This window comes from Lagenorhynchus albirostris, chromosome 9 (genome assembly GCF_949774975.1).
Source record: "Lagenorhynchus albirostris chromosome 9, mLagAlb1.1, whole genome shotgun sequence".
Classification (NCBI taxonomy): Eukaryota; Metazoa; Chordata; class Mammalia; order Artiodactyla; family Delphinidae; genus Lagenorhynchus; species Lagenorhynchus albirostris.
Window position 1 is genome coordinate 41,838,077 of NC_083103.1, and position 144,179 is coordinate 41,982,255.

At 38.9% G+C, this 144,179-nt stretch overlaps 1 protein-coding gene, 1 long non-coding RNA gene and 1 pseudogene across 5 annotated transcripts; 2 read left to right on the top strand and 1 right to left on the bottom strand.

The window, feature by feature from the left end:
• Positions 1-41,435: 41,435 nt before the first annotated feature.
• On the bottom strand, positions 41,436-115,659 carry FAR1 (fatty acyl-CoA reductase 1). Of its 4 annotated transcripts, XM_060159615.1 has the most exons (14): positions 115,436-115,533; positions 114,272-114,486; positions 113,616-113,713; positions 82,181-82,376; positions 71,805-71,980; positions 64,503-64,682; positions 60,382-60,559; positions 59,282-59,326; positions 59,040-59,158; positions 58,061-58,128; positions 56,387-56,558; positions 49,166-49,295; positions 46,657-46,784; positions 41,436-44,344 (listed from the first exon to the last, which is right to left on the bottom strand). In XM_060159615.1, the coding sequence occupies exons 4-14, from the start codon at positions 82,367-82,369 to the stop codon at positions 44,182-44,184; spliced, it is 1,548 nt and encodes a 515-aa protein (XP_060015598.1). In that variant the 5' UTR covers positions 82,370-82,376; positions 113,616-113,713; positions 114,272-114,486; positions 115,436-115,533; the 3' UTR covers positions 41,436-44,181. The 4 variants fall into 4 exon arrangements, with proteins under 4 accessions (XP_060015598.1, XP_060015596.1, XP_060015595.1 ...); XM_060159613.1 differs by lacking the exon at positions 114,272-114,486 and having other exon boundaries at positions 115,436-115,566; XM_060159612.1 differs by lacking the exons at positions 113,616-113,713; positions 114,272-114,486 and having other exon boundaries at positions 115,436-115,659.
• On the top strand, positions 98,114-104,412 carry LOC132525901 (small ribosomal subunit protein eS24-like; annotated as a pseudogene).
• Positions 115,660-115,940: 281 nt separating the features above from the next.
• On the top strand, positions 115,941-120,482 carry LOC132525252 (uncharacterized). The gene is made up of 3 exons (XR_009542208.1): positions 115,941-116,064; positions 118,550-118,671; positions 120,358-120,482. It is a non-coding gene; the product is annotated as an uncharacterized LOC132525252 (long non-coding RNA).
• The last annotated feature ends 23,697 nt before the right edge of the window (positions 120,483-144,179 follow it).

Below are 144,179 nucleotides of genomic sequence, written 5' to 3' on the forward strand. Positions count from 1 at the left end.
TCTATGCCAATAAAATGGACAACCGAGAAGAAATGGACAAATTCTTAGAAAAGCTCAGCCTTCCAATACTGAACCAGGAAGAAATAGAAAATATAAACAGACCAATCACAACCACTGATATTGAAACTGTGATTAAAAATCTTCCGGGCTTCCCTGGTGGCGCAGTGGTTGAGAGTCCGCCTGCCGATGCAGGGGACAAGGGTTCATGCCCCGGTCCGGGAAGATCCCACATGCCGCGGAGCGGCTTGGCCCGTGCACCATGGCCGCTGAGCCTGAGCGTCCGGAGCCTGTGCTCTGCAACGGGAGAGGCCACAACAGTGAGAGGCCTGCGTACTGCAAAAAAAAACAAAAACAAACAAACAAACAAAAAAAAACTTCCAACAAACAAAAGCCCAGGACCAGATGGCTTCACAGGCAAAGCCATCAAACATTTAGAAAAGACCTAACACCTATCCTTCTCAAACTCTTCCAAAATATAGCAGATGGAGGAACACTCCCAAACTCATTCTACAAGGCCACCATACCAAAACCAGACAAAGATGTCCCCAAAAAAGAAAACTACAGACCAATATCACTGGTGAACATAGATGCAAAAATCCTCAACAAAACACTAGCAAACAGAATCCAACAGCACATTAAAAGGATCATACACCATGACCAAGTGAGGTTTATCCCAGGAATGCAAGGGTTCTTCAATATATGCAAATCAATCAATGCAATACACAATATTAACAAACTGAAAGATAAAAACCATATGATAATCTCAATAGATGCAGAAAAAGCTTTTGACAAAATTCAACACCCATTTATGATATAACCTCTCCAGAAAGTAGGCATAGAGGGAACTTACTTAAACATAATAAAGGCCATATACGACAAACCCACAGCAAACATCATTCTCAATGGTAAAAAACTGAAAGCATTTCCTCTAAAATCAGGAACAAGAGAAGGATGCCCACTCTCACCACTATTATTCAACAGAGTTTTGGAAGTACTGGCCACAGCAATCAGAGGAGAAAAAGAAATAAAAGGAATCCAAATCAGAAAAGAAGAAGTAATGCTGTCACTGTTTGCAGATGACATGATATGATATACAGAGAATCCTAAAGATGCTACCAGAAAACTATTAGAGCTAATCAATGAATTTGGTAAAGTAGTAGGATATAAAATTAATGCACAGAAATCTCTTGCATTCCTATACACTAATGATGAAAAATCTGAAAGAGAAATTAAGGAAACACTCCCATTTACCATTGCAAAAAAAAAGAATAAAATACCTAGGAATAAAGCTGCCTAAGGAGACAAAAGACCTGAATGCAGAAAACTACAAGACACTGATGAAAGAAATCAAAGATGACACAAACAGATGGAGAGATATACCATGTTCTTGGATTGGAAGAATCAACATTGTGAAAATGACTCTACTACCCAAAGCAATCTATAGATTCAATGCAATCCCTATCAAACTACCACTGGTATTTTTCACAGAACTAGAACAAAAAATTTCACAATTTGTATGGAAACACGAAAGGCCCCAAATAGCCAAAGCAATCTTGAGAAAGAAAAACAGAGCCGGAGGAATCAGCCTCCCTGACTTCAGACTATAGTACAAAGCTACAGTAATCAAGACAGTATGGTACTGGCACAAAAACAGAAATATAGATCAATGGAATAGGATAGAAAGCCCAGAGATAAACCCACACACATATGCTCACCTTATCTTTATAAAGGAGGCAAGAATATACAATGGAGAAAAGACAGCCTCTTCAATCAGTGGTGCTGGGAAAACTGGACAGCTACATGAAAAAGAATGAAATTAGAACACTTCCTGACACCCTACACAAAAATAAACTCAAAATGGATTAAAGACCTAAATGTAAGGCAGACACTATAAAACTGTTAGAGGAAAACATAGGCAGAATACTCTATGACATAAATCACAGCAAGATCCTTTTTGACCCACCTCCTAGAGAAATGGAAATAAAAATAAACAAATGGGACCTAATGAAACTTAAAAGCTTTTGCACAGCAAAGGAAACCTTAAACAAGACGAAAAGACAGCCCTCAGAATGGGAGAAAATATTTACAGACGAAGCAACTGACAAAGGTTTAATCTCCAAAATATGCAAGCAGCTCATGCAGCTCAGTATCAAAAAAACAAACAACCCAATCCAAAAATGGGCAGAAGACCTAAATAGACATTTCTCCAAAGAAGATATACAGATTGCCAACAAACACATGAAAGGACACTAAACATCACTAATCATTAAAAAAATGCAAATCAAAACAATGAGGTACCACCTCATGCCAGTCAGAATGGCCATCATCAAAAAATCTACTAACAATAAATGCTGGAGAGGGTGTGGAGAAAAGGGAACCCTCTTGCACTGTTGGTGGGAATGTAAATTGATACCACCACTATAGAGAACAGTATGGAGGTTCCTTACAAAACTAAAAATAGAATTACCATATGACCCAGCAATCCCACTACTGGGCATATACCCTGAGAAAACCATAATTCAAAAAGAGTCATGTACCACAATGTTCATTGCAGCTCTATTTACAATAGCCAGGAGGTGGAAACAACCTAAGTGTCCATCATCAGATGAATGGATAAAGAAGATGTGGCACATATATACAATGGAATATTACTCAGCCATAAAAAGAAACGAAATTGAGTTATTTGTAGTGAGGTGGATGGACCTAGAGTCTGTCATACAGAGTGAAGTAAGTCAGAAAGAGAAAAACAAATACCGTATGCTAACACATATACATGGAATCTAAATAAAACCCAAAACAAACAGGTTCTGAAGAACCTAGGGGCAAGACAGGAATAAATATGCAGGTATAGAGAATGGACTTGAGGACACGGGGAGGGGGAAGGGTAAGCTGGGACAAAGTGAGAGAGCAGCCCTGACATATATAAACTACCAAATGTAAAATAGCTAGCTAGTGGGAAGTAGCTGCATCGCAAGGGGAGATCAGCTCAGTGCTTTGTGACCACCTACAAGGGTGGGATAGGGAAGGTGGGAGGAAGATGCAAGAGGGAGGTGATATGGGGATATATGTATACATATAGCTGATTCACTTTGTTATACAGCAGAAACTAGCACACCATTGTAAAGCAATTATACGCCAATAAAGATGTTAAAAAAAGAAAAAAAGATATGTTGAGATCCTCACCCCCAAGAATGCAATCATCCTTGGAACTAGGGTCATTGTAGATATAATTAGTTAAGGTGAGGTCATACTGGAGAAGGGCAGACTCCCTAATCCAACATGACTGGCATCCTCATAAAAAGAATGCCCTGTGAAGATGAAGGCAGATATTGGGGTACTGTGTCTACAAGCCAAGGAACATCAAAGAAGAGGCATGGATCAGGATTCTTTCTCATACCCTCAGAAGGAACCAACCCTGCCAACACTGTGATCTCAGACTTCTAGCCTCCAGAACTGTGAGAGAATAAATTTCTGTTGTCTTAGGCACCCAGTGTGTGGTACTTTGTTATGGCAGCCCTAGAAAACCGATACATCATCCAAGCACACTTTATGGGAGATGATGCCTTGGCCAATGGACTTTGCACATCCTGGACCACGAAGTGCAAGCATCATTCAGTCCCTATATGTCCCTTAGTTCTGTTTCCAGGCTTACCAAGTTATAGATAATTATGATACTCACCCCCTCCCCATCCCAGGGAAAAGATTTTTCAGCACAAGTATGCCAGCCCATTGCCTCTCAGGGCCTGAGCTCTCCTGAACATTGACAAGGGAGAATCTCTGTCTCAGAGCAGAGATCCAGACCCAGCTGGCCTCACCTTAGGCTGGTGGTTTCCCAAGTGTGCACAGAGTGTGCAAGGCAAGGGATGAACAAGATCTTCCACTGGGGGTGAAGGAAGGATATATTAGACATTCTTTAGAATTTCTTTTAAATTAGAAATAAATTTTAATAGTATTTAATGCCTGATTCGACAAGAAAACCCATAAATAACTCATGAATAAATATTCATGTGTTGTGGGTGTGTGCTTCAAAACAGTTGCAGTGATAGGACTTGGTGGTCACTGCCTTACACATGGCCTTAGATGATATCACTGCCGTTTTTCTGATTCATAATTCATAAAAGACCTTAAGTGTCAGGCTAAGGGATCTGGTTTCTATCCTGTGGGCTGTGAAAGACTTCGGAAGGTTTTAAGTGGGAAACACACAGTAGCAATTCTGCGGGGAGGTTAACGGCATAATAATTAGTGTGGACTCTGGAACCAGGTGAATTATTTACTAGCTGTAATATTTCCTACCAGTTTAACCTTGGGCAAGTTATTTAGCCTCTTCAAGTCTCTGTTTCCTCATCTGTAAAACGAGGATAATAAGAGTAACCACCTCTTTATATATATATATAAATTTATCTTATTTATTTATTTATTTTTGGCTGTGTTGGGTCTTCATTGCTGTGCATGGGCTTCTCTCCGTTGCAGTGTGCAGGCTTCTAATTGCGGTGGCTTCTCTTTGCAGAGCACGGGCTCTAAGCGCTCGGGCTTCAGTAGTTGTGGCACACGGGCTCAGTAGTTGTGGCTTGTGGGCTCTAGAGCACAGGCTCAGTAGTTGTGGCAAACGGGCTTAGTTGCTCTGCGGCATGTGGGATTTTCCCGGACCAGGGATCGAACCCATGTACCCTGCATTGGCAGGTGGATTCTTAACCACTGCACCACCAGGGAAGCCCAAGAGCAACCACCTCTTGATGTTGTAGTAAGGAATGAGAGAAAAAGAACATTCAGAGCACCTCCTGCAGGGCAACTGGCACATGGCAGCCATCAATAGTGGTATGATTCTATTTTAGGATATCACTCTCTTACATCTCAATGTAAGATTCAGACCCCAAGCTGCTATGTTCTAGAACTAGCTCTTCGAATAGAGGTGGAAGCTGCCTAAAAAGCGATATTTGACGATCCATCCTCAGGTTTACTCAGTCCTGGGCATGATGGCTTTGAAGGCCTCTGGTAACATGCAAAGGCATACCTGGAAGGTGTAAGCCATTATATGCATCATCTGTGTACAAGATTTAAATCCAGGTCACCTCAGGCCAGTGTACCATTATTATTAATAATGGCACACTGTCACTATTCTAATGTGGTAGGCTCTAAAACTAGTTTCTCCTGAAGTGCTTTATATTTTTTACTTCCAAATAGTTTTACTTGCCAGTTTAACATCACAGTCTTGCGCTGTACCTGCCCCTACCACGAATCATCGTTAATTGGATTTGGGAATCCAAAAGAAAAATGACAGGTAGTGTTATGTTCTTAGCCACTCGGTCTCTAACTGGTTTTAAAATTGCGTTCCTCTCCCCCTTGGAAAACCCAAGTCATTTTCTCAGTTTAAGAAAGAGTATTTGCAGGTGCTGAATTTGTTCTTGTAGCTCCAAATCTGAGGGGTCCTCTGGCAGATTACATTCCAGAGCACCATCTCCTGGCCAAAGTAATGAAAAGAAAATGAAAGAATAAGCAGGTGCCTAAATAGTCTTGTGCCTTTAATCAGCAGCTTAACTACTTAACCATGAGAATGAGCTTCCCCGGGCTAATGAGAGTCGCCCAATTTGCAGAAACCGGGTGTTTATTTTTGTAGCACAGTTTTCCAGCTGCCTGCATCCTGTGTCCTTTACAGTGTGTGGCATCTGCTTATGCTGTGTTGTTGGTGTATATAGTTTTGTTTAAAGGCTCCTCCTGGATGCTGAGAGGCAGAGCACAAGTTAGGTCACCCAGGTTTGAAAACTGGATTCAGGGATCCAGAAAAATTCCTGGGTTCAGCCTATCAGGAACCAGGAATCAGATTCAAGTCTCTTTATATTTCAATACTAGACCAAAAAAAAAAAAGTGATAAGACAGGTTGAACTTTGATGCTACTGTATAAAAGCAAGGAAAATCAATGAGAACTGAAGCAATGTGGTCCAGGCTCAGCACATCTAGAGCTATCTACCATTTTGCTCTTTTAAAAAGTGCAAGTGTTTCTTCAATAACGAGATATATGTGTTCCTGTGGGAGAGGACAAAAAGACACTTTCTGCAAATTGCAAACTAAAAGTAATAAGACTTATGGGGGAAAGAGGATTGAGGCAGATAGTTTAATACTTACCCAACTTTGCAACTAGAACACTAACAAAAGCAATAAAAATCTTAATTTTTAAAATATCAGCAGAGTTTAAAAAGAATGGTCAGCACTTAATAAATAAAACATTTTGCAGAAAACAAAGGACTTTGCCTGAAAAAGAAAAAAAAGAAAGAGAAGGTAATTTGATAGCAGGCAGTGTGGGAGAAGTGTAGTCTTCTGAGTCTTGGAAATAAGGGAACGACGCGCAGGATGGGGGCGCACTGAGCAAGAAGCACTCCTAGACCAAGGTGATGGCTCAGCTAAGGCGACAGGGAGACATGAGGCAGGGAGGACCATGCACCAGACCGCCTCCCTCCTCAGCTTGCTGCCGTCAGCCTTGGTCCTAAACTTTGCCTTCATCTTCTGACAGGCTAGGAGCATCTCCTATGAACCAGCACAACTCCCACATTTCACTGACACCATTCCACCATTTATCAACTACATTTGAGCTAATTTATGTTACAATCACTCACAAACACACAAGTGTTATAGCAAACAGACTGAACGTGGGATGCTTCCCTGGAACACATCTGACAATAACCCCTGCTGAAAGGATGGATCTGTCAGCCCTCCTTCTTCCTCTGGCCTCTCTCCCTACAAACTCAATGTTGGATTCACAAATGTCTCACCTCCTGCTAGGGAGGCACCATCAAAGCTCTGGGCTCCCAGGCTTCAATTATGTCTGAGGTGCTAACAGGTAGTTAACAATACAGTATATATTTGACAAGTTTATTTTGGTTACCAGTGAGGGAACCTAAACTCAAACTATCTTAAGAAAAGGATTACATTTTGCTAACCTAATCAAAAGTTCAGCTGTAGATATGGTGTCAGGCTCAGCTGTAGTCAGGGGCTCAAATTTGGTCCCTGTCTCTCTCACCTGCACTCTCCCCATTTTCCACTTTCCTTGGTGACAGTGTCCTTCTCTTTCAGGCCCTCTGCCGCTGATGGCACCTGGATCTTCCAGATTTATAATATTCACAGCTAGCAATGCCAGAGGAAAGAGAGCTTCTCTTTCCCAATAATTTTTGCAAAAATAATAATAGTAACATCAACAACAAACAAAGAAACGGTCTCATTGGTGTGGCTTGATGCACTACTCCCCAACCTTGCCCTAGTCCACCAGGGATGATCAGAGGATCAGGTTATGGGCTGACCCTTGGATTCAGGGATTGAGTCGGCCCCAGCCAAACCACCTGTACTTGGAGAGGGCGCAGTCCTCAAACGAGAGACGGGTCCAGTGCATGGAAAGGAGGAACAGATCAACGCAGATACCCATCACCCACAGTGGTCCAAGCCAGGCACCCATCTAGTAGCTTGTGAGGTTTGGGGAATCTGGTTTCTGATGAACATGATATCTTAGACCAACTATTTATCTTGGATTTAAACAAAGGAACAGAAAAAGATGGATCCGGCCTGCTTGAATATTTCGTTTGGCTCAACAGTGCTATTTTGTTTGGAGTTGGCTGCCAACATTCAGAACTTGCAAAATTCAGGGCTTCTCTTAAACTGGAGCCACATGGTGCCCGTTTTCCCACATGGAGACATAGGCTCCTTTGAATAGGGGCTGCCTCTTTATTGAGGCAACCTCTCCTGTTCACAGAAGACCCCACTCCTCCTCCGTCCTCCCCCAGTTCACTTATTTTGTCATCCACCTGGCCCCTGGTGGCATTTGAATTTGCAATCTGCCAAGTGAGTTTACCTCTGGCCAGCCAGTCTCTCCAGTGGCAGTTGGCAAGAGTTCTCTAGTCAGGAAGGGCTGGGTCAGGTGCCCTCTGTCTTCCTCTGCTGTCCTGTCCTCATAGTGTTTCAAACATGCCTGAAACTGAGTCATTGGTCAGGTGCTCTATTACTAGGACTTGCTGCCTTACCACTACACCTTCTAAAGTTAATTAGCAGGCAATTTACTGAGATATTGATTCTAGCTTATTCCCCCAGCTGAAGGCAAATGAAAAGGTAAATTTTCCCTCCCCTCTTCCTGGAAGAACAGACAAGCATTTGTGTCCAAAAGATCTAAGTGACCTTTGCCTTGTGGGAGAATTAACAGGCTTTTATTTTCAAGGACCTAGTCACCTAGAACCTAGAGCTGGATTGTTCCAGAGAAGAAAGTATCCCAAGGGTTGAAAGGAGAGGAAACTTGCAAACAAGAAGAGAATTACACTCTTTAAGACTCAGGCCAGAGGGGAGAAGCTGGGTTCATAAATGACCATGACCTTCATCTCACTTAATATCCCCAGGATGAGCAGGACTCAGTAATATTAGGATTCCTTCTATTGCAAATAACAGAAGACACAGCCAAACAGGCTTAAAGAGGAGAGAAAAGATGAGGTTGGGTAATTTATTTGTTTGTTACTAAAAAGTGCATGGGTAACTATGGGTTACCCATAGTGGGTTATTCCAGGGATCTAAAATATATCACGAGGACTGTTTCTATTCATCTCTCAACATTGCATTTCCCTCTCTCTGTTGACTTCATTGTCAAGATCCATGTAATGCTCCCCCAGCAGCTGTCTCAAACAAACAGACAAACTCTCACTGGCTTCTCAACAGAATATATGTCAATTACTGAGCCAATTACTGAAGCCATGAGACATAGTACTCTAATTGGCCAGTCACATATTTCTTCCCTGAAACTGTGAGAATTGGCTACTATAACTGGAAGAAGTCAAGGATGGACGCTGCATAGCAAAAAAACTACTAGAGGCTCCAAGCAGAGACGGTTAAGAACACTGGGCACAAGGAACCAGGGCTTAGGTAGGAATCTTGGCAAAGATCTCTGTGTTTGGGCTTGTTATAACATACACGGAATCCGCTGCTTCTGAACGGATCCAACGAGACATGACCAAGAAGTAGCAAGAGCTGCACCCACCTGCAGAAGCCTTCTTTTGGGAATACCCCAGAAGCCCCCAGGGCTCTTGCATAATTGCTGGATAGGAAAGGTGTGCACATAGGCATGCACGTGTGCACACACACAGAGGCACGTGCAATGACAGACTTTGCTTTTCTCGTTAATTCTGGCCGATAAAGGACTAAGCCAAATCTATTTGATTCGGACTGTGATGTTTCTAACACTTAAATAACCCTAGTGGATTGTTTTCATCATATAAACATCGTCTCCAATCTACTGTCTTTTTCCTGTGGTCTCTGAGCAATTACAACTGTGTTCCACTCCTCTCTCCTCTTCTTTCATCGTCTCTAAGTCAACTCTTTCCAGGGCTCTTTCATCACCCAGTGCCACATGTCACTGCCCACACCTGTCTTGTTCTGTTGGCATTAAAGCTGTGTACTCTATGCAGTCCTGGCTTATCTACCAGCTAATCCTAAACTATACAGTCAAAGGAGATACTTACATCCCTTCAAAATGCTTCTTCATTTATGTTAGAAAGAATTGGCCAGAGGACAGACAGCTGTGCATGACAGAACTGTGTATTAAACCACCGGCACCCCTAGCAGGGGCAGCATGGTTTGCAGGCACCAACCTGCATCGAGGAGCAGAAGAGCATGAATGGACTCAGCCTGAGCACAGATATGTAGAAATACCTGGGGTGGGGGGCTTTGGAACTACCTGGAACTCCTTTGTGAGCCGGTGGGACTCACAGCACTCAAGACGTGGGATTCTATGTTAATTCAGTGTATTTTACACTCTTAGGCAGGTGAAGCCAGGGGGATTTAAAGTTACATAGGTGAGGTTAGCAGTGGCCAGCAAATAGTAGGTATGGCCTCTGTGGTCCTCCACCCACCCCTTTTCCCCTTTACAATAACAGCCCCTCTAGCCCAGATTCTACTGTCTTTGTGTTTCAATAAGAGCCCTCATCATTCATTTCACCTTATTGGCATTGTAGTCCAGCTCTTCTATGTTATACTATGTATAAAGTGAACATATGGTCTCTGTTGCCTGGCAACGAGAAAAAGCTGATATATGAGGCTAAGTGAATAAGCAGAGATGATACTCATTCATTCATTCAACAAATATTTAGCCTAATATGTGCCAGGCATTGTGTTGGTTCCAAACCACATTGTATATTTACCTTAAAACAAACCTAGTAGTATAACTGGCACATCCAGAAGATGCATTTTTCCTTCTGTATGAGATTTTACTATTGGAAGAACTAGTATTTACCATTAACATTAAAACACACACACACACACACACACACACACACCCCAAAACCTTGGCAACTTCTGCCTGAACATAATAACACCCAGCACACCTTCCTGCCTTCAAATGTCATTCACTCTTTTTTTTTTTTCAAATGTCATTCACTCTTAAAATCATGGTTGGATAAGCTGTCCCTCCAGTGAGTAATTACTGAGCATGATCTGGGTCCAGACATATACTAACAAAAAGCAGTAGAATACCTCAGTGGGGGAAAATAACTGATTCCAATGACATTTCATTCTGTTTTCATCTGTGATAGTCATGGATGCTTTTTTTTTCCTTGGGGTGCTGAAATTGAGCTGAAAAAGTGGCTCCTTGAACGTAGTTTTAATTGCTTTCTACAGTTGTTTTTTTTATTTGGTTTGTGGGCTGTTGGAATTGTAATTTTTAATTGCCTTCAAAAAATGGAGATTTAAAATAATGTCTGGTTTCACTGAACAAGTTTGATATCTCAGTTGCTCTTGGGTCAACTGGCTTATAGACTTTCCCTCACACACAAATTTCTTATTAGATTTTCAACTTCCTAACTTGATTCAACTGACTATGTTTAATACCCAAGATTCATACTACTGTACTACAGATTTGTTTTCACAGCAATAAATCTTCTGTTCTTTGTTTATGATTCCACTCAAAAAAAAAAAAAAAAAAAAGCAGTAGAAAAATAACTCTGTCCCAAGAGAGCTTATACCCCGGTTGGAAGGACGAGATATATACCTAAAATAACAACATTCCCCTAAAAGAGACACTCAGTAGGACTACCTTTCTGGCCCCCTTGTGCATGGATGAGGCCTTGTGACTAGTTTGGTGTCACTTTCAGGACATTTAATTGTCCTTGCAAGACTCTCAGATTCTCTTGCCCTCTGGCACAATGACCGGCACCACTTGAGTTACGGCATCTCCATCATTGTGGCTCTCTGAGTGTCTGCCATGAGCAGAGCCCTCTGCCAACCTGTGATGAGTACGTACTGGGAACGATAAATAAACCTGTTTTTGTTTGAAGCCATCATGCGTTGGAGGTTGTTTATTATCACAGCATAACCTGGGTTATTCTGACTGAAACACTAAAGAGACGAAATGGTCAAGCTTCTAGAGCACTTTAGAGCATAAGGAAGGACATTAAATAACTGAGACTAGCAAATGCAGTGATTCTTTTCAAAAGAGTGTTCCGAAACTACAGGCTGCCAAGCTTGGTGTTGACTCTCTACAAGAGTCTGGAAGGAATAAGTACTGTGAAGAGAATGGTCTGTGAGCACTTAGGAAAAAAGCAGAGACCATAAGGAGTCAATGTGGTTTAAAGACAATCACAACCAACTAATTTTCACTTGCTTTGCAGACAGATTTTATATCAGTCTGGGTCTTGGCAGGTAACAGCGTACACATATTAGGATGGTTTAAAAGAGAGTCTTATAAAGGGACTATACACAAAGATGAGCAGGATGTAGGAAAACCACAGGGAATAGTACAGTACCCCGGGCTAGAACAGTGGGGATGTTACCACCCAAGCCTGAAGGAGTGACAGTGAGAGGGCAAACCTGGAAGCAGAGTGGCTGTCTACAGGGCCACACCACTTGGCCAGCTCAAGTAATCTTGAATTAAGGGACCTGGAGAATAAATATCCCAACACATCCTTCTCTTTCCCTTCAATTTCTTGTCTCCATTGGCCAACCCCAACTGGAAATCCAACCAGAGGGCAAAGGAGCCATTGATGCAGTCCAGAGAAGTCAGCCTCCTGGGCACAGAACAGGCTAGAGAAGGGTGGAGGGCAGATCTGGAGGGGCAAATAGAAGATATCCAGCTGAGGAATATTAGGAAAATTAAATACACATAACGTATCTGGATTTGAATGAGGTATTTGACAAAGGTTGTTGGGAATTTCTTAAAGAAGCAATATTGGTCACACCCTCTTCTGTGTGCCCACAGCTCTGTGCACTTGTACCCCGGAGTGGAGAGGGGTAACTGTAGCTGTATCTTCTCAGCATGCTTCCCCAGCTCACTTCTGGCAATAGCACCCTCATTCCCAAGGAAACTTGCCCCCAGTCCTTGTGTTTTGGATGTGGTCAATTACCACATCTTGTCTATGCCTAATCCCCAACTCCAAAGGGTGGACACCTGAGTCAGTCAAACCAGAGTCTTAAGAACATGCCTGCTGACACTAGCAAGAAAGATGCTATCTTACCTTCAGGTTACAGTGCTAGGAAGCTGCAAATTTGGAGCAATGGACAGCTATCTTGTGTAGCTTGGCAGGAGACGTCATTTACAGTAAGAAAGTTTGTGGTCATCACACAAAGAGAAGCAGCAAAAAAAAATTCTAAGATTAAAAGAAGACACACTATTGTCTGAGTTTCTGGATTAAACTGTTCCTGAGGTAAGTCACCACTAAATTTCTCACTTACATGATCTACTCCATTACCATTTCCACCTTTGCTAGTTTGAGCTGGATTTCTTTTGCTTACATCAGAGATCTCTGATTAATCTACCTGTATTACAAAGCTTCCAACTTAACCTCAGTGTTATCAATAGTTATTCATTAAAATACATTTTAACCCAAATAATAAAGGCTAGTATGTGGTAATAGCAACTACTACTGTGGAGTGCTCCCTAAGTGTTCATGGGATGAATGATCATCACCAAAGTACAAAAGCCTTGTCAAAAGACAGGGCAGGACCCAGCTGAGGCTACGTAGTCCTGTGTCCCTCTCTAGGAATTTCAGTTCCTGCTTGCCCTACCTCCCCATATAATGTCTGCCACTGCTGGAGAAGCCACAGAAGGAGAAGAAGGTAATGGTCAGTTTCTTCCCTCTTCCTTGCTCCACTGCCTTCCACTTGTTCAAGCTGCCATGGTGGGCCTTCTTTCAGGTCACATACGGGAAGAGCAGGAGATCTGAGGAAAAGGGCAAGGTCCTCCATAGATAACGTTTTAACACAGGTTTGGGACACTCTGGGTGGGAGGTATCAACATCCTGGCCCCTTCTCCCATGGAGGCCTTTTGTGGGTTTCTCAAAAACTCCCTTCAGTGGGGCACTCTCACTGCACCATCCTCAGCTGTGAGTGACACAAACTCTGGCTGGCTGCTCGCACCTGGCCCCTCCATCCCTGATCCTTTGGTGCATTCCATGCAGCCTTTCTGTCCTGGCATGAGGTCCTCTGGGCTGGCTCCTTCAAGGTGACGAGTGTCCCATGGAGAACCTGCCCCTTGCCCTGCCATAAGCACGGCTCACCTTATTCACTCTGCAGCCCTCTCTCCCTCCTCTGACATCAGGGTCAACCCCAGCCAGGCTCATTCCTTGGCTTCTCTCAGCACTAGTCAGGCATCGGCTTCTGTACTGCATAGAAGCTTCCCTTATTTAGTTCAAATTGGAGAAAGGGAACAGCCCTCCTCTCCTCCATTAGTAGGGGAATGAAATCACACAGCACTCCAACAACTCTTTTCAAAGAAATTCTCACTCCCCAGTTCTCTTCCTCCAATCCCCTAGCTCCTCTTACAAATGGTCTAGACACTGACAGTGGTGGGCTAAGACTCATGAGCTGGCTTGCAGACTTCCAGTGAGCAAGGTCTTTCTGGATGGTGAAATTCCTTTCTTCAGAACCACACCACCCAACATGGCAGCTACTAACCTTGTATGACTATTGAGCACTTGAAGTATGGTTGGTCCAAAGTGGGATGAGCTATGTCCCCAAGACACCAGTTTTCCAAGACTTAGTATGAATAAAAGATTGTAAAATATCTCATTAATATTTTTATATTAATTAGACATCGAAATAATATTTTTGATGTATTGCATGAATTTACTATCTCATTAAAATTGATTTCACCACTTTGTCTTTTTTTAAAATGTGGCTACTGGAAATTTTTAATTACATATACAGCTCACGTTATATTTCTATCGGATAGCGCTACTTTAAAATGCATGGGCACATGGCTTTAGGGCCTGGTCCAAACTCTGAGATAGGAAAAGTCCCATTCAAGAGGCTGTTATGTGATGTTTGCAAATCCCTTAGACCACTGCCTGGCACATATTAAGCACTCAGTAATTAGGACAGAGGAGAGAATGGAGGTGGAAGAAGAGATGTTATTTTTATAGTAGTAGCTGGTGTTGTTAATGATATTATTCATCTCCCTTTGCTCATCTGAAAAACAAGAATAATAATTTAAGCTCTGGCGACTTCCCAAGGTTGCAATGCGCTTTGCGTGAAATAGTGTGTATGAAATAAAAGCTCTTTAAACTGTAAACAGCTGCATAAACAGTGGTTGCCACTGTGATAATAATCATAATGGTTGCTGTAATATCCTGGCTTATGCCCGGATGGCCTCTGAAACTGGGCCTCAGGAGCCCTGGCCGCGGGCCCAGCCCTCTTTCCATTGCATCAAAGCGAGCGCTGGGTCGCCGCCAGGTGGCAGTGGAAGCCCAGCTGCAGTCCCTCCGGGTCTCCTGGAGCGCGCCCCGCCCTGTCTGGGAATACGCGGCGCTACTCCGAGGCACCCAGGGTGAAGCATATTTTGCATCTCGAGCTTGATGGTAGGCACTGTGAGGACTACAAAAAAAGCTTCTAAGATGTGGTCCAGCCTTCAGGGGCTGCAGGTTAACGAAGGAAATCGACCTCCAAACAACCCGTCCAACAGTGGAGATCCCAGCAGGGTCAGAGGGAAGGACTGACTGTAGCTGTGACTTGGCCTGTGGGGAATTAGGAGGAGCTTCCAGAGATGTGACGCTTCTCTAGGTGGAGAAGTGGGGGTGGGAGGGACATTCCAGCCAGAGGCTCAGGCAAGTGCAAAGAGCACCTGGTGCATCTGGAAAAGGGGGAAGGCATTTGGAAATGAATGGTAAAGGGGTGGGTGCAACGGACATTTAGTGAGTGGAGGCCAGTGAAGTCCAATGTCCTGAACCATGCAGGACAGTCCTGTATTATGAAGACATGTCCCGCCTGAAATGGCAGTAGCAGCCCCATTGAGAAACTGAGCGTCTGGGTGGGGAAGGATAGCTTGAGCGTGAGATGTAAGTGAAAAGATAAATTAGGGCCAAATCGTAAACGGCCTCATGGCTACATGATGGGCTTTGGGCCCTCCTGCAGGTGACACAGAGCCACCGAATTCCTTCTCATCTGCAGGGAACGGCTCCCACCATTTCTAAAAGCCAGCAGGCATCCCTGCAAGCCTCTGTGGGGAGGTGCTGTGATGGATTGCTCACACGGTGCCCAGGTATGCTCCCTCGGCTCCCCCCCCACCACGGCTCTTGCTCAGATTCCTAGTCGTCCTGTCCCTGGCCCCAGAATGATGCCGTCCTCCCTTTGAAACTCCAGACTAAGCGTGGATACAAACAGGCAATTAAAAACCATTTGCCAGGGCTTCCCTGGTGGTGCAGGGGTTGAGAGTCTGCCTGCCGATGCAGGGGACACGGGTTCGTGCCCCGGTCCGGGAAGATCCCACATGCCGCTGAGCGGCTGGGCCCGTTAGCCATGCCGCTGAGCCTGCGTGTCCAGAGCCTGTGCTCCGCAACGGAGAGGCCACAACAGTGGGAGGCCCGCGTACCGCAAAAAAAAACCCAAACATTTGCCAAATTGAATTCACTTCCAAGACCTGGTGCACCAGCTCAGTGAAAGTAAACCCTTGTTCCACGTTGCTCGTGTATACTTCGGTTGGATAAAGTGGCACCACTGGATTGTCAGAATATTTGCTCTTAGCCTGTACAAGGGCTTTCATCCCAGGAGGAGGCCAAAGAACTTGTTCTGCCAGCTTGCCTGTAATGATGATAAGAGCTAGCATTTATTAAGCAAGCTACTCTGAGTCAGGCGTTGTCCCAGTACGTTACATGAAATGATCACGGTTCATCGTCGCAGTGACTCATTTTGCATTCAGGTTAGAAAACTGAGGCTAGGAGAAGTAAATGAGTTGCCTAAGGTGCCCAAGTGGAGAACCAGGCCTTGAACCCAGATCTTTCTGACTCTAAAGGCCTTTGCCCTTTCCCCTACACCGGCCTGTTCCTCTCAGTCACAAGCAAATGGTGGTTTCTTGAAAGGGAGGAAAGGGCCCAAAGCCAGGTAACTCCCAGGCAGTGAAGAAAGGCATGCTCTTTCAGCCGCCTGGCAGGACAGGTCTGCGGAGGACTACAGCGGGTTCCGTGCACGACGGTGCGAGGGCTCCATGCCCACTACTCTCCGGGCCCTCGCTCAGCTCAGAATAGGGCCAGGAGGGCTGCGGAGTGGAAGCAGGAAGGGGAGTAGAGCTTGGGCAGGGTGTTCTCTTCCAGGGCTGCCCGAAGTTGCCTCAGCCAATTCCTCGCTGTCGGCTGGCGCCGTGGCTGCGCAGGGATGTACTGATCTAGCCACCTTTACGTGGGGAAGAGGAGCCAGAGCCTGTGGAGGCAGCACCTCATGGAAGCACTCCTCTCTCCCCAGGGCCCCATAAAGGCCCACAGCTCACAGTCCCCAGAGCCAATGCACAAGCCAGATCCACCACTGGCTGTTTTTCTTTGCATCCTCCTGGGTGAGGGTCAAGTCTCTCACTGTCAGAGGGCTATTATCCTGCCTGAAGAAACAAGAGAAAATTGCTATTGGGACTGGCCTGGGCAGGGCTGCTATGGCCTCCTTAAATCCCTTGGATTTGGGGCAAGGAATCAATAGAATAGTCTTTTCATCCATCCATCCATCCAACCATCCATCCATTTATCATCTGTTATGTCCAAGCACTGTGCTTAGCCTCAGGGAGTGAAAAAGGAATAAGAATAATCCAATCCTTAGATTTTGGGGGTCCAGTATGGGGAGACTGAAAATATAAACTCAATGTCCCCAGTCCTCAGCAGCTTATGAATACAGATGGGGGCTCATGCATTCAAATAACTCACTCAGAGACTTTAATTCCCTACAGAGTCCCTCAAATATTTCTTGAAGTTTCCAAGGAGTGTTTGACCTATAATCATGAATCAACTCATCAGTTTAACCAACACTTAACCCCTACCCTATAGCTTGCCCTGGTTCTCTCTTGTCAATGTCCTGTGTCCTCACAGTTGCACAAGGGAGCCTTTCCACACCCAGAAATGACAGTGCCCTTGCCAGGAAAGCCATGGCTACTCCAACAGAGCTGCCACAAGACCATAAAATCTTCTATGCAAAGCAGAGGAAGGTCTTGCTTACTTTGGGTGGACTTGAGCTCCACTCCCAACCCTTTGTCCGGGAGCCCACGTGGAAGTCACAACCTGTGTAACCATACAAGGTAGGGCTGGGTGCCAAGGATGATCCCCAAACCTCTAGGCCTCAGGGTGCCAGACTGATAGTGGTCCATGCTGAGAAGAGAACAGCCTCTCCTTACATTTGCATTGTACTTCGTCACCTGGGGCCAACTAATGCTGCCAGAGCCCAGAGCTGCACAAGGTCGCACAAGGTTGATGACTTACCCTCACCAGGACTCACATTTCAAGGGGCTTGGCAGAGAATAAATGCCTCTCCTATCTTCCATCTTTCTCTCAGTCATCCAGTTGTCCAATCTCACACTCAGTACTTCCCCCTAAACTACCCTCATGCATAACAGCTCTCACCAATAGAATCCAAGGGCTGTCCAGTCCACCAATTCTGACTCCCATTCTAGGCTCACTTAGAACACTCTTTTGCATAAATAACTACAGTGCAATGGTGACACAAGCTATCATAGGTGCAAGCTCAGAGAAGGGGCATGTAAATCAGATGTGTGTCTTGGAGAAGGAACATCAGAGTTGAGCATTAAATAAGGAGTAGGGAAAGTGAAAGGGGAAATATAAGGAGAACAGATTCCAGACAGAAAGAACAGCATGAACCAAGTTACAGAGCCATCAGCTTGTTGCTGGAGTGTAAAATGCAAGGCATGGAGGGAGAAGGGAAGCTGGAGGAGTCGACAGTAGCCAGGTCAGAGATGGTTTTATAGACTACAATGAGGAGATTGTACTGTAAGAGAGCCATTGAAGGTGTCTAGCAGAGGAGTGAGATGATCAGCTGTGTGCTTTGTGAGACTGTTCTGATTACACAGAATGAGTTTCAGGAGTGTCAGACAGGAGGCGCTGACTCTTCTAGGGGGCTATCGGAGTGACTGGAGTAAGAGGAGATAAGGACCAGAGTACAGCAGTGGTAATGGAGGAGAGAGAGGAAGAGGGGGAGGAGGGGGGGAGGGGGACTGAGGCAAGTGCGCAAGTAGAGGAGCAAGGATGACTCCCAGGTGCTTGGCTTGGGCAACCACATGTACTGAGTGACTAGGACAGATAACACAGGAGACATGACTAAGATAACACAGGAGAAGGGAGAAATGGAAGGTGGGAAGATGACCAGTTCCTTTTTGAAAATGTCTATGTACATCCTCAAGGGGTGACAGGTGGACTCTGGAAATGTGGATCTGAAGCTCAGGAGAGGTATCTGAGCTGAGGATACAGACTTGGAATCACTAGAGGGGAACTCATGCTCGTGGATGGGTCACTGCCAGGGAGCACTTGAAGGAGAGAAGAGTACTGAGGACAGAGCTTGTGTAAAGAGAAGGGGAAAAAAAGGAAAGCAATGTCAATAAAGGAGATTGGGGACACCCAGGATACAGCTGTGTTAGGGAAAGCCAAGGGAGGGGAGAGATCAAGGAGAATGGAGTGGCCAACTCCGCCAACTGGTACAGCAAGGTCAAAGGAGATAAGGGCTTGCGGACAAGGATCTGTTGGATGTGACTAGCCTGAGCACAACGTGCTGAAATGTGGGTGGCAGCGAGGGAGCCAAGACAGAAAAGCAAGAAAGAACTGCTCTTTCAAGATTGGGAGTGACAGGAGAGAAACAAGAAGGCATTAGTGTGAAAAGGAGCCAGTGGAGAGTCTCTGCCTCTTGATGGGGTACATCTGAGCAGGTGGCTAGGGAAGAGGAAAGGAAGCAGGGGGAGCGAGAGGTTAGAAAGAATCATAGAGAGGTTAAGTGTCCTGGAACACTCAAGGCAGGAAGGGCACCTGAGGAGAGGGGTGGGCCTGGCCTTGACCAGGTGGAGGGATGCAGCTTCTGAGACGCAGGGAAGGGCGGCAGTGCTGAGCGGTGAGTCTGTAAGTAGAGGGGTTCACACCTGAAGGTCTGTGATTTGGGGGAACGGAGTCTGGACTGATGTGGGAACTTGCAGAGAGTGAAGAAGAGCACTGAATGACCACAACAGGAAGTGGGCAAAGTAGCCCACCAGGGGTGCTCAGAAGAGTCGTGCTTTGGATTTTCCCCTGCAGCCCAGGTGCAAGAGAATTTGCCCCAGCAGAAAACAACAGCTTGAGCATTCGTGCTAATCCTTTCTTTTTTCTTTGGCTTTTCTCCAAAAGGCAAGTATCTTGCGAAAACCTTCAGCTGTCTTTTTTCTTGCCATAGATGCAGCATGTGCCAGGGCTTTGAGGGAAGGCCTAAATTGCCCAGAAATAATATTACTGCTGAAGTTTCTAAAAGGCCTCCCTCAGGCCTTCAGGTCCGCTTCCTTAGGCCCCGGTCAGGCAACGCCTATTGGAATATTGGCTGCAGGGCTCCAGACCTTCCGAAGGCCGTTTTTCCTCACAGCCTGACTGGACCTGCCTGGGTGAGAAGGTGACGTAAGCAGGTATGTTTTGGATATGGGAGCTGTGTCTCTGCAGCAGGCAGAGGAAATATTTCCAGGATGAAGCATACTGTAGGAGAGTTTTGAGCTTGCTTCAAGCTCCCCAAACAGCAGAGGCCTGAGAAACGATGGCTGCAGCCCTAGGTACACCCAGGGCATCTTCCTCCGCCTGCCCTCTGTTGGCTGAAATCCTCAGCAGAGGGTCATCATCAGCCAGGTGAGGCTGGTGCCCATTTCAGGGCTGGTCGTCTTGTTTCTCATTCACTGTGACTTTCTCTCTTGGAAGATCAGCCTCCTCCTAGGTCAGCTCTGGGTCAGGGAGAAGGCAGCAGGAGCACGAAGGAGGGAGTAAGGGACCACCAAGTAAGCTCGTCTGAGAAAGAACATTTAGAAACAGGACCCTCAACCCCAGAAGGAAGCTGACCTTCTGTCTCCACTGTCTGAATCTGTGCCCCTCCCACCTGTCACAGTCACTACTGGTGCCCTTCACCCCACTCCACTCCTACGTCCACCCAGCCTGTTTCCTCCCCCCTCATTTCTGGATTCACTACACTTTCTTCAGTTCCTCCAAGCTCAGCTGCACCCTGTGCCCAGACACCTCAGGGCTCCGGCCCAGCAGGATTGCCACAGAGCCCAGGGCCTATTTCTCCTGTGCCACCCCAGGCACCCCAGCCCAAGGCCTGACCCTTTTATGGCAGGTGTTGCCAGCCCAGCCCTGTCATGGCCTCCTGGCTGCTACTCTCCGATGTGGGCTGACTTCTCAGTGCCTCCCATTTGCCTTGATACTGGCTTCTGGGCCCAGAAGCAGTGGGACAACTGACTAGCTGAGGCCCTCCTGCTGTGGGTCCAATCAGCTGCCCAGGTCACACTGAGGGCTGCTGTGCTCTCTGTGATGTCAGCCCCATTGACTCTGGGTTCCTTGAGGACAGAGAAGGTGTCATAGCCACAATTACCTTCCCAACACATGTCTAAGAATCTGGCACAGGGAACATTTGTGGGTGGACCCGTGGAAAGACGGACAGATGGTTGGATAAATGGATCAATGCCTGCTGGAGTCCCTGCCATGACGTAACCCCAGTGAGGCTCCATGACAGTCCAGGTCTCACTACTTCCTGGTATTTCAAAGGAGGAGTCCAGCTGGCTCCAGACTTTCTATTTGGAAGGAGCTTAGGAGTAGCAATCAGGTTGGGAAGACTGGCAAGAGGATTTGTCTTAAAGTTGCATTTCCCACTTTTTTTGTGTGGTAGACATGGAGGTTTACCACCACAGTCCCCTTTGAGGGAGGACTTGCTGCTCAGCTGCAGGGAGCATGGTCAGCGGACAGCCTTTGAGGTCAGCTCCTACAGGGTCTGCCTCAGCTGAAGAGTTGCCATGTCCAAAATCATGCCCTCACCGGGGCAGCCCCTATCTGGTGACCGAGGGAGGTGGCGTATCTAGGCTTAGCTATTTTGGCTTGATGCAAGACATCTAACAGGCAATGCTGACTCCTGGGCTCCCTGCTGGAGGGCTGAGGCTCTATCAGCATCCAACACAGTTTGATTTCCACCTCTACCAATTTCACAGGTGTTAATCCCCAACAAACAGCTTGATCCCAGAACCCCAACCCAGAGTCTGTTCCCCAAAACCCAAACTGCCACATTTTTTTAAATTTAAAGATAAATACAAATATCAATATTTTCTAAACTTCTTGTATTCAAGCCTTTCATACATTTGAGAAAAATCATCCCTACCGAAGAATACCAAGTGGTGGCTCTGGGGTGTCAGTGGAGATGATGGAGAAGCTGAAGGCTCGCCAGTCCTCCCTTTTCACCACACTGACATCTGGTAGAGTTTTCTGGTTTGGAAGCCCTGTGTGTACAGACAAACTTAGCAAGGAGTATGTCAGGGACAGGGAGCTGGGTGCCCCAGGTGGATCTAGGGGGAGAAAGGGAGCTGCAGATTTCTTCCTGGATATCAGGCACCTCCCTAATGAGATGGCCAGAAACAGTAGCAAGACCACCCGCTTCTCACTCAGGAGGGACTTCCAGAGCCTTGGGGAACCCAGGATTGAGCGTGGTCTTTCTAGGTGGAGGAAACAGAGAGCAGAGTCTGGAGCTGCTGAGGTGCCTGGAAATTGAGAGTCAGGATATCAGAGAGGAGGGAGCTGCACAGGGAAGGAGCTCCTGCAATCTGCGTATGAACCCCCTTGGGTCTTTGACCAAATACTAACCTGTAGATGCACAGAGCAAGATACCACAGGTCTGTCAGAAAGGAATTATCCACTGGGGTCTGTATAAGCGAAATGAGGATTCTGAAGTTGCACAGTGCTGAGATATTGGTGTTCCAACTAGCCAGAATAAAGTGACATCCCAGGCATTCAGTGGAGAGCTCAGAAGGGCCATATCTTAGAAGTAGGTTTGCTCTAGCCTTAGAATAAGGGCTATGCTAGTCCCACCCTAATGAAGCCTAAAACCAAGTCCCAGTTGGATCAAACTGATGTGCCGATACATTAACTACCTAAAAGAACAAAAAAACAACACTCTTTGAGGGAAGAAAACAAATCCAGACTCTCAATAATGTAATATCCACATGGCTCAGCAAGCAATAACAATCATTAGGCCTGGAAAGGAGCAAGAAAATGCCACCCATAACCAGGAGTAGCAACAACAAAAACAAAATGGTCCAAAGAAACAGACTCTGAGAGGACTCTGGAATTAACAGCCAAGGACTTTAAAACAGTTATTATAAATATATTCAAGATTAAAAAAAAAAAAGATGGAGGTAAGGCATCTCAGCAGAGAAATGGAAACTATTAAAAAAAGAAAAAGAACAGAATGGAAATTCTAAAACTAAAAATCATAATATTTAAAATGAAATTTTGAGATTTCCCTGGCAGTCCAGTGGTTAAGACTCTGTGCTTCCACTGCAGGGGGCGCAGGTTTGATCCATAGTCGTGGTCGGGGAACTAAGATACCACATGCTGTGCAGCATGGCCAAGAAGAAAAAACAGAACAAAACAAAAATTTACTGGATGGGCTTAACAGCAAGTTGGACACTACAAAACAAAAATCAGTATATTTGAAAACAGGTGAATAGAAACTATCCAAACTGAAACACAGAAAGAAAAAGGATTGAAAAACACAGCCTCAGTGACTTATGGGATAATGTCAAGCAGTCTAATATACGTATATATGGAGCCTCAGAGGGAAAGAAAGATCAGCACAGAGAAGATTTTGAAGAAATAATGGCCAAAATTTTCTAAATTTGATAAAAACTGTCAACCCACAGATCCCAGAAGCTCAATAAAACACAAGCAGCATAAACATTAAAAAAAAAAAAAAAAACTAAACTAAAAATCCATCATAGTCAAATTGCTAAAAGAAAATAAAAATAAAGCACCCAGGGCTTCCCTGGTGGCGCAGTGGTTGAGAGTTCGCCTGCCGATGCAGGGGACACGGATTCGTGCCCTGGTCTGGGAAGATCCCACATGCCGCGGAGCGGCTGGGCCCGTGAGCCATGGCCGCTGAGCCTGCGCGACTGGAGCCTGTGCTCCGCAACGGGAGAGGCCACAACAGTGAGAGGCCCGCGTACCGCAAAAAAAAAAAAAAAATAAAGCACCCAGAGGAAAAAAGGCACATTACATATGGGGGTCAATGATAAGAATAATCACTGACTGCTCATGAGAAGCAACGGAGATCAAAAGACAACAGAATGGAGACATTCAAGATGGCAGAAGAGTAACACGCGGAGATCACCTTCCTCTCCACAAATACATCAAAAATACATCTATATGTGGAACAACTCCTACAGAACACCTACTGAATGCTGGCAGAAGACCTCAGACTTCCCAAAAGGCAAGAAACTCCCCATGTACCTGGGTAGGGTAAAAGAAAAAACAGAAAAGAATAGGTACGGGACCTGCACCAGTGGGAGGGAGCTGTGAAGCAGGAAAAATTTCCCCACACTAGAAAGCCCCTTCACTGGTGGAGAGGGGGGCGGGGGGGTGAGGGGGAAGCTTCGGAGCCACAGAGGAGAGTGCAGCAACAGGGCTGCAGAAGGCAAAGTGGAGAGACTGCCGCACAGAGGATCGGTGCCGACCAGCACTCACCAGCCCAAGAGGCTTGTCTGCTCACCCACGGGGACGGGCGGGGGCTGGGAGCTGAGGCTCTGGCTTCGGAGGTCAGATCCCAGGGAGAGGACTGGGGTTGGCTGCATTAACACAGCCTGAAGGGGGCTAGTGCACCACAGCTAGCCGGGAGGGAGTCCGGGAAAATGTCTGGACCTGCCTAAGAGGCAAGAGACCATTGTTTTGGGGTGTGCGAGGAGAGGGGATTCAGAGCACCGCCTAAACGAGCTCCAGAGACGGGTGTGAGTCTCAGCTATCAGCACAGACCCCAGAGACAGACATGAAACGCTCAGGCTGCTGCCGCCGCCACCAAGAAGCCTGCGTGCAAGCACAGGTCACTGTCCACACCTCCCCTCCCGGGAGCCTGTGCAGCCCGCCACTGCCAGGGTCCTGTGATCCAGGGACAACTTCCCCAGGAGAACACACGGCGCGCCTCAGGCTGTTGCAATGTCATGCTGGCCTCTGCCACCACAGGCTCACCCCTCGTTCCGTACCCCTCCCTCCCCCTGGCCTGAGTGAAACAGAGCCCCGTAATCAGCTGCTACTTTAACCCCGTCCTGCTTGAGCAAAGAACAGACGCCCTCAGGTGACCTACACGCAGAGGCAGGGCCAAATCCAAAGCTGAACCCCAGGAGCTGTGCGAACAAAGAAGAGAAAGGGAAATCTCTCCCAGCAGTCTCAGAAGCAGTGGATTAAACCTACACAATGAACTTGATGTACCCTGCCTCTGTGGAATACACGAATAGACAACGAATCATCCCAAACTTAGGCGGTGGACTTTGGGAGCAACGATATATATATATTTTTTTTTTCCTTTTTCTCTTCTTGTGAGTGTGTATGTGTATGCTTCTGTGTGTGATTTTGTCTGTATAGCTTTGCTTTAACTATTTGTCCTAGGCTTCTGTCTGTCCATTTTTTGTTTTTGCTTTTTGTTGTCGTTTTTAGTATAGTTTTAACTGCTTGTTATCACTGGTGGATTTGTTTTTTGGTTTGGTTGCTCTCTTCTTTCTTTCTTTCTATTACTTTTTAATTTTTAATAATTATTTTTTATTTTAACAACTTTATTATTTTTTTCTTTCGTTCGTTCTTTTTTTCTCTCTTTTATTCTGAGCCATGTGGATGACAGGGTCTTGGTGCTCCGGCCAGCTGTCAGGCCTGTGCCTCTGAGGTGGGAGAGCCAAGTTCAGGACTATGGTCCACCAGAGACCTACCAGCTCCACGTAATATCAAATATCTCCCAGAGATCTCCATCTCAACGCCAAGACCCAGCTCCACTCAACGATCAGCAAGCTACAGTGCTGGACACCCTATGCCAAACAACTAGCAAGACAGGAACACTACCCCACCCACTAGCAGAAAACCAGCCTAAAATCATACTAAGGTCACAGACACCCCAAAACACACCACTGGACAGAGACCTGCCCACCAGAAAGACACGACGCAGCCTCATCCACCAGAACACAGGAACTAGTCCCCTCCACCGTGAAGCCTACCCAACCCACTGAACCAACCTTCGCCATTGGGGGCAGACACCCAAAACAATAGGAACTATGAACCTGCAGCCTGTGAAAAGGATACTCCAAACACAGTAAGTTACGCAAAATGAGAAGACAGAGAAACACACAGCAGATGAAGGAGCAAGGTAAAAACCCACCAGACCAAACAAATGAAGAGGAAATAGGCAGTCTACCTGAAAAAGAATTCAGAGTAATGATAGTAAAGATGATGCAAAATCTTGGAAATAGAATGGAGAAAATACAAGAAATGTTTAACAAGGACCTACAAGAACTAAAGAGCAAACAAACAATGATGAATGACACAATAAATGAAATTTAAAATTCTCTAGAGGGACTCAATAGCAGAATAACTGAGGCAGAAGAACGGATAAGTGACCTGGAAGATAAAATAGTGGATATAACTATTGCAGAGCAGAATAAAGAAAAAAGAATGAAAAGAATTGAGGACAGTCTCAGAGACCTCTGGGACAATATTAAACGCACAAACATTCAATTTATAGGGCTCCCAGAAGAAGAGGAGAAAAAGAAAGGGACTGAGAAAATATTTGAAGAGATTATAGTTGAAAATTTCCCTAATATGGAAAAGGAAATAATCAAGTCCAGGAAGCACAGAGAGTCCCATACAGGATAAATCCAAGGAGAAACACACCAAGACACATATTAATCAAACTATAAAAAATTAAATACAAAGAAAAAATATTAAAAGCAGCAAGGGAAAAACAACAAATAATATACAAGGGAATCCCCATAAGGTTAACAGCTGATCTTTCAGCAGAAACTATGCAAGCCAGAAGGGACTGGCAGGACATATTTAGAGTAATGAAAGAGAAAAACCTACAATCAAGATTACTCTACCTGGCAAGGATCTCACTCAGATTTGAGGGAGAAATTAAAACGTTTACAGACAAGCAAAAGCTAAGAGAATTCAGCACCACCAAACCAGCTTTACAACAAATGCTAAAGGAAGTTCTCTAGGCAGGAAACACAAGAGAAGGAAAAGACCTACAATAACAAACCCAAAACAATTAAAAAATGGTAATAGGAACATACATATTGATAATTACCTTAAATGTAAATGGATTAAATGCTCCAACCAAAAGACACAGACTGGCTGAATGGATACAAAAACAAGACCCATATATATGCTGTCTACAAGAGACCCACTTCAGACCTAGGGACACATACAGAATGAAAGTGAGGGAATGGAAAAAATATTCCATGCAAATGGAAATCAAAAGAAAGCTGGAGTAGCAATACTCATATCAGACAAAATAGACTTTAAAATAAAGACTATTACAAGAGACAAAGAAGGACACTACATAATGATCAAGGGATCAATCCAAGAAGAAGGTATAACAATTGTATATATTTATGCACCCAACAAAGGAGCACCTCAATACATAAGACAAATGCTAACAGCCATAAAAGGGGAAATCAACAGTAACAGAATCATAGTAGGGGACTTTAACACCTCACTTTCACCAATGGACAGATCATCCAGAATGAAAATAAATAAGGAAACACAAGCTTTAAATGATACATTAAACAAGATGGACTTAATTGATATTTATAGGACATTCCATTCAAAAAGAACAGAATATACTTTCTTCTCAAGTGCTCATGGAACATTCTCCAGGATAGATCATATCTTGGGTCACAAATCAAGCGTTGGTAAATTTAAGAAAACTGAAATCATATCAAGTATCTTTTCCGACCACAACACTATGAGGCTAGATATCGATTACAGGAAAAAATCTGTAAAAAATACAAACACATGGAGGCTAAACAATACACTACTTAATAACCAAGAGATCACGAAGAAATCAAAGAGGAAATTAAAAAATACCTAGAAACAAATGACAATGAAAACACGATGACCCAAAACCTATGGGATGCAGCAAAAGCAATTCTACGAGGGAAATTTATAGCAATACAATCCTACCTTAAGAAACCAGAAACATCTCAAATAAACAACCTAACCTTATACTGAAAGCAATTAGAGAAAGAAGGACAAAAATACCCTCAAAGTTAGCAGAAGGAAAGAAATCATAAAGATCTGATCAGAAATAAATGAAAAAGAAATGAAGGAAACAATAGCACAGATCAATAAAACTAAAAGCTGGTTCTTTGAGAAGATAAACAAAATTGATAAACCATTAGCCAGAATCATCAAGAAAAAAAGGGAGAAGACTCAAATCAAGAGAATTAGAGATAAAAAAGGAGAAGTAACAGCTGACCCTGCAGAAATACAAAGGATCATGAGAGATTACTACAAGCAACTCTATGCCAATAAAATGGACAACCTGGAAGAAATGGACAAATGCTTAGAAAGCTATAACCTTCCAAGACTGAACCAGGAAGAAATAGAAAATATGAACAGACCAATCACAAGCACTGAAATTGAAACTGTGATTAAAAATCTTCCAACAAACAAAAGCCCAGGACCAGATGGCTTCACAGGCAAAGCCATCAAACATTTAGAGAAGAGCTAACACCTATCCTTCTCAAACTCTTCCAAAATACAGCAGAGGGAGGAACACTCCCAAACTCATTCTACAAGGCCACCATCACCCTGATTCCGAAACCAGACAAGGTATCACAAAGAAAGAAAACTATAGGCCAATATCACTGATGAACACAGATGCAAAAAACCTCAACAAAATAGTAGCAAACAGAATCCAACAGCACATTAAAAGGATCATACACCATGATAAGGGGGGTTTATCCCAGGAATGCAAGGATTCTTCAACATACGCAAATCAATCAATGTAATACACCATATTAACAAATTGAAGAATAAAAACAATATGATCATCTCAATAGATGCAGAAAAAGCTTTCAACAAAATTCAACACCAATTTATGATAAAAACCCTCCAGAAAGTAGGCATAGAGGAAACTTATCTCAACATAATAAAGGCCATATATGACAAACCCACAGCAAACATCGTCCTCAATGGTGAAAAACTGAAACCATTTCCACTAAGATCAGGAACAAGACAAGGTTGCCTACTCTTACCACTATTATTCAACATAGTTTTGGAAGTTTTAGCCACAGCAATCAGAGAAGAAAAAGAAATAAAAGGAATCCAAATTGGAAAAGAAGAAGTAAAGCTGTCACTGTTGGCAGATGACATGATACTATACATAGAGAATCCTAAAGATGCTACCAGAAAACTACTAGAGCTAATCAATAAATCTGGTAAAGTAGCAGGATACAAAATTAATGCACAGAAATTGCTTGCATTCCCATACACTAATGATGAAAAATCTGAAAGAGAAATTAAGGAAACACTCCCATTTACCACTGCAACAAAAAGAATAAAATACCTAGGAATAAACATACTTAAGGAGACAAAAGACCTGTATGCAGAAAATTATAAGACACTGATGATACAAATTAAAGATGATAGAAACAGATGGAGAGATATACCATGTTCTTGGATTGGAAGAATCAACATTGTGAAAATGACTCTACTACCCAAAGCAATCTACAGATTCAATGCAATCCCTGTCAAACTACCACTGGCATTTTTCACAGAACTAGAACAAAAAATTTCACATTTTGTATGGAAACACAAAAGACCCGAATAGCCAAAGCAATCCTGAGAAAGAAAAACGGAGCTGAAGGAATCAGGCTCCCTGACTTCAGACTATACTACAAACCTACAGTAATCAAGACAGTCTGGTACTGGCACAAAAACAGAAATATAGACCAATGGAACAGGATAGAAAGCCCAGAGATAAACCCACGCACCTATGGTCACATTATTTTTGATAAAGGAGGCAAGAATATACAATGGAGAAAAGACAGCCTCTTCAATCAGTGGTGCTGGGAAAACTGGACGGCTACATGTAAAAGAATGAAATTAGAACACTCCCTAACACCGTACACGAAAATAAACTCAAAATGGATTAAAGACTTAAATGTAAGGCCAGACACTATAAAACTCTTAGAGGAAAACATAGGCAGAACACCTCTATGACATAAATCACAGCAAGATCCTTTTTGATCCATCTCCTAGAGAAAGGGAAATAAAAACAAAAATAAACAAATGGGACCAAATGAAACTTCAAAGCTTTTGCACAGCAAAGGAAACCATAAACAAGACGAAAAGACAACCCTCAGAATGGGAGAAAATATTTGCAAATGAAGCAACGGACAAAGGATTAATCTCCAAAATTTACAAGCAGCTCATGCAGCTCAATAACAAAAAACAAACAACCCAATCCAAAAATGGGCAGAAGACCTAAATAGACATTTCTCCAAAGAAGATATACAGACTGCCAACAAACACATGAAAGAATGCTCAACATCACTAATCCTTAGAGAAATGCAAATCAAACTGCAATGAGGTATCACCTCACAGCAGTCAGAATGGCCATCATCAAACAATCTACAAACAATAAATGCTGGAGAAGGTGTGGAGAAGAGGGAACCTTCTTGCACTCTTGGTGGGAATGTGAATTGGTACAGCCACTATGAAGAACAGTATGGAGTTCCTTAAAAAACTAAAAATAGAACTACCCTACGACCCAGCAATCCCACTCCTGGGCATATACCCTGAGAAAACCACAATTCAAAAAGAGTCATGTACCACAATGTTCATTGCAGTTCTATTTACAATAGCCAGGACATGGAAGCAACCTAAGTGTCCATCAACAGATGAATGGATAAAGAAGATGTGGCACATATATACAATGGAATATTGCTCAGCCATAAAAGGAAACGAAATTGAGTTATTTGTAGTGAGGTCGATGGACCTAGAGTCTGTCATACAGAGTGAAGTAAGTCAGAAAGTGAAAAACAAATACTGTAAGCTAACACATATATATGGAATCTAAAAAAAAAAAAAGAATGGTTATGAAGAATCTAGGGAGAGGACGGGAATCAAGATGCAGACCTACTAGAGAATGGACTTGAGGACACAGGGAGGGGGAAGGGTAAGCTGGGACGAAGTGAGAGAGTGGCATGTACTTATATATACTACCAAATGTAAAACAGATAGCTAGTGGGAAGCAGCTGCATAGCACAGGGAGATCAGCTCGGTGCTTTGTGACCACCTAGAGGGGTGGGATAGGCAGGGTGGGAAGGAGACACAAGAGGGAGGAGATATGGGGATATATGTACAGCTGATTCACTGTGTTATAAAGCAGAAACTAACACACCACTGTAAAGCAATTATACTCCAATAAAGATGCTAAAAAAAAAGACAACAGAATGATATATGTAAAGTGCTAAAGAAAAAAACTTTTTCCAGAATTCTTTTTCCAGAGACAATATCCTATAAAATGAGGATGAAATATAGACATTTCCAGACAAAGGCACAAGAATTCATCACCAGCAGACCTACACAACAAGATATGATAATGCTTTCAGGCCAAAGGGAAATGGCACCAGATGGAAATATGAATCTACATGAAGAAATGAAGAACTCCAGAAATGTTAAATACTTTTTCTTAAAAGTACTTTAGAAAATACAAAGTCTTGTTTTCATTACAAGAAAAACAGCTGACTGTTTAAAGCAAAAGTATTAACAATTTATTACAGTTTATAACATTTGGAAAAGCAAAAAAAGAAAAAGAAAAAGAAAGATGTTTGGTAACAGTATCATGAAGAATGGGAAGGGGGTAATTGGAAATATACTGTTGTAAGGTTCTTATATGCTAAGTGGTGTAACATTAATTCCACGTAGACTGTGATAAGTAGAGATATTAGCAAGCCAAACTCAGTAGTGTATACAAAAGACACTATACCAGAACTAAATTGGGTTTAATCCTAGAAAAGTGAGTTTTATAATTTAAAGTGGAATAATTCACTCTATGCAAATTAAAGGAGAAAAAAATAATGTTTTTCCTATTCTAGAATTGTCCTTTTCCATCCTGACAAGCTAACTGTGCAACTTCTAACCAGGCCACATAGAGATGCTTAAGTTTGACAAAAGATGGCAGATATATTGCACACATCCCATGCTTCTGTTTTTTGCACTCATGGCAGACATCAATAAATGATCATGCCTCACATTCTCTTCTGCTGAGCCTCTCTTGGGTCTCAAATTTTTTCTCAATACAGATATTAGTTATCAACTCACTGGCAATAATACCTAAGATAATGTCCGTTTACAATAACTGGTTTGGACCAGAAGAATGAGATGTGGAATGGAGTTTTATCAGAAGTCTGGGATCACTTAAGAATGACGGTTAGAAGACTAATCTTATTATTATAAATAATAACAGTAATGATTATGATGATTATGACAGTAATGATCATAATGATTATGACAGTAATAATGAATCAATGCTATCAACTGCCTATCTCCAGATTTCTTATATAAGAAAACTTAGTAGCAATCTGTTTTTGGATATTTGCCATTGAAAGCATTCTTGATACAGACTTGATGCCTAAATTGAAATGTGAAAGATGGGTGAGAGCTGACAAAATTTTGCAGGTAGAGGCACGTTGTGATCAAGACAAGACAGAGATTAGAACTTTGGTAGAAGAGCAAGTGGTTGAGGTATGAGGAACACGAAAAAATGTAGGAGATGAGAATGTTCAGATCATAATGAGCTTAAGAAATCTGTGTTATGAAGTACAAACTTTATTCTGGGTACAGTGTACAAATGGGAAGTCACTTAGGGGTTTTAAGTATGGAAACCAACATATCAGAATTGTGATTTAGAAAGATCATTCAGTTGTTGAAGAGAGCATGCTTTGGAGAGGAACCAGACTAGAGGCATGGAAATCAGTTAGGAAAATGTCATCATGATCCAGGTAAGAGAAATGTTGGTCTCTGGACCACAGCGGTAGCAATGAAGATGGAAGGAAGTTAACATATCCCCAATGTTAAGGGAATAGAATGGCAAAGATCTGGTGACTAATGCAACAATTAGTATAAAGAGAGGGAAGAGCAAAGAATGATTCCCATTTCTAGTTTACCTGGGTGGATGATGGGGTCCATCTGATGGGACAGGAGAGTTTGGGGGACAGGGAGAAAAATATAAGAGATAATTTCCATTTTTTGACAACCTTGAACAGTCTCTTCCAGAGCTGAGTTCATCTTAAGGAACGGATGAAGGGCTCTTTATTGAAGTACTACAACCGTGACTCCACTGACAAACAACAAAAGAGTGTGTGTGTGTGTGTGTGTGTGTGCGTGCGTGCGCGCGCGCATGTGTGCACGCCTTTTTGGGAATGGGATGTATAGATGGGGAAGACAGACTAGGTAGAAAGAGTGGGGTTTTTTTTGTTTTTTGTTTTCAGGCAAAGAATTTGCCTTCTAGATATTGGTGGGCTGACCAAATCTGCGAATTAGCAATCGGTTCCACAGTGATATAATACATATGGAAGAGCAAGGATGATTCCCATGTAATGATGGTGTGCCCATATCAGGTACTGACAAAGGAAGTAGTAGCCAACTTGAAAAAGTGAGAAAGGCAGTGAACATTTTTTCAGGACCAACCAGTAGGCTTTATTCCACCACATTTGGGGTCCTGAACTGTGTTAGTGGAAGGTACCAGCATTGCTAAGATGTAGATGAGGAGCTGTATCCAAACCGGACAGGAAACAGATGGCACACTGAGAAAAGTAATAGAGGTCAAGGAAGGGACTACAAAAGTATGAGCAGGGTTAAAGCAACGACGAGGAACGGTGAAGCACAGGGACTATCAACAGTGGGGAGCTGCAGGCAAGGGGAGGAGACGATGATTGGAACTCTGAGAAATGCGGAGCTGTAGGAGGGAGGCCACCCTGCAGCAGCAATGGCATTTGGTAGAGGAATGCAACCACTGCCAAATCAGAGCTCAGAGGGAATGACTGAGGAGCAAACAGCCCTATCCTTTCTCTCCTCTTGTCCTCTACTCCTGCCAGTGCCTCTCACAGGCTGAATCCAACTGGAAGCCAGAAGGCAAGGGAACCCAAATGTGTCATCCACAGAGGTCAGCTTGACGTGGCAAAGAGCAGCGTGGAGAATAGAGTGGGTCTGCAGGGGCAAAGAACATTCAGCAGAGGAACTTTCCTCTTGAGGGAAAAGGGTGAGGCGGGGTGCCTCTAAAGTGAGGACTGTGAATCAGAATTAGAAACTCAAATGAAATAACCAGCAAGCTCTAACCAAGGAAAAAAGTAAAAAGTAACTAGACTTATCTTGGAAAAAAAATAATTGAAGCCCAGGGTAGGGGTGGGAGGGGGAAGAGGGGAACCTGACAACTGATGTGGAAACACTGTACATTCTCCTTTGAAAATGAGGAAGACTGAGAAAGCTGTACAGAATGCCTGGCAAAGCAAAGAATCAAATCTAGAGCTAAGAATCTGTGATTTAACAGTACACAAATACACATATCCTGCAATTTCTAGTTGTAAGTGAAAATTTCCTGAAGATTTTTGATTCTGAGGAAGAAATCTTGTTCAAAAACGAATATTTTAAATGTGTATGTGTGAGGGTGGGATGATTTTAAGAATTGGCTTCTGGATAGTTCAAGTCTTTTCCTAATTACAGGCCACTGATCAGGATTGAGGACTACAGAGCTAATGGAATGCGAAATGCTCCAGCAGCCAAGTTATATAAACAATTGGAAAAAATTGACAGTTTGCAGTTCAAGTTTGTTTTATCTCTTTTAAATAAAAGCAAGAGGAGGGAAACTCCCCAAAGAATTCTTGGAACACAAATGAGGCCCAGGTCATGTGCTATAATCTACCTCAGCAAGAAGACAAACTATTGGGTTGACTACAGATCATTAGGGCAGATAAAGAGGGCCAGTTGTCTCAACGTGCCCGCGGGTGAAATGACTAGGGACTTCTGTTCCCGTATGAAGAAATTTTGAAGGATCCTCATTTTATCCAGTGGGCAAGTCCTGTTGATTGCAGAAAAGCCACAGTGGAGAAGGGTGCTCAATTAAAGTGATAATAATATTAACACTGCAAGGTGTAAAGAGAACTGATTTCTTATACTTTTATTCAAAATGTTCAAAATTTGTATTCCTTAATGATTAAAAAAAGTGGTATCTGGGACTTTCCTGGTGGTCCAGTGGTTGAGACTTTGTCATCCAATGCAGGGGGTGTGGGTTTGATCCCTGGTCAGGGGACTAGGATCCCACATGCCTCGGGGCCAAGAAACCAAAAACATAAAAGCAAGAGCAATATTGTGTCAAATTCATACTGTGTGTGCAATATTGTATCAAATAAAAAATGAGGACTTCCTTGGTGGCACTGTGGTTAAGAATCCGCCTGCCAATGCAGGGGACACAGATTCGATCCCTGGTCAGGGACGATCCCACATGCCGCGGGGCAACTAAGCCCATGTGCCACAACTGCTGAGCCTGCGCTCTAGAGCCCATGAGCCACAAATTCGGAGTCCACGTGCCACAACTACTGAACCCGCACGCCTAGAGCCTGTGCTCCGCAACGAGAAGCCACCGCAATGAGAAGCCCGTGTACCACAACGAAGAGTAGCCCCCGCTCACCGCAACTAGAGAAAGCCCGTGCACAGCAACAAAGACCCAACGCAGCCAAAAATAAATAAATTTAGATTTTAAAAGAAGACTTTAAAAAAATGGCCCACATTAAAAAAATCTTAAAAAAAAAGGTGATATCAGAAATGGGGAAATCATAGTATAAAATTGGAGAATACAAATTGCGTTGCATTAGTATAACTAATTCCATAATTATTCCATAGCTTTATTCCTTAGGCATTTTTGGTGATTTTGAAGAAATAGTTACTGAACACTATGTAACACACACTTTATATTCATTATATCATTTAATCCTTACAACCACGTTCCTGGGCAGGTATTTTACAAAAGTGGAAACTGAGTCTGAGAGGTTAAATGACTCATTCATAGTCACACAGCTCATAAGCGGCAGTTGATTCATGCCTAGTCTTACAGCAAAACTAATGCTTTTTCTACTATACAATTCTGCTTCTCTGTCCTTACGGAAGTTTTGTTGTATTTTTTTTTAATTTTAGAAGTGACTATGTACTTGTGCTCCAGTTACCATGGAACAGTATGTTAGAAAAGTAGACATGGAGTATTCATTCTCAAGAACAATTAGAATATCTGTGAGAATCCCTTTCGACACTAATCTTTAACTGCTTAGTTATTTTTATTATTATTATTAACATGGCTGTGCCACGCGGCTTGTGGGATCCTACTTCCCTGACCAGGGATCGAATCCAGGCCACGGTAGTGAAAGCACTGAGTCTTAATCACTGGGCCGCCAGGGAATTCCGCTTAGTTATTTTTTAAAACAGCAAATCCTTCATGTGTGCGGACCTTATAGGAATTAAGCCTCCTAGAAGGAATATTAGTCCAATTCCCTGCAAGAAGAATGTCAGTAATTCTGGAAGACTCACCGCAGCTGGAAAGGGAGTTTTCAAATGGGAAATGCGGAAGACAAGAGCAGAGAGAGAACTGTCAAGAACTATGTGACAAAACGCAGAGTAGCAATGGGACCAGAGTGGGCAAACAAGCAGTAGTGACTCTCGAACAGATGAGGCTAGGTTTTAGTACATTACCTGGGCTTTGTGAAGAAGTCCCAGAGCTGGAGTTTTAAAATGCCTCAAAGTCAACGTTTTCCCCTTGCATTTTTCTGTGTTAAGAAAAAAAAGCTTTCTTTTCAGACAAAAGGGATTCCTCCTAGGATGCCCAACCTAGGGGATGGTTCTGTGTGCCTTTTTGAGATTATGCTAATACGTGTGCCTAGTGCCAAGGAGGATCTCGGGATACTCCAGAATCCCAGTACTGACATTTCTTGAAGAATTTGTCCTTATGCTCTGTGATGACCTACAATTTTATGGTCTGTTAAGCAGAGTATTGATGTATAAGGATACAATATGCTTGCAGGTAAAGTGCATCTGACAATTCGAGAAGTAGGAGGGTGCTCATAACATGGTATAAGTTTGAACAATACTGGAATTATACAATGAGGAAATTGAGGGTTGAAGTGATGTCAGAGCAGGGCGGGCATTTCATATAGTGTACTGAACATTACCTCTTGTGTCAAAGGGAAAAAATTCAAAAATTGGCCTAGGCCTGCAAGATCATTCTGGTATACTGGGGAAGAAGGCAGATGATATAGCCAGGTCAAAAATGTGCCATCAGGCCATTCTACTGTGCTGCCAGATGTTACATGCACAGTCGACCCTCCCAGTTGCTTTCGCACCACTAAGCTAAGCAGATTCATAAAGCTTATCCAGAGATTTTCTGATCTAAAGCACACACCACTAGGAATCCCCACACACCAGGAATCAAGTTGCCCTTCAATCTAGACAACTAGATTTCTTTGGATAAGTGTCTTCATAAAGAAAAACTCTAGAAGTAGTACAGACAGCAGAACTAGTACTTTATGATCTACTAAGAATTCAGAAGATTGTATTTAGCATGACTTTACATTAGTGGATAGCAAAGAACCAATCAATGCTTATGGAATAAAAGACTTACTAAACTTTGTCAATTGTGGAGTTTCTAACTTGGAGCATTTGCATTGTCTTTTGTTAGCATCTCTAGGTGAGGGAAAAAAATGAAATTATTGGTGTCAACTTTTATATTCCTTTTGGCAAATTCTTTTTTTTTTTTGATGTTAGGGGTAGGAGTTTATTAATTTATTTATTTTTGCTGTTTTGGGTCTTCGTTTCTGTGCGAGTGCGAGGGCTTTCTCTAGTTGTGGCAAGCTGGGGCCACTCTTCATCGTGGTGCGCGGGGCTCTCACTATCGCGGCCTCTCTTGTTGTGGAGTACAGGCTCCAGACACGCAGGCTCAGTAGTTGTGGCTCATGGGCCCAGCTGCTCCGCGGCATGTGGGATCCTCCCAGACCAGGGCTCGAACCTGTGTCCCCTGCATTAGCAGGCAGATTCTCAACCACTGTGCCACCCGGGAAGCCCTTGGCAAATTCTTGATTGTAATTTTGTATTATATAGGAAAAGGAAGCTTAACAATTCTGGGGCTGATAGAAGGAAGGACAAACTTCATATTATCAATTAAGCTGAGACATTTATTGAGTAACTTCTATGTGCCAGGTTCCTTAAAGAAATAGGCCCTGCCCTATGGGAGAGCTCACAAGTGTATGAAGTAAACAAAGTAAACAGGTATTTTCAATCTAATGGGGTTAGATCCTGTTTTCGTATAGCTTAAGGCAAACCCCCTAATCATTTCAGATTTTCTCAAGTAAAACATTCTAAAATTAGCAATACTTTCAACTGCCTGCATGCTTTGGTAATTATGCGAGGTTCCCATGGCACAGGCTCTAGAACCCAGTTTTAAGGACAGAAACACCTTCTCAACCTATGAAGAGCTGAGCACTCTGTGACAGCTGACTCTCCATAAACTCACAATTAATTGATATATAAAATGAGTATTATAATGGGAATTACAATGGGAAAGTAAGCTAGTTGGAGGACTGTGGTAACTTGGCTGCACAGAAAGGACATACACTCATGCTTAGTACCAGATAAAGACCGAGTAAGAAACTAGTAAGCACAGAAATGAATATACTTAACCAAGTTTACCAAAAACCTAACAAAGACCTGGACAATTTCAAAGACTATCATAGCATAGTAAGTTGTTGTTCTCTAACCATGAGACAAAAATGCCATCTCAAGATCTGGAGTTAAAAACCCAGAATGAATGGACTTTTTTTTTTTTTTTTTAAGGCTTTTCTTATTTTTCCAGATTCCGGAAACACACCCTCATTTGTTACTGTAAAATAAAAACTTTTGCTTTAGTTTACAAAAAACTCAGGCTCATTGCAGAAAACGTAGAAAATATGAAAGTATAAGGGTCAAAAAGCTGGACCACCCATAATTATCACATAAGGCTAACTTCTTGAACATTTTGGCATTATTCCTGAGGCCAGACCATTTCCTATGTATTACTATGTGTTTTGTGTCATGTTTTATATATTGATTTTTAGTTTCAAGTGGGACTTTCCAGACCTTGTCCCAGGTCCTAGGAATGTACTCTACTTGGACCTTGCTGGTATCTCACGAAGACTGACTACTCAGACCAGCAGTTCTCCAACTTTAGTGTGCATAACGATCACTTGGAGGCCACCTCAGAACAGGCTGCTGGGCCCCACCCAGTTTCTGATTCAGTAAGTCTGGATGGGATCTGAAAGTTGCATTTCTATTGAGCTCCCAGATGATGCAGATGCTGATGCTGCTGGTCTGGGATCATACTTTGAGAATCACAGAAAACCGAAAAACAGAGACACCAGCTGTTTAAACACTGGTGTGGCTTGTATTCTCAAAAATACTTAGTGTCACTATTTAAGTAGAATTTTTTCTCTTAAGTTGATTTCATTCAGGAAATAAGTGTTATAGGTCAGTTCACTGAAGTCCAAAATCTATTCATATTTAATAGGAATTGGTGTGCTTTGGCTAGGAGGACCTTCTGAGTGTTTTTGACCACAGCCATTCCACATTCCATAGTGAATTCTGAGCATATAAAGGCCCTTGGTTGGCCCCCAATTGCCTCCCCAGCCTCATCTTCCCTTAGTCATCCTCCCCTTTGGCACCAAGATATTTCCTCACGGCTCCCCACACTTCCCTTTACACTTGCCCTTCTCTATACCTGGAATGCTTCCCTTTCCCACCATTCTTCCAATGAGACTTAAAACCACAATTCAACTGTTGTATGTCTGTATGAGCTCCTCCCTGAAACACTAAGCAGTAAATCACTCCTTTGTGCTTTTAGTATTTTGTTCTTTATATGTTATATTAAAACTATGTTTACTTACCTATGTTAAGTCATACAACCCTAAAGCGTAGTGGGTCATACTCCGATCTGAACCACTGACAAGTTTAGAGTGTGTTGAGTGATACAGACAGATAAACAGATAATTGCAATATATAAAACACAGTGCCTAACCCAACAGCATATAAGAGAACCTCTCTAAATGGTCCAGAAGCACGTGCTCCTATAGTGAAAGACAGTATAGTGTCATGGACAAGTGTAGCAGGCTTTTGAGCTAGACTTACTTGAGTTCAAACCTTGGCTCTGCCACTAGCAGTGTAACATGGATAAATTACTAATGTTACACATCTTAGTTACCACACCTATAAAACATGGGTAACAGAGGTGCCCTTCTCAAAGGGTTGCTGTAAGTCACAAGTGGGTTAATACATGTAAAATGCTTAGAGTAGTGTCTGGCACATAGTGAGTGCTCAACAAGTGTTCACTAATGTTATTTCTACAGTGTAAAAGGTGCGAGCTGGTTTTCCTCTCAACAACCAGAAATCAACAACCCAGTTCGGGAAAATGACAAACCTGTGAAAGATGTAACATAAAGCAGAGAAGTAGGTATTATATGTCAAAAAATTAAGCACTGATGAAATAAATATATATTCTCCTGGGATGACTATTTTAAATAAAATCCATTCATCTGTATGTTTAGGTTCAGGTGTGTTTGTTAAAAAATAAAACAAAAAAAGCAGCTCTAATACTAGGGTAGAGTCATATGAGATTATCTTTGTAGTTCAAAGACCATCAAGTATTAGCATTTTTACGTGTTTCAACCTAACACTTTCTAGTTACACTTTGCTCTCAAAAACTGAAGATAAGCTTTCCACAGATATATGTGAGACAGAGAGAAAGAGAATTAGGTTTTCTGTATAACAGCAGAAAATAAAGGAATTCTGCCTCCAAAGCATCTTTGGAGGACACCTAATTCAACCCCATAAAAAAACAAAGTCAAATGTCTAGGAGAGAATCTCAAAGTAAATATTTTGAAGAGAATAATGAGGTATGCTTATATATTTTAATGAATTCAGAAAAATCTCCACTGCCTCTCTTCATCTTTTTTTATAATTTCTTGGCTGCACCACGCAGCATGTGGGATCTTAATTCCCCGACCAGGGATTGAACCCACACCCCCTGCATCCCTGCATTGGAAGTGCAGAGTCTTAACCACTGGACTGCCAGGGAAGTCCCTGCCTCTCTTCATCTTGTATATAAGTATAGGTATTGTATGTGATCTGTGACAAAGGAAGGGAGGGAGGGAGGGAGGGAAAGAGAGGGAGAAAGAAAAGAAAGAAAACGACAATTATAGCCTTATTTGCCCACCATAAAGATATTTACCTCATATTTATCACTTTACATTTTTCTATATAAATGTACTCTTACAGCCATCAACTTGCAAAGGAGCACGTCAAACTTAATGTTACTCAAATTTTCTTTAATAAAGAAAAATCAAAGGAATAATTTAACAAATATGCTCAAATGACAAAGATGATTTGTTTAGGAATCTTAAGGGTAGCAGAGATGTATGCTAAGAGAGTACCATCATAAAAAAAAAAAGGCATTCATTCATTCTATGACTTGAAAATGTCTCAAGATAAAAATACTAATTCAGTAAGAAAATATTTCATATTTCTTTTATCACAGAGACTGTAAATTTAATTAACACATTTCTATATCAAGTTATGCAGTATACCTTCCTTTCTCTAGCTTCTCATGCAAAAGATTAGGGAGTTTTTCTCAAAATAGAGCAAGTCAGTGCTCATATTTTCAAGTCACAGCTTGGAGTCAGCCTAGAAGAGCTTGGCTAGGAAGGACATTTATATTCACCTGTACCCCAGCCTGATATCAGCTCTCTCCTTTTTTAGTTACCCTCTATTACTAATGAATGATTCCTTATACTTACTCAATAGACAAATGTATTTATAAATTAATATAATATTATTCAATGTGGAGGAGAGGAGCTGGAGCCTAATGACACCCTGGCACTGTTTTTAGAAAAACCACCTCATTCCAGCTAATAAATAAAAATGATACTTTAACAAAAAGTATTCATCCTACCTATATGCTTCCCCTAAAATGCTGTGTAAGAGATTTAGAATTCAATAAAATTAGGATATAAAAAGTAATGAGTACACCTTTAAAAAGGTAAGAAGTATAAATGAGAACTGTTTCCCGTAATCCTAACCACATAACCCCATGAGTAATTTTCAGGACAATTATTGTAAAAATACAATAAATACTATAATGGAAATATAGGGATTCATTTATTACTTTTTGGTTTACAAACAAAGGCACCCAATAATGCTTCTATTTATTTCTTATAAAAGACTATCGATTTACATTTAAAACAAAAAGCAAAAAACCCTGAAACAGTTCCTACAGACAAGCACAAAAAAGGGAGAGAAGATTTTTCCTCCCTGCTTCCAAGCTTTATTACACAGATTCAGAAAATATTTATTTTATACCATCCTTAAGTCAAAGAATGTATTGCCATGCTTCTCTGTGTTGAGTTTTTGAACATATTAATGTTGCCAAGTCAAGTTTAAATACAGTTATAATGACTTCACGACTGACAAATGCATATGTTAGAATTATAAGAATCAAGGGTGAATAGGGGGAAAAAACCCAATGTTTAAAAATCAGCTTTATCAAATGAGTTAAATGAAATATTAGATTTATTTAACAGGCTATCCTGTTAAAATTTGAGTTTGTGTGTAAAACACAATCAGAAAGAACTAAAAACCATATCTAGCAAATGACATAAATACAAATGATTTCCAAAATCTTTGAGTTAAGCTTAAAGTCAAGTTGGTGAGGATTAACAACCTATATACTTTTTATACTAATTTTAGAACTTTAAGTTCCAGAATGACATATTAATTTATTCATTAGCTTTCTTTTGACAGAACAATTCTAAACACACAAAATTAATGCAGTGGCCTCAGCACCCTCCCAGTTATCATTTCTTTAAGTTAGATTACAAGAACAATTACTAGAACTGACAGAGTTCAGAGACATACACCTTCCATGTGCTTCACACACCTGCCAAAGTTGTACCTGATTCTTTTGCAAGACACAAAGACAATTCATCTGATTCTACGTATATTCAGCAGATGTGTAAAAATCATACAAATGTTAGCATGTTTTCAACACATTATGGAAATGTATTTGGAGAGATGGAGTACTCAATGTATAGAGCATCTATAGTTAACTTTGTGGGCCACTTCAAATCAAAGGCATCATCATTTATTCCATTTTTAGACACTGCCATGGTCTCTCACACCTTACACAAGGTATGGTCCTAAACCAGAGACTTTAGTATCATTGCAAAGAATACATATGTATTTATATTTATATACATATTTCTTTTAAAATAATGTTTTAAAAGGTTTACTACAGAAAATCTGGCTTCAACATGGAAGCATTTTCCTTTTCAAGATTATACACCTGCATGGAAGAAGGTGGTTTCCTTTACATTTAGTTTTTTCACAATAACAAAATAAATTTCTTATACATTGCATTTAAATTGATGAAGAAAATTAAGATGTAAAGTTCTATGTAACTTTTTGTATTGTGAACTGACTTCATTAAACATATTCAAGATACATTGTTAATGATTTAAATATAGTACAACTTGATCAGCTAAATTAGAACATGTTATGCTGATATGTTAAAGCAAATGTGTTATAACAGTAAGGAGAGTTACCTACTATTAAGATTTAAAGGGAATTATAATGTATCATTAAAATATACATCGATTTTCTTGCTATTACTTGTTTCTATAATGAATTCCTTTCTAAAAGCTAAAACCACATGCAGAAAAAAATAAATGATATCTTTAAACTCATTCAACAGTTTGCTACTTTATGTGGTATGTAAATAAAGTTCTTTAATTTTATACACATTATTTTATGTATTATTTTGTTTTTCTGGAAGAAATTCAGCTCTCAAGGTCAAAAATTAGTATGTGTTTACACACGAGAACATTTTCTTAATGCTATGACTACCTGCAAATACATTCTTCCATAGTAATGTACTTTTAGTTTTCATTGGAAAGACAGTATAAGCCTTTTAAAGTCCTATTAATAAAATTTATAAAGGGCAGAGAGCGTAAGTATGGTGAATTCCTCCCTGCACCCACACCTGCTTGTCAAAGTCTCAAGTAATCATCCAGCTTCAAAATATGAACAAAATGTCACAGAACGGATTTTCATTTGGTCATAATGTGGTCAAGAAAAATGTATTCCTATTCTTTTTGATACTGTCTTACTGAATTTTCATTTTCCTTCTAAAAACACATAGCATATGTTGACATGATTCTCAAACTCATTTAGATCCAGTAGGGCCTCTATAATAATATATAGCCTTCTTTATGAAAGCAACTGACTGCTTATAGAAAAATGATATGCATCAGACCTCTAATCAGAGAAAGAAAAATGAGAACGTGTCTCTCATGTCTGAGACTACTCAATAACTTACAGGATGAGGTGAAAATAGTTTGGTTGTAATTTTAACAAAACTAAAACCTACTTGAACTGATGAAAAAAATCAAACACTGAAGAATCAAATATCTACCACTTAGCTAGTATTCCTGTCCAAATAAATGCTTTCCACTGCACTAAATATTATAATTAGAAAATCACTGTATGTTAAGGCATATTTTAATTAATATGTTCCAGAATTGCACAGTTATACTGGTCAGTGTTCCTATTTCCCCACTCCTATCCTCACCCAACCCCTTTTCCCCAGGGATCAAAATGTTAAGTCATGGTTTTGGTGGCTATTATAGATTTGAGTTGGCATACCACAGTGTATTCACTAGGTTTTTATGAGCATATGTTACATAAAACGTTCCATAATTTACTCCACACTCTGAGTTAAGATGGTTTAATGTCTTGACAAAAGGTGAAATGACTTAAGTACATTTTACATTTTGTGCATTTAGACCACCATATGCATAGATGTTCTAATGCTAAATTCTTGTCTTCAGTATCTCATAGTGCTGGATGCTCGGAAGTAAGACAGAAACTTGTAGCACAGACTAACCACAAAGTACCAGATGTTTCTTGCCATTTGTGATCTTGCGATAAAAATGCGCCAAATCAGGATCACGAGGATAGTATTGAAACCGTAACGTATGTTCCTCAACCTGAAAAGCAAATCAAGAAACGTACTGGATACTATTTTCTAGAATAGAATATTGTTGGACAGCAGATAATTCATGCTCAGTTTTAATCTAATCAAAGTTCAAATCCATATTAAGCTGCAACTTATTTAAAAACTAACTAGAAGCAACTTCCCTGGTGGTACAGTGGTTAAGAATCCACCTGCCGATGCAGGGGACATGGGTTCGAGCCCTGGTCTGGGAAGATCCCACATGCCACAGAGCAACTAAGCCCATGTGCCACAACTACTGAGCCTGTGTGCCACAACTACTGAAGCCCGTGCGCCTAGAGCCAGTGCTCCGCAGCAAGAGAAGCCACCGCAACGAGAAGCCTGCGCACCGCAATTAAGAGTAGCCCCCGCTCTCCACAACTAGAGAAAGCCCGCTCGCAGCAACTAAGAACCAATGCAGCCAAAAGTAAATAAACAAATTTATTAAAAAAAAAAAACAACTAACTAGAAGTCCTTAAATTAGAAAGTTAGCAAACATCAAACAAACCTGACTGTGCACATTCTGGACAAGAGTCCATCAAACAATGCATTACCTCTATTAATAATGAATAATGCAAAGTTTTTTTATAACTACATTTGGGATGCGAATTTATTTATTTAACAAGTATTATTTAGCATCCTTCTGTACGTCCTATACTGTGCTAGTCAGCAAGTACATTAGAAGGTACAACAGACATATCTCTTGCACTTCGGAGCTTCCTATCTAATCTAAAAAGGTAGATTCATCATATACATCATCCTACAGACAAAATAAACATTTTTTGGACATCTTTAGCTGCTTAAAAGTTGTCAGACAAGTGAATTTACTCCTTCAGTCACAGGATCAAAAGCCAACTGGACAAGTCCTCATTCATGAAAGAAACATGGCACTTGCTCTAAATAGGAAGACCCCCCTATTCTCAAAGAGCAACATGCACATTATCTTGCTCATGTTTCAAAACATTTTTGATGTTTTTTAATGGTGTTAGAAAGGAATATAAATCCTTTAGATATGCAATACTGTTACATAACTTCCATTAACTTCAACAGGCAGTGAAAGATATAGGACTACAGTTGATCCTTGAACAACGTGGGGGTTAGGGCATCGACCCTCCAACAATCCAAGTATAACTTCACAGTCAGCCCTTCTTACCCGTGTTTCTGCATCAGTGAATTCAACCAACTTCACATTGTGTAGTAATATAGTATGTATTTGTAGAAAAAAATCTACATGTATCAATAAATGGACCCATGCAGTTCAAACCTATGTTGTTCAAGGGTTAACCAAACAACACACAAACAATGGGTGTAGACAAAAGAGCTTTGAATTAGGAGTCAAAGATCAGTATTCTAGTTTGCCCTGCCACTTAATACAATACGACCTTGTCAAACACAATTTTCTTAAGTCTCCATTTCCTCATCTATACAACTAGCTGCCCTATAAATTCTCAGAGTTGAAAACACAAGAATAATAATGTGAAACTTTTGAAAACTGTTATAAAACTTGTATTAAAAAATTACTATGGGGGCTTCCCTAGTGGCGCAGTGGTTGAGAGTCCGCCTGCCGATGCAGGGACACGGGTTCGTGCCCCGGTCCGGGAAGATCCCACATGCCGCGGAGCGGCTGGGCCCGTGAGCCATGGCCACTGAGCCTGCGCATCCGGAGCCTGTGCTCCGCAATGGGAGAGGCCACAACAGTGAGAGGCCCGTGTACCACACACACACAAAAAAATTACTATGAATAAAAGAGATTACTATTAAAACTAACTGCATCTCTGAATAATGGATTAATAGTAATTTTTCCTTTTCTATTTTCTGAGGTTTTTTTTTTTAACAATTAGTATGTATTACTTTTATAAGAGACTAAGAGAATAATTACAACTATTTTATAAACAAGGAAAAAAATTCTATAGTGAATAATGTATTATTATACCTCTTTTCCTCTTCTAAAGATGTATTTAAATAGGGTAAAAGAAACTTTACATTACCTCCAGTTTAAAATATATTTTTATTTTCTCCTAATATCTTTACTTCTTCCTTCACTAGCAATAAGGGAAGATTAAAGTGATATTTAAAACTAAATTCCACCTGACTTTATTACTAATGGACAGTATAAGCTGACGAAAATAGTAAGGTTCAACAATCATAGGCTAAATTAATGCTACCATAGTTACAGCTCAAAGGCAACCACTTTTCTTAAATATTGATACAATATGTTATTAGCAGTATCTCAATTTATCAGCTTAGAAAAAATTGTAATATTTCATAAGGAAGACAAGATGAAATCAAACCCATATAAAAACGTACTTGTTCAGATGTTTTCTAGCTGCAGGGAGGCCAGACATTTCTTCATTCAATACATATTTCTTCGTTCCCATACAGTAGTTCTCTATATATTCTGCCCAATGTAACTGTCGTACATCAATATTAAAAGTCTACATAAACAAAAAAATTACTGGTTACTTTCTTGGATAATTTTTTTCACAACCAGTCAAAAATTCACACTTTTTCTAAAGGCTAATTCCACATGACATGATTACGAAACATTTACTGTATTAATTGTTTAAATGTTACTGCTATTCACAAAAAAGTTCTTATTTCATATCGTCCATTAAACAAAGAAACATTTGAGAAGATAATCTAAAAACTCATGTCAGCTTTTAAAGAGGAGTACATGAAGAAGAAAGAAGCCTGCACCATTAAAAATAAATAAATAAACCGACAAAATCCCATTGTCCAAATAGACCTAAGTATTCCTTTTATACATGTAACAATACACCTGTTTCCAGTTTCCTTCTGTCTACACTATCTCTTCTTTTTGAACATCCTGCATACCACACAGATTAATTTTCCTAGAGAAACAGTATTGACATCAAGAGATAGAATATGTTATGAAAGCTGGCTTAGGAATTTAGATAACTTTAAGTAGGCCATTTGATGAAAAGGGTAGATAAATCTGAAAAAGAAAGCCTTACAAAAATGCTATTTCATGACAAAATAAGAGGGCTATACACTGCTCAGTGCTCCTCCACACACAATCAGGTAATTTTTTTGGTGTAATAAATTATTCACAATTTAATTTACCATTATTTCTGAAAATAGCAAGTTCTAGACCAAAAATAAAAAAGCTACCATAAATAAATCACTAAAGTACCAGTGCACTGAAATGGAGGCTTAAGATATGAGATATTATGAGAAGGTCACACATATGTGCAACTGTATTCCCATAGGAAGAGTGAAAAAGAATAGAACAGAAGCAGTATCTGAAAAGACAATGGCTGGAAATTTTCCAAAAATGGTGAGAGACCAAGCCAAAGATTCAAAACACACATATACCACATATACACACATATATCTACACATATTAGAGTAAAACTGCTGAAAGTCAAAGAAAACATTTTTTTAAAAACCAGAGAAGGCACTGTGGATTACCTCCAAAGAAACATTAGTCTGACCAACTGACTTCTGAAAAGAAGCAGTAGAAGCCGAAAGACTATGAGAAGATGTCTTCCAAGTGCTCAAAGAAAGCTGCTAACATAGAATTCTATACCAGTATAAATATCTTTGAAAAATAAAAATAGTCCCAGAAGAATAAAAACGGATACAAACTGACATCAATAGAAGACACACACTAGAAGAAGTATACTAATGGGTACTCTTCAGGCAGAATGAAAATGATTCCAGATTGAAGTCTGGAATCATTAGAGGAGGATGGACGATAGAGGAAGAAATAAGAGCAGTAAAAGGACAATTATGCCAGTAAATCTATATGAATACTAATTGACTAGACTACAATAGGAATGATTGTGAGGCACATAACATAAATACAGAATTAAAAAACATAACAACATAGCAGATAGGTGTTACCCTTTGCATTATCCAAGAAAAGGTAGAAGTATCAATATTATATTAGACCTTGCTAAATTAAGAAAGGATACTGTAAAGCAGCCGCAAATTAGACTGGCTTTTCAACACTAAGAAAATAAGACAAATATAAAACGAAAGTTGTCTTTAATGTGCTGAAATCATGTAACATAATCACAAACTGAGAATTCACTACCAACATACCTGCTACTCAAACATATTCTCATATTCTGGATATATTTCAAGCAGAAAAAAAAATAACCCTAAAGAGAAGATCTTATAGCAAAGACTCTAGTAAATATATAGTTAAATCTCAGTAAAACTGAACAAAATAATCATTTCTAATTATGAGGTTTAAGTAGAGAACTAAAGTAACATATAACCATATAAGTTAATGAGGATGGTAATCAGAGCTAAAACATTTTATGGTCCTAAATATTATTAAGGAAGAGGCTATAGAAATTGCTCAATTTAGACTTTGTTAAGTATGCATGTTCAAATATCTAAGGTAACCTTAAAAAGAAAATACAGAGTTTAGTCTCAAACTAACAGAGAGCAAAATGTGGAATGGCAAAAAGTAAAAGAGCATACAAAAGCAATTTCTGAGAGAAGGTTTTCCTTAAAACTTAAAGAAAACAGAGTGTTTGGGGGGAAAATGCATAAAGAAATCAAAATTCTCTTTGAATCTGGCATTAAAGAGAAAAAGAGAATCAACATGTCAATCATGCTTTGAAAATACCTCTGCTACTCTCATACTTACATTATAAATTCTAGGATAAAGCAACTTTATCACCACCAATTATGACTGAAGCTTTAATGGGAGAATATAAATAGATCAAATTTCTTATTGTATAATGGTTGGGGGAAATACTCAATTATTTCTCGGGTTGCTAATTAGCATACTCTAATTAGTATGCTACTTGTTTTCTAATATGAAACAGAAAATACTTGCCTTTTTATCTTCCGGGTTTAGTTGATTCATTAACATATTGACATTGTCAGTATTCCAAACCCAAGAATTACTTGTGAAATATTCAAGAAACACCATAGCTTTGTGAAGACGAGTTATTGTCTTCATCATCCTGTATTATAAGAAAAATTGAGATTCATAATTTGCATAGATAGGGAAAAATCTCATCACCACCCAGGGAACCAGTTTCTATTTTGAGACATTAACAATAAAATTGTAACACGTAATTCAGTAAGTGTACCAAACCACCAGGAAATAAGAATATTTCTGCATCTTAGAAGAACATTCTATAAATCCAAAATGAATTTAATACAGCAGCAGTAAGTTTAAGCAGCAGTAATTGAATTTAAGCAGCAGTAAATGCCTAAAGAGAGTTCTGCTGATATATGAAATTAATTTTCAAAGGAAATGCAATACTTCAAGCTCAAATTTTCTACATACAATACTAAGCAAATAAATGGATTCAATTAGTATTCCTTTCCTTTTTGTTCCTTAAGCCACATTTTAGTTCAGCTGCATTTTACTAAGATTATCTGTGAATTCATAACATACTGTTCCATTATAATCTCAACTCTTCAGCATCATGGAAGCAAAGTATACAGAAATATTCATTTGCCATTTAGTCAACTCTCTCTATATATTTTAAATAACTTTCTCTTGAACACTAACGGGTTCCGTGATTGTCTGGACGTGCCATGAAATCAATGACTCATGTTGACAGCTTTCTGAAAAAAATATTCAAGATTTTCAAGATATTCACTCACCTTCCCAAGTCTCCAATATCCATCCTTATGGAAACAAGGGAGTTCGATACTTTTGTTGTTTCTTTTTAGAAGTGTGAAGGGCTTTAATCTTTAAATTTGTCATTTTATATATCATGGCTCACCATAAGTCATTGATATCGTAACACTAACCAGAAAAGCAACATCTATACAATAATAATTACCTATGATAAGTAGAGGAACGGAAGAAAGAACTTTTTGAAACAAAACACACACCAAAAATTCCTAACCTCTGGTAAACAGAAAAATTACGTGTGAAGTAATACTTTAAAAGAATTCTATTTATAGTCCCACAATAAGTAATAGCATTATATGCAGTTTAGAAGTCCCAAAATTATGGGCTTCAGAAACGGGGGAAATAGGAGAAAATTAGAACATTAGAAATGGGGGGGGGGGGAATCAAAACAGTAACATTAGCTAAGAAATTCTGATGACATATACATTTAGAAAGAAACCCTAAATCCAGAATACTGAAAGAAAATGAGGCAACATGGACTATGTAAAGAAAAACTGTACTTCATGCAAGGAAGCAATTCCAAAATAAAACCTCCATTAAACACAAAAAGAATTATTGAGCATCAAAGGCTAAATGTGGACAGGAATAGTTCAAATAGAAAGTACTTGAAGGGAAAAAAAAACAATTCATGCTGCTTTTAGAAAAGAGATTAGGCAATTTTTTTCTAAAAAACAACAAAAAGATTTAACAGATTTGTAATTAACACCCACTATCACAGCCAGTATAGTACACTTGAATCACACATATACACATATTTAGTTAATGTGATTTTCCAACATACATCTTACTAAAAAGTTTTTCTTCCTAACTCCTTTTTCACTGACAATTCTCACCTAGTCTTATTTTCAGATTCATTCAAGTGACAGAATTACCCTAAAACCAATCACTGATTCAGCCATAATGACAATAAAAAATTGGAGGGGGAGAAGGAAATCTGAAAGGGCATATATGTGTGAAGTTCACAGAATACTTATCAAGCAATAAAACTCTGGATTGAATACTATGGGGGATAAAAAGAAACTTAAAACTTTGCACCATCAATCTTTGGTTAAACATGCTGTAAGAGCAGATGCCTGGGACTACACTGCCATGTATGTTCTGAGTATTTATTCTTTATTACGGCAACCTGTAAAAAATAATCACAATCTTTTAGAGGCAGGCAAGATCTTAATGGTCATCTAGTCCAGGGTTCCTCAACCTCAGCACTATAGACATTTTAGGGCAGATAATTATTTGTGGTAGGGGGCTGTCCTGTGCACTGTAAGATGCTCGGCAGCATCCCTGGTCTCTACTCACTAGATGCTAGTAGCACCCATCCCCCAGTTGTGATAACTAAAAACATCTCCAAAAATTGTCCAATGTCCCTTGAGGGGGGCAAAATTGTCCTCCACTGAGAATCACAAAGATAAAAAAATATCATATTCAGAGAAGTTAAGCTGGAGAAAGTTAAGCTAAATAATCAAAAAAAAAAAAAAGACAATGGAAACATTTTTTTTAAATGCCATTTTAAGAGTGATGAAATATCTACTACATTTCAAGAGCTAGAGTAAATAATTTATACTGCTTCTACATGTGATAATATCATGCATCTTAGTCCCCAGTGACTATTAACCAGGAATCCATATGATGTGTATACTTTTAAAATTATGTCAAGATATAGAGTAAGTCAGATTTTTATCTAGCTGGTACTCAGAATAATGTAAATGAGTAAACTGGACATCACGAATGACATGACTGACATTAGTTTAATGCAGAACTAGGCATTATATTAAGGCCCCAATATAAGGTATAGAGGCCAGTACCTTGCTCAGTAAATATCTGAACAAATTAATATAAACTACATATTTATATTTGTAAATATGTAATTTATATTACATATAAATTAATATAAATTTGCTATATTTATATTTAACATTTATAATATTGCCTAAATAAAAAACCTTTATGTCTCTTGTTGCTTTTACAGTATAGGCTCCCAAAGCATTCCCGCTTTGATACTTAGGAAGCCTTGTACAGGACAAACCTCATGTAAGAAGATTCTTTATTTGATGTTTCGTATTTGTAGCAAATTTTAATTTCCAAAGGTGGCTGCAAATATTATCTCCCATCTTACATGTTCACCTATAATATCACCTTAATTATCACCCTATTAAGAGGTGAAGGTAACTTATACAAAAAGAATGAGGAGGAAGTGACACTGTGTGACTTCCGTGGGGAGGTAAGAAAAAGTGATGTAGCTTTCTGCCTTGCTCACTGGAATACTCACCCTTGAAGCCTTCAGAGGTCATGTATGCTGTCCAACTCCCCCTGAGGCTGCCAGGCTGTGAGGAGGCCCAAATTAGTCCACGTGTAGAGACCACATTGAGAGGCTCTGAGACTATATGAAGAGAGAAAGATGCCTGGCCACCCAGCTGCTCTGTACCCTTTCTCTCCTTTACCATTCCTACAGTGTACCTGCTCCAGCCCCTATGACTGCAACCACTTGAAAGATCCTGAGAAAAAACCACCCCATCAAAGGCTTCTAGAATTTCTGACCCACAGAAATCATGAGCAATAAATGAAATGATTACTGTTTTAAGATACTAAGTTTGATGTCAATTAGATCTCAATTTTTTAAAAAAAGAAAGATAATAAATTTGAAAGATTTGCTATGCAGCACAAATAATGGGAACTGAAAGATTTGTTATGCAGCACAAATAATGGGAACAGATATCAGTACTGGGAGTGAGGGACTGCTATAATAAAAATCTAAACATGCAGTACTGACTTTAGGATTAGGGGGCAGACAGAAACTGGAAGGCCCTGGAAACCACTGCTAAAACCTGGAAGGACCAAGAGTGTTAGTGGAAAAAATAAAAGGGTTCTAAGGAAACTGTTGGTGAGAGTTTCAAGGTAAGTGAGGAAAATAATGTTGGAAGTTAAAAGAACAAAATTGTCACCTGTGGTCACATGGAAAATGTATCTAATAAACTCGATGATCTAGCTAAGATTTCCTCAAAGATGATCTTAAAAAATGAACTATCTGTTTGGGTGCAACTTGGAAGGAATGTAAATTTCCAGCCAGGAATTCTTTAAGAAACATCTTCTGAGGATAGATCAAATCCAGAATGTAAATATAAGATTCTTTGTTAGGACCACAGAAAGATTTAAGGTAGTATACTTCATAGAACCTTTCAGACAAACAAAAGTTTCACTCTAGATGTTAAAGACATGTCTTACATAAGCTCTATTGTTTAAGAGGCAGGATGTAAGAGTCTAAGGATCTAAGATTCAAGGGTGTTATCCCACAGCAACCTCATAAGGAACCCAAGATAGAGAAGGTTATGTCTCAAAAAGATATGTGGGCTTTGGTCTAATGGAGTGGATTGTTTTAAAATAGATACATGGGAAACCCACACAGTTTTAAAAGGAATCCTATGAGTTTACACTTAAAAGGACAGAGACAGTACCAAATGAAAAGAGGCCTCTGGATCAAGGGCCAGCAAACCAGAGCTTAGGGGCCAAATCCACCTGTTTTTGTAAATAAAGTCTGATTGGAACACAGTCATGCTTATTCATTTACATATTGCCTAAGGCTGCAGAATTGAGTAGTTACAAGGTGGAAGCTACATTTAACAGCAGAGTTAAGTAGTTACAACAGAATCCATGGCTCACAAAGGCTAAAATATTTACTATATGGCCCTTTACAGAAAGTTTGCCAATCCCTGCCCTGACGATTCCCAACTTTTTACAGGCAGGAAGTAGGGTACGAAGGCTGTTCAGTTGCAAACACAGGCCATTTTTTTAATGGGAAAAGAAGGATGACTCAGAGGGGAGAGCCAAAAGCCTCAGAAAACAACCAGGGAGTGGGAATGAGCCCTAACCATCAAACGGGACCCTGCTGGAATGCAGAACTGTTATGGACCACTGATTGCTGCATGCCTCTCTTTTTCTCTCTTTCGAACAAGACTGTCTAAAGTATTTCCTATGCTTGTCTCACTATTATATGTTGGGTGGACGGGCAGCAGGTAACCTGTCACTTTAGTTCACAGGTTTTCAGATTAACACTTGAGGAACTATACCTGAAAAAACACTCCTAAAGAGCTTCATCCACAATTTACCAGATTTCGCTGACCACACTGGCTTCAAGCTGATGTCAGAGAGGTTTTGGGGGGAAAAGGCAAGAGTATTTTCCATGTAGGAGGAATATGAATTGTTTGCACCAGAGGCCTGACTATAGCAGACTGCACTTTCCAAAAATGGCTGCAACAATACCTTTCATCTCACCCGTTCATTTACAAGACGATCTTGACTATTCTCTATATCCCTTCTTCTTCAATCTTGGAGGATCTGTGACTCGCCTGTGACTAAAAGAATGAGGTGGAAGTAGTGCTGCATGATTTCCTTAGGTAGGTCAGAAAATGCACATAACTTCCACCTTGCCTGCTGAAGCACTTTTCCTTGAAGCCTTCAGTTGCCATGTAAGTAGTCCAATTCCCCTAAGGCTACCACTGGTCCTTGCAAAGAGACTCTATAAAGAGATCCTGACACATTATGAAGAGAAAGTGATACCAGCTGTTCCACTGCACGCCCCCCTTTCAGCTCCATCTGACCACAATCACATGAAAGACCTCTAAGACAAAGTTGCCCAGTGGATTCCTTCCTGAATTCCAGATCCTGAAAGAAATAAAATGACTACTGCTGTTTTAAGCCACAAGTTTGAGATGATTTGTTATGTAGCAACATCTACTATAAATTATTTAATAAACTTTGGCTCTTCATTGTTTAAGTTTACTAAGCCCCATTTTCTGTGTAAAGCACTGTGATATATTTAACTTATTTTACTTTTTTGACCTAGTTTTGATTGTTCTGCTCTAATTTGCAACAACTTTATTAATATCAAGACAGCATCACTGCCATCACTCATAAATTTACATCTGCTTTTTAGCCACGAAAGAATGTTGCCAATGACAAATACTGTACTTTGCAGATCACTCTAGGAAAACTTGAAGATAGTTTTAATGTATTTTGGATCTTCTTTCCACTGAGTATTTCTTTACCTATTCTAAAGTTGTTCAATTCAACACCTCTCTTGTATTTCAATATTTAACATACAGGGTTAGAAACATAATGGACAACTGAATCCACAGAAAATTCCCTACATGTAACTCAGATCTTGATACACCATAACTGGAAGATACCTCACTTTTATTTTTTTGAGCAGTTGATGAAAGTTCTGGAATCAGCATATTCTTTATACATAAATACTCAAATCCTGAACTCTCTAATCAAAGGCTCCACTATAATGCCAATGTAGTTAAAAAAATAAATATTTTATAGTATATTTCACTATAATTGTGGTAAAGACAGTAGGATTACTTTATTTAAGTTTGTGGGGTTTCAATAAAAAAGAAAAGAAAGAAAGGCCATAACAACTATAATAGAAAGTTTTCCATTTGTTAACTTTTGTTTTAAATTCTCAACCTTAAAAATTAGTCAAAAACGGTAATTACCATATTATAAGCTGAATAGGAAGCTGAGATAGCTCAAGCAGTTAATTTTCTAGAAGCATCCTAGGTTTTTTCATATAAAACTGCACAATCCACTTAAAGCAAAACATTTAACCCTTAATCCCCTATAAAACTCACCTCCAAGTTTTTAACGGGGAGAGAAGGGCTCAATTTCAGCTTATAATAACAATGACAACCTTGACGCTGGACATTTCCTATATTATGGGATTTTGGAGGATCAATGGCCCAATCAGATGAGATCCACAGTTAGTCTCCCCAAATATGCTTAATTTCTAAGAAATGTCCTAGCATCCTGACTGTGATTGTGATTAATCAGGTTAGTAATTCTAAAGGTAAAGCTCATGCTAGCGACTTTTTGTCTCTCCAGCAAGCTTCCACCACCTTACCAATACATAGTGTATTTACTGCTATTCTTCTTACCACGGTTTCTGACCTGTCAACCTGAGTGCAAGATCGAGCAATAATGCAGGTACTGTATGTCTGACACCCTTCCAATAATGAAGCAATAAGTTGTTGGAATACAACTTAATATTGGGGCGCCTGAATACTTGGTTTAAAGGATTCATCTTGAAGGAATGATTTAGATAATATCCTGTAGGAAAAATAAGCGTCAAAGCATTTTGAATGTTATTTGTTATACAGAAAAAATACCTGAAATTAGACCTAGAATTCAGCACATGACAATAATTTATCATCCAAACTTTAAAACAGAGTGAATTATAATACTACCTTCGCTTTTCTGACAAATTCTTAAATTCAAGAGTCTTCTCATTCACAAAAGGCCATTAAGCCTTATCATAAGCATAAACAAATACAGAGTTAATATGCATTTTAGCGTAAGCATGGGTTGCTTAACAGTCAGAGGAACAGATAAGACAGAGCTAGTCACCATTACCTTGGGCTTCTTCCAGTCATCCTGAGGTAGATATCATACAGGAATGCTGGGGCCTTATGGCTTACAGCAATCCAGTAATGATATAAAAGGTGATTGGAGGTTAGATTTACATTGGGCCGTCTGAAGGCCTGTTCGAGAGGATTCCTCTTGAAAGTGGAAATTACATGGTATTCTGAGGAAGAAAAGTTGTGTAACAGCTTTGATAATAACCATGTAATGAAGTTTTGAAAAAAAAAACAAAAACACATGTTTTTACAAAGCAAAATATTTTACCAAAGATGTAAGAGTTTGCTCATTTAAAAAACAAACTTTTCTATTTTCTATAGTAGCTAAGAGAATATAGGTATTAGACTGCGGAACTCAAATGATTTTAGAACTGCCACTATTTATGAATTTTAATTAGATGAATGAATTTTTGCTAAAATTCACTCTTAAAAATCCTTTTAATGTTTTACCTACATCAGTTTACAATGTCAGTTTCTATATTTCACCTCTCATGATAGCTTCTTTCTTTCTGTTCCTCTTTCCAGATTCTTATTACTGTACTTACTTAAAAAAGAAAAGGGAAACCATCATCCTTTGCTTGTGAATAATTAAGTTGCTCAAATTAACATATATCAACAAGCTTAAAACAACCCCAAATTAACTTCTGTTGCAATTTATTTAGGTTATGCAATATCAAAATAATCAAATCTATTATCATGTATGTTAATACTTCAATGGAAATGTATACTGGAATATTCACTAAAATAAAGCTCAACTTGATTTTTCCTAAACTTCATAACACAATGAAAGACTACAAAAAACCTAACTCATTAAAGTGTTTTAAAATTCTTAAAAGAATACAAATTATCATAAAATTAAAAGCACCCTAGATTTTCTTTTTCTTATATGCTCTAACAGTCAATCTTTCAATTGAAATAAAAATGCCATAAAAAACCCGAGGATGAAAGACAAAGATTTACCTTAAAATCAAATCGCTCCTCAAGGGTAACAAAAATTGTTCAATTACAGGTAAAATAAGACCTAGTACTAAATCAACACTGTAAATACATTTTACTTTAAATTTGAAAACATAAACCAACAACTTAAAAATGATTCAATTTAAGTAGGCCTTTAAGTTATACTATTCCTATTCTAAAACAAGTAACATAGCATATACACTACCTGCTGTGAATCTGTGAATTTAAACAGATTAATAAATGTAATAGAAAATATTCTGGCAACATGTATTCTACTTGCTAATTCCTTTAGTTATTACTCTTAGGACAACTAGCTATCTCCTACAATATACCAACTCTTGTAGTTGGAAGTGATACTGCCTGTGAACAGGGAACATCAGGATTGAGAGTACCCACGAGGGAGGAAAAAAGCATTATTTCCATACCACGAGTATCTATAGGCGTTGCTGCAGATGGCAGCAGAGAAATAGTAAGGGTCAGACAAGGGTGGGATGAGGAAGGAATATACAGCAGGATATTTTAAAATTTATGAAACATTATTAAGGACCAAAAGGCAGTACTAGTAGATACTCTAACATGGCAATTAAAATAAGAATAAATTGGTAACTGGTGGCTTTAATGCCTCATGGGTTATTCTAACGTAAAAACTCAGTGAACATTTTAAGTTCGTTAAAATTTATTCTAACATTCAAAAACACAGGTAAAATCATACCAACTTCACCCCAGTGGAAAGGATTAGTGCTGCCTGTTGTACAGTTATACACCATGATGTTTCTTGGTCTGCAAAGACAAAGATCAAAGCAATGAAACATAAAAAGAGGCTAAACTTAACCAATCTAAATCTTACATGATACTTAAGTAGGAAGAAATGAGGATGATGGGTACCTCTTCTACAGTGAATATTTAAAATATTACCTTTAAAGGATTAATTTTTGTGTCTGAACGACTATTTACACTACCCTTTTTCCCTATTCTACCAAAAAAATTATTTATAAAAAATAATATAGACTTCATATTTTCTTCTCTGTATTAGCAGGACTGTCTGTTTTTCATGCGAGGAAAAAGAACAACAACCTCAGCTCTTCCTATCTCCTTCCCATTTTCAGAGGCTCTAGCTGAAACAATTATGAATTGAGTTCCCTTTCACCAGAAACAATATATTCATATAATCATACCCCTCCTTTTTAAGATATAAAATACTGACTTCAAAAATAAGGGCAGTTTATTATTTAGAAAAAAGTTATTAAGAAGCTTAGGTGTTTAGGCTTAGGTGTTACCTGTAAATGCTACTACTCCCTTTTAAAAGGAGGCCCATGAGTTGATTAAAGTGCTGTAGTGTGCATATTTGATATATGTAAGCCATTCTCTGTGAATTTTAGCTCTTTATATACGCCAAGTTTATACCAAGTTCTAGTTTGGATTTTAAAAAAAACGTTTTTTTTTTAAATTTCTAATGACCTTGTCCATCCTGTGGGCAGTACACAAGAATTTATGTTAATTCTTAATAATTGCTGATGGAACCACTTCATCGCCTATTTAAACCAACTCTTGCAGTTTAAAGTGATAATGCCTATATAATATTGGTATGGGTTAATAAAACTGATAAATATCAGTTATGAGGGATTATTTAACATTAGTATTCCCATCTCAGTTACTATATATTTAACAAGTGACACTGTCATCTCATATACCTATTAACTCCGGAATACCAGGCTGCCGCAAGACTCATGTTGACAACTACATCTACAGGAACAAGATCTGCAAGGGCATTGTTGGAGGCACGCATTGTTCGAAGAATTCCTTTCCCTGCCTTTGTTGAAATTAAAAACAACACCTTAAGATATATAAGCCAAAGCACATATACACAATATACAGATACACAGAAAACAGAAAAAAAGTACAGAATATTCAATAAAACAAAAGGCTTACTTACCGCAATAAAGAGACCACTTGGTCCATTAAAGTTATCAATCCATCCCTAATACCAAAAATTAAAAAAAGGGAGGGAGCTTAGAAATATTATGAAACTAGAGATTTATCATTTGAAATCTATAACTCCACATACATACTTGGTAGTTTTCTTCTAAAAACTAAAAAACAGACTAGATTCAGGCCAGAATATTTCTCCCCATCTTAAATAGAAGCAGTCTTCCTCTGAAATTGCAAATGACTAAGTAAAATAGTTTTCAAAGGCGTACCTACTCTTCCATTAACTCTCTGCAAAGAGAATTTTTAAAAAAGGAGTTTATATCTGTCAAATATTTTAGCTAAATGATGACTGTTTAAGTTTGATTTTGTGCTATTTACTAAGGCAGTAGCCTGAGATTGAGGGAAATGGTAAATCCTCCTCAAAATTACTGAATAAAACAGAAGAAAACAGAATAATGCCAAAGCAACAGAAGAGATACTATCATTTACTACCATTACAGAGACCTAAGTTTTTCCTAAATCAATTTATCTCTTATGTTTTCTCTTATTTCAGGGATTCACAAATACCATAATGCCTTGCTTTTCTATAGCAGATCACAGAAATCTCTTATCTTCCTTAGCTTGTAATCTATACAGGGAGGAGTCAACCTCTTGGAAGGCCTGCCTCTTTTTGGTACTAAAAAGCAAATGAAATAAAATAAGATCTGAATATTCTCATCTCTATTTCCTTCACCTCTGCAAGGGAAACTAATCTGCAAATAATTTTAAACTCCAAAAAACGTTGACGTGTCAGAGTCCAATCCCTCCCTCATCAATCATGAAGAAAACTCATGGTCTCCTTAGACTCCAGACAACACCATAGCCTTCAATTTAATTTTCAATTAACATTTTAAAAATTGATCTGCATATGTATACATACAGTATTACATTAGAAATAAAAGTACCAATAAGAGTGTCTCTTTCTACAAATGGAAACAACTTTGCCATAGTAAGCCATGTTCAGTAAACAAAACCCGCTCATAAAAAATTGCCAACTCTTTTTGTACAGAATTATGCCTTAAAATTCCCAATTCCAATTATTTACAAAGATTTCTAACAACTTACTGGAAAAGGTTCTTTCCAACTGGCACCAACAATTGATGGCCTTACAATCGCCACATTTAGCTTTGCTCCTTCTTGTTGTACAACATATTCTGCCAATGCTTTTGTGTATATGTATGTATTAGGTCTGTCTCCTATCAATTTTGGTGTGATGTCATTTACTAGGCCATCATCCATCCACCTGGTAAACAAAGAAATTGCATGCAAAAATATTTTCGGATGTTTTACTATAAAATGAAAAAACACTTTGCATATTTCAAACATATCTTTTGCTCTGACTCAAGTGATCTGACAACAACTTTTACTAAAAAAATGGAAATTAGCTTTACTTTCAATAAATGTCAACCAGAACTCCATTATCTCTTATATCCAGTTTCTATACCCACAAAGGTCTGAAAACCAAGAGTTCTTTAATAACGCATATGGTAGGTAGCAAAAGTGAATCAGAACTGATTTATGTTCTTTTTTTTTTTTAAAAAAACATCATTTAGTTGTACGTATTCATATACTTCATATGTGTTTGATGAGGGGTGCTATCCCGAATCCAGTTGAAGTTATTTCATATTACACAATACATAGATTATATTTCCTTTCTAAAGTCTACATAAATTCCAAAATACATCTGGCCCCAAGGGTTTCAGATTAGGAATTATAGATTTGTGTATAATCACCATAACAGCATAACATGTAAATTATATACATTTTAAATGAACATACATTTACAATCAACATAAAAGGTCTAGTAATCTAAATATTTAAGGTGAAGCACTAAAACTTGTTATACTCTCACTAGCAGCACTAACAAATACTGGGGTAAATGATAAAAATAAATTGAACCGTGCTGTAAAAGTTCAATTAGCAACCTACTGTGAAGTCACAAAATTCCTCCAATTCTCTCAGTGTCTCTGAAGAAAAGTTCTACTATGATAATATCTGTAAGAGGAGGGTGATACACTAGGTGATCTCTATAGTCTTTTCCAGTCTAAATTTCTAATTCCAAAACATTATGTACTTGTTTTCAGATAGTTTTTCTTCCTGTCTATAATACAATGCATACTAAGTACTCTATCAGTGCACAAATGATACCCATACTAACTGATAAGGATGCATAAAATGGAGACTATCAAGATAAACTTTCTTCTGTATGTGGAAGTACTTTTTGCATGTAGAAGGAAAAGAACACTAACAAAATTGAAGGGAGGTTGCTACTCAACTTAGGAAAAATTCCATAGTGGAGATGAACTTTGAAAAATGGAAAAGAGAGCTTGCTATATTAAAAAAAAACAAGGGCTTCCCTGGTGGCGCAGCAGTTGAGAGGCCGCCTGCCGATGCAGGGGACACGGGTTCGTGCCCCAGTCCGGGAAGATCCCACATGCCGCGAAGCGGCTGGGCCTGTAAGCCATGGCTGCTGAGCCTGTGCATCCGGAGCCTGTGCTCCACAACGGGAGAGGCCACAACGGTGAGAGGCCCGCGTACCGCAAAAAAAAGACAAACTAGCTAAACCGAGGAAAGACTTTTAGAGTCAGTAAGCCTCATCACTGGAGTGAGTTTACAGAGCCAATCTATGAGTTATCCTAAAATTATCTGTTGGCCAGTTGGTCAGATTTCTTTGTAAGCAAAGAAAGGAAATAATAGAATTAAAAGGTTATAGGCTCTTTCTCAGCAACTTCGATGTCTGGCTATACAAACTGCTAATAAGAGAAAAAGTAAAAAGATTTATTAACTTCCACACCCAGCTGTTCCCAGAGATATTAAACACTTCTGCCTACTGACCTGAGGAAAATGAGGTAGACATTTGGGACCATCTAAGAAACGAATTAGAAAACAGAAACCAGGGAACTGCCATAAGAATGTCTCAGTAAGCTCCCATACTTATTAGTTTCCTTACAAACCTGTCCACTTCCTCATATTTCCAGGAAAGCTTTAAAGAAATGGACTTATGTGTTTATTTTAGAAGAAAACTTGGAGAAGGAGCTACCAACATTCTGTAGCACCCTTGGGAAGAAAAGAATTCAACTGAGAAAACAGGGGATGGTAACTGAAGAGCTGAACGTGAATAGGATTCCTTGGAAGAAAAGAGACCGAAAAGCAAACAGAATAAAGGAGGAAAAAGCTCACAGGAATATTATATGAGGATTAACAAATATGTGAAGATACAGATACTGGAATTTTCTATAATTATCGTCTATAAAAGACCCTTTATTTATTCTTGCTCTGATCCTGTTTGTTTGTTTCACTCGATGAGAAAGTAAAGGCTGAAGCAAATGAAATCTTGGCCATGCCTATTTGTATCCATCAAATGCAAACATTTCTCAAGTAATAATTGATGACAGGATCTTAGTCCTCAGAAAGATGACAAACAACAACACTAGGAGTATCAATTAAAGGACCATGACTCCTCCGATACCCTAATAATTCAAGGCCTCTCCTCTCTGCAGATATACAGTTGACACTTGAAAAACATGGGGTTGGGGCGTTGACTGCGTTGACTGCGCAGTCAAAAATCCACATATAACTCTACAGTCAGCCCTCTGTATCATGGTTCTGCATCAAAAGATTCAACCTGCACTGCTGGTGGGAATGTGAATTGGTTCAGCCACTATGGAGAACAGTATGGAGGTTCCTTAAAAAACTACAAATAGAACTACCATATGACCCAGCAATCCCACTACTGGGCATATACCCTGAGAAAACCAAAATTCAAAGAGAGTCATGTACCAAAATGTTCATTGCAGCTCTATTTACAATAGCCTGGAGATGGAAACAACCTAAGTGCCCATCATCGGATGAATGGATAAAGAAGATGTGGCACATATATACAATGGAATATTACTCAGCCATAAAAAGAAACGAAATTGAGCTATTTGTAATGAGGTGGATAGACCTAGAGTCTGTCATACAGAGTGAAGTAAGTCAGAAAGAAAAAGACAAATACCGTATGCTAACACATATATATGGAATTTAAGAAAAAAAATGTCATGAAGAACCTAGGGGTAAAGCAGGAATAAAGACGCAGACCTCCTAGAGAATGGACTTGAGGTTATGGGGAGGGGGAAGGGTGAGCTGTGACAGGGCGAGAGAGAGTCATGGGCATATACACACTAACAAACGTAGTAAGGTAGATAGCTAGTGGGAAGCAGCCGCATGGCACAGGGATATTGGCTCGGTGCTTTGTGACAGCCTGGAGGGGTGGGATAGGGAGGATGGGAGGGAGGGAGACGCAAGAGGGAAGACATATGGGAACATATGTTTATGTATGACTGATTCACTTTGTTATAAAGCAGAAACTAACACACCATTGTAAAGCAATTATACCCCAATAAAGATGTTAAAAAAAAAAAAAGATTCAACCAACTGCAGACTGTGTAGTACTAGAGTACTTATTTATTGAAAAAAATCTGTGTATAAGTGAACCCACATAGTTCAAGCCCGTGTTGTTCAAGGGTCAACTGTACTCCATTGGGCAAAATAAAAGGATAATCTTTTTTTTTTTTTTTTTTTTCCCGTACACGGGCCTCTCACTGCTGTGGCCTCTCCCGTTGCAAAGCACAGGCTCCGGGCGCACAGGCTCAGTGGCCATGGCTCACAGGCCCAGCCACTCCACGGCATGTGGGATCTTCCCAGACCGGGGCACGAACCCATGTCCCATGCATCGGCAGGCGGACTCTCAACCACTGTGCCACCAGGGAAGCCCAAGGATAATCTTTTAATAAATTAGACCTTGCGACTGAATAGGCAGTCATTAGTCTCCATGGATATCAGGCACTTCTTAGCAGCTAAGATTGATTCCTTGGAAAAACGGAGACTCTAATACCATGGATGAGTTGTTCAGAGGCTTTCCTCCAACCATCACACCTGGTCAAAAGTGAAAGCTCTACACTGACTTTACACATTGACTTTATGGAGAGTCATTTAGGTACAAATCTATACAATAAAAAGAAATAGTAGATACATAATAATTTGCTGAATAAGGAAGAGGTAAATGTGTACATAAGCGTGGGTGGAGATTTAGAGAGAAAGAGATAGAAACTGAAACAGACCAAGAGATACATGTAAATAGATCCAAAACTCGGATCCAAAGTTTGGGGTCAAAGCAAATGTATATAAATTTCAAACAAACGTACTCTAAAGAATCAATCAGCTTCTTGGGATCCACAGGGGGTGGGTAGACTACTTCATCAATATGCTTTCGATTGCAGTAGGCATATGCCGTTGATACATGCATGAACACTTCCAGATTCTTCATCTGTTGGGCAAGCAGAATAAGCTGTCGTGTAGCAATCACATTTAACTGAACAGCATCTCTGTAAAAGAAAAAGTGACAATAAAAAATTGGGAAGCTGTGTCATTTTTTCACCTGTTAAAAAAATCTTATTTCCATTTTAGAGCAACAGAGACAGAAAGGGACAAAGAGGTTTTTGTTTCTTTACAACTGATCCCTTAGCTCAGATTTCGTGTGTTATTTCAACATGAAGTACAACCATTCTACCAGTTGTGTTTAAAATTTTTCTGATTATAAAATAAACTTCATATTAGGATTGCAAAAATAAAAGCACAAATTAAAAATTTTAAATTACCCAGAAATAGACACAGATAATTTCAGTCTTTGGCTTTTATGCATACATTTTTGAAGTCATTTTAGACTTCTTTTGCCTCTTGATTTTTGAAAGCATACTGTTTTCTGAATGGCTATACCACCAGGAGAAGTAAGAATCATTAAGTAAATCAATAAGGGTAAAACAGTCAAAGAAAACTCAAAAACATTAAATTATATTAATATATAATCAAGTAAAAGTATGTTTACTTCTCTCTTTGTAGCAATTAACCCAAACACCTTTTTAAGACTACCTTACAAAATTCAAAGCGGTGTTATAATACATTTGTTACAAGAGGCAAATGTAAGACCCCAAGATGATCTATATATTCCCTTCTTGAAATTTATTTGAGGTAAATAATTTCACGAATGCAAAAGTATATATGCAGAAAAATAATCGATGAAGCATCATCTAGTAATAGCAAAAGCCTAGAGAGCTCAAATATTCACTATGAAATGGTATAATAAAGTAGGTATCTTATCACAACGAAAGAATACAGCCATTAAATAACTGACAACTATAAAAACATGGAAAATCTGTGTGAATAATATTTTTTAAATATATAGATTATGAAGTGAAACAGGATTAAAAACAAGACTCTGGAATAAGACCTGGGTTCAAACCCTGGTTTAGCCTGCCTATCAGCTAGGATTAGGTGACCCTGTAAAGTCATTCAAGCACTCAGGCCTCAATTTCTTCATCTGTAAAGGAGAATACATAATGGAGACTAACTACTAAGATTTGTATAAAGTTAAATTAAACAAAACAGCTTGCAAGTATTCAGCATTATTCTTAACATAGTCCCAAAACAGGCATTCAATAAATATTACTTAAGGGGTGGATAGTTTTTCCTTTCTATTATACTTTTGTTTATAACTTATTTGAGGGAAAAAAGTTGAAATACCCCAAACCAGTAATACTGTGAAAAAACTGGCAAAGTAATACACTGTTGGTGACACTATAAACTGATACAACTGATCTGAAAGAGACTAGGACAAAGTACCAGGAATTACAGAGATGACAGAGTTATTAATCTAGTTAACCCACTGAAATTAACTGAGAGGAAAAACTTGTTCTAACCGTAATTTTTCAAACAGAAAGAAATTAAGATTCCCTAAATTTGTTTTTTGGGTTTTTTGGTTGTGTTTTTGCTTTTGTGTTTTAATTGAAGTATACTTGATTTATAACGTTGTGTTAGCTTCTGGTGTACAGCAAAGTGATTCAGTTATACATATATATTCTTCTTCATATTCTTTTCCATTATGGTTTATTACAGGATATTAAATACAGTTCCCAGTGTATATACATTAGGACCTTGTTGTTTATCCATTCTATCTATAATAATTTGCATCCTCTAGTCCCCAACTCCCAATCCAACCCTCCCCCACCCCTACCCCTTGGCAACCACAAGTCTGTTCTCTATGTCTGTGAGTCAGTTTGTTTTGTAGATAAGTTCATTTGTGTCATATTTTAGATTCTGCATATAAGTGATATCATATGGTATTTGTCTTTCTCTTTCTGACTTACTTCATGTAATATGATAATCTCTAGGTCCATCCATGTAGTTGCAAATGGCGTTATTTCATTCTTTTTCATGGTTGAGTAATATTTCTCTGTGTGTGTGCGTGTGCGCGCGCGCACACACACACACACACACACACACACCCCACCACATCTTCTCTATCCATTCATCTGCTGATGGACATTTAGGTTGTTTCCATGTCTTGGCTATTGTAAATAGTGCTGCTATGAACACAGGGTTGCATATATCTTTTTGAATTATAGTTTTGTCCAGATACATGTGCCCAGGAGTGGGATTGCTGGACCATATGGCAACTCTATTTTTAGTTTTTGAGGAACCTGCATACTGTTCTCCATAGAAATTGGCTGCACCAATTTACATTCCCACCAACAGCGTAGGAGGGTTCCCTTTTCTCCACACCCTCAGAAAAATTCCCTATATTTGCTATACTAAGTGAACATGACATAAATTACAGTATAGTAACATGATGAAATATCATATCATGAAAATTATAACTATGAAAAAGTTAGAAATATGGAAATTGTTTCAATAAGTAAAATTACAAATTCTATGTTTACGTTTTATGGAAAACAACGTATTTTCAAAGAGAAACCACAAGAAAATTTTTTAAAAAAATAAAAATAGTTTTGAGTACTTTCCGAAATTCTTACATTTTCAGTATTTAAGAAGAAAAAAATCCAACTGTTCTTTCAAAAGGCCAGGATATGTCACAGATAGAATCTGGTCTACTTGACTGTAAAGTAGTTCTTTGATGTGTATCACATTTGCAAAACAGTGGGAATGGGGAGGGTACTGTTTTCGAAAAGGTATACAGAGAATATCCTGTTACAGGTTTCTGAGGACAGAACAACAAGTTCTGGGTCACTAGGAATAAGAAGTAATTCATGAGAGGAAAAACTCTTGGGACTTATTTTTTCTTTTAATTTAATATTATCTGAGAACCTATGAAGACATACTAAAAGGAAAAAAAAATTTTTAATGGAATAATTGGGCTGGGATCTTAAAAACATGAGTGTATCTTTTTCCTTCCTTATCTCAGCTGAGGGAGGAAAATCTGTTTAAATAGATATCCAGCAAAAAAGACGTTTCACAGAGAGGATACTGTCCACTAGACTATAAGGCAATGTGCTATTTTCTTTTGCATTTGCAAAACAATAGTGGTAGGGAGAGTGATGTTTTGGGAACAGAACACAAAGGATATTTTGTTACAGGTTCCTGAGGATGGTGACAGAATTTCTGGGTCACTGAAAATAAGGAATAACTTGAGAGAGGAAGCACTCCTGAGCTTTGCCTACTCACCTCTTCCCATCCATCCGCACCTGACAGCGCAAACCTGAAGGCATTTTGTGCCCATGTAAATAACTTAGTATCTCTGCCAGGCTAGTATCCTCATTCTGTTTTACTACCATCCAATTTGTACACCTTGAACTTTAGGCTGAGACCCTGACATGTTAGATCTGAAAGCATTTAGCAGTACCAAACAAACATAAAGTTCTCACTATGTTTTGGTTATGGGTATTCATAAACGCATCTTATATAACACTGGCTTTTTGGGGGGAGAGCAAAAATGAATAAATCTTTGTAATTATGGTCCATCACTAATGTAGACATAGAAACCACTTTAATAAAGGAAAAAGCTCAACTTGAACTGCCAATAAATTTTCTTATTCACCTGTCTTCTATTGACATATTGGGTTGTTCAAAATCTATGCTGATAACACTTTTAAGACCTTAAACCAGAGATCATGCTTTGCTTGACAGACACCTGTGAGCTTATTAAAAATGCAGATTGCTGGCCCTCATCTTCAGACACTTTTTAATGTGTCTTAAATCACATCTTTTTTTTTTTTTTTTTTTTTTGCAGTACGCGAGCCTCTCACTGTTGTGGCCTCTCCCGTTGCAGAGCACAGGCTCTGGACGCGCAGGCTCAGCGGCCTTGGCTCATGGGCCTAGCTGCTCCGCGGCATGTAGGATCTTCCCGGACCGGAGCACGAACCCGTGTCCCCTGCATCGGCAGGTGGACTCTCAACCACTACGCCACCAGGGAAGCCCTTAAATCACATCTTATATAAGCTCCCCAGGCCATTCTGATCTCTTCCTCATCACTCCCTTCCCCACCTCTGAGAAAATACTACCTACATGAGATCTCATCACTATACTGCTGCTGATTTTTTTTTAACTTAATGAAGATATAGAAACAGATGTCTATTAAGGGGACAATTAATCAATCAGGGTAGGGGATCCAGTCGTTTGTAATTTAAATCACACCCTAGGCTCTTATTAAAAATGAGGATTCCTGGGTATTATCTCAAAACTAGAGGGTCTGAATTTGGCAAATACAGTCCAAGACTATGCTTTTTTTTTTTTTTTTTTTTGGCAGTACGCCGGCCTCTCACTGTTGTGGCATCTCCCGTTGCAGAGCACAGGCTCCGGATGCGCAGGCTCCGGATGCGCAGGCTCAGCGGCCATGGCTCACGGGCCCAGCCACTCCGCGGCATGTGGGATCTTCCCGGACAGGGGCACGAACCCGTGTCCCCTGCATCGGCAGGCAGACTCTCAACCACTGCGCCACCAGGGAAGCCCAAGACTATGCATTTTTAACACATTTTCCAGTAATCCTTAAGATTCATAATACATTCTAAAGTTTGAGAATCCACGCCCTTAGGCTCAACAGTTTCTTGATCTATTCTAAATCATCTATCTTTACTTCCACTCCTTTCTGAACACCTACTCTCATATTCATACCCTGGGCCCTCTCACCCAAAATTGCTCTAGCTCTAAAATCTCATACTATGAATTTTCCCCAGACCACACTATCCGTCCTCCCATTTCTGCCCTTAAGCCTGTTTTCTGTCCTCATCATGGTCTTTAGTCTTCTGATACTTCTTTACTCTCAAGTCCAATGGCCCTGTTCTACCTTCACTTTCCTTACTAAGAGATACCATACCTGTGGTCAACTATTTAAGTAACTCCCTTTATTATCCTCAATATCACTCTCTCCTCAACTTTTGTCAGTATTTCTTTATAATTCCTAATCTTGATATCCATTTTTTCCCACTTCAAGATTTATAGACCACCGTATCTGAAAATAAATGAGCTCTGCCACCTCTCAACTCTCACAGCACTTTAATGTATGCTCTTCAGTAACTCCACATTTTCTATCCTATTTTATGGTTATTTAAGTATATTCCATTTCCTCTAATAGACAATATGGACTTTGCAAATAGGATCTGTGTACAATTTATTTTGATTTCTCCCAAAATACAGAGTATAATGTTGGGAGTAAAATCTGGATTTTCTTGTCCTGGCAGTAAAGGCTCTGAACAATTTTTTATTTGTGGGCTAACTTAAAAAGTGGCTATAAAGAATAATTGTTTTGTAAGTAGTTATTATATGTCAACCTACAGTATTTTAGAATGTTGTAGTATCACCACTTAGACATCAATATCCATTAAAATTGCTCCACAGAAAACAATAATCTCAATTAATGACTAGGATTAGGTCAGTAAATATGCATGCCCTGACAAGGAAGAGAAGAACAATAAATTTTCTTGTTCACCTGTCTACCTCCTTCCACTATGGCATCTCTAGTGAAAGAAGAAAGAATAATAATAAAAAGATTTCCCTTTTGTTAATGGTAACCTTGTTTACCCTGAGGGGAAGAGAAAGAGGAGAGAACATTCCCCAAAAGTATTACACTTTGGTTCTCCTCGTTACTTGGATGAGTTTCACCCTAATGAATGTTGCCTGTTTGTAAAACAATTTCCCCTTCAAAAGCATCTGATTTTCCCTTTGAGGACTATACCATAATTATCAAGTATCTATATACCTTTTTCCTTGAAAACAGTTTCATAAGGTTATGTGAACTCTTTCTTTTGGTTATGAAAAAAATGAAAGCTAGAACTACAGGGAAAAATACCAGTTAGACGGACTATTTCATATTAAAAACCTACCTGTAATCGCACTATCCAAATATAATAACTGGCCAATATTAAAAGATATGTATATAAATACACATTTATGTACATACATATTTTATGAAAATGAGATTATACTATAGTTCTAATAAGATTCTTTTGTCACTTTTGAATCCTGAACACATAATTGCTGCATAAAAAGAACTAAAATGTAAATAAATTATTACCACCAGATAATAAAGGATAAAGTCAAGATTAGAACTAAGGTGTGTAATTCCAAAGCTCATGCCCTCTCCATTATACAGTGCTGCCTCAGCTTCCTCAAGTATAAAATAGATTTTACCATTATATTACATTGGGTAACATTAAGCATGGAATGAAATAATGAGCGAGAAAACACCCTGAAACTATAAAGCATTGTTAGAGGAATCTAAGGGACTATTATAGTGTCCTTACCTGCAATATAGGCAAAACTCACTGTAATGCTTTGGCACTGAACTGTCATGTTATACACTGTCGATTAAGGTTTATACTTCTACACATAGACAATATGGGGGATAATCTCAAAACTCTTTACAATCAGAATTGAACTTAAAAACATTTTAAGAAGGCCGTCAAGCAATTATGAAACCTAAAGAAGTGTGCACCATTTTAATTGATATGAGACCATACAATTAGATTAACATTATAAAACTGTATATAACATCGAAAAATGCTCTGAATTAAGCACCATTATTTGAAATGTGTATTTGTTAGATTTTTAAAAACATAGTGACCATTTAAAATGTTATTTTTTTCTTGAAATAGGGCATCTTGAAGGAAGTCCAAACCGTTTTTAAAGTAAACCTATATCCAATGTACCCTGCCCTTAACACTGATACCAAAGTTTTAAAACAAAAACAGGGTATGACTTCAGTGTATAAGCCATTTCATCTTACTCTGCAAAACCTGAGCCTAACTTTTTAAAATTTTCAGATGAATATGTGTGAAGTAGACAAAGCTGCTGGGGTATATACTTCTGAAAGAATGGAGGGCAGAGGAAATAAACATTATTAGTTGTTAAGACTAATACTCCTACCCAAGGGAAACTTCTCTTTCTTCTACTCCACACTTCCCATTTCTTGCCTCCTCCCTGCCCCATATATAAATTTATGGCAACTTCTAATAAACATATACTAGCTATCCGATGTTTTTAAACTGTTAAGAAGAGAAAGAAAATTCTTTTAATACTCTGTAGGACACGGAATGCTACAATTAACAGAGAGCAAACATTTTCAAAACACTTTCAAATGACTTGACTAAAAAGTAGAATTCAAATTAGATCTTTTAACTGTGCTGCAGTTCAAATATCATATAAATACCTTTACTTACCTCAAGTTTTCATTAAACCTTACTGTAGCTGCACAGTGGAATATAATATTGGTAGACTCTATGATGATCTCTTTATCTTCTTCACTAAGAGCCAGTTTAGGTTGGGTGAGTTCACTGTTGACTGCTATAATTTTCTCCCTAAAATCTGGATTTTCATCTCTCAATCTGTCAAAAAGCTATCAAAGGGGAAAAACATTTTAGGGCAGTATTTTTCAACTTTCTAAAACCCATCATCACCACCTTTTCCTCCCCCAAGGATCACTATTTTTTAAATTTCAACTACGTGAATCCTAAGGTTGCTTAAATTGCTATCATTCTGCATGAAAAACACTCTATGGGGTCCACATTGTTATCCCCATTTTATAGATGAGGAATCTGAGACACAGAGAGGTTAAGTAACTTGCCAAAGGACATAGGGCTGGTAGCTTGCAGAGTTAAATTTTAACTGTCCATGCCTTTGTTGATTAGATTATATTATCTCTCAGAATAGACATAAGCAGCACAGACATCAGAACAATGTTTACAATGATCATCCAGAGACTTCCTGGTGGCGTAGCGGTTAAGAATCCGCCTGCCAATGCAGGGCACATGGGTTCAATCCCTGGTCCGGGAAGATCCCACATACCGCGGAGCAACTAAGCCTGTGCATCACAACCACTGAGCCTGCACTCTAGAGCCCACGAGCCACAACTGCTGAGCCTGTGTGCCACAACTACTGAAGCCTGCACACCTAGAGCCCGTGCTCTGCAACAAGAGAAGCCACCGCAATGAGAAGCCCGTGCGCCGCAATGAAGAGGAGCCCCTGCTCCCCACAACTAGAGAACGCCTGCATGCAGCAACGAAGACCCAACTCAGATAAAAATAAATAAATAACATTTTTAAAAAAATAAATAAAAATAAAATGATCATTCAGATTTCTAAAATCCAAACCTTAATTTATCACTTCATTTTATTTTGCTTTTAGTCTCTTTTAGTAGATTAAAATACCATTAATCATACTCTACCTAAAATCTTAGGAAAATTTTAAAGGGGAAAACAAAGTAAGTATGTTAAAGGAAAAAAAATTTGGTAAGCAAATGTGAATATGAAGCTGGATAAACTTGAGAAATACATATAGGATTCTAACTTGAAAATAGAAAATTCAATATTCCTTAAGTATACTCAAAGGAATAAATTTTTAACTAGAGAATCAGATCCCAAAATGGTTACAGTATAAAGGTACATTCAATTTTGAGTCAAATTTAATTTTTTATCCCAGATTTTATAGAGGAACAATGATGTCACCTCCAGATCACTGTTCTATTCCACCCTGACTCTCCACTCCATTTAAAGTCCATATTTGTAGTTTAAGCAGAGATTCTGAAATCTGGGGAAAAAGTCTATAAAACATATATGGTACTCGCTTTCACCTTCCCAGGTGACTTTTCGTAAGTAACAGTCTTCCCCTCCACCACTGGTAGCTAGTGACTTCAATATTATTGGTTTTTTATATTAATTAATAAAATATTTACTAAGCATTTCAGATGAACTAAGTACCTTCTAGACACTGAGAAAACAAGAATTATGACCTTTGCCTCAGGCTATTTAGAGTCTAATAGGAAAAATTAGACAAGTAAACAGTTAAAATATAATGTTATAAGTAATAAAATAGGGATAATATAAGTGTTATGAGACTGTACAGGAGCAACATCTAGCCCTGCTAGTTGGGAAGGACCTAAGATTATAAAGTAGAAGAATAGTGTTTCAGGTAGAGAAAGTAGCATGTATAACAACCTAGAAGTAACAGAGCATTAATGTTTGGGAAATTTAAAAAACTCAGTAAGACTTGGCCAATGACTGGAAGAGGGATAAGGAATATAAACTCCATGTGGACAGGGACTAGGTCTATTTTGCTCAGAACAAAGGCCCTAGATAACAGAGTGCCTGGCAAGATAGTGACATGATAAACATTTGTTAAATGAATAAATTCATTAGGTGGAAAACACTGGAAGAGAAAGAAGTACAGCTATGGAGATATGAGTTCAGTTTTGTGAATGCTGAGTGTAAAGTGCCAATGAGAACACCCCAGAAGACTGGTCTAGTAGAGATAACTGGCTCTGTGGGTCCTGAGTTCAGGGAAGAAAGAGTCAGACTACTGATATAGATTTTATTAACCACCCAGTAGCAGCAGTGATGAGCACCCAAGGTCCAGACTATATGAAGCTTTTTCCAAATCTAATTTAAAATACAACCTTTCACCTCACACAAAACAGAAGGTGCTGAGTAATTACCTAAATGGACCTAGTAAAAAGAGATCAAGGCCTAGGACAGAATTCTGAAGAATATTTAAGGGGCTAGCAGAGAAAAAGGAGCCTGAGGAATGACCAGAAAAGTACTTTTAACACACTGAATTCAGACTTTTTCATTCTCCCAGACTGCCAATGACCTTTAATTCCCCTTCATATCAGATATCTCCACCACTATCACCAATACATGATCACGCTGCTTCACAAGTTACATCTCAAATGTGATGCTCTTCCCTTCTTTAGCTACCATCTCTTTATTCAATACCATCTTTTCCAAAGTTTTTAACCCAGTGGTATCCCAATTAGTTCCTACTTTACTAAGTCCACTAATGCCCTCTTTAATGTATTTTATTCCCTTTCCAGAATTTATTTTGTGGTCCACTATTTGCACTCCTTGCCAGCAATGAGGTTAACCTTCCCAGAGACATTCCTGTAAATCAGTGGTTCTCAAGTTGGGGCAATTTTAGCCCCCAGGGAACATTTGGTGATGTCTGAAGACATTTTTCTTTGTCAAAACTGGGATGGTGAGGAGAGGGAGCTGCTGGCATTCAGTGGGTAGAGGCCAGGAATGCTGACCACCCTACAATGCATAGGACAGCTCCCCATAACAAAGAATTATCTGGCCCAAAATATGAATAGTGCTGAAGTTGAGAAATTCTGCTATAAGACAATGTCCCACTATAGTATATGCTCTATGCCTATGCTCTTTCATTCCTGTTTCAAAATCATAGAAGGCTCTACCTAAAAGTTTCTTAACAACTTTAAGTGTACATATTCACTGCTACTTGATATAAAAAGAACTCATTTTATTGATTCACCAGAAATGCTATACATAAGTGGGAATGAATGGCCCTAGGAGTAAGTGGTGGGATGTGCCGGGAGGAATTAAAAGCATAAGATAAAATGACAAAATTTTATAGAGTATTTTAGTTAAATATTTATTTAGACAAATACTTGGGGACAAGGCATTTTTATATTGAAAATAATGGCCATATGTTTAGACTAAACTATAAAAGTTCAATGAAATTTCAGGCTTTCAGTAGAAGATAATCATTTTCTTTACAAATCAGACTTACTGGTGAAGAAAAATTTTAGAAGCATTACCCTGGAGACCCCAGAGAAGATGCCCAATTCTTTCACATTTTACTTAGGTCCTCAATTCCAACCAAGACATCAGCTTCAATAATTGCTCCTATCCAATCTCTCTTAACACCTCTACACTCTCTCTTCCTTCCCTCCTCCCTCTTAAAAACTCTCTAGACTGTAGGCTCCATTAAGACAGGGACTCTTATTTATTCCTGAATTCAACCCCTTACATCAAGTCAAGTGCCCAGCACTGAGTACACACAATAAATGTTTTCTGAAAAATAAAAAATGAGTAAGAAAAAATAACCTCTCACTAGGGGGAAGGAGGGTGTTGGGAAGGGAATTACAATATACCAATTACAAGTGGTTCATGATAAAATGCCAAGATGAGTAAACAAAGGGCAGAGATGGCAGCAAAACACACATGCAGGCATTATTACTTAAAATAGGCCTTGTGGTCTGATAGCCCCCTTGATGACTCCCTTCTCACAGGTTTTCAGGGAAGCAAAGAATTCCAAAAGGATCTGGCAAAAAATCAGAAAGAGGAAAAAGAAGAGAGACTAACATACACTATCTGAGTAGTTAAGAAGTTTAGGGATAACTTCTAAATTTTGGAGAAAGGATTTTACATCCTACAGTTAAATAAAAATAAAAGCAACATGTTAAGTATCTGCTGCATGATGTCAAAGAAAAGCTACTGTGACATGACAATTAGTTCTAATCCAAAGAACTATCACAAAGGTATACGAAGTTCATTCAAAGTAAAAAGTCTGGTTAGTTGCTATGTAAGGATTTGCTAATTTTTTTTGTTTTTTCCAACAGGACTATAAGAATTTAGATAGACAAATGAGCATCATTCTCTTCCAAAAAAAAAAAAATAATGCTATCATTGACATTTCTTTGGAGGGATATGCCTATAGAGTCAGAGCCCTTGCAAAACTGAGCTCACAGCTTTCTAATCACTTTGGTTTCTGACTCCAATTTTATTCTCTGAATCTTTACTGCCAAGCTTGGGTTCAAATTAATTTTGGATGTCTGCAAAAGTCAACTCTCTCCTTAAAGCATGAACATTTGCCCCTATTCAGTATATCCATTAGAATGTGCCAGTAGGCTGTCCCCACATGGTCTAAGCAACACTGTACACTCTTAATCAGCACCAGTTCGCAAAGTGTAGAAGATCCTAGGAGTCCCTGAGACTCCCACTTAGGGAGTTCACGAAGTCAAAACTATTTTCATAATAAAAGTAAAACATTATTTGCATTTTTCACTTTCATTCTCTCACAAGTATAGAGAGGAATTTTCCAAAGCTACATGTGTAATGACATCATCACTCTCGATGGCTCATGGAATGTGTGCTTGTATGTATATTCTTTTACTTTAAAAATTTCTCAATTTTAAATGGGACCTAATGAAAAAAGCTTTTGCACAGCAAAGGAAACCATAAACAAGACAAAAAGACAACCCTCAGAATGGGAGAAAATATTTGCAAATGAAGCAACTGACAAAGGATTAATTTCTAAAATTTACAAGCAGCTCATGCAACTCAATATCAAAAAAACAAACAACCCAATCCAAAAATGGGCAGAAGACCTAAATAGACATTTCTCCAAAGAAGATACACAGATTGCCAACAAACACATGAAAGGATGCTGAACATCACTAATCATTAGAGAAATGCAAATCAAAACTACAATGAGGTATCACCTCACACCAGTCAGAATGGCCATCATCAAAAAATCTACAAACAATAAATGCTGGAGGGTGTGGAGAAAAGAGAACCTTCTTGCACTCTTGGTAGGAATGTAAATTGATACAGCCACTATGAAGAACAGTATGGAGGTTCCTTAAAAAACTAAAAATAGAACTACCATATGACCTAGCAATCCCACTACTGGGCATATACCCTGAGAAAACCATAGTTCAAAAAGAGTCATGTACCACAATGTTCACTGCAGTTCTATTTACAATAGCCAGGACATGGAAGCAACCTAAGTGTCCATCGACAGATGAATGGATAAAGAATTGGCACATATATACAATGGAATATTACTCAGCCATAAAAAGAAACAAAATTGAGTTATTTGTAGTGAAGTGGAAGGACACAGAGACTGTCATATAGAGTGAAGTAAGTCAGAAAGAGAAAAATAAATACCGTATGCTAACACATATATATGGAATCTAAAAAAAAAAAAAAAGGTTCTGAAGAACCTAAGGGCAGGACAGGAATAAAGACGCAGACGTAGAGAATGGACTTGAGGACACAGGGAGGGGGAAGGGTAAGCTGGGACAAAGTGAGAGAGTGGCATGGACTTACATATACTAACGAAGGTAAAATAGATAACTAGTGGGAAGCAGCCCATAGCACAGGGAGATCAGCTCGGTGCTTTGTGACCACCTAGAGGGGTGGGATAGGGAGGGTGGTAGGGAGACGCAAGAGGGAGGAGATACAGGGATATATGTATATGTATAGCTGATTCACTTTGTTATAAAGCATTAACACACCATTGTAAAGCAATTATACTCCAATAAAGATGTTAAAAAAAAAAGAAAAGAGGAAACTAGAAGAGGAATACAGCATAAAGCTTACTTTGATAAATCTATACACAGAAAAAGATGGGTGAAGAGCTGAACTCGGGAAGCATAGATCATACCTACAGTGTGAATACCCGACTGTTTGGAAAATTGTTCTTGTTAAATAACTCTCAGCACTCGATGAATGATCTAGCAATCCAGTATAAAATAAATCAATATTAATATTGCACTATAATTATCATAAGTACTAAATCACTATCATTGCTATTACTGCTTCTATCATGTTTTGAGTTTTTACTATGGCCCAGGCTCTGTGCAAAATGTTTTAAATAGCAGTATCTTATTTGAATCAATCATTCAACATGTATTTAACACGTAGTCTGTGTAAGGTATTGTTAAAGTCTCAAAACTTTACAAAGAGGTGTTACGGACTGCAAAAAAAAATTCTCAATTTTAATCTCTACTACGATAAAACATCAGTAAGATATTTGAAATAAAACCTCACAAAAACAAAATCTCTTTGAAGTCCTCAATAATTTTTAAGAGTGTAAAGGGGTCCAGAGATCAAAAGTTTGAGAATCACTGCCTTAAATAAACAGAATCTTTCAACCTATTTGTATGATATGAAAAAATACAGCCATAAGGTAATAATATCAGTCTGCAATACACTGCAGTCAATATACATTATCAAATAATTTGCTCAAGAGTTTTAATTAAAAGTCACTTGGAAAAAAGCTATAAATTATATCACATTTTTAAAAAAGTCCTTACACTAGGCTACCAAATACTTTTAATTTTAAAATGATATTGAATACAGTTTAGTTGATCTTCCCAGTTTTCAGGAAAAACTGAAAATGACCTTTGTACCTACCACACTTTAAGATGGCAAATTCTTCAAGCATAGTTATTATGTAGCTAGATTTTACGGTAGTAAATACTGAAATATTAACTCACATCTTTTTTTTATTGTCTCTAAAGAATTTAGAAACAATAATGAAAATGACTAAAACTTGTCTTTTTGTGTGTGTGTGTGTGTGGCCATTCCCCTTGGCACCCGGGATCTTAGTTCCCCGACTAGGGATCGAACCCATGCCCTCTCCAGTGGAAGCAAAGAGTCTTAACCAATGGATCGCCAGGGAAGTCCCTTGTCTTTTTTTTTAATTGAGATAACTAACACTGGTTTATAACATCATATAAGTTCCACGATTAGGACATTATATTTTGACTCCTATATACACTACTGCGTGCTCACCAACAAAAGTTTAGTTTCCATCTGTCACCATACAGTTGACCCCCTTTACCCATTTCACCCTACCCCCAACCCCTTCCTCTCTGGTAATCACTACTCTGTTCTCTGTTTTCACATTTAACCCACATCTTACTTTTAAAAATAAGTACATAGAAAGTTCATGTGATAATTCCTTAATCTAAGAGTTTAAAGTTAACACTTGCTACATTTTTCTCATGTGTAAGTATAAATATTTGTTTGAAGCCCTCTTCCTCAAGTCAAACAAGCAAAAATTTAAAAGAATAATTAAGGGCTTCCCTGGTGGCTCAGTGGCTGGGAGTCCGCCTGCCGATGCAGGGGACACGGGTTCGTGCCCCAGTCCGGGAGGATCCCACATGCCGTGGAGCGGCTGGGCCCGTGAGCCATGGTCGCTGAGCCTGCGCGTCCGGAGCCTGTGCTCCACAACGGGAGAGGCCACAACAGTGAGAGGCCCGCGTACCGCAAAAAAAAAAAAAAAAGAATAATTAACAATTTCGATTGTATTTTAAAAGGCAAAAACCTCACTTGGGTAGAGGAGAGTGTTAGTAGGAATACTCCGGCACTTAGTATTTACTTTACATGCCTTATACAGAGTCCAGTAAAGCAAACACCACAGCTTGCTCTGACACTCTTCCAACCTGCCAAGTAGTTCTCAGAGCCTTTGCCCGTGCTGTTCTCTCTACCTTTAACACTCTTCCTCCACGTACCAATGGATTCTTCCTCACTTCATCATTCAGGTCTCTGACCAAATGTCACCTCAGAGAGAACTTTTTCTGACCATCGTATCTAAAGCAGCACCTCCATCACTTTCAATCCCCCTTTTCTGCTTTACTTTTGAACAGCACGTGGCACTATTCAACATGTTATATAGTTGTTAACTTGTCTCCCTAACTAGAATGTAAATTCCAAATGCTGGGATTTTGTTTTCTTCATTGCCGTATCTCTAGTAACCTGAACAGCTTCTAGTATGTAGCAGGACTCACATCTTTGTGGAAGGGAGGGCAAATGGGAAGAACACAAGTGCACGAGAGTTTGGGGCAATGGGAAGAACGTTACTAGAGTATAACTACCCTTGTGAGCTATACTGTCACTGAGTAGCCCTCAAAGAAGTAGATTTGTTTTAAAAAGCAATTCAGAGAAAAGAAGTTTTTCTAGTTGAAATAAAGATTATTTAAAGTTTTCATGTGGGGACAAACTCAATAAACAGTGGGACAAAAGTAAATATTATTTTTATTCTTTAATGCCCTATTAATAGTTTCAAACAATTTATTTTTTAAAGTAAAAACAAATATTAATTTACATCACTGTTACAACCCTGTAGGTCTAGGATTACCTCTTAATGGGGAGGAGGGGGAATACAAACAAGAAAAACGTGGATGCTTCACAAAAGAGAAGTTTATCTTTCTGAACCAAAATTATATTTGAATGGAAATCATTCTCAACGTAACATCTTAGTAAAGCAAACATTCTAAATATAGTTTAACCTTTTCTTAATTTATCCTAAGTCACTGTAGTGAATATTAGTGATTGTATTTTATTATAACTCTGTAATGTTAAGAAAATTAAAAGTTATATTTAAACCCTCCCACACTTCTGTACAGGTCTTATTGTGTACCTTCTCTTTTTCTCTTAATTATTTTTCTGTTATTATACTTTATCACTCCTAGGAGATAAGCTTCCCACTACTGCCCTAACCCATAAACTGACTCTTATTCCTTCTGATGTTAACCTCTGTTATTCGCTGCCCTTCATGCACTTCTCTTTTGCTTTTGTCGTCTTCTCTTTTAATTTTTGTAAACTTGGGCACCAAGCTTTTTGCCATTGGCTTAGGGAAATTAAGCTATTTTTACTCAGTGTGTACCAGCTACAACATACAACTAGTAAGGTATCCAACTCTCAAGATTACTTTTTCCATTTTATCACAAAGCGTTCCATCATCTTTGCCTTACTTTCTTATCTATTGGGGAAGTAATGCTATAAAGTAGAAAGGGATTTGTTATTAAGTCATCTCTGTTATATCCGACATCTATTAGCTACACAACTTCAGATAAAATAACCACCTCTGAGACTCATTGTCCATATTTGTAAAATGCGATATATCAACATCTGTCCCTGCCAGAGCATGAGCTCTGGTTTCAATCGTTCACAGACACTGGCTCTAACACTAACTATATGACCTTGTAGAATGGGAATAAGACCAGTACTTACCTTGAAGAGTTCCCGTGATAATTAAATACATATAAGGTGCTTTGCACACAGTGCCTGGCACAACTTAAGCACTCAATAAATGTCAGCCACTATTAACTATGGATTTCTACTGAAAGATCAAAACAGGCTGGAATACAAATCATGTCTAATAAAGTATTTATTAACTGTAGAGAATTGTTAATCTATAATTAATCAACATATCTTTTGATACTTTTCAGCAATTCTTTCACTGCTCAGAGTAACTCAGAGGTTTCTAGTTTTGGTCTTTTTTGTTTTTTTATACATAAGTCACAGCTGCCCTAGAAGGTTAAAAGGTACCAGATACCCACCTAATAACTAAAAAATTACATAGCTACTATACCAAACTTACTAACAATGAATGTCAGATAAATTCTAAAGCCTATAACTGTGAAATAATTTTACTCCAGCTCATTTCCATTTTTTCTTAGCCATATTTTACTAAAGGTTCAAATGTATGACATACTCTTGTATTCTATATAACCCCTCTGTCACCATGTTCTTATTTGTCAAATGGGAATATGTGACTTTGCTACTTCCTAATACTTTTGTGAGGAGCAATTAGTGCTTACAAATTTTTAACTGTTATCAAAGCACTCTCACAGCATAGTAGGAGTTAGAAACTAACTCATTATTATCATTCTGAAACTATTTAAACATCTAGTAATTACAAATAACCTGCCTCAAATATTCTAAAAACACATTAAACCTTTACCATAAAGGTAATTTAGAACTTGTTATATAATTTTGTTCATCATAGAAGAAAGCTTTTTTCAAAAAAAAAAAAAAAAAAAGAAGAAAGCTTTTTTCTCCTCCTGATCACAAGTCATATTCAGTTTACTGCCATTCTTATAGGGTTTTTTTTTACCAATTTTTTTCAGGATACTTAAGAAATATACTAAGCTGTTGGTGATTACAATAATTACATGCACAAACACACACTTTTTTCTCTCTTCCAAATGATCATTTTCCATACTTACCTTGCCACTAATGACTTCTTCTACTCGTTCCTGGGGTGTCTGTCCAGCTTTCTGCCTCACCAAAACATACACTGAATTCACCTTAGGACAAGACCTCAGCAACTTTTCCAGAAGTACCTTCCCTAGGAAACCAGTAGCTCCAGTGAGGAGGACATTCTTGCCTTCATAGTATTCTGGGATTGAAACCATTCTGATCCTATGGAAAATATGACAAATAAGCATCACTTCAAAGATTTATGTTCACTGTTACATACTGAAAATCTCTTGGTATTCAAATAAGTATTTTCAAGGACAGGCAAAAATCAAAGTTCAACGTTAACACAAAAGGGGACATTAACGTTTGGCTCATTGTAGTAAGGTGGAAAGTACAGTGAACTGCAACACTGGCTTCTAATCCCTGTTTTTACCTGGACCACCTCAGACAAGTCACTCACCTTCTCTGGGCCTGGGTTTCTTTAGTACAGTTTGTACCAAGTGACCTCTAAAAATTCCTTCAGCAATAAGAATCCAAATCTTCACTTAAACCTCAGTTAAACCCCAAACATGAATAAGTGGTGTTTCTCTGTCTCCAAAAGTATTTATAACACCAAATAGAGGTCAGCAGCAAGACTCAATTGCCTAGCTTGTATAACATGGTGAGGTGTCATATTCACCTATCATCACCAGTTGAAACAAGAGGTAACACCAAGTCCTTTCTTTTATATGTCTGTAGTGACAATATATTCAAAAGGTACTTAAACCTCCCTTTTAGTAAGAAATATAGTAAGGAATATATAGACTGACTTATCCTCCCTACCCAAATTCCACTGAAACAGCAGAAAAGAGAGTATACTAACAGAATGAACACACAAAAGAACCATGATGAGTGGAAAAAACAAGATGCAGAAGGACTCATGCAGTATGTCACTATTCAAGGCTCAAACACATTCAAAATGATGCTACTTACTGTTTAGAAATGCATATACATGATAATATTAATAAATGCATTAGAGAGAGTATAATACAATCAGAAAAGAGAATAAGAAGCTTCAATTGTATTTATGTTTTGTTTAAGCTAAGGAGTAGATACCTGTATTTTATATCTAAATTTTTCACAATTATAAAAAATTAAATTCATAACAATCTGAAAACCCATTAACAAGCAAGAAGAAAAGAAGGAAGGAAGGTAGGAAGGAAGGCAAGAAAAAAGAATTTCCACAAGAAACAGATGAGACTAAACTGATAGAGAAGCCATAGCATAAGAAATAACAACCTAAGCAAAACAAACATAGGAAAGCACCATAAGGAGGCAAGAGCTGTCCCAACCCCCTAAATAGAAAACACCAAGTTCAGGATCAAGAAGCTGAATAAAAGCTTAGGGAAATTAAGGTACCTAAAGGTTGCTCACAGAACAGGAAAGCCACTCCTGACAGTCTTACTTCCTGTATAAACTTTGGCTCCCAGGCTTAGTATCCAGATCTGCTGAGAACATCCAGCATGGCTGCTAAAGGACAAAAGAGAAGTAGGGCTAAGTTTGAGGTTGCTCTGTACATCCACAAATGGAGGTGGGGCACTGGGAGAAAGGAAACAAAAACAACCAAAAGAAGAAAAGTCTTCAGAGCACTTGTGCCCCAGAAATAAATTTTAGGTCCTTAGATTATCTGGCTGCTGCTGACCCTTAAAACAAACTCATACAGAGCTCTCAGTAATTCCACTTGGTGAAAAGATCTCTTGGAAAATCAGGCTTCAGAAAACTGAGAGGAAGGCAGTATCAGCTACCAAAACCAATCATACTAGTCCTTCATAAATATGGATAACTAAGGATCATCAGATATTTAAGAAATATCCACAAAATTAAGAAGGACCAAAATGAAAAGCAACAGAATCAACCACGAAAACTAAGGTAATGAAAAATTTACAGGAAATTTAAATTCTAATAAATACCCTCCAAGTCATTCACAAGAATATTGCATCCATCGAGTAAACTACTATGAAAAAGGAACAGAGAATAAGAAACCATTGGAGACGGAGCTCTGCCCACCACAGCAACAGCCAGCTCTACCCACCACCAGTCCCTCCTATCAGGAAACTTGCACAAGCCTCTTAGATAGCCTCATCCACCAGAAGGCAGACAGCAGAAGCAAGAAGAACTACAATCATGCAGCCTGTGGAACAAAAACCATATTCACAGAAAGACAGACAAGATGGAAAGGCAGAGTGCTATGCACCAGATGAAGGAACAAGATAAAACCCCAGAAAAGCAACTAAATGAAGTGGAGATAGGCAACCTTCCAGAAAAAGAAATCAGAATAATGATAGTGGAGATGATCCAGGACCTCGCAAAAAGAATGGAGGCAAAGATCAAGAAGATGCAAGAAATGTTTAACAAAGACCTAGAAGAATTAAAGAACAAACAGAGATGAACAACACAATAACTGAAATGGAAAATACACTAGAAGGAATCAATAGCAGAATAACTGAGGCAGAAGAACAGATGAGCGACCTGGAAGGCAGAATGGTGGAATTCACTGCTGCGGAACAGAATAAAGAAAAAAGAATGAAAAGAAATGAAGACAGCCTGAGAGATCTCTGGGACATTAAACACAACAACGTTCGCCATTATAGGAGTCCCAGAAGGAGAAGAGAGAGAGAAATGACCTGAGAAAATATTTGAAAAGATTATAGGCGAAAACTTCCCTAACATGGGAAGGGAAATAGCCACCAACGTCCAGGAAGCACAGATAGTCCCATACAGGATAAACCCAAGGAGAAACACACTGAGACCCACCAACGTCCAGGAAGCACAGACAGTCCCATACAGGATAAACCCAAGGAGAAACACACTGAGACACACAGTAATCAAACTGGCAAAAATTAAAGACAAAAAAAAATTATTGAAAGCAGCAAGGGAAAAACGACAAATAACATACAAGGCAACTCCCATAAGGTTAACAGCTGATCTCTCAGCAGAAACTCTACAAGCCAGAAGGGAATGGCATGGCATATTTAAAGTGACGAAAGGGAAGAACCTACAACCAAGATTACTCTACACGGCAAGGATTTCATTCAGATTCGAAGGAGAAATCAAAAGCTTTGCAGACAAGCAAAAGCTAAGAGAATTCAGCACCACCAAACCAGCTCTACAACAAATGCTAAAGGAACTTCTCTAAGTGGGAAACACAAGAGAAGAAAAGTACCAACAAAAACAAACCCAAAACAATTAAGAAAATGGTAATAGGAACGTACATATTGATAATTACCTTAAACGTGACTGGATTAAATGCTCCAACCAAAAGACACAAGCTTGCTGAATTGATACAAAAACAAGACCCATATATATGCTGTCTACAAGAGACCAACTTCAAACCTAGGAACACATACAGACTGAAAGTGAGGGGATGGAAAAAGATATTCCATGCAAATAGAAATCAAAAGAAAGCTGGAGTGGCAAAACTATATCAGACAAAATAGACTTTAAAATAAAGAATGTTACAAGACACAAGGAAGGACACTACATAAGGATCAAGGGATCAATACAAGAACAAAACGTAACAATTATAAATATATATGCACCCAACATAGGAGCACCTCAATACATAAGGCAACTGCTAACAGCTATAAAAGAATAAATCGGGGCTTTCCTGGTGGTGCAGTGGTTGAGAGTCTGCCTGGCGATGCAGGGGACACGGGTTTGTGCCCCAGTCCGGGAAGATCCCACATGCCGTGGAGTGGCTGGGCCCGTGAGCCATGGTCTCTGAGCCTGCGCGTCTGGAGCCTGTGCTCCGCAACGGGAGAGGCCACAACAGTGAGAGGCCCACATACCGCCAAAACAAAACAAAACAATAAATCAACAATAACACAGTAATACTGGGGGACTTTAACACCTCACTTACATCAATGGACAGATCATCCAAACAGAAAATTAATAAGGGAACACAAGCTTTAAATGACACAATAGACCAGACAGAATTAATTGATATCTATAGGACATTCCATCCAAAAATAGTAGATTACACTTTCTTCTCAAGTGCGCACGGAACGTTCTCCAGGATAGATCATGTCTTGGGTCACAAATCAAGACTCAGTAAATTTAAGAAAATTCAAATCATATCAAGCATTTTTTCTGACCACAACGCTATGGGATTAGAAAGCAATTACAGGGAAAAAAACGTAAAACACACAAACACATGGATTGTTCATATTTTGACAAAACAATATGTTACAAAATAACCAAGAGATCACTAAAGAAATCAAAGAGGAAATCAAAAAATACCTAGAGACAAAAGACAATGAAAACACAATGATCCAAAACCTATGGGATGCAGCAGAAGCACTTCTAAGAGGGACGTTTATAGCAATACAAGCCTACCTCAAGAAACAAGAAAAATCTCAAATAAACAATCTAACCTTATGCCTAAAGGAACTAGAGAAAGAAGAACAAACAAAACCCAAAGTTAGCAGAAGGAAAGAAATTATAAAGATCAGAGAAGAAATAAATGAAATAGAAACAAAGAAGACAATAGCAAAGATCAACAAAACTAAAAGCTGGTTCTTTGAGAAGATAAACAAAATTGATAAACCATTAGCCAGACTCATCAAGAAAAAGAAGGAGAGCACTCAAATCAATAAAATTAGAAATGAAAAAGGAGAAGTTACAACAGACACCGCAGAAGTACAAAGCATCCTAAGACACTACTACCAACAACTCTATGCCAATAAAATGGACAACCTGGAAGAAATGGACAAATCCTTAGAAAGCTATAACCTTCCAAGACTGAACCAGGAAGAAATAGAAAATATGAACAGACCAATCACAAGCACTGAAATTGAAACTGTGATTAAAAATCTTCCAACAAACAAAAGTCCAGGACCAGATGGCTTCACAGGTGAATTTCACCAAACATTTAGAGAAGAGCTACCACCCATCCTTCTCAAACTCTTCCAAAAAATTGCAGAGGAAGAAACATGCCCAAACTCATTCTATGAGGCCACCATCACCCTGATACCAAAACCAGACAAAGATACTACAAAAAAAGAAAATTACACACCAATATCACTGATGAATACAGATGCAAAAATCCTCAACAAAATACTAGCAAACAGAATGCAACAACACATTAAAAGGATCATACACCATGATCAAGTGGGATTTATCCCAGGGATGCAAGGATTCTTCAATATACGCAAATCAATCAATGTGATACACCATATTAACAAACTGAAGAATAAAAACCATATGATCATCTCAATAGATGCAGAAAAAGCTTTTGACAAAATTCAACACATATTTATGATTAAAAACTCTCCAGAAAGTAGGCACAGAGGGAACCTACCTCAACATAAACAGGCCATATACGACAAACCCACAGCAAACATCATTCTCAATGGTGCAAAACTGAAAGCATTTCCTCTAAGATCAGGAACAAGACAAGGATGTCCACTCTCACCACTATTATTCAACATAGTCTTGGAAGTCCTAGCCACGGCAATCAGAGAAGAAAAAGAAATAAAAGGAATACAAATTGGAAAAGAAGAAGTAAAACTGTCACTGTTTGCAGATGACATGATACTATACATACAGAATCCTAAAGATGCCACCAAAAAACTACTAGAGCTAATCAGTGAATCTGGTCAAGTTGCAGGACACAAAATTAATGCACAGAAATCTCTTGCATTCCTATATGCTAATGATGAAAAATCTGAAATAGAAATTAAGGAAACACTCCCATTTACCACTGCAACAAAAATAATAAAATACCTAGGAATAAACCTACCCAGGGAGACAGAAGACCTGTATGCAGAAAACAATACGACACTGATGAACGAAATTAATGATACAAACAGATGGAGAGATGTTTAACATGTTCTTGGATTGGAAGAATCAATATTGTGAAAATGACTTTACTACCCAAAGCAATCTACAGATTCAATGCAATCCCTATCAAATTACCAATGGCATTTTTTACATAACTGGAACAACAAATCTTAAAATTTGTATGGAGACACAAAAGACCCCGAATAGCCAAAGCAATCTTGAGGGAGAAAAACGGAGCTGGAGGAATCAGACTCCCTGACTTCAGACTATACTACAAAGCTACAGTAATCAATATGATGGTACTGGCACAAAAAGAGAAATATAGATCAATAGAACAGGACAGAAAGCCCAGAGATAAACCCACACACCTATGGTCAACAATCTATGACAAAGGAGGCAAGGATATACAATGGAGAAAAGACAGTCTCTTCAATAAGTGATGCTGGGAAAACTGGACAGCTACATGTAAAAGAATGAAATTAGAACACTCCCTAACACCATACACAAAAATAATCTCAAAATGGATTAGAGACCTAAATGTAAGGCCAGACACTATAAAACTCTTTGAGGAAAACATAGGACGAACACTCTTTGACATAAATCACAGCAAGACGTTTTTTGATCCACCTCTTAGAGTAATGGAAATAAAAGCAAAAATAAACAAACGGGACCTAATGAAACCTAAAAGCTTTTGCAAAGCAAGGGAAACTACAAACAAGATGAAAAGACAACCCTCAGAATGGGAGAAAGTATTTGCAAATGAATCAACGGACAAAGGGTTAATCTCCAAAATATATAAACAGCTCGCGCAGCTCAATATTAAAAAAACAAACAACCCAATCCAAAAATGGGCAGAAGACCTAAATAGACATTTCTTCAAAGACATACAGATGGCCAAGAAGAACATGAAAAGCGGCTCTACGTCACTAATTATTAGAGAAATGCAAATCAAAAGTACAATGAGGTATCACCTCACACCAGTTAGAAGGGGCATCATCAGAAAATCTACAAACAACAAATGCTGGAGAGGGTGTGGAGAAAAGGGAACCCTCTTGCACTGTTGGTGGGAATGTAAATTGATACCGCCACTATGGAGAACTGTATGGACATTCCTTAAAAAACTAAAAATAGAATTACCATATGACCCAGCAATACCACTACTGGGCATATACTCAGAGAAAACCATAATTCAAAAAGACACATGCACATCAATGTTCATTGCAGCACTATTTACTACAGCCAGGTCATGGAAGCAACCTAAATGCCCAGTGACAGACAAATGGATAAAGAAGATGTGGTACATACATACAGTGGAACATTACTCAGCCATAAAAAGGAAAGAAATTGGGTCATCTTAGAGACATGGATGAATCTAGAGACTGTCATGCAGAGTGAAGTAAGTCAGGAAAAGAAAAACAAATATCGTATATTAACACATATATGTGGAACCTATAAAAATGGTACAGATGAACCAGTTTGCAGGGCAGAAATTGAGACACAGATGTAGAGAACAAACATATGGACACTAAGGGGGGAAAGTGGCGGGGGTGGGGTGGGGGGTGGGTGATGAATTGGGAGATTGGGATTGACATATATACACTAATATGTATAAAATGGATAACTAATAAGAACCTGCTGTATAAAAAAATAAATAAAATTTTAAAAAAGAAAGCATTGGAAATCAGAAATGCAAATGTACGCAGAAAATTCAGACAATACGTAAGTAAATTATTAGAATTACCAAGTGAATTTGAGAACTAGATACAAGGTTTATACGGAAAAAAAAACAAATGTATTTCTATACACCACCAACACACAAGAAATAAAGTTAAAAAAAAACTATACCACTTATAATACCATCCAAAACACCAAAAAATTATGGAAAATATCAAGTATCGACTGATGAGGATGCAGAGAAACTGGAACTCATGCACATTGCTGATGGGAATGAAAAATGATTCAGCTGCTGTGGGAAAGTTTAGCAGTTCCTCAAAAAGTTAAACAAAAAATTATCATATGACCCTGCAATTCTGCTCCTAGGTATACACCCCAAAGATCTGCAGATAGGTACTCAAAAAGTACACATACACACTTGCTTATAGCAGCAGTGTTTACAACAGCCAAATAGTACAAACAGTCCAAAAGTCCATCAACAAATGAATGGATCAACAAATCATGTATATATAGTGGAATATTATTCAGTCATAATAAGGAATGAAGTACTGACACGTACTACAATGGGGGATGAACCTCAAAAACATACTAAGTTTAAAAAATCAGATATAGAAGATCACATACTATAGGATTTCATTTTTATGAAATATCCAGAATAGATAAATCCATAGAGACAATGCAGACTGGTGGTTGGCAGGAGCTGAAGAGTGGAGAGAGTGGGCAGTGGAGGAAAACTGCTTCAGGAGCTTTACTTTGGAGTGAAGGGATTCTGGAACTAGATAGAGGTGGCAGCTGCATAACATTGTGAATGTAGCAAATGTCATTGAATTTTTCCCTTTAAAATGATTAATTTTATATTATGTGAATTTCACCTCAACGAATTTTTTGGGGGGGCTGAGTTGGGTCTTTGTTGTGGTGCCCGGGCTTCTCATTACGGTGGCTTCTCTTGTTGCAGAGCACAGGCTCTAGGCACATGGGTTTCAGTAGCTGTGGCTCACGGTTCTAGAGCACAGGCTCGGTAGTTGTGGCGCACAGGCTTAACTGCTCCATGGCATGTGGCATCTTCCCGGGCCAGGGCTCGAACCTGTGTCCCCTGCATTGGCAGGCGGATTCTTAACCACTGCACCACCAGGGAAGACCCTGAATTTTTTTTTTTTTTGAGAACACCAAAAATTAGAAATAAATGTAAAAGATACTAATGGAAAACTACAAAACATTGAGAGAAATCAAACAATACTTAAATAAATGGAGAGATGTACTACATTCCTTAGATTCAATACAATCCCAATCAAAATTTAAGCTGTTTTTATTTATGTACGGAAACTAAGACTCTAAAATGTTACAGAAATACAAAGGGCCAAGAGTAGCCAAGACAAGCATTAAGAACAAAGCTGGAGAACTTATATTACCATGTAACAAGATGTATTATAAAGCTACAGAAATGTGGTATTGGGACAAGAAGAGAAGAGTACAATCAATGGATGTCCATATAGCAAAAAATGAATCTTGACTTCTATACCACACCACACACAAAAATGAATTCCAGACAGACTATACACCCAAATGTGAAAGGTAAAATAGTTATGATTCTAGAAGATGACACAGAACATCTCCATGATCATGGGGTAGGCAAATATTTATTAAATAGGACACAAGAAGTGCTAACCAAAAAGGAAAAATATTGATAAACTGGAAGACACTAAAACTGAGTTCATCCCACAACACTATTAACAGAGAGAAAAGGCAAAACAGGTAAAAGATATTTGCAGTAGTATGTATAAATGACAACTGATTACTACCCAGAATATATGAAGAACTACAAATGAATAAGGAGAAGTGAAAAAAACAATAGAAAATGGGAAAGCCTTGAACAGAAAAGGAAGCATAAGGGAGAGTATCCAAATGGCCAATTAGCACATAAAAAAGGGCTGAGGACTTCCCTGGTGGCATAGTGGTTAAGAATCCACCTGCCAATGCAGGGGACATGGGTTCGATCCCTGGTCCGGGAAGATCCCACATGCCACGGAGCAACTATGCCTGTGTGCCACAACTACTGAGCCCACGCACCGAGAGCCTATGCTCCACAACAAGAGAAGCCACTGCAGTGAGAAGTCCGCGCATGCAATGAAGAGTAGCCCCCGCTCCCCACAACTGGAGAAAGCCTGCGCACAGCAACAAAGACCCAATACAACCAAAAATAAATAAATAAAAATAAAATATAGTTTTAAAAAGGGCTGAATTTCATTAGTTATCAAACCTCAATGTGATCCTGGTACACTGTCCCCAGAATGGCTAAAATGAAAAAGACAGACAATACATAGTATTGGTAAAGTTTCAGAGAGAGAAAAATGGAACTCTCATCTACTGCTGGAGGAAGTACAGATAGTTATAACACTTAGTAAAAGTTGTACAACCTAATAAAGCTAAACAATCACATATCATATGATGTAGCAGCTCCATTCCTGATTATATACCCAACAGAAATGAGTACATTTGTTCACCAAAAGACTCATAAACAATGTTTACATGTTTGTAGCAGCACTATTCCTACTGACCCAAAATTTTAAAAACCCAATGTCTGGTCAATAGTATATTACATAAATTATAGTATATTCATACAATGGAATATTAAAAAACAATGAGAATGAAGGAATTATCCTACACACCACATGGATGGGGCTCACAAAGAGAACACTGAGCCAAAGAGGCCAGACACAAAAGGTGTATACTGTATGATATCATGCATATAAAGTTCAAAAACAGGCAAAAATCATCTACGGTTAAAAGTCAGAACAATGGTTATATTCCAGGGGAGGAAGAGGTAGTGACCAAAAAGGGTGTGAGGGAGGCTTCTGGGATACTGGTTATGTTCTATTTCTTGATCCGGGTGGCTCATTTTTAAAACTCGTCAAGTTGTACACAGGATTTATGGACTTTCTGAAGGTATGCTACACGTCAATAAAAAGTTTACTGTAGGGCTTCCCTGGTGGCGCAGTGGTTGAGAGTCCACCTGCCGCTGCAGGGGACATGGGATCGTGCCCGGGTCTGGGAGGATCCCACATGCCGTGGAGCGGCTGGGCCCGTGAGCCATGGCCGCTGAGCCTGCGTGTCCGGAGCCTGTGCTCCGCAACGCGAGAGGCCACAACAGTGAGAGGCCCGCGTACCGCCAAAAAAAAAAAAAAAAAAAAGTTTACTGTAAAAAATAAAAGTAAATATAGGGTGACCATATATGTCCTGGTTTTCCTGGAATAAGCCTGGTTTTACACATTATTCCAGCTTAACTTTGATTAGAGCCCCCTCTTCTCAAAAGTGTTCCAGTTTTCACAGTATGGTTACTCTACTTATAATCTGCTTCAGGTCTAATAAGACTATTTCAAGACTTCGTTGACCCCCAAACCTAATTAAAACTATAGAGCATTAAAATGTTGTCATAGGGGAGAAATGAAGAATAATTCTGCATCAATACACCTAACAAATCTGGTAAGTATTAATGACAATTACATACTAAATATATATATTAAACACAATGTCCTAGACACATGACCTAGAACAAGTTATTTAATTCTCTGAGCTTCATATGTAAAAATCTATTCAAGAAATATTTATTAAGCACCTACCAGATACCAGGAACCAGAAAGTTTTCCACAGGTGTACACATGCATTTAAGACAGAAAAAGATACTAAGCAGTTTGCCCTTTAATAATTGAGGATTTATAGCCTGAGTATGTGATTGGCTCAACCCTAAAAGGATTGGCTCAACCCTTCCTCACCTACCAGGACACCCTCCCTATAAAAATCTGTTAAAACCAAACAACAGAAAATTTTTACCGAATTTAATACTCTCTCCTTAACAGTATAAAGAGAGTTGTAGAATGAAACTACTTCTTACCAGTTTCAGGTAACTAGCTTAAAGCTAATTGCATGTGATTTTATCCTTAAGGTTCTCTTCATGGAAGAAAGAACAGATTCCCACAGCTCCCCAACTTTATCACAACACAACCAAAAACTTTACAAGCACCAAGTATTTTTAAACTCTGTCTCCAGGTATTCTTGATTCCCCCACCCACCAATATACTTTACCCTATTAACTTACTGGCAAAGTAAGTGCATATGAGCACTCCTTTTAAGGAAAGTCTAGACTTATCACATCTTCCACATAGTCCTGCTAGTATGGCCAAAAGCTACAGGAAAAGCAGAAGCCAGGAAAGAAATGCTGCCAATCCTTCCAGAGCATGCTGTTTAGGTTCCTACTGTATGATTCTACTTACACAGGAAAATATCTAAAGCTCCTATCAGCTGTTAAAAAGTAGCTGCAGCACTGCAGTAATGAGAAAAGCAGCAATATTATTCCATGTGCCAGGGCAGAGAAGCTGTGAAACATGATTCATATTTATTTTCACTGTTCTTGAGATGCCTTAGGATACACCACCTAGCAGTGGCAGCTGGGTATTTTCTTCAAAAAGTGCCTTATCCTATGGTTCAATAGCTAAAGAGGCAGAAATCTTTCAGAAGACCAGCAAAATGGTGGGTACCAAATATCACAATTACTTTAGAGGCTTTCTTGCTAAAGTGGGTTTTCCTAGTGGGTTTTATATTATGCACATAAACTTACATTAAGAGAACATATTATAAAGCTACTTAAACTAAGATACCTTCACTTGCTAGTGGCTGAGGTCCAGGCTCTGCCACTTTGAAGCCATGAGATCCTAAGATAAACCTACTACTCTTAACCTGTTTCCTTATCTATAAAAGGAGAACATGCAGGCTCATGGGCAAAAAGAGCCTGGAATGGATGTAAATGGAGAAACCACAGATAATTCTAAGATAGCACTCACCCAATCAATATAAACTGCACCCTTGTAACATAATTGTAGTCTCTTAATAGATGTCCTAAAATTAATGGAAAGCCAATCATGTTGTCTCATTACTTTCAGAAACCTAGTTAAGATAAATAATTAGAGACAAGTTCCTTCTCTCATTTTCAACTTTTTAAAAAAGAGTTCTTTATACTGTGTATAAAGTGGATGACTGGTGAGAGTCTGCTGGGTGGTACAGGGAGCTCTACTCGGTGTTCTGTGGTGACCTAGATGGGAGGAAAATCCAAAAAAGAGTGGATATGTGTAAAAACCTAAAAATATAAACTTAAATTTTTAAAAAAGAGTTCTTTAAATAGACAAAGCAATCAAAGTGAGAGACTGGGGTATTACAGTAACATGAAAACGACAAAAATCTGCCAAAAAAAGCAGCTCTTTAGTGCCAAGAAATGGGAATTCCTTTGCCTATATTACCGCTAAAAACAACTCAAATTAATTAAAACTTTTAATATACTGTCAAGTAGTTGTTTCAGAAACTTGCTAAGCAGAAAGACAAATGTGAACAAAGTACATGGAGATTAGGATATGGTGAGAGGAACGAGGTGGGTCCATGGGCTTGAAGCAAAGCTTTACAGAAGTCATTAGTGATGAGAAAAATAAATAATAAAAGGAAGACAGGAAAAGGAGAGATTAAGCACAAAAAACTACATCTCTCATGCTTTCCAATACAATTTCCTACAAGTCTTCTTAATAATTTTTCTTGCCTAAGGTCACTCAGCACCTATATATAGACAGAGGCAAATTTAAACCAGTATCTTCTAACTAAATTCCACATTTATAGAGAGTATAAGAAGTTTCCACTTGTCCTACAGTGAGGTAAAGGCATCAACTCATGGGTAAGGAGTGAGTGCATAACACAGGAAGAGAAGTTGCAGGAAAGTGAAGAGGCTGGAACAGATGGTCTTCCTTTCCATTTCTAAAGTTGTATGATTCACTATAAGAGGAAATGGACAGTATCTTTACTACAGGGTCTTCTTGGCATATAACAGTCAAGAACCTGCTCCACAGAAAATTTTAGCATATGAAATAAGGCAAATTCTGGCTGAAAAATCCTTAAAACTCCACATCATTTCACAGTAAAAGCTGATGGGCCAATTAAGCAACACAGTTTAGAAATGAGACTATTAACTGGTTCAGGTAGACTCTTAAACAATTCAAGCTCAAGAGCAATTAGACTTTACCAGTATTTCCCTGAAGGCCATTTCCAGAGGCACCCAACAAAGAGAATGAGAAAGGAAAAGGTCTGTTGCCAAACTTAGAACTCGACTCACAAGAACACCGAAGCGGACTTAATTATTGCCACTATCAGTTTGAATAAAAAGACATCATTCTCAGGTTAAGAAATACACACTTAACGAAGGTTAGTGGATTTATTTCCAACTCTACTCTACCCGACCCACTGAAAGACCTTTTCTAAACAGAACTATTTATTGGAAGACTAGAAACAAAAAACTCAAGGTAGTAAAGGTAATAAGATAAGGTAAAGACAAGAAGCTCTGAGAGCTTCTTAAGGTCTTGCTTAAGATTAATAACAAAATTCAAACATGTTTCTATAAATATCTATACCAATATATGCAAATATCTGTACCAATATATATACTATGTATCACACTTACCTACCTTTGAAAAACAGTGAGTTCTGTGTAAGGGAGTATGGGATCAGAATTTACACCCCAAAGCTTATCACTAATAGCACATGGGTTACTTTGAGCTGAGGGAACTGAGATTCAACAGATGCAGAAAGAATTCTTCTCAGAGCTTCCCTCATCTGATTAAAAGCAGAAACTTCCAAGAAATGAGGGCTGCCATAATGAGGACTCTCTGGGTGAGTTTTATGGCCATGAAGGAGATGGAATGTTAGCAACCAATACCTTCTATTAGTTTTCCCACATTTTTACCTTCCCACAATTTATTGCCCCTAGAAGCCCAAACTCCTTTTCCTTTGTCTAGTCACTTCTCCATAATTTATAACCCTTTGTTAATATGGTATATAAGCTCTCAAGTCTAACCATCTTTCTTTGGGTTTTCACTTTTCTGTGAAGCCTTTATGCACATTTTAAAAATATACATATGCCTTTTCTATTAATGTCTTTTGTCAGTTTAATTTGCAGGCATCAGTCCTAGAACATAAAAGGATAGAAGAAAAGTCTTCCTCCCTTACATAAGCTATTAAGAAATTAAGTCTCTAGTGAAGCCATTTTCAGTACTCTATTGAATCCGGCCCTGTTATAAACTGCTTCCTGATAAACAAGGTAGGCCCCCTTTGTGGAAACAAGCCTTTCAGATAACCCAATGCCATGATGTAGTGGGGACCTTTGGGCTCTGAGTCTAGCAGGGCTGGGCTGGAATCCAGGCTCATTCATTTATCTTGGGGGTGAGCTTACTTATCTGTTTGTTTCTGTAGTTTCCTCATTTCTAAAACATATAGACAGCATATACATCCCCACCCCTTCACTTCATAGCATCTGTGTAAGGATTAAGGCTGGGCACATAATTACATTTCCTTATTCATCTTCCCCATACTTCTTTGGCAGTGATTTCTCTGTGGTCCCTCAGCAGTCAGTCTGATCTGTAATATTTCAGTCTAAAAAACTTTAATTATCTTTTTTTATGGAAATAATCATTTAGTTATGAGTGTAATTTTTAGACTAGGAAAAAATTTTTATTACCAAAGTAAAAATAATAGCTACTTTATCTCTGGACTGTATACTGTTACAGTCACATGCACATATACCCATTTTTTTAATTCTGGGAAGGAAATTAATGATTTTAGGAGAAGTAGGTTTAAACCAAACCTCTGAGGACTAAAGAAGGAAAGAGGTGGTTCAACTTATACTGATATGAAACACAGAATTCATGATTAACTTTAAAAGCCAAGATGTAATATTCTGTATGATATACCACCTTTTATGGAAAAGGAATGAAAAAATGAATGCATATGTTTATAAATACACAGATTTTTCTGGCAAAAAAGCCAGAAAACTGGTAATAATGGTTGCCTCTGGGAGGGAGAACTGGATACCTAGGGAAGAGAAATGACGGGCATTTGCTTTTCACTATACACACTATATATCCTTTTGCACAATTTAAAATTATGTACAAAGTGCATGTGTTATATATTTTAAACTACTGGTGCAGAAAGAAACATACAGGTAGAGCCTGTAAATAGAAAAATCAGAAGGTACCAAAAAAAATTTGAAAGCGTATATTTTCCCATCAATTAGCCAGTCTATACTATCTTTTGTCCTCTAACAATTTACAAACTCACTTTCATCTATGAGAAAAAAAGTATGAAAAATCTTTTCTAAAGTGAAAAATAAAAGATGAGCATTGTGTTAAGAAAAAAAGTGTAATATCTTTCTTCTGCTAATCTTTATTACTTGAGTTTTTATTTCATTTCTTTATTAGATGGCAAACCTACTAGATTAAAAACCAGATGATGTTTTAACTATGAAACTGTTGTTTAACAAGACTTTAGCAGGCTGGATTTCCTAAATGGTATGTGAGAAATTCTTCCCCCGTCTGGATAATGTTGATCTTTGGATCAGATACCACTCTCTCCCATCTCCTGAGAGGACCCCTACGCTCACCATGTTCACCAAGGAGTCAAGTACACAAATTACCAAACACAGTTCTGAGGTGAAGTTCTGCAGTGAGACTGGCTCTACCTATATGTTTCTTTCTGCACCAGTATTTATTGAACATACAGTAAAAACTGACAAAAGGTAATTGTAAGAACTCTTAGTTCCTTGTTTTAGCTGCTATAAATTTAGGGAAACTAAGCACTGAATATGAAAATCTCTAGACAATGTCTAAACATTCATTCCAGCTTCCTATAAATTTCCACCTACAGCTACACCTTAAAGTAGGATCTACTTAGTTGTCTTCCTCTTACAAAGTGACTCCTCTGTGCCTCTAGCATGTAAACAAACCCAAAGTAAATAACCTACCAATGGAGACAGTGGGGAGAGCAAAGAGACAAAGAATAAGCTATTTCATCTATCTTTTTATTGAGAGTCACTGATTGACTCCCAATCAGGGGCAATTCTGTGTTTAACACAGACACATCCAATGCTGTTTTGTCTCATAATCCTACTACACCTCTAAGCTGGAGGACCACTTGGCAGGAGTACTGGAGGAAATTCAAGCAGCAGTAGATAGAATGCTGAGCTAAATGGTCTTTTAATATCCCTTAGATTCCATGGCTGAAGAAGTAAAATAAATAAAAGAATTTCAAATATCCTTAAAAGAGGGGGAATTAATTCCAAAATATTCGAAACCAAGAGTTGGCGAAGGTTTCTGTAAAGGGTCAAGTAGTAAATATTTTCAGCTTGTGGGCCATACAATCTTAGTAGCAACTACTCCATTCTGCCATTTGGGGCACAAAATCAGCCATGAACAGTAAGTAAACAAATGGGCATGGCTCTGTCTCAATAAAACTTTATTCACAAAGACAGGAAAACAGTTTGCAGGTCACAGTTTGCCAACCCCTGTTCTAAATAAAGATTCTGAATATTCCACATTCAGAAAAATGAACTACTAAGAAAAGCATCAATGGGAAACCAGCACAGTCTAAATATCCATTGCCTATGATTTCACTATTACTAGAGTTACTATGCATATCACTCTAAAATGGACAGTAAATAATTGATATAATATTTTCAAAACAAAAACAATAAATGAATGACAGGCTTCAGAAACACAGATATGTCAGAGACTAAACACAACACAAAGACATGATCTTTAGCCTTTTTCAAGGTGTACCTAAAAATACGTATTTTTAAAAAGAGAGCCCATTAAGATAAGATGTTCAGGGGTGAAGCTTGGGCGATATTATTTTGGAGAAAAGGCTACAAGTGAAGAAGAGCACAGAATATAATCCTGTCGCAGACTCAGAAACCCTAGACCGCTACCATGTTCAAAAAAATCTTGATATAATAATCAAAAAATAACACAGAATTTAAAGAGGTCAAGAGTTAACCCAACACTGTTGCAGGATACAAAGCTTTGTTTATATACTGTGTACAGGTCTAAAACTACATAGATTATTCTTTTCTACATAAAAGTATAACGTTACTTATAATTTTATGTAGCCAAAGGTTATAATACATGGCTAAGGGAACGGGAATGGAAGCAGAAAAGAGACTACGCACATGGTAAATATCACAGAATTATGAAAATTCCCCAAAAAGCTGCACTGAGCTACAATGACCATGAGGGGATTCCATATACATTACTTCTGCTTCCTCATTATTTTTCCTTTTCGTTTGCTTTTCCACTAAAAGGGAAATAGAAATTAGGTATCTGTAACTGATGGGAATTAATAACTCTCTAATCCAGAAGTTCATGAACAGGCTTGGGGGGTGGCGGGGAAATCCAAGAACGTGTTAAAGTTTCATGCAAAATATTGTTTTGAGTGTGTTTATGTGTGTGTGTACAAGTGTGCACTCCCATGCATATATCTGTACATTTTTTCTAGAGGAAAAATCCACTGTTCTTATCAGATTCTCAAAAGGGTCAATGAGCGTAAACAGTAAAAAACTACTATCAAATTTTATGTGTAGTATGTATGTATGCTAGAGAGAAAGGGGACCTAAACTGCAGAGAATAGAGCTTCATGGTCACTGATTAAAAACCCCATTCACATCTAATCTGGAGTAAAAATGTTTAAATGGTTAACACATAATTATATCAATCTCCCTTGAAGCCTGTTATGGATTGAACTGTGTTCCCCCTAAAAAGATATGTTGAAATCCTAATCCCTAGGACTTCAGAATGTGACCTTATTTGGAAATGGGGTTGTTGAAGGTGTAATTAGTTAAGGTAAATGATATAACACTGGAGCAGAATGGGTCTCTAATCCAACATCACTGGTGTCCTTAATAAGAGGAGAGGCATGTAAAGACATAGATATACACAGGGAGAACTCCACCTGACAACAAAAGCAGAGACTGGAATTACACAGCTACAAGCCAAGGAATATCAAAATTGCTAAGAAAAAACTAGGAAGAGGCAAGGAAGAATTCCCTCACAGGTTTCGGACAGAGCATGGATTTTGGGCTTCTAACCTCCAGAACTGTGAGACAATAAATATCTGTTGTTTTAAGCCACCCAGTTTGTAGTACTTTGTTACAGCAGCCCTAGGAAACTAAGAGAAGGCCAAATACCATAGTAACTAAAATTAAGGTACAGAGCAAAAGGCCTTCTAAAGATGATCATATGCTCTCATGACATAATAAACATATCATGGACACTTTCCAACAAACATGACAGTTTCAATTACCAAAATACATTCTACTAAATAGTTAAGGATGGAATGGCTTTTCCAAATGGGTACAGGAAAGAATGATAGAAAAAAAAGCTTTATATATCAAAGGTAAAGACCAAAATAAAGTTAATGTTCAGATCCCAGAACAAATCATTGCGGTATATCACTAACTGTACATCTGTACACTGACAAATCTCAGTATATAGTAGCAGATTCAGGGAAAGTAGTGTTCTGATTATCTATTGCTATGTAACAAAATCACTCTAAAACAACATCTTAAAGCAACAATAATCATTTTTATTCTCTCTCATAGTTTCTGAGAGTTAGGAATTTGGGAATGGCTCAAATAAGCAGTTTTAGCTGAACAGTTCTAGCTCCTATCTTAGAGCCTCTTCACGTGGTCTGTCCACATGAGGCAGTCTGGGTTTCCTTATAGCATGGCAATCTCAGGCTATACTGATGAAAAGCTATTGAAGACTTCAAGACCAGTATTTTGGTGAGCTGGATGGAAGCTCACCTTTTCTGACCTCACCCTATTGCTCACAAGTGATTCACAAGAACACCCAAATTCAAGGGAAGGGAACATAACTCCACCTCAGGATGAGAGAATGGTCAAGGTCACAAGAACATGTGAGAAGGGACACATTGTTACAACTACTTTTAGAAAATACAATCTGCCACAAAGAATATGGTAAAGTAACTGCTCATTACTCCTGAGATGGTCAACCATTTGAAACTGTCCCATAGGTTAACAGAAACTGATGACTAAAAGAAATTCTTGAGCTTGTCTTACAGAACAGCAGCTAAGGGAACAGCTTATTAAAAACCCCCCTGATTGTAATATGCTTTCACTGATCAAGCTCATCTTAATTATTTCTTTTGGCTCCTTAACCACCACCTATAGATAACACCTCTGTCGTATGGGTCCCTACAGTATTGGGGGCTTATGCTGTTTTCCAGAAACTTGGAGTCAGCTCTTATCCAGTTCAAGCCAGCTAAGATTTTTGGTTGGGACCACTGACCCTAAAACTGGGCCTGCAAAGGTGTCCAATAAATGACCTTTTGACATCACAGGACTCAAAACTCCACCCTCAGATCATGCTAAGTGCCTCCATTTTTGAACATGCATCTCAAGAAGAAGCAGGTAACTCAGATATGCCTGCAAAGAACACCAATTACCTCACCTTTTCCCTACCTCCAATCACCTTTCCCCATGCCTAATATCACCCTGCTTCTTTATCCCATAAATATTTCAAACCCCTTGCCTTCAGGGAGGCAGATCTGAGATCTGCTCTCCTGTCTCCTGTCTCCTCACTTGGCTGTCTCCTGAATAAACCCTTTCTCTGCTGCAAACCTCGGTGTCTCAGCGTTTGGCTTGCTGCACATCAGGCAAACAAACCTGGTTCGGTAACCCATTTAATCCATGTTCAAGGTACCCAAAATGCCTTTAAAAAAAAATGGTCCCATGGGCCTCATACTTCTAAGTACAGATGATCCTTGAACAACACAGGTTTAAACTACATGGGTGTACTTATGCACAGATTTTTTTCAACAAATGCATATTACAGCATTATACAACCTGCAGTTGGTTGAACCTGAGGAGGCAGAACCACAGATACAGAGAGCCAACTGTAAAATTACACACAGATTTTTTTGACTTCTAGGAAGACTGGCACCCATAACTTCCACTGCTGCTCCAGGGTCAACTGATTTTGCCCACCAAATAATCTCATTCACTGAATAAAAATTTCACTTTCCCATATTCACTTAATTGTGAACTTATAACCAGTAGATTTCCACTTGGAGTTGACATACTTGCAGCCAAAAACAAGCCAACTCATTTTAGTTAGACTATTAAGAGGCCTCATATTATAGGTAAGCATATATTTTCTTTTAAAATTTTTGATAGACTCTCATCTGGAGGCATATCGGGAACCACTGGTATAGCGTCGTTTTACTATATTTTAATAACTCTAGAATATTTAGTGTTTTGATTAAGACAACATAAAAGAAAACCTCTGCAAGTGAACTGTAAACAACAAAAGAAGGACTAAAAAATGCAAACTCAAAATGTACAAGTTGATAAGAATAGTGGGTTCCTTTTTCTTTTCAAAAATTAAGGCTTACAAAGCATTTTTCAACAAACAAAAGAATAACTCTAGCATCTTGGTTTTCAATAAAAGATGCTAGTGTCCAACCCTGTTGTAAGCACCCATTGAAGTGAATATAATGGCCACTCTGTTTGCCTACACAGACATTGATATGCCAATATTTAACTCTCTATATCCAATCTTCCCCAATTTCTACGACACATCTTGGTAAGGAATCTCAGTAGGTTCGTTAGTTCTTAGGGCACTACACAACTATTTTGTATACTGATGTTACTCCGTAAGCATGGCACTTTGGCAAGTTAAAATGCCTCTAAAACCTCATTATCCTGGAAAATATTAAACGTTAAGAAAAATCAGACTCAGAATTCCTTTGAGTGATGTAAAAATCAAACACAAAAACATCCTTAAAAGTCAAGTTCTACTTCATCAGAGAGGAAATGTCAATTCTACAGCATTAAAATTATTTGCTGACAAGAAAACTTAAATTTTTTAGCAATACCCATTTTTCTTTGTTTCTGTCCTCGAGGCTTGTATACCAGTAGGGTAACTTCTCTACTGTAAAGCCTACAGAAGAAGGGCTGTGCTCTTGTTAACACAGTTTGGTAATAAACAGTTCCACAGCTTGCAAAAACATGCATCCAATTCCATTCTGGGAGAAAACAATCTTAAAAAAGTAACCTCCAAAAGTCATACATGATTTTCTTTAGATCAACTATTGTGCTACAGATGCCTTACCTTAATAAAAATGTTTTCATGTTAAATATTGTAATTTTTATCCTAACACTTTCAGACTCAAAAAAGTGAAATACAATATACAAAGGCATACTAGTATTTTAAGTGTATTAGCAAAGATAAGGCTTCTTAAACTTCTCCAATACAACACAGAAATCGAAATATCCCATTTTGCTTAAAAACTCATTAAAGTTGTGCATCTGATTCCATAATATACCTAAGAATTAATATAAAAATATTTCACTCTTTTCCTCTCTGGCTGCTTGAAGATCAGCAACCATCATAAATGACACAGTAGCTCTCCAGACCAGGAAGTTCATGACCAACCAACTACTTTAGCAGAAACAATTGGTCGACATCCTTCACCCTGGGAAGGCAAAAGTAGCTTAGAGAGATATTCAGGAAAAACTAGCCAAAATGTACAAGACCACACCAGATGTCATCTTTGGATGTGGATTCAGAATCCATTTTGGCAGTGGCAAGACAACTGGCTTTGGCAGGATTTACGATTCGTTGGACTACAGAAAGAAAAATGAACCCTAACATAGACATGCAAGACATGGCCTGCATTAAGAAAAACACCTCAAGGAAACAGCAAAAGGAACGAAGAACAGAATGAAGAAAGTCAAGAGGACTGCAAAGGCCAATGTTGGTGCTGGGAAAAAGTGAGCTGTAGATTGGACAACAGAAGGAGTAAAGACTCTGCAGTGATTGTATCTGTGGTGACTGTGCAGATTTTTCATGAGACGATTAATAAACTAAGAACTTTTACGTGAAAATATATACACATTTCAAATTACTCAGCAAAATTGATTTTAACATGAAAATGTTCCATGTATACCGCGAACATTACATGTAGACGTACACATACAAGTTTACCCAAAAAATTGACTCAGGCAGATTACTAATCATGTATCTTGTGTGGTCTGATTTAAAACTACCAAAGTCTATTCATGAAGATTAGTAACTTTAAGAACAAGTTGTTAGAATCAGGTATTTCACTGGTTACAGAAGTAGACTTTGTTTGAAAGCTGTTTATACTCAGTCTGATTATTATAGCAAATAACCTGCAACTCTTAACTACGGAAAAGTGCTTTGAAGTTCCTGCTGTATGCTGTTATTTCCTCTCCATTTCTCTTGTGTCACTTTCTTATGAAGCCTTCTGAATCTGTTCCCAAGGCTGAACCTAAAAACAGGCTCTAGACCACCAAGGCAGCATTTTCCAAATTGTGGTAAATGGGGCTGGGATGCTGTACATTTTATCCCCAACCAGGAGAGCTACAAAGTGCATTAGCATATCAAAGACCTACAAAATGTACTGAGGTAAAGAAACTCCTAGACCTCTTTTTTTAATTTAATTTTTTTTTTATACAGCAGGTTCTTATTAGTTATCCATGTTATACATATTAGTGTATACATGTCAATCCCAATCGCCCAATTCATCACACACACACCACCACCCCCCCGCCGCTTTCCCCCCTTGGTGTCCATACGTTTGTTCTCTACATCTATGTCTCAATTTCTGCCCTGCAAACCGGTTCATCTGACCTCTTTTTAAGGCTGGGCTTTCACCAATTTCCCAACACCGCTAGGGAAACAATGCTCCTGAAAAGCTCATTATTGCCACATCAGCCTTCTAAGGTAATGACTATACAAACATGGACCAAACCTCCCATGGTCTACAAATGATTTAGAAAGCATGACCTTCCATTGATCCACAAGGCTACTTATGAATAAACTATAAAGCCAGTTATTAAGAGTTGCAAATATGAGTATGCTATTAGAATGTACCGAAAACTTCAGTTTGTATACAATTAATAACTCTGCTTGCTGCAACTCACAATGCTCCAAATATGCACACTCAAAACTGGAATTCTGTAATTTTCAAGAGGAGCAATCAATCATTGTCAGTGAAACTGGTCATGGTTTTCAATTATCATTATTCTTACTTCTAATTAAGTTGAGCTTAATTATTATCATTTTAGTTGTTTTATTAAACCAGGAGAATGTGTTATATAATTCCATCACTAGAATTTGAGACCTACAGTTTTCTAACTAGTCTAGACTTTAAGATAAGTATATTTTTTGTGATTCAAATAGGAACCATCCATTTCCCTAACTGCTGAAGAAAGTCCCTCTCTCCCCCAAAATGCTTATACCTTGACAATTTAGTTGTTATTACTCCACTAGAAAATGGGAATTACTGAGCTAAAGAATGACCCAGCTAAAGGGCCGGGATTAAAAGAGCTGGAGGGTCACCGTTCTAAAGGTCTTTACCCCAGCTATAGGCGCAGGTCTTCTCCCTGGTCACCAGGTCCACACCAACCAAATGTGGCATTAGGACTTGGAATCAGAGCCCTTCGTGGAAGTAATAGAAACTTCTCTGAACTTGAATGTCAATGATCCCTCCAGTCTCTAGTTTTGAGGAGGAAGCTTCCAGGAATCTCTTTAAACAACTGAATCCCATAACAAAGCCTCTTCTCAAAAATCTTCCTGGTCTAGCTTTAAAACCTTGCCAGGTTCTTATGTAAAGCTTGCAACAAACAAAATGCTGTCAAGCATAGAAAGGTACAGAAAACAGGAGGGAAGTGTTTGATGACTTTGTGGATTCTTAGAATCTCTTTCCAGCTCTGAAACTGACTTAACGCATCTAAGAAGCCCAGCGAATCCTTAGTCAATTTATCAATTGAGAATCAAAGTCACAATGCTAAAAACTCTGTCAAGATATTTCCTTCTCCAGAAACTGAGATCCAGAACGAAAAGACAGCCAAGATAAATAAGAGCAACAGACTACACTGTTGTGACTGCCACTAACCACGTGACCTTGGGCAAGTCAATTAATTGCTCTGATCAGTCATAAAATTCACTGAAGGGGAGGCTAAATCACTGATGGATAAATCCTCTTCTAGCTCTCAAAGTCTATGTATTACTGTATATTAGAATAAGTTTATTTCCTAGTAATACATTAGATACTCAGAAAATTATTAACTCCAATGGGTCACAAGGTTATCACTTTAAAGCCATACACCTAATATTCACTGATCTTCAAACAACCTATGCTCTGCTCTGCAGTCAAATGTCTCATTTAGCAGCTAACTGATCTGTTCCTATCTCCTAAGGATTCTGCTTATGCTAATAACCATTATTACAATTATATTTTAGGTACAATCCACAAATTTTTAAAACCCCATACTTCTCACCTCACACTGGTCAGAATGGCCATCATCAAAAAAAAAATCCTCAAACAATAAATGCTGAAGAGAGTGTGGAGAAAAGGGAACCCTCTTGCACTGTTGGTGGGAATGTAAATTGATACACCCACTATGAAGAACAGTATGGAGGTTCCTTAAAAAACTAAAAACAGAACTACCATACGACCCAGCAATCCTACTACTGGGCATATACCCTGATAAAACCATAATTCAAAGAGTCATGTACCACAGTGTTCACTGCAGCACTATTTACAATAGCCAGGACATGGAAGCAACCTAAGTGTCCACTGACAAATGGATAAAGAAGATGTGGCACATATATACAATGGAATATTACTCAGCCATAAAAAGAAACAAAATTGAGTTATTTGTAGTGAGGTAGATGGACCTAGAGTCTGTCATACAGAATGAAGTAAGTCAAAAAGAGAAAAACAAATACCGTATGCTAACACATATATATGGAATCTAAAAAAAGGTTCTGATGAACCCAGGGGCAGGACAGGAATAAAGATGCAGATGTAGAGAATGGACTTGAGGACACGAGGAGGGGGAAGGGTAAGCTGGGACAAAGTGAAAGAGTAGCACTGACACATATATACTACCAAATGTAAAATCGATAGCTAGTGGGAAGCAGGCGCATCGCAAGGGGAGATCAGCTCAGTGCTCTGTGACCACCTACAGGGGTGGGATAGGGAGGGTGGGAGGCAGACGCAAGAGGGAGGGGATATGGGGATATATGCATACATATAGCTGATTCATTTTGTTATACAGCAGAAACTAACACACCATTGTAAAGCAATTATACTCCAATAAAGATGTTAAAAAAAAAACCATACTTCTAAGAAATATATTTAGGCCCATCCTTCAAACTAGATGGACAATAAACACTTATGATCTCAGGGCTCTACAGAGAATCAATCCTCTGTCAGACCAATACATGTTTCTAAGCCTCTGTGTATCATATCTAGGAGTTGTTTTAACACAAATGTGAACCTCAAAATACTTTAACAGATCCTTTCCTCCACAGATCTTAACTATTTAAGGGCAAGAGAGGTCAAAGAAGATTTTTCTTTACCTCTGAAAAAGTGGTATTTATGTATTTATTCATTCTTAAATCATATTCTACTTCATCTTAATTCAGGATGGATAGAAGCCATTATATAAAGTTCCATACACTTATTCCAAAATCTTTGGTAAAATCATTCCTACATATTCAAACTGGCTACAGCTTGTTTTCCCCCAAGAATGCAATTAAGAATTGGTCTTTTAAAAAATTAGGCATTGCATAATGAATTTTATAATTTCACTCAATAATGAAAAACACTTGTTTGACTCAAAATTCCTTCAATGACCACTGCTAAGAATGCAGGTGTCGAAGGATCACAGATAGTTGAGAAAATTTTGCAAAGTTCTTCAGAAGTTGGTTATGACGCTATGCTTGGAGATTTTGTGAATATGGTGGAAAAAGGAATCACTGATCCAACTAAGGTTGTAAGTGCCTTACTGGATGCTGCTGGAGTGGCCTCTCTGTTAACTACAGTAGAAGTCGTAGTCACAGAAATTCCTAAAGAAGAGAAGGATCCTGGAATGGGCGGAATGGGTGGGATGGGAGGTGGGATGGGAGGTGGCATGTCCTAATTCCTAGAATAGTGCTTTACCATCATTAATGAGATGTGAAAGGAAGCTCAAGGCAGCGTTCCTCACCAATAACTTTAAGAGAGGTCAGTTGAAGGAGATGACTGAAGAAAAGGCTGGCTGATGTTTAAGAAAATCACTATAACCATCAGTTACTGGTTTCAGTTGACAACACAGAATGGTTTACTGCTGTCATTGTCCATACCTACAGATAATTTATTTTGTATTTTTGAATAAAGACATCTGCACATTCCTGGTAAATGAGTATAAGAGCCATGTACCAATGTACTGCTTTCAACTTAAATCACTGAGGCATTTTTACTACTATTCTATTAAAATCAGGATTTTAGTGATTGCCATCAACAGATGAGAAGCTAAGAAGCAGCCTTTCTGTGGAGAGTAAGAATAATTGTGTACAGAGTAGAGCAATATCCAATTATGTGACAACGTTTGTGTAATAAAAATTGTTTAAAGTTAAAAAAAACAAAAACACTTATATGTAGAAGGTGAAAAGCACAAAGAAATAAATAAAGTTGAATTTTAGCAGTATGCTATCTGCCTATACATTAAAGAATGGATTATTAAACCAGAATCTGTAAACCTTCAAAGATATCTGAATGGGTTTTGAAAGTCTTATTATTAGCCTCCTGAAATTATTAGAAAAACTAAGTGTATATGTATATTTTTTCTGAGGAGAAGAGATAGCACAAAGCTCTGAGATGCTCAAAGAAGTTTATGACCTTTGACTAAGACTCTGCATCATGGGATATATTTTAAGATTTTAATATAATTTCTCAGTTAATAGTTCAAAGTTTTTAAGTCAGTACTCCAAAATAATAAGATATAGTGGTAAGAATTCCTTACATTCAAGAAGGATTTCTCATGTGGCTGCCATGCCAACACTTTTGGCAAAAATTCCATAAAGAACAAGAATGATCTAGACTAGATATCTCAAAGCAATCTTAAAACTGTCAAACAGTTAAAACTTAAACACATGCACACACACACTCCACCAATGTCATTTCCCATTTAGAATCTCTAATACTGGCATATGATCTTACGTTGCTACATTCTGTTTTATACATGTATATTCAGTCTCTCCAACTACTTATCCCTATCCTACAGTAGATTATTATATCTAATTTCTCTTGCTCAGAACAGTATAATATACAAGTCTCAAATATATTTATATGAAGAAATTTCCACTTCACTTAGATTAGCATGTCTATTGTTGCATTTATCATGCTGTATGGTAATAACAGGTAAAAATGTCTAGGGGCTTGTTTCAAAATTAAGAAGGAGGAGGGGAGTGGGTGGAGATACAGAAAAAACAAGATTGACCACAAGTTGAAAAATGTTAAAGCTGGTGATATGCATATTATTATATTTTTATGTTTGCAATTTTCCATAATACAAAGTTTAAAGACATTGGCCTCGCCTATTAGAACAGAGAGCTTCTTAAAGACAGGTGCAGGAGCTTTCCTCTTTGTACATCTGCCCAGTAGAGAGCAGTTACTTTGCTAAACACATTTCATTCTTTATGTGAAAGGCAGCAGTACTATCCTTCAATGAAACTTCAACAACTCTTTGATGGTATTTTATTTAAACAATTCTTTTATTAACCCAGATAAAACATATTCATTCATTCACTACTTACTGGTTACCTACTTTTCTCAGATATCCTGTCTTGATAAATGGAGGATATAAAAAGTAATTCATACTCTCTAATAAATTAAGAATCTGACAATACCCTCAAGGATCCATGGGGAAAAGGGCAGGGAGGGAAGAAAGGGAGATAAAGGGAAAGAAAAAATAGTAAAAAGCAACAAATACAGTATTTTAAGAAAGGGCTCTAAGGCATTCACATTTTTAATTAGAAAGAAGGCATACAGTTTCTTTAAGCTAGACAGGTCTAAAAGTTCCCCTCCCCACTCTATTCTACAGATGAGGAAACTAAAACTCAGAGAGGGGAAGTGACTTGCCTCAAGTTACACATCAAGTTGCTAACAAAACCAAAAGTAAAATTCAGATCTGCTCATTCACAGTGCAATGTGAATTTTCTACATAAAAAACTTCCTCCTACCCCATAATATTCACTACCTAAAGAGAATGACTATTTTATTATTAATATACACTTCAATTCTGTATTCTACCACACTAAAAAAAAAAAGCAATACAGTAAGTAAAGGGAGGAGGCTGGGTAGAAAATGCAAACAAACTGCTAAGACAGTTATACATGAATACTATATGCACATACCACACTTCCTTAATTCTGAGACACATTTGACTTTAAGACATAGTATCCATTTTGTAAACATTTTTAAAAAAATATAGACACTGTAAAATCTTCATTTCAAAAAATATTAAAATGTGAAAACACACACCTCTAAAGCAATAAAATATAACGCACCCTATAAGACACAAAAATCACTATCATTTAAGACCCCATGTCACAGGCACAAACACACAGAGCAAGAGTCCCATCTTCTAAAGTAACGAATAGTTACTAAATACCTAAGGCTATGTGGCATTTTTTTCAGTTGTCTGTATTAATAAACAAGTCCTTTTTGCCATACATCTCATATGCATGAGCTCTGGAGTCAGAGAAAGCAAACTGGAATCTCCAGCTCTGCCACTTAGCTCTCTGGCCTTTGGGAAGTTACTAATTTCTCCAAATCTCATTCTCTTCATAAAACAAGATAACCACCTTAGAGAATTGCCTGAGAATTAAATGTAATAATTTATTTAAGGAACATAGTACAGTGCCTAGATGAAATATTAAGTTTCCTTCCACAATTCCTATGAACCAAATGAAATTAAAACTAAAAACTACGTCCCATTCTTGACTTATAAGATTGGAATAAATCTGTACTAACCCTAGGGCAAATACTACTAATTTCCTTTGGAATAATTATTTGATAAGAAAAGCTTATTTTCTTGAAATTTCTCTCTTTTCTTCTTCAAACTGGGAACAGAAAACAATGACAAATTTTAAGTGTTTAAGTTAAACTTGTTATATGTAAACTCAGCACTTTCATGCTGCCTTTACTGAACTGAGACTCTAAGCCCAATACAAACCCACTGAAGAGAGGAACTATAAGCCTACGTGTGGGAGGAGAGAAGGGTATAAGGTCAAAAAGACACATTTAAAATGACTCAATGTACGACTGGTTTGGTTTTTTTTAACCTTAAATTCATTTATTAAACAATGTTCAGAAAAGTCAAGACCATATCTCCATGATTCAGGGTGCTTTAGTAACCTGATCCCCCAGATTAAGCAAATGTAGTTTCAGGTTGTTTCCAACAATAACAAGTCATTGCCAAGATGGGACTGTGCCTAGCAAAGTGGCTCATATGCAGTAGACACTGAAATAAGACCATCTTCTCTCCTACCCCAAACATAGTACAGACTAGACCACCCACATATTCTCTCACTATTAGTTCATTTTAGTTGAATGATTTTTCCCCACTAATGATAAAAATAACAATGCTTTTTTTTAAACTTGGAAAAATACAAAAAGTACCAGCATTTTTAAACTACCCATGATCTTACCAGCCAATAACTAAAATATTACAAAAGGACATACCAACATCTTTCCTATGAATTTGACCATAATTATGATCATACCAAACTTTAAATTTGTATAGAGCACTTGCCACTAAACACAATTAACTACCAATCCATATGTTAGTATCCTCATTATGGCTTTCTTAAGACCAAATTCACACTGTTTTTCCTTACTTAACTCAATGGTTTCTTCTCAATCTTTCCTCTTCTGAGTCTCTACATATTTTGCTGATGATCACTTCCTCTTTCTTAAAACTCTATCCTAAGTTTCCCTAAACAGTATATTCCTCAGTGTCTACAAAAGTCTCTCCAACTAATCTTTTTCTATTTCTTCACTGGCTCTCTTCTGTTAACTCCTGACAATCTCTAAAACATGGCATAGTCCTGACTTTGAATTTGCTTGTCAACCTTGAATCCCTAGCACTTAATAACACAATGCCTGGCATGAAGCAGATGCTCAATTTACGTTTACTTACTGACTTTGCCAACCCTGACCTGCCACCTACTAGTTGTGTTACCTTGGTTAAATTAAATCTTTCTGAACCTCAGTTCTCTCATTTATAAAGTAGGGATAATCAAAGGAAGGTGATGCTTGGAAAGCTCAAAACAGTTTCTGGCACAAAGTTGCACCCAATAAATTTTGCTATTATTATCAACATAATCTAGTACAGGAATCAAAAATATTTATTATTGGGCTTCCCTGGTGGCACAGTGATTGAGAGTCTGCCTGCCGATACAGGGGACACGGGTTCGTGCCCCGGTCCGGGAAGATCCCACATGCCACGGTGGCAGAGGCCACAACAGTGAGAGGCTTGCGTACCGCAAAAAAAAAAAAAATTTATTATTATATACGGTTGAACACCAAATCTACTTCTCAATAACCTAATTTACTTTCACCATATTCCTCTTATCATAACTATCAAAAAACATTTTTGTACTCTTCACCACTTATCTCCAATCCATCATCAACTATTCTAATTTTTCTCTCCTAGCCACCATACAAAACCATCATTTATCAACTAAGCTATAACAACAGACTTAGTTGATTTCTACACCTTTATATCTTCATTCATGGGCTTCCCTGGTGGCGCAGTGGTTAAGAATCCACCTGCCAATGCAGGGGACACATGTTCAAAACCTGGTCCGGGAAGATCCCACATGCTGCGGAGCAACTAAGCCCGTGTGCCTCAAGCAACTACTGAGCCTGCGCTCTAGAGCCCGCGTGCCACAACTACTGAAGCCTGCACACCTATAGCCGGTGCTCCACAACAAGAGAAGCCACCGCAATGAGAAGCCCATGCATCACAAAGAAGAGTAGCCCCAGCGCACCACAACTAGAGAAAGCCTGCGCGCAACAACGAAGACCCAACTCAGCCAAAAATAAATAAATAAAATTATTTTTAAAAAGATCTTCATTCAAATCTTCAATCCTTCTTAAAAACCATTTTTAATTTGTCACTCTTGTCCACAGTTGCTTATAACATGTCCATACTACTGGAATGCCATCCTCTTATCTTGCAATAACCCATGTCCCAACTCCTAGTTCAAAAGATGGCTCAACACTCACCTCTTCCAGGAAACTTTCCCTGATTAACTCCACACCACTCAGATTACTTCTCTGCTCCGAGTCGCCTCAGCCCCTCAGCACTTAGGTACTCTGTTATACTAAGAGTAAAATGTGATCAGTGAATAGCATTACCAAGAAATTACTTCCACAAAACTATTTCTACATCCTAAAGAATGGTCCATTACCTACAATGCTTTGTTGATTTGGTTAATTAGGAAACATCCTATATGACAAATGCCCTCTTTGGGTTTTGTCCTTAACACTATACTACTTCATGTTGGTAAAGAAGCACTTAACTCTTCACAATCCTTTTGTCCTATCCTCAGGCAGAAATAATACCTCAGTTGTATCATCTCCTCCTGTTTAAATCCAATGGAAATGTAGTAATGGACCATTTTCTTTTCTACTATCTTTTCCCTGCCCCCAACCTCTGTCCATACCCCGCAAATAAAACTTCCAAAGCATTAAACAGAAAGGTAGTAGCAGTGATACCACGTTTTTCTTTCCTGTAAGTGAAAAGAACTTTGAACCTATTTAGCTACAAAACTCTTCCCAAGGCTGAAAAATTTCCCAACAAGCAGGATGCATAATCAAATTCTACATCAAAATGCTTGATTCTTATAGAGTAAGAGAATTGTACTTATGTTCACTCTTACTTGTGTTACTGTAAGAGATCTTACATCATTTTTATGACACATGACTGTTGAGAAACTCCCCTGTATTGCAGTTTTCGCAAAGTATCCTGTGATGTTGTCTTTAAACTAACACATTCTACTTTTTTTTGATATAAGAATTAAGCGATTCCTCACTGCCATCCAATCAAAAGCAAACAATATTTGTGCCATGGCTTGTGAGAAGATGAGTTCGTGTGCTGCTGAGGCAAAACAATGAGATGAACTGTCACACGGGTGGGAGAAGGGTTGGGGAGGAAGGAGGAGGGTTGGGGAGGGAGGACAATCAACCTCAGCGGTGAGAGTTAACAAGTCTGTGAGTTTGGCCATCGATGAGTAGTGAATGAACCTATGGACCTGGCTGACTGACTCCTACCTGACAAAACCGACAGTTATTCTTGCTGACTTACTCATAAAAGATCCACACCCTTCAGTTACCATACATAAACCTACCTCGTTTGCTCCTCGTATACTTTCTCCTAACTGGCCACCTAACGCTTTCTAGTCTAACAGCCTCCAACCACACCTCACCTAAAACCTCTGCCTCTCAGTCACCTTCCGGCTTTAGTAAGTGCCTCTTACTCCAGATTCACGTGTCCCAAGCCTGTCCTCCCTTCACTCCCAGCTCATTTCCCCCCAGTCTCAATCAATGCCTACTTCCAAGAGGCCAACCACACGCCCCGGCTCCGCACCTTCTCCCCGGGCACCCTTTTCTGAGTATCACCCTATTCCCATCACTTTCTTCGTCCCCAGACCCAGAATCCTGCCATCACAGGCCTCCTTTCACTGCCACCCTCAGGCGCACAAACCTGCTCCTCCGTTAACTACTCCGCCCCACCTTCGCCACCTCTACGCGGTCTCACCGCCCCAGGCGGCGCCCCCAGGCTCCGCGTCTGCAAACCAAGCCCCCGCTATGGCACCGCTCTCAGTCCCGGCTCTCCAGAGGGCGGTGGCCCCGCCAAGCCTCGCAGAGACCATCCGGGCAGAAGCGGGCGCCCCCCGCTCTACGCAGCCGTGGGCGGGGGCGGGGCAGCTGGTGTAGCCCCCGCCTCGGCCAGGCCTGCCTCCCCGGCTCCCAGAGCCGTGGCCCCGGCCAGGCGAGGAGGGACCCGCAGCCCGCCTCTCCCGCCCGGCGTCCCCGCCTCTCACCTAGACGCAGAGGCTCGGGCCTCGCTTTCCTCCTGGCAGTCCAGAGAGGGCTCTGTCGCCGTCGGCGTCGCGCTCCCTTCACTCGCTCTTCCACCGCCCCCGACCGGCCGCTGAAGAGCAAACGGGCGGTGGCACGCCCATTGGCTGCGGCCCGCGCTCGCGTCAGCCGGCCCCGACACGGACCTCGGAATGTGACTGGCTAACGCGGCGCCTCTTTTCCACATCTTGTCCTGATTGGCTCTCTAGTGCCCCCTTACTAGGAGGACCGCTCACCCTCCGCCTGGCTTCGGCCTCCCACCCCCTCAACCCCGTTTCCCTCCGGGCGGGAGGAGACGGGAGCGGGCGCGGGTGGGACACGAACGGCCAATGGGAGGGCGGAGAGAGGGCCGGGAGGTGGGCTCTGCTCCCGGCCAGCTCGCGGGGAAAGTTCATCCAATGGTCGCGCGCCCCACACCCCGAGCTCACGAGCGCCCCCACCGGCAGCTCGCGTTCTGGCGGGTCGCGTCCAGGGCCACACCCGGGCTGCCCGTCGCTTGGGAGCGGCGCCCACTGGAAAAGTGGGGAAGATGCGGCGAGGCGGCCGCGGGTGACCGCTGGCAGCCATTGTGGCGTGCTCCCGTGCTGTCTTCGTGAGTCCCGACGCGCCTCTTGGCGGGGCTGGTTTGGGTCGGTGAGAGCGGAATCGTGGCTGTGTGGTCCCCTGGAGCCTCCGCGGGGTGCCCTATAGAGAGGGAGCCGAGCGTGCGTCTCGTCCAGCCCCGCGGGACTGTGGGTCAAATATTTCCACTTAACACTGCTTCCAGAGTAATTTCATACAAAATTTATCCATGAGAGAAATTAGAATAATGGTTATCTCGCGGGGGGGAGGAGGGGAAATGGAAAGGGCACAAGGGAACCTCACGGAAGCTCGGAGCGTTCTGCCTCTTGATCTGGGTGGTAGTTACCGAGGTGGTGTCTGCCTAGATAAAACTTCACCGAGTCGTACTCTTAAGATTAGTTCACTCAACGCACTTTATGTATAATATCTCAATTTTTTAAATGATAAAAGGATTGTGAGAAAAACTCTAATATTACCATAACCGTAGGCTCCATGGGACACCCATGGTATAAACAATCCCACTAGGATTTAGCTATCGTTCAAAAACTAGAAACCAGAGGAAGAAAAAAAGGACTGTGAGAATTTAAAGTGAGTGAAAGCTCCTGGCACGGTGAATAACACTCACAGGTTGGTGCTTTAAGGATGAGCTAAGATGGTTCAGAATGATTTTTCTCTGAGGATTTAGAGCCTGTTTCAGTGCCTGACACTGTTACCAGAACTAAAGCACCCATGGTGCTGCACCCAGTTGGAAACTACAGAAATTTACGGAGCTGCGTACTTTACTTTCATTTGAACACCATGGCTTCTGCCTTGGAGGAGCTCACAGTCCAGCACCAAGTACAGTCACCCTCTGTATCCGTGGGGAATTGGTTCCAGGACACACTCTCCCCCCGCAATACCAAAATCCCCCGCAAATACCAAAATCCACAGATGTTCATGTTCCTTATGTGAGATGGTGAAGAATCTTTGTTTCTGAACTTGACATATAAAGTTAGGTAAGATAGTATTTTCCACAGAGCATAGGATATAATAAGGACACAGACATAAACAGATAATTCCACTATAATGCAGGATGAAGGAATACATATAAACAGGATCTTACCCAGCCTAGGGAATTTAGGGGCATCTTCTTAGAAGATGCAGAATTAAGTTAACCACTGCTAACATAACCACTGTGCACATCCTCCACATTCTTTAAATCATCTCTAGTTAACTTATAATACCTAATACAATGTAAATGCTGTGTAAGTAGTTGTAAATACAATGTAAATGCTGGGTAAACAGTTGCTGACAAATAGCAAATTCAAACTTTTGCTTTTTGGAACTTTTCTAGAATTTTTTTTCTGAATATTTTCAATCCACAGTTATTTGAATTCACAGCTGTGGAACCCACGGATACTGAGGCTGTCGATACAGTCATTCCTGGCAGAGGGCACTGAACACAAAACTAATACAGCTGCCTACCCTCAGGGATGAGTCATTTCCCCAGGCTAGGCAAGATGTATGTGTGTCTAAAACGCAGGCCATTAGCAAAATTCTGAAATATCCAGGGTCAGATGAAACACTTCTTAGCTATAGGTCAATAATATTCTTCCCAAAATAGCCACAAGAACTATGGGCCAAATGCTAGCCTGTGGAAGGGCATCAGCAGCAAAACAAGTTAAAGATTACAGGATTCGTGTTTATTAACTCAGTCATTAAGTTGTTCATTTCTGATAAATACCTTTGTTTAAAGTGCTTGTCCCTGAACTAGGCACATAAAGTTAGGTAAGACAGTATTTCCCATAGAGTATAGGGTGTAATAGGGAGGCAGACATAAACAGATAATTCCATTATAATGAAGGATGAGAGAATATATATAAAAAGGATCTAACCCAGCCTAGGGAATTTAGGGGCATCTTCTTAGAAGATACAGAGCTAAGTTAACCACTGCTAAGGTTTATCACCATACCATAAGCAATTAGGCACTATTTCTGGAGAGTACTTTCATTACAAATTTTTAAATTTTTGTGCAAATACCTTCATTTTTTAAAAATAGTTATATGTAAATATAACAATATAATAGCTATATATAAATATATAAATTAATACTTAGTTCTGAGAAAAACTTGTGAAGAAATTAAGTAATTGCTTAATGAATACATTATGACTTTCAAAAATAACTTTAGGGTTGCAAGCTTAAAGGCATTCATTTGATTCAAGTCGATGTGTATGTAACATGTCCCTCCAGCAGAGACCCCCCACAGATGGGCAGCATGCATTCTGGAAGAGGACTTAAAATTAAAACAACGGTTTACTATCCAAGATGGTACAGTCTCATGGGCATGTTGTGTGGCTCATGTCCCTTGCAGTGCACCACCATTTGTACGTGAATTCCAAGTCATATATCTATAAAAAGTGACTAATAGTCTTCACAAAAGGTAATGAAGGATTTTGCCCAGAGTCTAACACTTAAAATATAGTAATACCAAAAAAAAGTAATAATTCATTCAAATGCTTTTCCCATCTCTTTTCAGCAAGAGCCCCGAAAATTGGGCTGCCATATATTGGAATCTACTACATTGTAATTTTATTCACGTATGGAACACCTGTATATACTTTTGATTCTTGCTACAGAAACACAGTTCTGTAAATGAAGGTAAATTATACCAAGCCAAAAATGTATTACTATAGTTTACAGCCTAAGGATACCATACATTACTGAGAAAATAAATAGGAATAGACACCAAAAACACATATGTTACTCATAAACTAGTTATAGCTATTTGTGCATTCCCTCAGACTTCCATAACTTCTTTAAAAACAGAAGTCAAGTAAGGTCAAACATTAACTGTTTTATGCAAACAGTACCTCTTCCTGCTCTGAGGAAATACTTTTCTCATGGCATGTATCATTTTCTAACTCATATGATATATTGTTCTGTCAATGTCTCATTAAACATAGTTTTGTTGAGGTTCTTCATTCCATCTTTACAACAACCCTATGCAAATGTTCATCTATTCATCTGAATTTTGTAGAAGAGAAAATTGAGGCTCAATGAGACAAGTAATTTGCCCAAAGTCACACATCTGTTAGGTGGCAGAAGTGGGATTGAAATCTAGGTCTATTTGATGGCAAATTCCATAATCTTTTTACTATGCCACATTTGCCTCCTCCAAAACAAGATCTGGTCATTTTGCCTTCTCCTCCATACATCTTTGTGTTCCTCACAATGAGTAGCACAGAATCTTACGTATGTCTCTCATGGAACTCATGGTGTTAATAATTCTTTTCACCATGCTTTATCTTTACAGATTTCATGACAAAGGAGAGTGTGAACTATTTAAAAGTAACTACTTCTTTTGACAAAACTAAAGGGAACACAACTTTGTAGTTGCAGTGAAGAGCCCATTACTGCTATCTAGAATGCATCAGAGATGCTCACTTTCATAGCATAGACTGAGCACAGCATAGAAAGAGTTTCAGGCAGCTTTTCTCAAGAGAGCCAAATTTCTAGTGAGTACAGTTACTCCTGCAATTCATTTGGTGATCTCTACCTTGTTCTGTATTCAATTATGACATCCAGAATTGGTCTGCTTTAAACATATTTTTAAAGCTTGTTATTAAAAAGCAAACAAAAAAATTCTACCAAGTTTCTAACATTTCAGCTAATACATCAATTGTCAGTCTGAACGAGTACACACAGGTTTCTGTGGTTTCATTTCCTCATCTGTAAAAGAAGGGTGAAACTTAATGCCCAGTATCTGTTCTGAGTGTTTTAGAGATCTGTGAAATAAGTTTGGTTTTCACCTGGAGGCGAATCATCTGACCCTCAGTTATTCAACAGCTTTAATCTACGTGGAACAAAAATGGAGCTGCTGTGTTCTTGGCTCTTCTAAAATATTCCTTGTGTCCTGACCACTGACTTTCTGGTTCTTGAAGAGTGGCAGAATATGCCACCCCAAAATATGCCACTTTAGCATAAGGATTATTTTGAGCTAAAGTCACCTAAGAAACAGCAGATGCAAGAAGAGCCTTCTAAGCTCCCCTTTTCTTCCTGAAAACAGGAGATAAAAGCTCCCATGTGAAGGATGCTCTTATACCAGAAGAAAAGAAACATTCTTCAGTGGCAAATCAAAGCCGAGTATCCTGTATACATAGACTTTGTTAAAATAATTCCTATCTTCCTTTAGCCTCCCCATATAATTTACTTTTTCACAATTGCCTTTATTTGTTCAACCTAGTATAAAAGCCTGTAGATTTTGCCATTTCTTTGAGTCTTCATTTAACATAAATATGTATACAGTTCTACTGTTAATCTGTTTTATGCCAATTTAATTCTCAGGCCCAGCCAAAAAACCTTAAGAAGATAGAGGTCAAATTTTGCCTCCCCTACAGTTTCTGGTTATGAGGTTGGGATTTCAATGGTTGGGACACTGAGAGATCCTGGGACAGCTGACAAAAAGCCAGCAGAAGGTAAGAATTCTTACACATCAATCCCTTAGATCTCTGCCTGCATGGCCCAACCAAAGCAAGAATAATGGAAGTCTCTCCTTATCTTTTTCCCTTTCTAAATGTAGCTTGGCAGGAGAAAAAGTATGTAAAACTTAGTTCTTTGAGTTGTGACCTTTGTATTTGGCTCTGAGTACCCATTGGTTATAATCCACAGCCTCCTAGTCTTTGTTTCTTTGTCTCTGTCTTTAGTGGTGCTTGTCATAAGGAGGAAAATCATAAAATGAGCTGCACCATTCATCTTGTTTCACATCTTCAGAGCTTGGCTTTGTGACCAGGGAAAATATTCTCTCTGGTCTCTACCAGCTGGACTGGACAGTACAGGTATTGGCTTGAGTCAGGTAACGAGCCAGACAGGGTGGAAATCAAGACACAAAATGACAAGCAGCATTCTCTTTGTCCATCCTTGCCACCTCTCAGAGAAGTGTGTCTTAAGAGAGATTCCAGTTTGTCTTGAGAGATTCCAGTCCATAAGAAGCCTTGGTTGTCTGACCTTTGTTGTCTTCATAGTGCTAGGAAGCCCTTATCCTAATGTCACCCACCCGATGCCACAAATGAGCTGGTCTATAGCTGGAGACATTTCAAGTTCCTGTAGGAAACAAGAGACACCAGTTTCACAAACACTATTCTTACTGCCTGTGACAGTAAAGCTCTTTGCATTCTTAGGCTAACTCTGGGAGTGAACTTTCTGGATTTTGGGAGGGCTGCATCTTTTGTACTGTCTTTGGGGATGCCTCTCATGTCTGTGGCTAAGCCATAAAAGGCTTATTGGTTTTGAGTCATAATTAAAATAGGTATACTCTTGAATATTTGGACTTCTATATCTAAAAGGATTTTTTAGAGAGCTCCCACCCTATACAATTATCCTACTGTTACCTATGGGAAGGTCAAATTGAAAGGAAAAAATTAATAAGATGAAGATAACTCTTGTATAAGTTAGTAAATTTTGTGTTTCTATATTTATACCTAACTCATGGCTAAGGTTTAAAATGAAAACTGTAAGATCTCTTTTTGTATATGTCTCTATATGTCTATGTATACATGTAATATTTTTCTACCTCTGGATGATACTGCCAAAATTACTCTGTAAAAGAGTTCTATTTAATGGGTTTAAAAAAATAAATGCTTATATAAAGTATTCCTAAAACTCTCAGAAATATAGAAACTAACCCAAATGTTTCTCAGGTTCACAGGATCTGGGATAAAAGCTTGTTTAAGTCATGTCTTCAGAGTTGTCAACAGTAAATATAATGAAGACATAGCACTTATTCTATTTGGGTTTACTAGTCAAATGAATTTATGTTATATCTACTAGATGTTTAAAATTGTAAAATTTTAAACTCAATTTAAAATCAGGACGTATAGTAAAAATAAATTGCTTGATGCATGTCAAACACAGCAGTACATTAATAAAGTTGGAGAGGGCTTCCCTGGTGGCGCAGTGGTTGAGAGTCCGCCTGCCGATGCAGGGGACACTGGTTCGTGCCCCGGTCTGGGAAGATCCCACATGCCGCGGAGTGGCTAGGCCCGTGAGCCATGGCCGCTGAGACTGTGCGTCCGTAGCCTGTGCTCTGCAACGGGAGAGGCCACAACAGTGAGAGGCCCGCGTACCACAAAAAAACAAAACAAAACAAAACAAAAAACCCTCACTAAATGCCTGATTGTTCACATCATATAGAGATCTAACTTAGATGAGCTACTGCTCTCACCTGCACCACTGCCTCCTTAACTAAGACACAACTGTTCAAATAAACTGACCTATTCTCAAGACTAATTCGAGGAGAAACAGAATTATCTGCAAGCCCAGATTCTGCACTATGAATCTTTGGGGTGAAGTTTCACAGGGGAGGAATAAAAAGTGGCAGAATATACCACCCCAAAATATGCTACTGTGACATAAGGATTATTTTGAACTAAAGGCACTTGAAAGAATAGCAGATGCCAAAACAGCCTTCTAATCTCCCCATTTCTTCCTGAAAACAGGAGATAAAATCTCCCAGGTGAAAGATACCCTTCCTATACCAGAAGAAAGAAACATTCTTCAAGGGGGAATCAAAGCTGAAAGAATCCTGTATAAACAGAACTGTTAATTCTTATCTTCCTTTAACCTCCCCATATAATTTAGTTACTTTCCCACAATTTCCTCTCTTTGTTCAACCTAATGTAAAAGCCTGTAGGTTTTGCCATTTCTTTGCATCTTCATTTTCTTGTCAGAGCCCCCGTGTCACGTAAAACATATAAATTTGTATACATTTCTCCTGTCTTATGTCAGTTTAATTCTCAGGCCCAGCTGAAAACCCCTAAGGAGGTAGAGGTAAAATTTTGCCTTTCCTACATTCTCAAGTGTCTCCTCCAGACCCTGTTTATTGCTAACAGTGTTCTGGTGTTACCCGACTCACAGGTATTGGGAGGAAGAGGAACAGTATTTGTAACATTTCTTTAAATACCATCTGCTGTCTTTTTTCCAAGTGTCACTGTGGAAAGAAGTAACCGTCTTGCTGGCCAGTTTCTTCCCACAACTGATTTGGTGGTCATTTGCCCTTCTTTTGTGGGTGGCATTGTCATTGTTTGGAGCTCACTTTGGGGGCAGTAGTAACTCAGTAGGACCCTGAGACCTGGAAATTATTCTTTTTTTCTTTTTCTTTCTTTTTTAGGGATTTACTCTCTTTGCACATTAGTCAGAACCGAGCTGCTTCAGATGCCCAGAAGTGGGAATCACTAGTTCATTATCTGTATTAGAACATCACAGCATGTTCAAGGTGTAAACCACAGACTCTGATTCCCCTGTGTCCTGCTCTCTGGGTGGTGCTTTTTGAGAGCTGTGCCTAAAGTCTCTGAGATCAGTATCAGCTCACCCTTGAGCTTCTAGGGAAAGCCCTCTTCCCAGAAACAGTTGAAACAGAGGACCTGAACTGGGAGAACCTCAGACAGCAAACCACATCTATGTGTAAAAAAAATCTGTCACACACATGTATGTGACACACATGTATGACTCTTAAGGAAATAAAACTTATATTTAACTCAGTTCCTAATCACTTATTCTCCAGATCAGAGAACAGTGCGCAGATTAGGTTCTCCATAAAAAAGCCATTTAACCACTCTGTTATGATATTTATTAGAGCAGCCAATTGTAGGTTTTTTCTAATAAATTAGTCAGTGCTTGGCTTGAGAAGAATAGAGCAGTGATTAACAGTCTTGACTCTGAACACCTGGGTGTAGAATCGAAGCACTACGACTTACTATGTGTGTGACCCTGGGCGAGTTACTTTCCCTCTGTGCCTCAGTTCCCTGGGGGTAAATGGAAATGACAGTAATAGCACTTACCTCATAGGGGTGCTATCAAGCTGAATGAGTTAATATTTTTAAGCTTTTTATCACAGTTTCCGGCACATGGTAAGCCTTATCTAAACTCTTACCTTTACAACTGTTAAAATCCTAAGGGGGAAAAAATAGAATGAAAGACTTCTCAGAACCAATAATAATGTCTTCTGTTTTTTAAAGGTATACTAACATGCCAAAGACTTTATAGGTATTATTTCCGAACCCCGCAACAGGTAGCTATTGTCTCCATTTTACAGGGAAGAAGTGGAAGACTGGGAAATTTAATTTCATTGCCTAAGAGCACATAACTGAGTAGTGGAGCTGGGAATTCTAACCAGGTGTGCCTAATTCCAAAGCCTGTGCCCTTCCACTGTGCAACATTGTCTCTTAAAATTTATCTGATCATTCATTGTTTTCATGACTCAACTCTAAATACTCTGCATTCATTTATATCCACACTATTTCAGAACTGGTCTAAGTCTCACTTTGCCCATCCCCTCTGTCTTTCACAAGTAGGAAAACTTGAGTTCTTAACAAACAAGTGGCTTTCCCAAGACTAATTACTTAATGACTGTTAAGTAGCCATTGAATACCAACTAAACATTTGCCTGTAGGGAAAGGAATGAAGTTATGTATATTGCTTACCACAGTGCCTTTCACATGCAATCAGCACTAGCTAATTTTTATCATTGTTCATTTATTCATTAATTCATTTAGCAAGCATTTGTTAGGCATTTCTGACAAGTCGAACACCTGGGAATACAAAAATTAACAAGGTATGATTCCTTTTGAACGTCATACTAGTCTTTCAGTACAGGAGCCATTAACCACATGTGGCTATTGAGCACCTGCAATGTGGCCGGTCTGGAGTGGAAAATGTTATAAGTATAAAAAACACGCACAATTTTGAAGACTTAGTACCAAAAAATAAAGTACCTCATTAATAAATGTTACATGTTGAAATGATATTTGGGATGTATCAGGTTAAATTACAATATTTAAATTCTTTTAATCTGTTTCTGTTTACATTTTTTAATGTGGCTGCTAGAAAAGTTACATGTGGCTTGCATTATATTTCTATTGGACAGCATTGGTCAAGATAGCAGAAAAGATGAACCAACAGAATGTAAGTCCAATGAGAAGAGTCACTAGAACATCTGTGGGAGCACAGAGGAGAAACTGCCCAGGAGTCAAGAAAGTTTTCACAGAGGAGGTAATATTTGACTTGAATTCTGAAGGATAAGTAAGAATATTGTCAGGTGAGTATTTTCTAGGTAGAAGGTGAGCATGTAGAATGTCACATAAACATGAGAGAATAACCCACCCATTTTCAATTTGGGGATGGAAGAATGAGAAAGGAAGAGAGGAGATTTAGATGTCCATAACTTGGGCAATGGTAGTGGGAATTCATAAGACAGGGCCACAAAAGATATCTCAGAAGTAGAACTGACAGGACCTGGTAATTCATGTCAGGGAAGCAACAAAAAGAGAGGGATCAAGAGAGATGCCCAGTTGTATTTGTACATGGCTATGTAGTGACACCTCCTTCTGTTCATTCACAAAATATTTATTGAAGGCTTACTTACGTGCCAAGTAGTAGGTAGTAGTGCTTAATGGGCTCCTGGTACAATGTCTTAACGTTATGTGATTATAGGGATCAGAAAAGAAAGTATTAAATCCACATTTAATTACTGGCCCACTAACGAAACTTTTATTTCTGTGGAATAATCTTATTTTCAGGGACATTAAATGGGCAAAGTTCTTGTGCTAAGGTGAGAGTGGCAGTTCCTCCTCTAATGAGATAGAGCAGGAATCTGATCCCTGAGGGGAGAGATCAATCCACAGACTGGCAGGTATGAAGTCTGATGATATAAAGTTTAAGAAAGGATGTGAAGAAACAGGAGCTCCTTCATAAACTGCTTGCAGATTAGTACGTTGCATTTAGAAAAGCAATTTGGCAGTTTGCAGTAAAACTGAAAATGTACATTTTGTAGAACTTGGCCATTGGATTTCTGTATCCCTGAGCACTGTTCTGCAAAGCAAGGCTCTACCACCCCAGGCATGTGTGGGAAGAAAATGTGAGAACTTCTGTAGATGTGTTTTTAAAATATGTATATATACAGAAATGAAAAAGAAATTGAGCTTTACTAAAATTTATTATAAGGATTGAAGCTTGCGCGTTTATTCAGTCTGTATGTCAGATATCATATGGATGCTGACAACTCCCAAATTTAAACATCCAGGCTTATCCTGTCCCCTGAACGTTGCCTACTAAGTATCTTCACTTGGAAATATGTGAGTACGTTGAAAAGGTGGAGAGACTAGGCAGTTAATTCATCATTCATTGATAAAATAAATGAATCAAGAGATAGTGGTATATGCTTAGTCTTTAGGTTTATCAAGGTAAGTGACAGAATTCCATCTTGAGGTGCTAGAAGCAAATCTTTCTTCAGTACCATTCCCTGGAGGTGCTGTTCTCTTCCCTCTGACAATGAGAGTGGGCCTTCCGCATTACTGGCACTGGTGCAAGAACAGCGTAACAATGGAGTAAGGGTGTGGGATGGTTGAGGAGCAGGGAGAATAGGGGCTGACCAAAGGCTGAAACATGAGGCAAGAAATTAGTGTACAAAGAACCTAAAGAAAGTTCTATGGAAAAGGGTGAGGCATTATTTCAGGGAGTGGGAGAATTAGGGTCTGAAGCTGTATTGGGATGGAGTTTACCCTTTCTCATTCCTTCTCCTTCTCATAAAATCCCAACTTGGGAAGTTCCCAGTCCAGTCAGCCTTTCTTGACCATGAGGGTAGTGTAAAAGTTAGGAAGGAGGTGATGCAGAAGGACATGGTGTTGACTAATACCGTGGCAACAGCAGGTTGGACCTTTTCCCCCCTTCCTTGCTTGCTTTCGCCTTCACCTCACCTACTGTGAGCACAGTATGGAACAGGGGACCAGAATGAAGAGGAAACTGAGTCAAGGCCCTGGGACTCTGGCAAGGATCAGCTCCCAGAGAGAAGAATGAGGGGGGTTAACTGCTCATCCACAAGGTAAAGGGAAGGAAATTTCCCACTCTTTACCCAATCCTGTGAGAGAAATATACAGAAGTCAGGCATTTCAAGGTCCAGGCTTGTCTGTAGTAATAAGACAAAAATTCTCTCAGTCAAAAATCACCCCATCCATTTCTCAAAGTTAAGTGTGTATTTACTGTAGGAAACACACACACACAAAATTATATGTAATCAAGTTTGAATAATGAAAAGGAAACAAATATTCAGCAACTTTACTTTTCATTGTGGGTTACACAGAAGATGCTCTGCATGCCTCTGCTTGATTCACTAACACATTTCTGTTTCTAGTATAGGGTTTGGTGAACTTTGAGTGGAAAGAAAAGCTCTCAGTTACAATAGTTACTAAAAATTATTGACAACCAGGTTAGAGTCATGTGGGCCAGAAGAACTTGATGTTCAAGGCAAAGTTTTAGAATGGATAAAAAAGCGAGAAAGAGGAATGACTTCATACTTGAAATACAAATGACATGAGTACTTCTCTCTTCATCTCTGTAAAGGAAAGTGGCAATTCAGGTTACATAAGCCTTCAAACATAGAATGATAAGGAAAAGCACAAGTAATGTACACAGAGATTAAAGAAAAATTAGTTATACAGGAGGGAGAGAATCAAGTTCTTTTCTTTCAGCACAGTAAAAACCTGGTAGAGGCTGTATTCTAGAGTCATTGTTTATTGGTGTTGTGCCCTAATTTTTCTAGGATACAGCCACAACACTTACTTAGTAAAAATATCAAGGGAGCTGAGGGAATCTCACTTTTTAAACTGGTATTCATGTTATTCAAGAAAGTAAAAGGGATGCCAAGATATCAGAAATACCTTGTATATAGCTGGTATGGTGTTCCTGGAGGTATCACTGGGAGAGCTGACTATTGGCAGGCCTAATGGGCTGGAACAACAACGTGGATAAAGGGGTGCTGGGAGTGGGGGTGGGGAGGAATTGGAGAGGGAACCCACCAGACTGTAAGGTCTGAATTTGAGGCTTGCTAGTCCAGAAAATAGACTTTGGACCCTAGAATGAACAAGTTCTCAGTGAGAGATTCATAACAGAATCTTCTGAGTTGGTGCAATTAGCTTGAATGCTGGATGATTGATTTATAATAAGGGGATATGTCTTTCTAGTGACATTATGCTCCTGTGCCCTCTTCACTGCATTCCTTTCCCAGGACCACAGTCCCTTGTAGGCTGAATCAACATTCCGAAAGTTGTTGAATAAGCAGGGAATTCCAGTCAAAGCATATAGTTAGACCTGAGGCATATTTCAGCCAGCTCAGGCCTGGGGAAGTATTCTTGACCCACAGAAGAACGTTTTTCTTGTACTAGGCACTCTGTCAGAATTTGCTTTTCAGAACCACCTTATACTTTTGGAATAATTTTAGATTTACTAAAAAGTTGCAAAGGTAGTATCAAGTGTTCCCTTGTATCCTTCACCCAGCTTCCCCTACTGTTAACATCTTAACACAAACACGGTACAGTTGTCAAAACTAAGAAATTAACATAGTTATAATACCATTAACCTTGCACTTTATTTTTATTTTACCAGTTTTTCCGCTAATGTCCTTTTCCTATTTGAGGAGCCTACCTGGTATCCCATACTGCATTTAGTCATCACGGTTCCTTAATCCCCTCCAATCTTTGACAGTTTCTCAGTCTCTTTGTTCTTTATGACTTTGACAGTTTTGATGAGAGCTGGTCAGATACTTTGAGAATGTCCTTCAATTTGGGTTTTTCTCCTGATTATATGAGAGTTACGAGTTTTGGGGGAAATTACCACAAAGGTGAAGTGCCTTCTCCGCACATCACGTATCAGGAGGTATTATGATATCAAAATGATTTATTACTGATGATGTTAACCTTATTCAGTTGGTTAAGGTAGTACCTGCCAGTTTTCTCCATTGAAAGTTACTATTTTTTTTTCCCATACTTTCTTTGGAAGCAAGTCACTAAATCCAGCCCACACTCAAGGAGAGGGGAATTATCTCTACTTCCTGGAGGAGGAAGTATCTACAAATATTGTTTTGAATTCTTTTGTAAGAAAAATTTGTTCTTTCTTCAGCACTTACCTATCTACTTATTTATTCAATTGTTTATATCAGTATAGGTTCATGGATATTTTATTCTTTGGGTCATAATAGAGTACTGTCATTATTTTGTTGCTCAAATAGTTCCAGCTTTGGCCAAATTTTTCTAGCTTTGAGAGCTATTTCAGGTTGCCTCCAGTATCCTTTTATTGGAGAATTATACTTAGAAACCAAGGTTTGGGTCCTGGGTGTGCTCATTGCTACTGAGTTGCCACTGTTTCTCAGCCCACTCAGTGAACAAAGCTAGTAAATGTGTGTGTGTGTATGTATGTGTGTACATGTAGATACTAACCCATGTAAACACACATATATATGTTTCTGTATCTGTCTACATATATCTTAAAATAAACATGAGTTCATACATTCCCAACTCTAATACAGCACAATAGGATTAACTCTAGCCTCTTTCTCTGTAATTAATTTTTTAACTATTATCTGACAGTTGGAAATCTGCCTCCTATTATCTACAACTTATTTAATTCTTCTACCCTAGTATATATATAAAGCAGTTTCAGAAATGCTAACTCATGTCACTAGTTTTGTCTTTAGCCTTAAAGTATCCAGTCAAAACATGGTTTTCCAAAGTTACTTGTTAGCTCCTGTTTTCCTCACTTCCTTCAGTCAAGTTATATTATACATTTGTAATACAATTATGTTCATTAGTCATTGTCTGCATTCCATCCTGGGATCCCTGGGCATCCTGGTTGGTATTTTTGAAATTTGCATGCAGAAATTCACTATTTGTGATGCATAATTCTGTGGGTTGTGACAAAGATACAAGTCATCTGTCTAAAACTACAGTATCATATAGAGTATTTCCATCACCCTATAAATTCCCCTGTGCAGCCTATTTGTAGTCTGAACTGCTTTAAAATACTAGTTTTTCCTATTAATTGATTTATTCACTTTAACTATGTAGCTGTTCTTAGGGCCTAGGAGACATTTTGCTGGCTTCTTATATGTGTTGAGTTGATAGGTTTAGGATTCAAAGAGCAGCATTCTTTCTCATTTCTAAAATTTTAGAAGGCTCCTCACTGCTGCTCACTCCACTGCCAGGAATTAACTAAATAGCTCACCCATAAAATTATAATGACCCAAAAATTGCTTCTGAAAGACTAATTTGGGACTGAACTATGAGACCGTTCCATCCCCCCACTTTGCAATATCATATCAGAGTAAGATATAGAAAACTTTGTTGGAAAGCAAAGATTTATATTTAATCTATTATTTGCAGTTGGTGAGGACTTAGTATTTGTGTAATGAGTAACTCCCAGGGCAGTTGGTAAGGGTGCTGCTTTTTCAGACATGAGAACCCAGCCTTCAAATGTCAAAAATGGTCCACTCAGTTTAGATGTCTGTCTATAGTGGCTTCTTGACCTTTCTTGGCCAGTCTCATACCCTTCTAGAGTTTTCTGAGAATATGGTGAAAACTATGGACTCATCACCCAGAAAAATGAACACACATCAACTCAAAATGCTGTATGTAATTAGAATGTTTCATGGACCTCCTCCCGCCACCTGAAGATGGGAGACCCTCTAGAGGTCCATGGATTCCAGATTAAGAATCTTTATCTAAATACTAGTAAGGCAAATTGATGAATACAAGGGATTTGTTGTTAATTAATGAGTGTATTCTACTATAGAGTTAAATGTACATGTGTACATTGTGATGGTTAATTTTATCTGTCAACTTGATTAGATTATATGTGCAGTTGTTTGGTCAAACAACAGACTAGATGATCTGTAAGGGTTGTTTTTTTTTAACATGTGATTAACATTTAAATCAGTGCAATTTGAATAATATGATGGGGCCTCATTCAATCAGTTCAAGGCCTTAAGAGCAAAGACTGAGGTTTCCTGAAAAAGGAATTCTCACAACTGCAACATAGAAGCCTTACCTGAGTTCGTAGCCTGCAGCCCTACAGAGTTCTCAATACTGCAACATCAACCTGAATTGCCAGGCTGCTAGCCAGCCCTACAGATTTCAAACTTGCCAGCCCTCCCAACTGTATGAGACAATTCCTTAAAACACACACACATACACACACACACCACCTCACATATATAAAATCTCCTATTGGATCTGTTTCTCTGGAGAACCTTAAATAATACATACATCAAACTGTAACAAATACACAGTGAATTACCATAGAAATGTCCAGTTTTCTTACTATGAAAAATGATGAAAACTCTTAATTAGTTTTTAGCTAGGTATTGCCTCTGTTTTGATCCAGTTTTGATTCCTCTTGTCTTTGCATTGTCCAAGTCTTGTAGATGATCTTTGCTTTGTCTCATGCTGTTCTTATTGTACGTCAGCCTGTTCTTGGATGCTCTAATGCTGCTGTAACAAATTATCCCAAACTTAGTGGCCTAAAACAACTTAAATTTATTATCTTATAGTTCTGGAGATCAAGTCTCAAATGGGTGTCAGCAGGGCTACATTCCTTCTGGAGGCTCCAACGGAGAATCCATTTCCTTTCCTTTTCTAGTTTGGGGAGGCCATCTGCATTCCTTGGCTATGGCCAACTTCAACTCTGCTTCTGTTGTCACACTTCTTATTCTGACTCTGACCCTCCTGCCTCCCTTTTGTAAGAACTTTTGTGATTACACTGGGCCTCAGAAGATAATCAAAAAATATTTGATTTTTTGATTATTTCATGACAATTTTTTTTATTATTTCATGACAATTTATTCATATCTTAACCCCTTTTGCATGTAACATTTACAGATTCCAGGGGTTAGGACATGGGTATCTTTGAGGACTTATTATTCTGTCTACCATAGATGTCCTTTTTTCTAATTTATTCTCTGTTTTACTTAACCTTTACTTTTGTTCATAAAGTTATGTACAAAGTTCACATTAAGGACTGTTTTGATTAGTTCATTTTCATAGGTTTATTCTTCTTTTTTTTTTTTTTTTTTTTTTTTTTTGTGGTACGCGGGCCTCTCACTGCTGTGGCCTCTCCCGTTGCGGAGCACAGGCTCCGGACGCGCAGGCTCAGCGGCCATGGCTCACGGGCCCAGCCGCTCCGCGGCATGTGGGATCTTCCCGGACCGGGGTACGAACCCATGTCCCCTACATCGGCAGGCGGACTCTCAACCACTGCGCCACCAGGGAAGCCCCGGTTTATTCTTCTTATACTCTGCAGAAGTATTTTTCACTTGTTAAACCCCAATTACTTTTCTCTTTTTCTGACTGCATGATTTTGAAGCATTTCTCTCTATATATCTAGGACCTCTACATTCTCTCTGAGTTCTATTTTGTCCTTTGTATGGCAAAGGAAGGACAACTTAACAACCCTTTTGGTGAGAAAAATAAATTATTCATTAGTATTCTAACTGAAAATGGGTTTCCTTCCACTAGACAATGGTGTATAGTTAGGTAGTGCACATACTCCACTACTATTCTCCCCCTATATCCTTGCCAATATTGGTTTTGGTTTGATTTTGGTTTGAAGTTGTAACAACCAAAACTGTTCACAGATATTGCCAAATGTCCCCTGGAGGTCAAAAATCACCCTCAGTTGAGAATCACTGTCTTAGACCAATCATGACAATCCAGTTCTCCTTTTTCAGTGACTTATTTACGGAAGAGCATATGATCAAGTTCTGGAAGAAAGAAAGGAGAAGTCCGTTTAGGGGTTGGGGTGGAAGGGAGAGAGGTTCTTAGGAAAAGTTTCTTTTCTGAAAAAAAGAGAGATAAAAAATGATAAGGCCCTTTTAGCGCATCCCCTTCCTTGTTGCCTGGGATGCTGGTGTGTATAAACTTGAATCTTGGAGCTGTGGCAGCCATCCTGTGATTTTGAGGTATGGCAGAACAGAAAAATGGGAAGAGATTATATCCTCAAGGACATAGTTAAACTGCAGAAATAACCTTGGAGCTGACTACCTCTAGATACTAGACATGTCAGATAACAGAAAGTATTTATTGTTTAAAACATTGTTAGTTAGAGCTTCTGTTATTTGCAGGCAAAAGCATCCTAACTGATAGGATTAAAACATGACAGAAATAAGGATATGCATTAAACATTCTCTGCCCCTGCAAAATACCCAAATGGTGAAAGTTTAGATGAGTGTGGGATGTTAAGGAAGAAACATCTGGAACTATTTAAATACTTTGCGGAATAAAAATGTTCATGAGTACACCTACGGAAAATTTAATAAGAATTTCCGTTCAATAAAGCAAGAGCTCAAATACCAGATAAAATGAGACCAGGAGATGGAAAGGGAAATTGCAGAGTTGCAAAACCAATTCAAGGACCAAAATAACACTAACTTTCTCTAACAAATTAATATGAAATAGGAAGAAATAGAATGGGCACAACTGAAAAGAGATTTCTAACACAAAAGAAAGCCTGGTTGATCACTTATAAGAGAAGAAAACAAAGGTGAAAGCAATTAGAGGTTAGACATTGCAGAGGACAAACATTATCCAACATAAGACTAATTATTATCCCTAGAAGAGTGAGCTTAAAAAATGCAGAGTGGATATATGTATACGTATAACTGATTCACTTTGCTGTATAGCAGAAAGTAACACAACATTGTAAATAAATGATACTCCAATAAAAAACTTTTAAAAAAGAGGTCTAAATAGAGGTGACCAAAAAAAGGCAGCAAAAAAAAGTATTAAAAGAAACTGAAACTGTAAATTAAAGGGCTGATTTTGATCATTCCAGAATGATCTACCTGAGATGAAACATATCAAATTAAGTTGAATTTCAAGGATTAAAGAATGTTCTTTAAGCATCAACCCAGAAAAAGAAGGTCATCTATAAGAGGGGGCAGTGGGATTATCCTTTGACTCTTCCACAACAGTATTCATGCCAGAAAATAATAGAACAATCTCTAATAAGCTAAAATGTGAGACAAGAATACTACACATGTAAGGAAGCATATTAACATCCCTAAGCAGAAAGGAACTCAGGAATCACATTGCCCAGGAGTCCTAGCACAAAACTACTTAAAAAAAAAAATCCATATATCCATGAGATTTAAGTATACAGAAGGTAAAGTAAGAGGATTGGTAGTAAACAATGAATACATTTAAATATGGAGTTAAATAACTGTGATATAGAGCATGGTCTGAAATGGTGTTCACCGAATATTTCTGATGATTATTTCTGGAGGATAGTATTTTTCTTTCTTTTTACTTTCTTACTAATATGTTGCTGTGCTTCTTGAATGCTTTTCAAAGAGTGTGCTTTATTTGCCTTTTCACCAACACAGAAGTCATTGGTTTAAAAATAAATTTGTGATATAGATTAAGTAAATTATCTCTAGGAATTTTAGGAGGGGATAAACTTAATCTGGGACAAAACTTGTTGTTTTGATTTTTGTCTTTTAAATATTTAGTATCTTGTTCGTAATAGTCTATCTTGATATGTAATATTTTGTATTCTAAGGGTAAAATTATGCAGCACAAAACAGTCTTTCATTTTCTTGGCTTTAGTTGCATTACTAAAGTCCTTTCCAAACTTCAAAAAAATGGAGGAGGAGGGAAAACTTCCTGACTAATTCTATGAGGCCAGTGTTACCCTAATGCCAAAACCAGACAAAGGCGTCACAAGGAAAATGACAAAACCAAACTACAGACCAACATCCCTGTGAATATAGTCACAAAAATCCTCAGCAAAATAATAGCTGCATATTTATTCATTTGCAGACCACGTCTAGCAACGTATAAAAAAGGATTATATACCATGACCAATTGGGACTTATCCCAAGAATGCAGTGTTGGTTTAACATACAAAAATCAAGCAATGTAATACACCACATTAATAGAATAAAGTTTAAAAATCATATAATCTCAATATTTCTGATAAAAACATTCAACAAACTAAGAATAGAAGGCAACTTCCTTAATCTGATAAAGGGCATCTGTGAAAAAACCACAGCTAACATCATACTTAATGGTGAAAGTTTTAAAGCTTCCCCCTAAGATCAGGAACAAGACAAGGATGTTTGCTCTTGCCGCTTCTATTCAACATTGTGCTGGAGAGTCTGGTCAGTGCAATTAGGCAAAAATTAAAAAAAAGAAAAGAAAAGAAAAAAAGAAAAGCCCCATTCAGACTGGAAAGGAAGAAGTAAAACTACTTCTACTTGTAGATGACATAATCTTGTACATAGGAAATCCCAAGACTCCATTAAGACCATTAAAACTAAGAAATAAATTTACTCACTGAAGTTGCAAAATAGAAGCTCAATATACAAATGTCAATTGTACCTAGGTACACCAGCAAACAACAGTAAGAAAATAAGATTGAGAAAACAATTCCATTTTCAATAGCATCAAACAAATAAAGTATTTAGAAATAATTTTTTTAATTGTTAAAAATTTTGAAAAAAATTAAAGAAGACCTAAATAAATGTGAAGACATGGTCACAGATTGGAAAAATTAATATTGTTAAGATGGCAATATACCCCAAGTTGATCTACAGATCCAGTGCAATCACTATCAAAATACCAACAGCTTTTCTTCTGATCCTAAAATTCACATGGAATAGCAAGGGATTTGAAATAGTGAAAGTAATCTTGAAAAAGATCAAAGTTGGAGGACACACAATTCTTGATTTCAAAACTTATTACAAAACTACAATCATCAAGGCATTGTGGTACTGGCATAAAGATAGCAATATAGATTAATGGAATCAAGTTGACAGTCCAGAAATAAACCCTTATATTTACAGTCATTTGATTTCAACAAGGATACCAAAACAACTCAATGGGGAAAAGAATAATCTTTTCCACAAATGACACGGGGACAGCAAGATATCCATGGGGACAGCAAGATATCCACGTGCAAAATGACACAGGGACAGCAACAAATCCACATGTGTCTGTACCCCCTACCTCACACCATATAAAAAAATTAACTCAAAATGAATCAAATAACTAAATGTAAAACTTTAAACTATAAAACTCTTAGAAGAAAGCATGAGTATAAGGTTTTGTAACCTTGGATTAACCAATGATTTCTTAAATATGCCACCAAATATGGGAATGCAAATTGATACAACCACTATGGAGAACAGTATGGAGGTTCCTTAAAAAACTAAAAATAGATCTACCATATGACCCAGCAATCCCACAAATGGGCATACACCCTAAGAAAACCATAATTGAAAAAGAGTCTTGTACCACAATGTTCATTGCAGCTCTATTTACAATAGCCAGGACATGGAAGTAACTTAAGTGTCCATCGACAGATGAATGGATAAAGAAGATGTGGCACATATATACAAGGGAATATTACTCAGCCATAAAAAGAAACGAAATTGAGTTATTTGTAGTGAGGTGGATGGACCTAGAGTCTGTCATACAGAGTGAAGTAAGTCAGAAAGAGAAAAACAAATACCGTATGCTAACACATATATATGGAATCTAAGAAAAAAAAAAAAGGTCATGAAGAACCTAGGGGTAAGACAGGAATAAAGACAGAGACCTACTAGAGAATGGACTTGAGGATATGGGGAGGGGGAAGGGTAAGCTGTGACAGAGTGAGAGAGTGACATGGACATATATACACTACCAAACGTAAAATAGATAGCTAATGGGGGGCGGCCGTATAGCACAGGGAGATGAGCTCGGTGCTTTGTGACCACCTAGAGGGGTGGGACAGGGAGGGTGGGAGGGAGGGAGATGCAAGAGGGAAGAGATATGGGAACATATGTATATGTATAACTGATTCACTTTGTTATAAAGCAGAAAGTAACACACCATTGTAAAGCAATTATACTCCAATAAAGATGTTAAAAAAAAAAAGATGTGGCACATATATACAATGGAATATTACTCAGCCATAAAAAGAAACAAACAAACAAAAAAAGAAACGAAATTGAGTTATTTGCAGTGAGGTGGATGGACCTAGACACTGTCAGTGAAGTAAGTCAGAAAGAGGAAAACAGATACCGTATGCTAACACACATATATGGAATCTAAAAAAAAAAAAATGGTTCTGAAGAACCTAGGGGCAGGACAGGAATAAAGACGCAGAGGAAGAGAATGGACTTGAGGACACAGGGAGGGGGAAGGGTAAGCTGGGACGAAGTGAGAGAGTGGCATGGACATATATGCACTACCAAATGTAAAATAGATAGCTAGTGGGAAGCAGCCACATAGCACAGGGAGATCAACTCAGTGCTTTGTGACCACCTAGAGGGGTGCGATAGGGAGGGTGGGAGGGAGACGCAAGAGGGAGGAGATAGGGGGACATATGTTTATGTATAGCTGATTCACTTTGTTATACAGCAGAAGCTGGCACACCTTTGTAAAGCAATTATACTCCAATAAAGATGTTAAAAAAAATGCCACCAAATAAAAATTAGATTGGACTTCATCAAAATTAAAAATGTTTGTGCTTCAATGTGAAGAAAGTGAAATAACTAACCACAGAATGGGAGAAAAATTTGCAAATTATATATCAGATAAGAAACTAGTATCCAGAATACATAAAGGGCACTTTCAACTAAACGGTAAAAAGACAATCCAACTAAAATATGGGCAAAGGATTTGAATAGACATTTCTCCAGGGAAGTTACTTAAATAGCCAATAAGCACATGAAAAGGTGTTCAGCATCATCAGCCATTAGGGAAATGCAAATGGAAACCACGATGAGATACCATTTCTCACCCCCTAGAATGGTTAAAATAAAAATGAGGGCCAAGTGTTGCTGAGGATCTGGAATAGAACCTTATAGCTTGCAGATGATTGTCAGTTACTCGAAATGTTATACATAGAATTAACACATGACCCAGTAATTACACTCCTAGGTGTATACCCAATAGAATTGAAAACACACATGGACACAAAAAATTGTACATGATGTTCATAACTGCATTATTTACAATAGCTATAAAGTAGAAACAACCCAAATATCTATCATTATGAGTGGATTAATAAATTGTGATGTATCCATACAATGGCATGTTGTTTAGCCATAAAAAGAAATAAAGGACTAATACATGTTACAACATGGATGAGCCTTGAAACATGCTAAATGAAAGAAACCAGACACACAATGCCACATATTATATGATTCTATTTATATGAAATGTCCAGAATAGGCAAATTCATAGAGACAGAAAATAGACTAGTAGGGACTTCCCTGGTGGCGCAGTGGTTAAGTGCATTCGCCTGCCAATGCAGGGGACACGGGTTCGATCCCTTGTCTGGGAAGATCCCACATGCCGTGGAGCAACTAAGCCCGTGCACCACAGCTACTGAGCCTGCGCTCTAGAGCCCATGAGACACAACTACTGAGCCTGCGTACCACAACTACTGAAGCCCACGCACCTAGAGCCTGTGCTCTGCAACAAGGAGAAGCCACCGCAATGAGAATCCTGCGCACTGCAACAAAGAATAGCCTCCGCTCTCGGCAACTAGAGAAAGACCACGCACAGCAACGAAGACCCAACGCTGCCATAAATAAATAAATAAATAAATAAATACATTTATTAAAAGAAAAGAAAATAGACTAGTAGTTGTCAGAGGTTGAGGGAAGGTGAAAATGGGGAGTAACTGATGAAAATGTTCTGATATTATATAGTAGTGATAGTTGCACAAGTTTGTGAATATACAGCAACCACTGAGTCACATTACTTAAAAGGGTGAATTTTATGGCATGTGAATTATAGCTCAATTAAAAAAAAAGAATGAGGGAGTGTAAGGGCCCATGTATTGCCCATTTGGGCTGATCTCTGAGCCGAACCATGCTAAACATTAACTGAGAAAGGAAATACTATCATGTTATGACCCCTTTCCCTTCCCACATGGAAAATGTCCCAAGAAAAAGCTGACAAGTCAAGAGGATCCAGCAGAGCCAAACAGTCTCTGAAGAAGCAAGTTGGGATCTTTTTTTGAGAGGTTTTTGATAATTTCTGTAGGAGACAGACCAAAAAAAAGCAGAAGAGCACCCTTTGCCTCACAATCTGCCTCAGCCGTCTCTGTTGCAAGGGACTGAGAATCATCATTCAAGTAACAGTTATGGGATAGCCGGGGTAATGGTACTCACAGGAATCAAAAGACAGGAATCAGAATCATGTGGGAAGGCCTATGGCAACACAGAAAAGGACAGAAAGCCATGTTGCTGGGCAGTGGACAGTTCTTGGTTTGGCTTCCCTATATTCATCTTTTCCTGTTCTTAGCCCCCCAGTTTCCTTTTCCCCTATTGCCTCTTCCACTTTGATTAATTTGGAGCTATTGTTTGAGATTTGGCTTGTAACCCAAGCTAGGAGGGCAGGCCCATGACTCAAGCTAGGGCATTGTATATTCCCTCCCTGGAATTTGAATCTCTAGCACAGGGACAAAGAGACTGAAGCTATCAATTATCAAATTTCACTGTCTGTATAGCAACGTCTTGACCAGACCATTCCTGCCACCGAGACAGCTATTGTCTCTAGGGCTGTCTTGCTTCCCACCAGTCCTCAAGTCTGACTCTCCCACCTCCTGTCAATTTGATTATACCCCTAATGCCTCTTTTTTTTAAAAAAAAAAATTATGTATCTATTTATTTGGCTGCGCTGGGTCTTAGTTGCAGCATGCAGGATCTTTTAGTTGCGGCATGCATGCGGGATCTAGTTCCACGACCAGGGATCGAACTCAGGCCCCTGCATTAGGAGAGCAGGGTCTTAACCACTGGACCACCAGGGAAGTCCCCCCCAATGCCTTTTGAATAAATTCCCTTCTGCTTAAGTTAGTCAGAGCCATTTTCTGCAGCTTGCCACAGAGAGCTTCACTCATGAATGGCTGGAACCATGGTAGAGCTGGGTCCCATGGGACTGGGTGGTCATGCAGAATCCAAAACAACTCTTGGGTCCTCAGCAGTAAAAACTGAAGTACTGTCTCTCTAGTGCACCATGATCAGCTATTCTTTGTCTGCTCTTCTCTGCATCTGTTTCTTTCCCTACTACGAATTCATCCTCACCCTTTATCTTCTCTCCAGCTCACAGTTCCTGTATACTCAAACTTTCAATTAGTCTCTTTAACACATTCATGACCCCTGCAGGGGAGGGAAAACCATTCCTCTATCCTCTTAGGTTCTGTGGCCAGGCCTGAGAATTAAGCTGACATAAGAGAGATTAACAGGAGAAATATATACAAATTTTATTGAATATTGTTATGTGCACTTGGAGCCTTTATAGGAAAACTGAAGACCCGAAGAAGCAATTAGGACCAAGAGCTTATATACCTTTTTTTTCTTTTTTTAATCAAAAAGACAATAAAGTTGTGGAGAAATGACAAGACAAAGGAAAAGAGTTTAACCTTCTAGGAGTGGTAAATTGTGAGGAAGTGACTAGGAAATATTAGGGGAAAGTAATGAAAGATAAGGGTTGTTTTAGTAGGTTGGTTTGTACAGATCAATTTTGGCATTGACTCCCGATCTCTGGTGATAAGAATGTTCTCTTCCTGATACGTGGAGGACACTTTTCTTATGGGAAATTTTATGATCTGCTTTTAGGTAGAAAGGAGAAGTTCGGAGAGCCCTTCCTGCATCTGCTGTTCCTCAAATGCCTTCCACTCAAGTAATCAATGTGTCAAAGCTGTGTATTTCGATTCGCATTTGGCATGTTCTGCTCCCCTCAGGCTTCTGAGCCTCTGCTTTCATCCTTAATTTACTGAAACTTTCAGGATTCAGCAATTAAACTTCTGTGAGTGAGACTCTGCCACAGCTCATTCCCCAATAATCAGAGTGCCACACAGGGCCAGGACTAGGGTGAAGCAAGCAAGGCCCCCAGAGAACAGAATTTCAGAAGGCATGCACTCTGTGATGCCAGCCACGCACTTGTACAACCCTAAGAGGGAATGCCTCCTGACATGCTGCCCCCTGGCGGTCTTGCTGGCCTCACCCTAGTGCTGGCCCTGGACTGCCTCAGCACAGTGTTTGGAGGGCCAGCCTAATGCTTGCTAGAGTGCCCTTGAGTCAATTTCCCCTCCCTAAAGTACATTCCTCAAATCCCCAAGGTTCTGGGAGGGGGCCATGGCTTTTATCTTCCCCACAGAGTCCTCATATTATGCTCCAGAATTCACCTTGTCCCAGGGTGATTGAAGGTGGAAGCACACATTCTCTTCACCCCCCCATTCTCAGAGCTGTCCTCCCTTACCTTAGGTTCTCATCAAAAGATTCCTCTGAAAATAATGAGCCGTCCATTTTCCAAAATGTGAACAACTCAATCTTTTATAATATCACATGTAGGCTTACAACCAAGCAGTCAAGCTCGTTTTGGATATTTGTGGCTTGTCTTCAGTTCTAATTTCCTACTTCTAGTTACTTGGACAAAATCACATCCCTTCCTTCAAAACAGTGATTTTTAGGTGTAGGCTATTCTATTTCCAGATTAAGAAAAAATGTTTTTAATATCATTTTCAGGGATGTGGTTTTGCTAAAAAAAAACAAAAACAATTTACCCCTTTAAATAGGACCCTTGATTTTTCAACATAAACCATCTATATTTGTATATTTTTACAGAATTCCCCAAGGAAAGTTGATAGATACTTGACTCATATTCATGTAACTAAAAAGTCATGCAAAAATAATACTTTCCAGAGTGCGGGGAGGGTCTGCTCCTAAAAGTAATCTGTTTTTCCATCCTGCATGGCAGAAGGTGCTTGCAGCATATAAAATGAAAATGTTCTTCCATCTACACTTTTTGTAAGGTCCAGTCTTTAGTAAGCAAACTCCTTCCTCAGTTAAGGCAAAGAATTTCATGTCATTCCACTGTACAGGATGTGGGCCAGCCTATGTATTGGTGGTTCTTCAGCCAGGTGCCTATGTATTGGTGGTTCTTCAGTCAGGTGCCTACCTGGCCTCAATCAGCTGTGGCCATGTGGTATGGGGTGAGATAGTCACATAATTAAAAAACAAGGTTACTTGGTCAGCATGGGCCATAAATGGTCTGGGGTAGAAGCAAGGTATTTACATCATTAACACAGGCCACAAGTGATTCTAAGTTGAGAATCCCTAGGAAATGCATCTTTGAAAACAAAAGGTATGTATCTAGTGATAAATTCCCCATAAAAGAGAAGGAGCAGGGAACATCTGTGATTGGGATTTGATCTCCTCTACTCCCAGCCTAACTTGGTGTACATGGGGCTGATCCATATAAATAGGCAAAGTTTCAGAGAACAGGTTGAGAGAATGGAACATTTTGTTTATGACAAAGACTTCCAAAGGGCAGAGTGTATTGGGGAAGTTGCAGAGGAATATGATACTGCGTCAGATCACTAGCTAGAGGATGCTCAGAGCCATATAATTTAGTACGTCCCATCTTTCAAAAACTGCTTCTTGACCACACTTCCCCTTGCAAAAGCTTCTTTATTTCTCAATTCCACCTTACTGCAAAGCTCCTCAAAAGAGTTGTCTATTATCTCTATTTTACTTCCTATCCTCATATTCTCTCTTATATTCACTCCACTCAGGCTTTATAACTTTGGCAAAGTAATCAATCTTCATGTTTCCAGGTCCAATGATTATTTTTCAGTTTCATCTTGTTAACCACCAGCAGTGGTTGACACAGTTGATCATTTCCTCTTTATTGAAATATTTCTTCACTTGGCTTTAAGGGCATCATATCTCTTTTATTTTCCTTCTACCTCATAGACCATTTGTTCAGAGCCTCCATTGTTGATTTCTCCTCCTCAGCATTTATTGGAGTCTACCAAGGCTTAATGCCCAGCTCTCTTCTTTATCCACCTTCCCTCCCTAGATTATCTCATCCAGTATCATTACTTTAAGTGGCGTCTATATGCTGATGACTCCCCCAAATTCTTATCTCTAGTCCTGACCTTGACCCCACTCCCAAGTCAATAACTTTTACAACTACTTCTTGGTGTCTCCACTTGGAGAGTGTAGAAGTTTACATGTCCAACACTGTCTTTCTTCCCCCAAACCTGCTCTTCATATAGTTTTTCTTATTTTAATAAGTGGCAACCCCATTCTATCCGTTGCTCAGACAAAAAAATGATCCTGGATTCCTCTAACACCTCACATCCAGTCACTCTGGAAATCCTACTTCTTCTACCTTTAAAATATAACTTGAATCTAGCCATTTATCACCACCACTTATGCTACCCTGTTTCAAGTCACCATAGCTCTCATGTGGATTAATAGCCTCCTCACTTATCTTCCTGTGTTTCTATCCCCACCTTCCCACATAGTCTATTGTTAAGACAGCAGCCATAATGATCCTTTTAATACATAATTCAGATCATGTTACTCTTGCACAACCCTTCCATCCCACCCCAACCCCTGCATTTCCAATCAGTGAGAGGATACATTTTTAGTACTTGGCATTGGGTATATTTGGATAGTCCTTTGGCTAAATATTTTTATTGAAGCATAATTGATTTAAAGTATCATATTAGTTTCAGGTGTATCACATAGTGACTCTATTTTTATAGATTAAATCGATTTTATAAATTTAAAGTTATAAAATATTGCTTATATTCTTGTGCTGTACAATATATCTTTGCAGTATACTTATTTTATGCATAGTAGTTTGTACCTCTTAATCCCCTACCCCTATCTTGCTCCTCCCCACTGGTAACCACAGTTTGTTTTCTATATCTGTGAGTCTGTTTCTGTTTTGTTATGTTCATTTGTTTCTTTTATTTTTTAGATACCACATATGTGGTAACATACAGTATTTGTCTTTCTCCATCTGACTTATTTCACTAAGCAATAATACCCTCCAGGTCCATTCATTTGTTGCAAATGGCAAAATTTCATTCTTTTTATATGGCTAATTAATATTGTATTGTATATATATCACATCCATTTATCTTTATCCATTCATCTGTTGATGGACACTTAAGTTGCTTCCATATCTTGGCTATTGTAAATAATGCTGCTGTGAACATCAAGGTGCATGGATCTTTTCAAATTAGTGTTTTTGTTATTTTATGGGTATATACCCAGGAGTGGAATTGCTGGATCATATGGTAACTCTATTTTTGTGTTTTGAGGAACTTCCACATTGTTTTCCATAGTGCACACCAACTTACCTTCCCACCAACAGTGTACTAGGGTACACGTTTCCCCACATTTGTTATTTGTAGACTTTTTGATGATAGCCATTCTGACAGGTGTGAGGTCATATCTCATTCCTTTGGCTAAAATTTAAAGTAAGAAATCTGTATTAGTTTCCTATTTCTGCGTTAAAAATTACCACAAACTTAGTGGCTTAAAACAACACAAA

Excerpts from the sequence above, each read along its gene's own strand:
- FAR1 (XM_060159612.1), bottom strand. The coding sequence starts at position 115,659 with ATGTGGAAAAGAGGCGCCGCGTTAGCCAGTCACATTCCGAGGTCCGTG. Across the intron at positions 59,327-60,381 it reads GTTGGAAAGAACCTTTTCCA|GGATGGATTGATAACTTTAA; the intron begins GTAAGTTGTTAG and ends TTTTGGTATTAG. Across the intron at positions 46,785-49,165 it reads TAAACCCGGAAGATAAAAAG|ACTTTTAATATTGATGTACG; the intron begins GCAAGTATTTTC and ends TTGTTTATGTAG.